A 144,179-nucleotide genomic window follows, 5' to 3' on the forward strand; every position below is an offset into this window, starting at 1 on the left:
CGCGCTCCTGCGGAGCCTGGGCTCTGGAAGTGGGCTGGGGCGGCGAGAACGTGATTTTGCTCGTCTTGGGTCACCGGTATGGTGGCTCCATCTGTCTGCCTGAAGAGAGGTGCCATTTGATAAACACGCAAGCACAAATCTTCCTTCCAACCCCCAGGACTGGGGCCCCTGCCATGTATTCATGCTGAAGAAACCTTTCTGGGGGTTCAGGGGAGTCCAAGGTGTTGGAACTGAAAAAATCAGGACTTGGAAACACTAACAAAGGGACTGAATGCTTGAAACCCAAGTGCCCATTTTTCAGAGCATGGGATGTGATACTGTTGACGGTGAAGTCTGACCAGACCTGGGTTCATCAACCTCGGTGCTTGAGTTCTGGCTAAGAAAGAATTCAGAGCCAAGACTCAAATGGTAAACTTTCTAACTGGAAAGTTTATTTAGAAAGTCACAGAGATAGAAGAAGTGAGCTGTAGAAGAAATGGGCTCAGGAAACAAGTTACAGAGGCAGAAAAAGGGGCCCCTGGAGCTTAGGAGAGAGAAGAGTAAAGGTAACACTCCTGGAGGAAGAGGAAGAGGAAAGCATGCTGGGTGCCCTGTCCTAGGGCTTTTAAGGGCAGGGATTTAGGGGATGTCCCAGGGAAGGATCTCAATATAATACTCATCAGCTCTCCCTGTGTGTCCTTTCAGGATCATGGTCTCTACTGATTGGTCAGCACCAGGGCAGGGGTTTAATAATCAATGCAGCTGGTCCTGACATCCACCATGGCATCGCTTGTCTGGATTTGCTGCTTTTCTGGGCCTGGAGCTGAAACACAACTGAGGCCTAGATGTATTTGATTCAGGTCACACCCTATTGTCCTGAGGGTTTAATGCTTAAAGGTCAGTTTCCAACCCCCTTGACAGTTCCCCCTCTAAAGGGGTCTAACCCGAATGACTAGCCACGTGCCAGGGAGGAAAGGTTGATGGGGTTCCAAACCACATGACCAGTGATATGAAAGGTCTAAAAGTGCATGACCAGCCATATGCTGGAGGAGGAAAGGTTACCGTGGCAACGAGGTCCTTGTTTTTCCGGTGGTTAGGTGCCTGGAGGTTTCCACCCTGGTGACACTCCATACCTCGCCTGTTGTCCTGCTCTGCTCATGACTGTCTACTGCCTACCGTGACACCAATCACAATGGATACTTTTGCATACACACTTCCGTAGGACTAGAGGACAGGGATCCAGACAGTGTCCTCCCAGCTGCACGTGGGACGCATCACACTTGCCACCCATGGTAGTTCACAGCCCTTACCTCACAATGCACCCACTTAGACAGGGGAAGTCCTGTCATAGACATGTTGTACTGAGATAAGCCTGCCACTTAACTGCTTTTTGCTTCATGGTTCTGATTTGTGTGTCCTTTTCTAGGGCACAGAACAAGCTCAAGACCGTTGTGTTGGGCAGAGTCTATCAGCAGATGCACTTTGTCCTGTAGGATTCATCACAACACCTTGGGGATGAGTCAGCCCACCGCCTATGTTCACACAGCCCAAGAGCTAAGTCTGGTTTATACATTTTTATTTTTTAACAGCTTTATTAAGCTTCATATAATTAATATACAGAGAATTGCATGTGGACAGTTTGATGAGTTTGAACATATGCAAATATCCATGATAACATCACCACAGTCAAGGTAACAGACGCATCCAAAACCTCTCAAACTTTCTGTGCTTTCCTTGTTTTGTGTGTTTTGTGGTTGTTGTTATAAGAACACAACATGAGATCTACCTTTTTGATACATTTTGAAGTGCACAACGCCATATTGTTAACTCTAAGTACTATGTGTCTGGTTTTTACATTTTTAAATGGTTGAGGAAAAAAATTAAAAGGAGAATTTTTTGTGATGCAAAATTATATGAAATTCATATTTCAGTTCCATGAATAAAGCCACAACTATGCCTTACATATTGTTTATGACTGCTTTTGTATTCCAAGGGTAAAGTTTAATGGTGTGGCAGACACCATATGGCCTGCAGGGCCTAGAGTATTTATTGTCTGGCATTTACTGAAAATAGTTTGGCAAATCCTGCCTTAGGGCTTTATGAAGGTGTCTACAATCATTAAAATGCAGGAAACAAGTCACAATGACAGAGACCCATTTTGAACTATGCTGGTTTTATGGATAGTAAACTTGGACATACCTGCTTTTTAATTTATCAGTACCATAAGTAATCCAAAGAAAAATCCTTTCTGTGTTAATAAATTTAACTATGTTACAGTTTTTGTTTGTTTCTTTTTGCTTTATATTCCACATATTAGTGAAAGCATATGGTTTTTGTTCTTTTCCTTCTGATTTATTTTACTTAGCATAATACCCAAGGTCTCTCCATGTTGTTTCAAATGGCAGCATTTCATCTTTTTTTTATGGCTGAATAGTATTCCACTGTATATATACACCACATCTTCTTCTCTTTTTCTTTTGGTACATGCCCTTAGCAGGAACTGAACCCAGGACTCTCTGGTCCGCAGGCCAACGCTCCAACCGCTGAGCCAAACCGGCCAAGGCTACACCACATCTTCTCTATCCATTATCTGTTGAAGGAGGCTTAGGTTGTTTCCATATCTTGGTTATGGTGTAAAATGCTGCAATGAACATAGGGGTGAAGATATCTTTTTGAATTAGTGTTTTCATATTCTTTGGATAAATACCCAGAAAAGGAATTTCTGGGGCAATTCTGTTTTTTGAGGACCCTCCATACTATTTTCCATAGTGACTGCACCAGTTTACAGTCCCATAAATGGTGTATGAGGGTTCCCTTTTCTTTACATCCTTTGCAAACTCAAACTAAAAAGCTTCTGCACAGCAAAGGAAACCATCAACAAAAGAAAAAGGCAACCAACCAAAAGGGAGAAGACATTTGCAAATGATATATCCAATAAAGAGGTTAATATCCAAAATTTATAAAGAGCTCATGCAACTGAACAACAACAACAAAAAAAACCAAGCAACCTGGTTTTAAAAATGGGCAGAGGATCCGAATCGACATTTTTCCAAGGAAGACATAGAGATGACTAATAGGCACATGAAGAGATGAGATGTTCAACATCACTAATTATTAGGGAAATGCAAATCAAAACCACAATAAGATATCACCTCACACCTATCAGAATGGCTATCATCAGAAAGACAGGAAGTAACAAGTGTTGGCCAGGATGTAAGAGGGATGTTCTTATCAGAATGCCTTTCCTTTGAGATAGCTGAGAGAGAATGGCCCCATATCAATAATCAATATCCACACAAGAAACAAAAGGGAAGCCCTAAGAAGCCTGAAACACCAATCAGAAAGAATATACGTACCCCATGTTTGTAGCAGCCCTGGCCGGTTTGGTTCAGCGGTTAGAGCATCCGCCTGCGGTCTGGAGTGACCCGGGTTCGGTTCCCGCTAAGGGCATGTACCTCGGTTGCAGTTTGTCCCCGGCCCTGGTTGGTCGTGCGGGTGGCAGCCACTCGATGTGTCCCTTCACATCGATGTTTCCCTCTCTCTCTCTTCCTCTCTCTCCCTCCCACTCTATCTGTACAAAAAAGTGGAAAAATGTCCTCGGGTGAGGATAAAAAAAAAAAAAAAAAAAAAAAAAAAAAAAAAGAAAGAATATACGTACCCCATGTTTGTAGCAGCACTATTTACAATAGCTAAGATCTGGAAATAACCCGAATGTCCATCAGTAGATGAATGGATAAAAAAGGTGTGGTACATGTACACATTGGAGTACTATGCAGCTGTAAGAAAGAAAGGTCTCTTATCCTTCGAGACAACATGGAGGGACCTGGAAAGTAATATCCTAAGCAAAACAAGCCAAACAGAGAAAGACAAGTATCACATGATCTCACTTATTTGTGGAATAGAATGAACATAACAGTCTGAGGAATGGGGTAGTCCCAGAGACGTGGAAGTGGGGTACAGACTGACAATTCCCAGAAGAGGGGGCGGGGGGGAGAGATAAACCACAGAACTTATATGCATGTATGCATGATCAATGGACATGGACAACAAAGCTGGGGACAGGGCAGGGAAGGAGGGGGAGGGGGGAATCAGTGGGGGAAAAAGGAGAAACATCTGTAACAAAAATAAATAAATTAATTAATTAATAAAAAAGAAACAAGAGGGAAGGAAGTCTGGAACTGTAACTCTCCAACATGAACAAGCACGCGGATCACCTGGAGATGCTGTTATATCGTGCAGGGTCTGAGTTAGTGGATCTGGAGAGTGAGAGCGGAGCTGAGAGTTTCATTCCTAACGAGCTCCCATATGCTGCTGCTGGTCATCAGGTCACATTTTGAGTGTCATGGAACTGAAACATACAGTGTTACACAGCTTGGGTGGAGGTACCACTCTGAGCAAGCCCCTTGAGCCCCAGGTGGAAAAGAAAGGGGCAGAAAAAAGAGAGAAAGAACTCTGGGCAATTAAGGGATGAGAAAGACCAACTTGACTCAATTTTGCTTAAGGCTGTTCTTTCCAGTACATAGAAGAATAGATAGGTGATGATAGATAGATCGATAGATAGATCGATGATAGATAGATAGATAGATAGATAGATAATAGATAGATAGATAGATAGATAGATAGATAGATAGATAGATAATAGATAGATAGATAGATGATAGATAGATGTTTAAGATGTATTTTATTTTTATACTTTATTTTATATTATATTTTTATTTTACATCTTTTTTTCTTTATTGATTTAGAGAAAGAGGAAGGGTGAGGGAGAGAGAGATAGAAACATTGATGAGAGAGAACATCGATTGGCTGCCTCCTGCATGCCCCCCACTGGGGACTGGCCCACAACCTGGGCATGTGCCCTGACTGGGAATCCAACTGGTGACCTCTTGGTGCCTGGGTCAAGGCTCAACCACTGAGCCACACAGGCCGGCTGTATCTTTTTTTTAATCAATCACATAATAAATCCAGTGGAATTAAGATCTCGGTCCTTGGTGCAGGTATTGGTTCTTGATTGTTGACAAAGTTGTTTAACATGATACTGTACTTGCCAGACAGGGATACCTTGAACTCCCTGACAATATGCTTGGAACAACATCCATTTGAAGATCTCGGAATTGGAGCGTTGGCCTGTGGACGAGAGAGTCCTGGGTTCGGTTCCCGCTAAGGGCACATACCAAAAATAAATAAATAAATAAACAAACAAACAAGCAAACAAACTCGTATCATGGAGAAGAATACGACGTGTGACTAGGTCTTGACGAATGCAGGGGCTGTGGACTGGCTGCAGCTGCGCTCTCAGGCCTGTCCCAGGCCCTGCCTTCTGCACACAGGAGTGCAGCCAGGTGAGCAGGGTTGCGAAACTGACTGAGATGACACCTGTAAAGCACAGAAGTAGGTGCTCTTTTCTTTTTATGGTTGATTTTCTCATTGCCGTTTCCTCTTTCTTTAGCTCCTTGCCTGGTGAGGTTATTTCTGGCTTCATTGCTGCCCCCTGCTCTTCACTGCCCTTCCCTCTGCACAAATCACTGTGTTCGTCCTCCCCCCCTCTCCCTCCTGCTTCGTCCTGGCCGTCGGAGCCCCTTCCTCCCTCATCCTCCTCATGATTCCATCGTTCGCTGTCAGCGTCTTCAGGGAGTGGAGTTGCTCAAGGCCGACCTTGGGCCAGAGTCCCTGCTTGCCATTCTGAGGACCTGATAGTCATCGAAGGACCAGGGAACAACGCTCACCGAGGGACTCCTACTCCACTGCTGGCTAGTTTACTGAACCCAACTCCGAGCTCTTTGGAAGAGCACGGACACAGCCCTGCACAGAGAGGCTCTGCCTCTTCTTGGCAACCTCCACTGTTACCCAGCCTGCCTCAAGCACAGTGGGACTGCCCTAACCCCCCCAGTGGACACCCAGGAGGGTGCCTCGGATGGTAGCCCCATGGCGCTTTATCCCATAGTTTGCAGGGGCTCCATTATTTGGCTCTCTAGTGCCTGGAATTTTCCAAATGACCACATGACTTTAAACCAGCTTTGATTTCTTCTGCAACATGGCTCTTTTCCAATTACCCTTTGTCCCAGTTTTCCAAGAGGGATGTCTTACAAAATCTGAATAAACAGTTCCTTTCCTTGCTCCAGTGTGGCTGGTAACCCCTAGTTATTTCTTTTTCTTTTTTTCATTAACTTTTGTTTAAACCAAATGGATGTATCATGTCTTTAAGATGTTGCCTTGGGCTCCAAGACTAGAATAAAGGTGAAAGGAGAATAACAACTGGAGGGAACCTCTTGCTGGGGTAGCTGTGTGAGTGTTCATCAACAAAGAACAGAATACTTTTTCTAGAACTGTTGCTGGGGAGAAACAGTTATGGTTGACTAGTACCAGAGTGCAGGGTTTTTCCCCTTAGTAACGAGTCGGCCAGTGCCTCAAGCCACGCTCTGAGCAAACCCCTTTGGGAGTGTTTCACTGTCTTGTGCCTTCCTGGTGTTTTGTTCTTAGCACTCTCCTCCAGATAGATAAATGTTCAGCCAGAGATTGCACAGGTCAGTGCACTGGGGTCCGAGAGAGCTCATCAGATGTCTTTCAGACGGTCACGGCAGCCCTTAGAATTGGGAGAACTGGTTGTTCTATTGGTGGGCTTATTTTTCTAGTCCATTCTAAGTTATCAAAATTTATGCAAGGGGTTTTATAAATATCTACGTGTAGCAATCACCTGACTCTTTAGTGCAAGGGTGATATAGTGGCCTGGCTAAAATAAGGAAATAAACGTAGAGATCAATTTAGAATCAATGAATATTATAGGGACAACTGGTAATACTGTTTGGTATAATTACTCCTTATTCCACTCCAAAGGCCAAACTTATGTTTCTAGAACTCTGTTCAGGGGAACTTAAGTGAGGCGGGAGATAAGGTGTCAGAAGTGAGTCTGATGAGTGGGGAGGAGGGAGAGGTAGTAGAGAGAGGTTCGAGGGAGGTTGGGCGGTGGAGGGGGGCAGGAGAGGGAACAGAGGTGGTTGGGGACTGCCTAACCTCGAACCATTATAACTGATACACAGAAATATTTGGAAGTTATGAATCAAGCTAAACGATGGTCAGTAAAATAATTGGACCCTGTCGTCTTCACGAGGATACCCTCAGAATGACCTGGAAGGCCCAGCTTGAATGCAGATCGGAAGTACTTGCCAGAATGCTGTGGCCTGCTGCGTCTTCGGTCTCCCTGTTCTCCGCGTCCCGGTTCCTTCCTCCACCAGACCATGCGGGTCTCACACACGGAGAGGCCCCAGCCTTACGCTCAGGCTTCTGTCACGTCCACAGCCTCCTGGCAGACACGTGCCTCTGTCCGCCCTTGGGCCTCGGTACATATACTGGCCAGATAGTTCTTTCTTAGGGGCTCGAACCCAGGGAAAAGGCCCACAAAAGCCCTGACCGTGGGCGTGGGTATAATCTGTGAGAAGCAGCAGTGTGGTAAGGGTTCTAAGTCAGCAATTCCCCTTGGTTCTGTGGCCTCCCTACCTTGTGCAGGGAGGCAGGGCTGGAGAAGGGCCAGAACGGGACTCTTGAAGTTGCAGAAGACCCTCTTGCCCAGTTCCAAGACTGATACTACTTGTCCAGCTAGTTGAAGTGGACCATACGGGGTTGGACCACAGGCATCTCTGCAGCCACCAGTGGAGACGAAAATGCAGAGACTTCCCTTCTCTCCATTTTCTAGGCACCAGGAAAGAATCCAGTTGGCCCAGGATCTGAGATAGGACCTTCCAAGCAGGACAGAGAGAATTTCTCAATTTCCCTGTGGAGAGCTCAGGGTCATATTGAATTTGACTTACAAAAATAAAGTCATGTGGCACGTCCTATACTACATTCTACTGTGATACTTACACGGACAGTACACAGAAACCACACTGTTCAGCTTCTGATGCCTCGTAGAACTCTCTCGCACCTGCGTGCTGCTCCGCTGGTGTCTTTCTCTGTGTCTTGTGTGTCATAAATTCCTAAAGGCACGAGGGGCCTTGTTCCTCACTGGGCTCCTACCTGAACCCATCGCGGTGCCATGCTCGCACCAGACATTCAACAACCCCTTTGTTGAGCTTAACAGAATGTTTCAGGATTCAACTGAAGAGTGAGTGGTTAAGAACATATAACTAGCCCTGGCTGGTTTGGCTCAGCGGTTAGAACGTCGGCCTGTGGTCCGGAGAGTCCCGGGTTCGGTTTCCGCTAAGGGCACGTACCTCGGTTGCAGTTTGTCCCCGGCCCTGGTTGGTCGTGCGGGTGGCAGCCACTCGATGTGTCCCTTTCACATCGATGTTTCCCTCTGTCTCTCTTCTTCTCTCTCCCTCCCACTCTGTCTGTACAAAAAATGGAAAAATGTCCTCGGATGAGGATAAAAAAAAACAAAAACATATAACTAGCCTTGGCTAGCCTTGGCCAGTTTGGCTCAGTGGTTGGAGCCTCGCCTGAGGTCCAGAGAGACCCGGGTTCGGTTCCTGCTAGGGGCACATACAAAAAAAAAAAAAAAAGAACATATAACTAGTGGCTTTCCCGCCTATTTCTATGTGAATTTACATGAAAACATTTATTAAGCTTTCTTTTAAAGTAAGTAAAGGCGATCCTTTTATTTTTATTTATTTTTTGTTAATTTTCACCCAATGCTATTTTTACATTGATTTTTAGATAGGGTGCAGGAGAGGGGAGAGAGAAACTTTCCACACGACCTCGACTGGGGATCGAACCTGCAACCCAGGTACGTGCCCTTGACCAAGAATCGAACCTGAGACCCTTCTTTCTGCAGGACAACATTCTAAATGATGAGCCAAACTGGCCAGGGCAGTAAGGGGGGGTCCTTTTAAAAATGTAATGAATGTTTCATTCCCAAAAAGAACTTTTGGTAAATTCCTGTGATGTATAACTTGTCTGTAATAGAGTGGAACTTAACACTAGAATGAAGTTGTGGGCAGCCAGTAGCAATGACAGCTTCTGACTTTCTGCTCTTTGTAGTTTTGAAATAGATTTTTTTCTTCCTTGTTGAAACTTTGTGGAAAGTACCCTTACTATGAGGAGAGAGATCCCAAGTAGAAAAATAACATCTAGTACAAAATATAGTTAGAAAGCACAAGTAACGACTGGGGAACCAATATTTCCTAAGGATGCTTTATGGTCACTTTTAGACGTTGCTTATAAATGGCACAACAAACGTGACCATGACTGGGTGAGATTGGTCAACGAGCGTTTCAATTAGGCAACCAGCTCAGCTGCTGCACTGGGCCCCTGACCCAGCCACCAGGCTGCTGAGGCCACACAGACTGACCGCGCCACGGAGACAGGGTCTTACTTGGTTTGCAATACAGAAATATGGTCTTCATGTCCTTACAGATAAGCCAGACTTCTCTTATGTAAAATATCTTCGGCAATAATATGGAAATAGATTTTCTAATTAAAATGGGTTATTGCATAGGGATTGCACACATGATTACTTCAGAGTTATTGAGAACATGGGGTGATAGGCAGTATTCTTAACAACCAGTAAAGCAAGATCACCAACTAGTCAGAACAGGAAAAGAGGCAGCCACCATTGTTTGGACAAGAAATTGAGCTTCCCTTGCTGTTCCCAAACACACAACTACCTGGCTCATCCACTCCTTCCTTTTTGGAGCCCCACATCGACCCAGAAGCGTGGCCACCATCACAACTTCTCAGGTCTCACATGAAAAGGAAGTAGAGCAGATATTTTAAAATGTTGTCCCAGGCCCTGGCCAGTTTGGCACAGCGGTTAGAGCATTGGCCTGCAGTTGAGAGAGACCGGGGTTGAGAGAGACCGGGGTTCGGTTCCTGCTAAGGGCACGTACCTCGGTTGCAGTTTGTCCCCGGCCCTGGTTGGGTCATGCGGGTGTCAACCACTCAATGTGTCACTTTCACGTCGATGTTTCTCCCTCTCTCTCTCTCCCTCCACTCTATCTGAACAAAATATCAAAAAATGTCCTTGAGGGAGGATAAAAAAAAAAAAGTTGTCCCAGGCCCCGGCTGGTTTGACTCAGTGGTTAGAGTGTTGACCCATGTACCACAAGGGTCTCCAGTTCATTTCCTGGACAAGGGCATGAACCTGGGTTGCAGGTTTGATCCCTGGCCCAGTCAGGTTGTGCAGGAGGGAACCAACTGATGTGTCTCTCTCACATCAATGTTTCTCTCTCTCTCTCCCCCTCCCTCCCACACTATCTAAAAATCAATGGAAAAATATCCTGGGGTGAGGATTAACAAAAATATTTAAAAAATAAATAGCCCACTGGTGTGGCTCAGTGGTTGAGCATTGACCCATGCACCAAGAGGTCACCGGTTTGATTCCCAGTCAGGACACATGCCCAGGTTGTGGGCCAAATCCCCAGTGGGGGGCATGCAGGAGGCAGCCAGTCGATATTCTCTCTCATTGATGTTTCCATCTCCATCTCCTCTCCCTTCCTCTCTCTCTAAAATCAATAAAGAAAAAAATTAAAATAAATAGATAAATAAAATGTTGTTGCAGGATGCTGTGGGCTCATCACAATGTTTTAGCTCCTAGAACAAAAAGCCAGAGGAACAAAACGGGGGAAGGTGAGGTGTGGCATGGTGTGGTACCTTACATGCCACTCCACTCTCTTAACTGAAACTTTCTCTACGCCACGAAGAGGGAAGGAGGCTGCTGGAAAGAATGTGGGTTTACAGGGATGTTTCTCAGCTTCTAGATTTTGAAGGTTTCGATTTGAATGGACGCCATCAGCAAACCCTAGGTCTGTAGCTGCTCTGCAGCCTGCACCAGCTCTCTGTCACTGTGACTGACTGTTTTGGCAAGAGCTCTGGGGGGTTTGGCCGGAAAGCCAAGCCAGAGAGACACCCTGGAGGTCAGGGCTGACTTTGGTAGCATGCTGGCTCCGGGCCTTTGTCCTCAGTTCTGCCTGAGCACACAGCCCCAAACACAAAAACAAATACTGTGTCATTTCGTCATAAACACTTCAGATTTATTGTAGCATTTATTGAATACATTTCCCCTTCTGTTGAGAAAACTCGTTTGACTTCAAGAAATCTAGTGAATTCAAGTGGGAAAAAGGCACGATTCACTGGTGTTACGTGGGGGTGTGTGAAATACACAAGTCTGCTTTGCTTAGCAAATCTCTTAGACCAAGAGAAAGATGGGTTTTCAAGATTCTATCATGGTGCACTGTACTGTTTTTAACTCTGGAAAAAAGAAGCATTTACAGCCTATTAAACTAAAGTAACTGCTTCTGCTCATTGTATAGCTTGCTTTTTTGTAAAGTACAGCGACAAAGCACAGACAAGAATGATCAAAACGCTGCCTTTAAATGGGGTTTTGTTTGCAATTTTTAATTAAGCAATCCGTGCACTTTTTTTTTTTTTTCTTCAGCACTGGAAGGAAAAATAAGGCCACACTTGGGGGCCTGGTGTGCAAACAAGACGCTTTCTCACTGCAGTCGGGTTGCAAAGCAGTGGGCCGCCGAGGCAGCCGCCCTCAGTGCTCCTCGGGATTGCTCGAGTGCAAATCTCGCATGTAGGATTCGATTATGTTAGGAGGCACGCCCTGCAGCAGGAGCCGGCAGAAGGAGAGTCCGCCTGCAGAGGACAGAAAGGCAAAGGCAAAGTCAAAACCGTCTATGTGAGCAGTGACTGAAACGATACTCCTGGACAAGCTGCCGGGAAATGCGACTAATTATATTCCAGTTAGTGACAAAGGTTCATTCAGTCCCTACTTGGAAATCTTCTCCTGGGTTTTAGTACATTTAGAATTTAAAGCCCTTGACATCTAGATGGGAAAGCAAGTTCCGGCCAGACCCATAGAAGCCCTTTGTTCCCTACTGTTATTCCATCTTAGTGAAGTCCTGACTGGTTAGAAAGTATTTATGCTCTTTGAGAGGTTTGGGGGATTCCCTATGGATGATTTAAGTGCTCTGATGGAAAGGCAGAATAAATGCATACTACGTTATGAATCAGCGGAAGAAACTGTTTCCAGTTTGTCGATGTTCTTTCAAATTAAGCACAAAGGGTTCTAACTCACGCACATTGGAGAAGAAAAAGGGGACTATTCCTTTAACTTTGGTTACTTCTACATTGTCAAATGTGAAAAAAGATTGGAAATATTTTGTTACAAATAGTAAAACCTATCCGATACCTTCTGAAGGTCAGAGAAATACCTACTAATATTTCATACTTACCTCTCATATTTCTGAATTCTATTTAAAAAATAAAAGTACCATTCACAAGAGAACTCATGAAACCATAACAATTCATGGTCCTTTAGAGAAGTACTTCACTACTTGCTAATAAATTCACGTCCAGACAAAAACAGCATGCCATTTTGAACATTCTTAAAACTTCTTTAATGCAAATTTGGAAAAGTCATTCTCCTTTCAAAACAAGATTTCAAGTCACATATTGGTAGAAATGATGCCACTTATGTACATGTCCATTCCTTGATGCATAGTTCAGAATGCTTGGGTATCACTCATTTCCATCTCTATGAAATGCTTTAATCCATGCTCTACTGCATTCACATCAACAGGTGACTGTGGTGCTGAGTAAGTACTAGTTGTTAATTTCAAGAAACTAACATACAACTATAAACTACAAAGTTAGATATTTTAAATGGTCTATTTTCATTGGATTACATAATGAAAATCATGCCATACTCCGCAAGCTTTGTATGGCTTATGAGAGTCATAAGCTTCATATGCCAAATCCATATGAAAGCTTACCTTAGATGATAATATACATTCAAAAATCCTTACTGTGCTACAACTAAGGAAGAGAGAGAGAAAGAGAGAGAGAGAAGTTGTAAGCATTAATAAAATGCTAACACCAACGTTGAGTACTTGTTGGATGAAATTATGGTCGCGATTATGATGAGGTGATTTCATTAATCCTTAGTCATGTGAAAGATGTAGGAACATAGAAGCACATGGAATGAAGGGAAGGGATCCAGTCACTTCAAAAGGATCATTAATATGTAAAACATTTATTAATATGCACAACCACTTTGCCTAAACAGGTGGCAAAGCCAATTTGATTGTACAGTGAATATTTATGGTAAGAGCTTCCAAAGCATTAGCTTAAAAAAAAAAAATCCCTACAACATATATATATTGTGTTTTTCAACAAAAGAAAAACATAGATGATAGACAAAGCATTAGTGTACATATATATATGTTGAAATTCTAAAAGGCAAAATTATCAAGTAGATATAAATATTAGACTAGTGTGTTCTATAATATGTATTCTGAAATGATTATATAAGACTAATCTAAATAAACGCAAGGCTTAAGCAAACAGGCTAGAAAGTGACTATATGTATAATCTACAAAACTTTTAAGAAACAGCCCTAATTCTTTCCTCTTTTGGAAAGCTGACATTACCTCTGGGAATTCAAAGAGCAAATATTGTAAACTCGGGCATAGATCTATCTACATCATTAGAGTTTACATCGGGTTGTTTATCCAGCCCCAAAGAACTTCTCAGTCCACTCTTTCAAATGGGGGAGAATCATCGATATACTATAGAACTCATTTAATGCTTAATGCACTTAGTGATGAGACCTTGAATTTTCTCTCCTTTTAACTTCATGACTATATGAAATAATTTTGGTCCCATGAAAATATCCAAAATGCCCAACAGAAGGATGGACTACGGATAATCTACTACAGGGAATTTTTCACTGAAAAGCATTAAATGTGAACGTTTCTAACTACCGGATCTGTTTTTACTTGTGACCTCTCCCTATCAAAAACGCTCAAAACACTTTTTCTACAGCTTAGCCCTTTAAAAAGGTTCCGTTTTCTACTTCTCAACATGAATCTATAAAACTATCTTAAAAAAAGATCTTATCTCTTTACATGTAAAAAATAAAAATATTACAGACATGTCACTGGTTCCAGGTTTTGATAATCTTGTATCTGAAATGCGGTTCTCTTCCCACGTAGCTTTCTGACAAAACTTAGTTCCTACACTGCTTGATATCCTTGAATAATTTGGCCTTCCTTGTTCATGGCATAAACACTGTATGCCATGAGCTGCTAAGAAATATAATGAAAGCAAGTGAGAGTCAAGCTTTACATGCAAAGTGCGGTTTCATGTAAGAGGAATGGAACAGAAAGTAGAAAGATCCAGTGGGATATGAATTTTAAAACCTGTTGCTGCCCCTCCAGAAACAGTGGTTCTCCAGGGGAAATTACTCCTTGATATATCACTGTAGGATTAGAATATTTGTACCAGTATTTATTTGTTCTTAGTGGAAATTCTTACCTTTATTTTTCACAGCTTAACTTGATTCAAATCACTTATTATCAGATAACAATCTGATGATAAACAATCTTCGCTTTACTTTCAGGACCAACAGCTTTTACGAATATATTACCATTGACATCTTACTATGAACTCATGTAGAATACATTATTTACATTATGAAATTTAATTACCATATAATTTACTATGCAATTACCATAGAGAATATATCATCTATAAGCATAACTTTATTATCTTTTAAGGAGGACCCCACATGTTGAACCATTTATGAAATCATCATTTTATATCATTAACAACATTCCATTATTTTCAAAACACGCAGAAGTCGAACTAGGTTTTGTGTTTTTTTGGATGCTGAAACAATTACCCACAGTACTTTGGAATGAATAAAGCTAGTCATTCAGAAACCAGATGTATTTGCAACCATGACCAGAGCTAATACAAACTAAAAAGTGCCCTGGCCGGTTTGGCTCAGCAGTTAGAGTGTCGGCCTGCGGTCCAGAGAGACCCAGGTTCGGTCCCTGCTAAGGGCATGTACCTCGGTTGCAGTCTGTCCCTGGCCCTGGTTGGGTCGGGTGGGTGGCAGCCACTTGATGTGTCCCTTTCACATCGATGTTTCTCTCTCTCTCACTCCCTCCCACTCTATCTGAACAAAATATCAAAAAATGTCCTCGGGTGAGGATTAAAAAAAAAAAAAAGAATATTATGTTTTATATTTGAGAGAAAAAAACCAAAAAGTTGTTTTTCAAAAAAAACCAACTTTTTGGTTTTTTCCTCTCACTCAATTATGAATCTACTATACCATATTACCTCAGGATTGACAGGGATCATAAGAGAAAGAATATTACTTTTTAAAAGTTACAAAAGAAAATTTTTTTCAATAAATTTCTTCACTATTTTATACTAGATTTAGGACTAAAAATATATAATTTTAAAAGCATAAATACCGTAAGCATTTACAATGTTTTCCCTAAAAATAGATATTTACAGGATGATCTTTCTGAATTTTGGATAATAATTTCTTCATTATAGAGAGGTAGAAAAAGATTTCAGTTGTCACAGAAAGACAAGTTGATACAACAAGAATAAAAGAAAAGACACTAGAATCATGTGACCTATTATCTCATAAGGTCCCAAAGTAGGTTTTGATTGTCAAGAAAAAATTTTAGTATAAAAATTATACTCCATTAATATGAAGATTGATTAAGATGACAGGTTAGACTGAAACCTTTCTACCATGTCACACCTTACATGCTTTCTTGATTTACATTGGTTGAAAACTAGAATAAATGAAATGCAGACCTGTACATGGAAGTTCTCTAGTGAGATTTTAAAGGCAACTGGTCACAGTATGTGGATGCTATATTCAACAAATGTAATGGTCTACATTAAATCGACACAATTACCCATATGTATTGAAAGTTGCACAAAATAGTAAACTAGTTTAAAATAGCATAAATTCCTATCATTAGATACGTTTTTACACTAGGCTTCTATTTATAGATGGACTACATCACCAAAATAATACCCTCTTGACTTTATTTATTCTTACCATGCTGTGCACATAGAATTCCACTGTAATTAATATTTCTTTAGTTAACAAGAATTGCAAGAGATGAACATAAGTCTACTTAAAGAATCAAATAACCTTCAAAAATAAATCAAGAGTGAATGCAAGATGTAAAAATATCTTCTCTCCCCAGTCTCTCTAACCCCTTCCTCCTCCACCCCAGAACATTTTGGCAAACAATTTGGATTTTGCAATAAGGACAATAATGAAATGATTTTCTTTCATTTTATTCTATACCCAAGATCTTGGATGTCATACCTTTCACCTCCAGCTTGCATTCGACCTCCACTGTCCCAAGGTCATTGACTGCTTTGCAGCAGTAAGTGCCCCCGTCATAGGGGCTAGGCTTGCGAATCTCCAGCGTACAGACCCCTTGGTTGCTGAACATCCTGTATCTGGGGTCATCCACAATAGCAACTTTGTTTTTCATCCAGGTTATTTTGGGCTGAAGTTAACATCGAAATAAATGAGGTCAAAACATATCTGAACTTAGCCTATCAACAGGCCGTCAAAGCCAGTGACAGAATTTTCAAGCATGGCTTAGAAAGAAAGTGCATCTAACAAAAACCCCCATCTTGAGCATGGTTTCTCTCAAATTAAATTCTACCTAGTGCTTGGCAAGAGAGCAAATGAGCAGTTCTCTTTTTACTCACCGTACTAGGATAGAATGGACCACCTCCCTGGTTTCTGAGGCTAATACATTTCTATCACCACAATTATTTTAGCAAACCTGGTTCCCTTCATTTCTGCAATGTCATGTAGTTAGCAGTCGAGACTGCACTAAATGAGCAGTTCTGAAGAAGCAAGCCTGAGTTGTTCACAGCGCTGGGGCAACCTTCCCCAAAGGGTTCGGTGGTATTTCAATCGGATCTACAGGTCCATGAGGTTAACTCAACCAAGAGGCGATATATTGCTGGGCATTTTTCAGAGAATCCCCGTAGGGTGCCATAACCATTTAATTTTCCCCGCCTTCTTTTCCTGGTACTCTTTTCAAATTATTTATGGGCTGCTCACCATTTAATCTGTCCCCTGACATCTGTTTTCATCATCTGGTGGCAATGGATCTTCTCCAACCATATAATTCAAGATCTGTCATAAACCAATTGCCCAGGGAAGTGACTCCATTCTCCTTGACCCCTGAACTATATCTGACATCACTGACCTTCCACTCCTTCTACTCTTCTATGATTTTGCCTTTCTCAGGCCCCAGAGATAGCCTTTCTCTTTCTTCACACCATTCTCTTCTTCCTTCCGCCTCTCAAGTGGAAGCTTTCACTGAGCCTCACATGTTGGTCCTTGGCTTTTTTCTCATTCCCTCTTTCCTTAAGGGTATTGCTTTCTAGAGCTTTGACTCCAAGGGGTGGAATGTAGCACCCCCATGCCTGGGGACTCCTAAACTGAGAGTCACAGCCCTGCCCTTTGTCCTAAGCGCCAATGAACTCCTCCTCTGCTTCCGGATCATTCCTACTTGGATATACCAACATCACTTCCAATCAAACATGAAGTCAGCATCTTCCTCCCATCCTCAGTTTGACTACTCTCTGAAGTTCCTCTTTCTGTTCATGGTATATGTGGGGAAAATACCACTGTGTGCAATTTTTCAAATTCTAGGGTGCCTTCCCTCAATGCAACCCAGGGGCAGATCAATATTTCTATGGGCGACATTCATGAATTTGTTGTTCTTTTCAAATGCCAACAACATGAAAACTTAAAACCTTTTGTCTTCTGTCAGATGTGATTTCTCCCTTCTTAGTACTCTGCTCCCTTAAAACAGCAGTTTAAATTCTGCCTTGCCTTGTAGTATCATCAGTTGCCTTAATCTATTATAGAAAATTTGATGAATCAATTTTTCCACCTAATTTTTTTCAGGTGAAACAATATTACTTCCATCTCCTTGCCTCTCTGTTCTTTTGAAAATAGGTGATTTGGTTTTTCCTTAGAAGGTATCCCTTATTTAGTAAAGAAATATAAACATTTTTTACCACTTCCCCCCAAACCCAGAATAAGACACAAATAGAAACTGGAGGGTCCATTTGTATTACTTACATTTATAATGTGGCAAATACACGAGAGAGAATTTGGGATGAATTCTTAAATTTAACTAATGTGTTTTTAAAAAAATAAAACACGGTACCTTAGGATTTCCTCTCACACTGCAGTTGAGGGTGGCATTGTACCCAGCCACAGCGTAGGTGTTGACCAAAGGCTGGGTAAACATGGGTGCCTCTGTGAAATCAAAGTCTTCATACACTGGATTTTTGTAGACTTTACCTTAAAGCAAGCATTAGAAATATACAAGTTGGCCTGAGACTGTGTTATTCTTGGCATACTTTACCTGCCGTTAAAACTTCCCTGACCTTAGAAAAACATGAGTGAACACTGAGAGGCATTCATTCCTGAGGGTACAAATGGACAATGATTCCCCCCACAGGGCGCACAGTGGTCATCTGAAACTGATACAAATATTGAGAATTCGGAGCACGTGGAGCAACAGTGTGTTTTCGTGACAGTGACGAGGAAGAGCAGGAAGGAGGGTGGTTCCTGGGGAAATGAAAGGATGGGCGTGGCATCAGCCTCACCCATTTGGTGGGTCTGCTGTGGAGCCCCATGGACGGTGTCTAACAACAGAAGTAACCCAGACTCGAGAAATCACTGTCTACTTTTTCCTATCCCTGTGGTTTTAGCCATTTATACACCGACTGCCCAGAAGCTGGAATGAATTACAGCTTGTATTTTTAAAAATGCAATAATAATATAATTTTCCTCTAAAAATTTTACTTTTAAAATTAATATTGACTTGGCCATTTTTACCATAATTTAACAGCATGTGTTTATCATTTTCTTTTTCCTTTCACCACATCTGTTTTTCTTTCAGTCTCCTCTAGTCACTGAACACCGAGGTTTCCGGATGTCCAGTTGTGATACTCTGATTTATAATAAGAAATATGGTCTTCATCCTCATTTCTGGCCCAGAGCTCCTAAAACCCTTGGAATTTCCTAAGCAAATAGAGCTATCAAGGTGTCTTTTGTTATGTTAATGAGGTTGCTTCTGACCCCACCCAAGAACTAGTTGCCAGGGGAACCAACCTTATAATTAATGGGTTGGAACTTTTAGTCCCGCCCCCAGACCACCAAGGAGGAGAGAGTGGCTGGAGATTCAATCAATCATGGCTGTGTAATGACGCTTCCATAAAAACCAAGAAGGATAGGTTTGTAGAGCTTCTGGATTGGTGAGCACATGCAGGTTCTAGGACAGTGGTGGAGCTCAGAGAGCGTGGAAACTCCATATCCATCCCCCGTACTTTGCTGAGGCCCCTTCCATCTGGGTGTTCCTGAGTTATAATCTTTTGTGTTAAGCCAGTGATACAGTAGATGGAATGTCTCTCTGAGTTCTGTGAGCTACTCCAGGAAGTTAATCAAACCTGAGGAGGGGTCATTGGAACCTCTGATATATAGCCTGTTGGAAGCACAGGTGACAACCTGGACTTGCAATTGGCATCTGAAGTGGGAGCCGGGCACCCTCCTGTGGGACTGAGCCCAGACCTGTGGGATCTGATGCTATCTCTGGGTAGACAGGGTCAGAACTGAATTGAGTTGTGGGACACCCAGGTGGTGTCTAAGAATTGTTTGGTGGTGTGTGGGAAGCTCCCCCAAACCTCCACTCACAGGAAGTGGGTGGAGAACCCCCTTTTCTCAGCCCACTACTAACTCACCATCCTTGGCGATCACAGCACTCTCTTTAGTCATTGTCGCATTCTCACTGAGGCCACACATGTTTTCAGCAAAGACCCGGAAGTAATATTCATTTCCTATGACCAGTTCAGTAATGGTGGCGTGGGTTCGGTGATAATGCTCAATGACAGTGAACCATTCCTGAAAGAAAAACATTTTAAGGAAAATTACCTAAAAATACACAACTTCTCCAACTGCTCATTAGAATAAATAATAGGGATGTTTCATTTACTAAAAGAAAAATAGCTGCCCTGGCCAGTTTGGCTCAGCAGTTGGAGCGTCAGCCTGTGGACCAGAGAGTCCTGAGTTCAGTTCCCGCTAGGGACACATACCAAAAAAAAAAGAAAGAAAGAAAGAAAGAAAGAAAGAAAGAAAGAAAGAAAGAAAGAAAGAAAGAAAGAAAGAAAGAAAGAAAGAATTAATTTTTATATTGAGAGCAATAATAACATCCATTTAATTAGTTTAATACTTTATAATTAATTTATAACTAAAAATTAATTTAATCTTCATTTATACACCAGAATCATAACTACTACCTTTATATTTTCCTCAAAATTGTATAGTCTGTCATCTATCAATCTACTTGTCTATCTTTTGTATAACAAAATATAATTATATTTTATATATGACATAATTATATATGTCTATGCTGAGAAAAAGATGATGCTAAATCACCAGAGAAAAATTTAAATCATTCAACAAACTTGCCTAATATTCTCAACACAGGTGCTTTGAGATGTTTGCTCAGATATCACCTCTCCCCTACCCTAACCTGGCAAAGTTTTCTCCACAGCACTTGCTATCTTCGGTTATATTATATATTTACTAGTTTACTTGTTTTTCCTCTACCCCCACCCATCCCTGGGATGAACACACCAGGATGTTAAAGACACTCTCCTTCTCACCCCTGTGTCTCCAGTGCCTGTCATAGTACCTGGCACATAGCAGGTACTAAGGACAAAATAAATGTTTCTTGAACACTGGAATGGATGAATGAATAAATGAGAAGCTAAAACAATTTTTTTCCTGTTTTCCCTCACTATACCAAGAAATATCATGGTTTCAAAATGTATCTGGCAACCAGTAGAAATTCCATTTGTACCACATAAATTTTCGACCACTAGTTGAGAAAATACACTTGCTGACAAAAAAGTTCATAAAGGAAAGAATTTTCCTTGCAACTTTTATGGGCCATCATTTTATATGTATTTTGCATATTTTAAGACAGCAAGCAAATGTACTTATACCCTCATTTATTCCCAAGGTATTTAATGCAGACCTTGATTCCAACATGTATGATATTGTTTTGTCATTTGGTTTTTAAGCCTTTCTTCCTGCCTAGACTGTGAGTACCCTAAGAGCAGGAGCTATTCTGTTCTTTGTCCTTCCCCCTTCTCTCCTCCTTCCCTCCCTCTTCTTCCTTCCTTCTCTCTCTGTCTCTCTGTCTCTCTCTCTCTTTCACCCAGCAGCTACAACAGTGCTCAACACAGTGAATGACTGAATAATTAAATATGTTGGCACACAGTGAGAACAATGTCTATGGAAGGGATGAATGACTATAGGAATGTAAGTGAAGAACAGCATCTGTAGCCACAACAAGACAATGATGCAGTGATCTCCTGGGAAGTGCGCTGGGCAGAGTGAGCATCTTCTGGGCCATAGGTCTGCCCCTGCTGAAATGCAACAGAAACACAGGGGTGCAGGGTTAGGGATCATCCCCCATCACCAGGCAGACCTCAGACACATGAAACAGCAGGAAAGTCCTGGCCGATCTAAACTGGACTAGATGTCTAAGAAAACAAACATTGGGCAAGCATGATGGGGGTGGAAGAATGGAGGTACCACCTGAAGGAAACATGCTTCCTCTGGATTCACTGACAGTATCTGAGCCAAAGTCCAAAGGAGAGCCGTCATTGTTAGGGAAATTCAAGACATGCAGTACTTCCCTTGCAAAGTCATCCATTGATCCCGTCCTCAAGCTGTCCAGGTTTAGCTGAAAGACGTTACTTTGAATGACAAATCTCATGCTGTCATGTAACACCCACCCAGGAAGAAAAGACATGCTAGAAATAGTTTCTGGTACGGCGAGGCTTGAAGTCCATTCCTGTTGCTTACACTGCCTTTCCCAACCCTCCTCCCTTGTTCTATCTACTTGATGTAATTGCATAACCTGTGTTCTTACTGCTATCTGCTGGTGCAAATATTTAAAGACCTCTTATCAGGGGGATGGGGGGAGGTAGACGAAGGTGAGCAGGGGATAAATGGTAATGGAAGGAGACTTGACTTTGGGTAGTGAACACACAATACAATATACAGTTGATGTCTTATAGAGTCGTATACCTGAAACTTACATAGTTTTATTAACCAATGTTACCCCAAACCAATAACATTTTTTTTTTTTCAGAAAGACTTTTTATCAATATCATTCAGTACAAAGTTTTGCTTTTCCTATGAGAGTGAAAAATGGCTCTGTGGCATTGAGTGTCCACGTATTCCTTCATTCACATACAAGTAGGGCAGTAGTCAAGTGTAGTGGATGGATTCTCATTTACGAGGACCAACACGTTAACATTTAAAATCTGGGGATTTTGGGCAAGTCATTTATGCTCAGTTTCCTTATCTATACAATATGGGTAATAATAATTCATACTCCAACTGGGTTTCTTCTTGAACACTCTAATCCCCTTTGTTCCTCAGGACCTTTGCACATGCTGCTCCCTTTAGGGTCGTTTTTTTCTAACTACTGTCTTTCTGTCTATGCTAGTCAACATTTGTTTTACAAGGACAAAGAGTTGCGTGGGTGTAAATCTGAGTCAGCATCTAGAGTAAATATTTGTTGAACAATGAATTTATTAAATTCATTGAGCCTTGTGTCAGGTGCTTTATATTGTTACAGCTTCGGGATAAGCAGGAAAGTGAGCATTGGTGAACCGACATTACAGATGGGGAAGATGGACATGAAAGTGGTTAAGTGGTCCTAAATGGCAATGCTGGGACTCAAGTCTGACTCTCTGTGGCCCTTTCCACTAGGTCACCTCCTTTCTCCATGGTCTCCATGGGTTCCTCAGGAGAGAGGACCTCATGCTTCCCCCTTTACTTCTGATGAAATGTGATTCTGCTGCTGCTGAACCGGAGAAAGCCAGGCCTTACCATGCTCTTCTTGTCAGCCTTCTGGATCGTGTACCCCGTGATGGCCGCGTTGCCATCGTCCTTTGGTGGTGTCCATGTTAGGGCAACGTTCTCTCCCCAGACATCCTCAATCTTCACAAGTTGGGGTGGACCCGGACGGTCTGTAGGACAAATTCACCGCATCACTGGAAGGTCACTTTCCCTCCCAACCTGCACGTTGTTACCGGAGGATATTTTAAAGCATCCCTCCTTCTCTGCATCTCTACCCACATTCCTTGCACCATTCTCAAACTTCAGAGGTGAAATGCACTCCAGCCAAGCTTATTTGGAAACTCCTGGCTTTCATCTTCACGGGGGGGGGGGGGGGGGGGATTTTGAAAATGAAATCTCGAACCTTAGTAACCGCCCCTGCAGGGCAGCCTACTGGCATTGAGTCACAGGGCTACCCCACCTTGTTGGAAATGTGAGCTGATGCTGCACTTGACATTTAGAGCCTCCTGGGCTGAGCAGGTCTGACTCGAGGGGACGGGCGCTGAGCCCCCAGCCTAGGAGTGGGTTCCTCTGCTGCACCCAAAAGGCACCTTTAACGGGCATGAGGAAAACATGTTTTATCACTCTCTCAACTCTGCCTCCCAGATTTATTTGTATTTATCAAGCGTTTCTATTTTGTGTGAGTAAAATGCATTAATGAGGAAATAAATGAGTCTTTCCTCACTTTACTTTCTGCACCACATGAGTTTCTGTGACCTCTGACCTTCCAGAACATTTTGGTAACATTCAGGAAGGCCAAAGGATTAAAAAAACTTGCCCTGGCCGGTTCTCTCAGTGGTTTGAGCACCAGCCCATGGACCAGTAAGTCTTGGGTTTGATTCCAGTGAAGGGCACGTACCTTAGTTTCTCGGTTGGTCCCCGGCCCTGATTGGGGTTGTGTGGGAGGCAACCAGTCAATGTGTCCCTCTCACGTAGATGTTTCTTTCTCTCTCTCTTCCTCTCTCTCTCTCTCCCACTCTGTCTGAACAAAAATGGAAAAATACCCTCAGGTGAGGATTAAAAAAAACAAAACCATACAAACCTAAGACTTGATTGGGAAGACCTCCCACCCCAATCAAATCATGCACAGGAGTGCAAGAAAGGACAAGAATTATACAGGGTGGTGTAAAAGTAGGTTTACAGTTTTTTGTGTGGAAATGAATACAATAATTAGTAAATAATAATACAAGAATAAACCGTTTCACTTACTCGCAACTGTAAACCTACTTTTGCCCTGCGCTGTATTATATGTTTGCACAGTATTAATTTTTTCAGAGAATTTCACATCTATTATCCCCCTCAGTACAAGCCTCACCCTTTCCGCCCTGCAGGTATTAAAATGCAACTGTCATTATTTTTATAGGAAATATAAAATGTCAGACTGGAAAGAGCAAACTCCAGCATGCTTTCTGGTAAGGCTTTTTCTCTTTTATTTTAATTTTTTTTAATCCTCACCCGAGGGTATTCTTCCATTTATCATCAGATAGAGTGGGAGAGAGCGAGAGAGGGACACATCGATGTGAGAGAGACACATCGACTGGCTGCTTCCCGCACAACCAGGGCTGGGGACGAACCGCGACCGAGGTACATGCCCTTGACCGGAATCCAACCAGAGACTCATTGTCCGTGGGCCGACGCTCTAACCACTGGGCAAACCGGCCTGGGCGCTGTTCCCTTATACATACCATCTAACAAGCAGCCCTCAAGGCTCGACGGCTGGCGCCACAGCGGCACCCTCCCTGCTTTCCACTCTTACCCACACGCTTCTACACCCACTTTTCCTCTTCCGCTTTCACCATCCCGGCCCCCAGACAGCGCCTTTTCCCAGCTGCACCCCAGGTCAGCACTGTCTTCGAAGTTCACCCTGACCTCCAGACACTTGCTCCCCGACAGTAAACGGCTTTGCAGGATTTTCAGTCACGGCAGACACATACATCTGGAGCTAGTACAATACCTTGGAATCATAATATTACTTTTGCTTTTTTTCAATCCTCACCAAAGGACATTTTTCCATTCTGTGTTTAGATAGAGCAGGAGGGAGAGAGAGAGAGAAACATCGACGTGAAAGGGACACATCGAGTGGCTGCCACCTGCACGACCCAACCAGGGCTGGGGACAAACTGCAACCGAGGTACGCGCCCTTAGTGGGAACCGAACCCGGGTCTCTCTGGACCGCAGGCCGACCCTCTAACCGCTGAGCCAAACCGGCCAGGGCATAATATTACTATTGATGGAGCACTCTGAGTGTGCGAGTGACGCGCCAGACACTTAGAACTACCTGGTAAAATAGTTGCCTGGCAAAGAAGAAAACAGAACGTCCTTCCTTGTTTCAGAGGGCGCTGCTCTTCCCGAAGCTTCCACCGGGCTCCCACTAGCATGAAGCCAGGCCAGATCCAAGGGCACCGCCAACACTCCCCAGCTTAACAACAAGCAAGGACGGTCAGCCAGGAGGAAGACGGTGCCCAGCCTGAAGAGCACGAACTTTCGCCCAAAGGAAGGCTTGCCGCAGGAAGTTGCTCCTTGGGTGAGAAAACCTCTAGTTTCAGCAAGTTTGCTGAAATGTAATAAGAAAGTTGGCTGGAAACAAGGCTTCTCTTAGCTCTGCTCTTAAATTTAGTCTTGACATTGCAAAAATTCCAGAACAGTTCAGGTGAGGGAGGCCATCCGTAAGAGATCGTACCTCACCCCTCTCCAGAAGTAAGAACTCGCCTTATTTACGATTCGGACAGGTAAGGATCTAACTAGCCCTGCAGGGTCAACAGATCCAGTGTCTAACTGCCTCACTTCGTCTAGGCACATCTTCCTTACATTTAATACAAATTCCTTCATTCTCCATTAAAACTCTATTAATAGCAAATTTTAAGTGTCATAGATACATGTTAAATGATATTTAAAATCTACAATGTGTTCTATGCAAGAATTCAACACAGGAAATAGTTTTATTGTTGAGGAGTTGAGAAACAGAGTAAGAAAGGACTGAATTATAAAGCAATACAGATGGTTTTCATTAAAAAATACATGCATTGCTCTGGCCGGTTAGGCTCAGCGTTTAGAGCGTCAGCCAGCAGACTGAAGGGTCTGGGGTTCGATTCCTGGTCAAGGGCATGTACTTGGTTTGCAGGTTCGATCCTGGCCCTGGTCAGGATCATGCAGGAGGTAACCAATTGGTGTGTCTCTCTCACATCAGTGTTTCTCTTTCTCCCTCCCTCCCTCCCTCCTACTCTATCTAAAAATCAATGAAAAAATATCCTTGGATGAGGATTAGCAAAAAAATTTAAAATATATATGTATACATTAATTTTCTTTAACACAGATGCCCCATGTTTCCCATGATTAGTACTTTTTAGTCAGAGAAAAAATGTTCTGAAATGCTAACAAATCTTACTAATTTATCTGTTAAGAAATTCTAAAAAAAAATAAAGAATTATATGTAGAGCCAGCCTAACACCAATTGTTACTTTAGCCTCAATGAGAAGGACAATTAGTCCAAATACAGCTTTGACAGAACATTCCAGTTTCCCCTTCCAAACCTACCAACGATCTGGATGTCAATCGATGCACTTTCCACGAATTTTTCCACTTTGACTTGCAGATCGTATTTCCCCGAGTGGCTCCTCTCTGCCTTTCTGATAAATATGATCGTGTCAGTCTCAGAGTTGCGAATGTTGATTTGATTCTTATCAATTTCTGCACCATCCTTCGTCCAAGTTAATTCTGGTCTTGGTTTTCCCTGAAAAGAGACGGGAAAAGTGGAGGGGGAGGGGAAATCAGATTGTCACAAGATTTTTTTTTTTTTTTTAATCCTCATCCGAGGACATTTTTCCATTTTTTGTACAGATAGAGTAGGAGGAAGAGAGAGGAAGAGAGAGAGAGAGAGAAACATCGATGTGAAAGGGACACATCGAGTGGCTGCCACCCGCACGACCAACCAGGGCCGGGGACAAACTGCAACCGAGGTATATGCCCTTAGCGGGAACCGAACCCGGGTCTCTCCGGACCGCAGGCGGACGCTCTAACCGCTGAGCCAAACCGACCAGGGCTGTCACAAGATTTTTTTCCCCCACTATTACAAAAAAAGTGACAGTGGCTTACCCTGTCCAAGGCAAGGTTGGAAAACAGCCTGGCGGTGGGCAAATACAGCGGCCGCAGTAACACTCGCTGCCTTGACTGCACTCGGTGTACAAGGCACTACATTACGTACCCGACGTTTATTCTTTCCCATAACCTTCACATCGAGATGGAATCATTATCCTCATTGTCTGGATAAGGAGTTAAATGACTTGCACAAGGCCTTGCAGCTAAGGAAGCGTTGGGACCGGGTTCTGCAGCTGGGTCTCTCCAGCTCCCAAGCCTGCACAACTCAGCACAGTGGTTCAGAGCACGGGCTCTGGGGCCCTGGAACCTGTATTTGGATTCTGACTCTACCACTGAATAGCTAGCTGTGTGACCTTGGGCAAGTTACTTAAACTCTCTGTGCCTCAGTTTCCCAATCTGTAAAGCAAGAACAATAATAGTTCCTACCTCACAGGGTGGTGATAAAGATTGGAGTTCTTAGCTTCTGCACACTACATAAGTATTTTCTTAACATCATCTAAATGTTAATGATTATTATTCCACTTTGCTGCTCATTTCAGATTTGTCTATAATTCTTTTCTTTCTTTTTCTCTAGCTGCCGAAGCTATTCTTTTATAGCAGACTTTGAGAAATTATCATCTTACTCGTGGACATGAGTCTCCGTTTGTACTACAAAGGAGCGTCCTAGGATTGCCGAGCACCGAGGCTCAGCCCGAGGACGGGAATCAGGCACCCGTTCAGGCAGGTGGGCACAGCCTTCCTCCGGCTCCGAATGTGCTTGTTGACAGGTTATGACAAGGAATGTGAGACACACATCAAGCCGCTGCCCACAGAGCTTGAAAAAATGGTGGGGGGTGCTCAGACTTGCACATGGAAAGTAGAGAATAGTATTGTTAAATTTCCTTAAATGTATGTATTAACTACTGGGGGGGGGGGGGAATTGAGTTCGCTGATAACATATGAAGTGAAAAAAGCACTGGATTAAGTGTCAGGAGACATAGACTCCGCTCTTGGCACTACCATTTCCTTGCTGTGTGACCTTGGGCAAGTCACTTAACTTCTCTGACCATCAGTTTCTTCCCGTCTCAAGGGAGGATATAGAAATCTACCCTCCCAGCCTCACCAGTTGTTTTTATTTAATTAAATGAGAAAAGGTTTACGAGAACTCTAAAGGTTATACAAACATACAAACTTGGAACAGTCTTGTCACCCTCTGCTTCCTGGCAGCTAAGCAGGCCCTGAGGTGCTCTCTATGAGGTCCCTGTTCTCATGCTCTTTCCTCTCCCAGACCCCTGACAAACGAAACACAGACCTCCAAGTTCTGGGAACTGGGATGAGCCCTAGAATTGATTCAGCAGCTCCAGTTCAGGGCTGGGTGGGGTCCCCAGTGCCCGCCTTGTCCCAACTCCTGGTTTTCTTTGAGGCTGTGGGAGCCTCTGCAAGACATCTCTTTCCCCTGCTGTGTCCGCACTCACATCCTCCCTGGCTTTCATTCTGACTTCACACGTGGCGTAAGAAGAAGAACTGACCGCCTCTTCTAAGGTGTGGCCCTGAGTTCAGTGAGGATGGCCTGAATTGTCTACTTAGCTTGATGTTCATGGGGGTTCTGAGTTCTAATGAACTCTGTGAGCGCGCGCGCGCGTGTGTGTTCAAACGTGTACAGGGACCTAAATTCTAAGGCCATACTGTCCGATATAATAGCAACATGTGGCTATTTAAACTAAAATGAGTTATGATTAAGAAAAGCTGAAAATTCACACCAGTTCCTAGTTTTACATTTCAAATAGTCAGCAGCCACGGTTAGCTGCTGGTAACTATATTGGACAGCGCATGTATAGGACAGTTTCACCGTCGCAGAAAGGTCCATTAAACAGAGTTGTCTAGAGGCAAAAAAAGAGTCAAATGAGTAAAGGTGTGGTGGTGCATTGTGTGTGTGTGACTGTGTGTGTGTATGAGACCAAAACTGATTACTGCAGGCAAAACCTGGTTAATCTCATGAACAACAAATTCTTTCGCTGGAGCAATGATTTTACAATGTTCACATATTTCAGATAGTGGCACTGAAACATCACATTTTAGTTACCGCCCTTATTGGAGTTTGTGTGGATTGGGGTACTTGTGGGAAGTAAGCCCATGTCGTTTACCTGACTGTTACACTGAGAACTTCACTTCAAATGAAGGTCAGTTTCACAGGTATATAGGACCAGAAAGAATCTTCGAGCATTTCTTGTTTCGGTATGCCCTCAATGTTTCCTCCCTGCCCCTCCGGAGTCCCAGAGCTTCAGATCTCATTTGTGTCATGTAGAGGAAAATCAATGACAGTTTTACAGATTTTCCTTTTACAGCAGGAGATGATCACTCCCCAAATCTCTTCCCTTATTTACCTGCCTCCCTTGGGGGAAATCCTGGCTCATGATGAACGTCAATACTAGAGCCTCTCCTTCTTCTCCTTGAACACCCCAGCACCGACAGAGAAAATAAATAAGTGACCCCTGAATCATTACCTGGAAAGGTATAACCAGGTTGACAGCTTCTCCAACTCTGCGGATATAGGTTTGCTTCAGGTGCCTTGGGATGCGAATCTTTGGAGGCTCTGAGCGAGAGGAGCATAGCACAATTTCGTGATCAGTATAGTACACCGGAAGTAGCTGTACCTCATCATATGGACATGATGCTCACTGCTGTGTCTCTGCCTAAAACTCAGATATGCCACTAATAGATTACATATGGTAACTTCGGTTCTAAGTGTTTCCTTCAAAGAGATGTTTTAACAGTTTAATACAACAAAATTCATTCTTGACCTCTTTGGTTTTACTGCAACTTCCTGTTTTTATTGTCATTACAAGCCTAAAGCAACTTTATGGAAAAACACCAAATTTTCTCTTGGGACCTCATACATATTTTTCATAGTATCCACCAGTGAGTATATTCTCCAATGAACAATCCATTAAAGGTGTACAGACACCACCTTAGCTGGTGGCACTGCCCATTCTTTCTTACCAGAGAAAGGAAGTTTGAGCAACAAGTACTTGCTATTCAGATGATTCTGTTGGAATTTTACAGTGACTCTCTCCCTTGTGACTATGGTGAAGTCCATAACAGGCAACTCTAGCCCACCGTGTATTAATGTCCATTCACTCAACACCATGAAGATACTAGAGCATGTTGCTGAAAACCCATCAGGAGCAGGGAGTCAAAGGCTCATGGGGTCACAGAGATGACACAGGCCTCATCACTTGAGCGCTCATATGTGACACCCAAGGCTAAATGCTTCTCATGAAGGTGCCAATTTAAACCTCTTGGCCACCTTAGGGGCTAGGTACTGCTTTTACTTTATGGTAAAGAAACTGGAGCATGGAGTTAAGGGGACACAGCCAGGATTAGAACTCACGCTCTGCTTAGAAGCACAGACTGCAGACTCAGGGATCCTAGATCAGACACGCGGTCCATTGACCTGGTCTCAGACTCCTGTTCTGTAAAATCAGGATGCTAACAGCATCTAATTGGTAAGATGGTTGTGAGGACTGAGTAATGTTATCCTTGGAAAGCATTTAGCAAAATGGTTGAGAATAGTAAGTGCTCAATAAACTTGAGATGATGATGATAATGATGATGACGATGACGATGATGATATTGATGATGATATCAATGATGAGGACTGAATGTTGGGGTTAGAAGAGAACCTGGAGATCCTCTAACTCCCTGACTTTACATATGAGGAAAAAGAAACTGTAAGTTTCTGCAGCAAACTGAACCATCATCATAATAAAGGCTAACACATATTAAGGGCTTGGCACTCTGTGAAGCAAGCAATATGGGTTAATTTATTTAATTCTCACACCTTGATGCGATAAGTACTTTTATTTTAACTGCAAATGCATGGTGGTGAGGAAGGTAAGACATCCAGCAGTTTGGTGGCACTCGGTCCATGCTAAGGCACCAGCAGTTTTACTCATTACCACTTTTGCACCGTCAGAGTGCATGTAAACAGTGTCCATATTATTATGAAATGGTTGTGACCTTGCAGACTCACTTGCGACATGCCACTGTAGGAATTGTTGGCAATGCCGGCTTCTCTCTCTCTCTCTCTCTCTCTCTCTCTCTCTCTCTCTCTCTCTCTCTCAACTCAATGGTGAGGAACCCAGTGAGGCTAACGAACTGGTCCTCATACCAGGTTATAAACCCTGGGCCGACCTCCACACTGCCTGAAAAGAGCTGTTGGTTATTTTTAACTCCCAGGAAGCATTAATACACTATCAGAGGCGAGACGACAAAATGGAAGTTTTGAAAAGGAAAGGGATTTAAGAAATAAAAGCAAACCATGTAAAAGGGGGATGACGGTTTGACAGGCTGCCACCCACCTATGATTTCCTTCACGAGAATGGGCTGGGAGTAGTACTTGGGCTCGCTGGCGCCGGCTGCATTCACAGCCTTCACACGCACAAAGATCTTGGCATCCGTGGGCAGACCCGTGATGGTGAACTTGGTCTTGTCGATCAGATCTGTGTTAGCCACTATCCAGTCCTCAGCTAAAATCCACAAAAGAAAAAGAAGGCAAAGACGGTGTTCAGTGACAGAAATCATCCAGACCGGTACAGTCAATTCTGAATTAATATTTTACTCATAATGAAATCATTTGGCCTGGACTCAGCTACGTGCATGGCTGGGCATTTTTCACATTTAAATTAAAAAAAAAAAAAAAAAGAGCCTATACTGGCTAACATATGTAACAAGAAAAAGGACAATCAGATTCTGCTATTTCTGAAAAACCTCTATTCAGGATACTAGGGTCTCCTGCCTAACAGTAACTCTCCCCCAGAATTTGGCAGCAGTTTTATGAAGAAGGATGTAACGGTGATATTTAGCCAGCCATATACATTCACGTTTAGGAAAACGTTATACTTGTGAGTGAGAGACACCGACCTTATACAGTCATATCATCTCTCTGTTTTATCCCGGCTAGTTTAATACTCTGAGATGCTAACATGAACACGGGGAATCTGGTCCGTGCTCGCACGTATGAAGAAAATAAGCACATATTCACAAAAACTGGAAACACAGCTCAGGAGCCAAAGCCCTCATAAGGGGCTGGCACAATCCTTCCCCCTCAACCCAGTATCCGAGGCTAATAACTATTTCAGCTTCTGAAAGTCCTTTCGCATTATGCCCACAGCACAAAACGAGGCTTGGATCCCGCATTATTAACTCATGCCCCCCCCCACCCCCTCCATCTCTAAGGACTCTTCTTGTGTGTCTGGATGGTGGGTGCACGTCATGCTCGGTCATGGAATATGCCCAGAAACTTTATCATAGAGTAAGAAAGTGTGAAAGCTGTCAAAGAATACTTTACCTGACAGATCATATGCAGCCTCCCCATTTTCATCAGACAGTTTTGCTGATGTACCTTTGAGAATCCGTCATTAAAATTAATTAAAGACACCCACTTTCACACCAGAAGAGTATGTATCAGTAGTCAGCATTCTCTGTTAGTAAAGTATGCAAAGTATGCAAAGATATTTGTCTTCAGAACAGTGACGGAAGAGACCAAACACGTTAGGGAGGGGGTTCCTCGGGGAGGCCTGCTCTGCTCAGACTGCTTTTTGACCTGGGGCGCCTGCCGCAGCGAAGAGGAGGAGAGAGGAGGCTGGGGCACCCCCAGCTGTGGGAGCAAGAGGTAGCGAAGAACCAAGCAAGACCCTGAAGAAAACGGAGGAGCAGGCCCTGGACTCCACAGGGGAGCAGAGTACAGTGGAACAACCCATCCTTGCTCCTGCCCGGCCACCCAGTCACCCCAGCCTGGGAGGGTCCTCTGAGTTCCCAGGCAATGCGGTGCCCCTGCATCAGTCTGGGAGTAAGGGCACTCATAATCATGATGAGGCCTGCCCAGTCTTAGGGCTGTCAGTCTCCAAGGACATGGAAACTGGCCAGGCAGCGGAGGAGGCGGCCCCTGGTTGCCATGACAACGAGGTCTTGGTCAAGAAAACCAATCAAGCCTGCTTCTCTGCATTCTGCAAGAGTGGAGGAGATGTTGCTGAATCAGGGGGTGTCACGGGCATGCTCCCCTGGTTTGGGATGATGCTTTCTGGGTGTCCAGGGAGTGGGGACTGGACTGCACTGCCCCCCCCCCCGAACTTTCTCTTGTTTTATTCCAACCCTTCTGGGAGTTATCAGGGAGAAGGAACAGGAGGCCAGAATTTCCTGGTGGCTGGGAGGGCACATGGATAATAAAAATTACTCAGGACTTTAAAAAAGATACATTTTTAAGCCAATGGTCGGTTTGGGAGCTACTGTGTTGATGATATTTTCATGGTCAAGAGACAATTGATGAGAAAGTCCAATGAGGAGACAGTGCAAAGACCTAGTAAAGAAGAAAATTTCAAGAGAGAACGGGACGCAACCGGATCAGAGGGAACGGAACAACGGAACCCTTGAGATTGGAACTGCTTTAACTGAGGGAAACAAAGAAAAGGAGCCAGAGTGAAGAAAGAAAACAGAGAAGAGTAAAATGCTGCAGGCGTTAAAAAAAAAAAAAAAACCCAAACAAGAGAAAGGCAGAGTCAAAACCAACACACCATTGTATACAAGAAAGAGTTCTCTTACAGACTAAAACCTGACATATGGAAAAGCATTAAACACTACAGAAAATTAGTCTGGAGGACAACAGCCATTAAAAGAGATGAAGAATAGGTCAGCCACATAAAGGAAGTCAGAAAAGACTGCAAGAAGAAAGATATACACGTTCCATAGAAAGCTAATTCCAAAACGTTATGTGGCAAAATATATACATAATAATGACTGTGTACATATATATATGTATATGACATACATATATATCTACACAGACCACACACAAAATCATGTAAAATACACGTCGTTGTATTTTATTTAAGGTGGGTAACATCAAAATGACAGCCATGTATCATTTTGCTGTATCTTCTTACTTTTTAAACCTATCAGAAAGAAAAGAGTAAAGAATTTGCTCTATGTCATACAAACACAAAAGGTTCGCGGTCAGCAGCCACAACACAAATAAGATTGGGAAATTCTGTTGGCTGGGCGATATAAATAACAGAGTGAAGTGCTCATGATTTTCTGAAACGGTGGGGGGGAGGGGAGGGGAATGGGAATCAACCATATTCTGAAGTGCTCAAGAATCTACCTGCTGCATTAGTGACATTGCCCCCCTCCCATGCTGGAATAACTATGGGAACTTTCTTAGAATGCCCCCACTGGCTTAGGTTCGTGGCCTTCTAAGCCCTGGAAAAATATACATAGTGCTCTACGAGCGCAGCACGTGTAGGGGGAACTGAGTGTTACCAGGATGCTTCATCCCCCTCCTCTTCTTCCCTCCTGACCAACCCTGGTAGTTTCCACAGGTGCCCCAATCCAGGGCTGGGGGTTGCTTTCTTAGCAGTTTCTTCTCCATCAAGGTTTTTTTTCCCTGGGGAGGTGCATTTGGGTCACACTACTGATTTCCCGCATGTGCTCTGTGGTCTCTCCTTCACGGAAGATCCGCGTTCGAGTGTGGGGTCCAAAGAGTTGTCTTTGAGGCTACACCTTGGCTCATCATTTGTGGAGACATGATGTGCCTCCCTGTGGGTGGATTACCTACCACGGTCCGAATGGAGCCCGAGTCCAGAGCTGAGGCAGTTGGATTTATACATTTTCAAATCGTGCCAAGTAGGAAATCAAAAGACACCGGAGGCTTTCAGTGAATTGCGCAAAGTTTTTGGTTTTCGGTACGTGCTGGCACTCTGGCCCATATTTTCTTGTGTCATTCTCCCTTTTTCTATTATTTTGAAATTGTTTTCCTGTTTCTTTTCTGCTCCTAAATGTAAGTGACTAAACACCCAAAGCCCTGAGAAAAGTTACTGCCACATATGGAACCTATTTTGTACTCCATGTGGGATTTAATGCTGCTTCCCTTAAACTCTGAAAGGTTGTCCTTAACTCTTCTTCTTCATTTCTTTCTTCTCTTTAAGAAGGCAGGGAATGACCACCAGATAGTCAAATACGGAGTCGCTCTTTATTCCCCAGAAAGAGGCTGCTCTTTTGATCCCTGACTTCTGCTCAGTATGGTGTTTAGAATCTCCAAGTATATTTTACTTTGCTTTGGTACAATTTAGTGTCACCAATTCAAGAACTGGCAGTCAGCATCCCCTACCCCCCTTGTCTTACATCAGTTGTGCGGTCCAGCCGGGCAGCCGAGCCAGGATATTTTTGAGATCTCTACCTGTTAGCTTCAAGTATCAAAGAAGGGCTACATTTTTATCCATCTTAGAAGGATGACCTTTGGCTTGTCATTTTCAGGAGGAAGGAGATGAATTCCCAAGACTGAGAAACACAAGAAAGGGGAAGCATACCTCACCTAGTGATGATGGTATTCATTTTAACCATGAGTTGTACTTACTTCCTTCTAAGCAATACTCTAGCACATAGCCATCTAAGCCCGCGGCTCCGATCTGATCTGGGGGCCGCCACTTCATTGTGACAGTGGTGTCAGTTACAGAGTCAACGGCCAGAAGTGTCGGAGGGCTGGTTACAGCTTCAAAGATAGAAGAGACAGAAAAAGAGAAAATTATTAACTACAGAGTTATGGCACATGGAATGGTGATCAAATGAGCTAGGATACAAATAAAAATATACACAGAAGACCCTCATCTTAAAAAAATTCAACGAAGACTCCATGAGCGTATGCTCTGTGTAAAGCAAAGATCTGCTAAACATGTAACAATGTAAAATGCTGTCACACATTCCCTCCACACATTGTGAGGTTGGTATGGGAGGCTGGGAGGCCCAAGGAAGGTGGGAAAAGTCCGTTTGAGATCTAATGATCTAGAGTAAATTTCCCACAATGCTCTAGTTTTAAACTACAGACTCTTGTATTAAATCTTTCTGTTAAAAACAACAACAACAACAAAAAACACTGCCTGACCACTGTGGTTCAGTGGTTGAGTGTCAACCCATGCACCAAGAGGTCACCAGTTCAATTCCCAGTCAGAACACATGCCCAGGTTGTGAGCCAAATCCCCAGTAGGGGGCATGCAGGAGGCAGCCAATAGATGTTCTCTCTCATCAATGTTTCTGTCTCTCTCTCTCTCTCCCTTCCTTTGTCTCTAAAAATCAATAAAAAAGAAAACAACTACAACAACACTACCATGAAATAGTGAAGACATCTTATTTACTGTTTCTTTGCCTTTGCTGAACTAACATATTTGGTTTGATAGATAACATTAAGATGTGATTGTAAAGCAAAGACTAGTTATGACATGTGTTTTGTTGAATGGGTCTCAATCTATTTTAATTACAGTGTTTACACCAAAGTGTTGGGTTATACCTTCAGAAGGACACATGGAAAGTGGTCATGTGTCAATGAGCCCAGCAACATGTTTCCACTGGGGAGTACAACTGTCATTGGCATTCTGGTCATGAATTCCAGAGCCAACATCATGAAAACATTCAACTCTACCACATTTCTTAGGCAGAAGACTACTCTTAACCACCTCCAACCTCCTGCTCACCCACTACTCTAAGGAGCCTCCAGGTCTGCTTCAGGTGGGGGTCGGAAGGAGGCAGTCATAATCTGGGGTAATGCTTCCCATCACACAGACACATCTGTCCTGACTCACCCAAAGGAACAAATGGCTTGGAGGGCATACTGGGCTTGGAGATGCCGATGGCATTGACGGCAAAGATACGGACCTCGTAGGCCACGCCTTCAATCATTTTTTTGGGTTCAAAAGTTGTCTCTTTGCAGAGCTCAAAATTCAGCCTCATCCACCTGGAGCTTTGTTTCTTTTTCCTCTCAATAAAGTATCCTGCAGGTGACACAAAATAGAAATGCAGGTTTTCCCCCCTTTGTCCCCCAAATTGTACTTTGTCAGATATTAGAAGTTCTTAAATTTTTCAATATTCTCAGCACTCTATGTTGGAGAGTCATGTATGCATATATTTTTAAGTCACCTTATTTCATCTGGTTGAGAGAGATTATAGGGAATATAAGTATTAACATCAGAGGGAAAAGATAAAAACAACAGGACTGGAAAAAATTAAAATTGTACTAAGAAGAAAAGAGGAAAACAGATCACAGATATGTAGGTCATACCAACTTATATATAGTCGTATAGTTGAGCAATAGATTTAGCTCTGAATCCCAGCAATATAAAGGGGAAATGACCAATTTTGTGAGTTTCAAAATTAGTAATTAGAAACGAGTTTTTTGTTTCCACAGGGAAAGCAAATTCTTCTAAGTATTTAAATCTAAAAGAAATTTCTCCATAGACACAATTTTATGGAACTAAACATTTACCGACTAGAATGATTTAAAGTTAGACTCATAGTCTTTCAATATAATTCAATATATACTGGATATAAACATCAACCAAGAAAGAGAACAAGCAATCAGATAATATTCATCAAAGCTAGTAAAACCTCAAGAACTTACACAACATCCCAAAATACAGCATTTCACATTGAATGGATGTGTAAAGACAGTATAATAATTTTTTTAATAAATGCCCTATTTTTAATGTAGTCTGTACTAACGTGCATAGAGGACACCAACTCCAATGGCAGTTCTACGGACTGACCTAGGATTGGGGACCCTCCATCATAGACAGGAGGCTCCCAGTTCATGATGCACCAATCATCTCCCACATCTGTCACATTCGGTGCCACTGGAGGATCAGGGATGTCTGTAGCAAACAAAAAAAAATAATAGAATAAAATAAGAGAGAGCAAGTGTGTGTAAAGAAAAATGTTCATTGGAAAATATGCTTTTTGGTGATGATCATAGACGCGATGTTATTTTTGAGTTACTTCTGCATGTTTACTGAAATGTACTTAGTAACTAATTTGGGCAAAAACTCTTGCTTCATATGAGATAAGAGAAGGTGAGCCAATTTTTAAAAATCTCTTAAAGTAGCATCACAACATTAGATAACAAGCCCCAAATGGAACCCAAGACTCTTGCTCCGTATCTTGAGAATGGTAACTAAGAAATGAAATTTCCAATGTGATTGTGTTTTGTTTTGGTTTTGGTTTTAACTACAAAGTGAATTTCCAGCAGAACTCAATCAAGGACTGATTATCGTAAATTTTACATTAGTTGGAAGATTCAAGATGTTGACTGACAGAAATCCAAGTCAAAAATGGTAAGTTACCATGTCTTGCAAATATAGTTCAGTGCCTGGTTAAAGGGACCTTAGTTTTTGGTCAGTTTGAAATATGTTTAAGGGACAACTAAAGTGAGATGAAGAGTTCATGAAACCTTGGATCACCAGTGATCTGCTAGACTCATTTCACTTGAGTTCAGGCTTAGTAAAAAATACACATAGATGGTCAGCTAAGGACCAAGACAGATCTTACTCCTCTACAATGATTATGAGGTGGGAAATTATTTAGCAATTGTGTTTCAGTAACTTTACAGGGCACCAAAGGGAATATGACTGTGGAGAGCTAATGACCAGCATCCAGAATGCCTTCCTCGGTTACTCATTTCTGCAATATGTCTTCCACGCCACGAAAAAGAGAAAGGAAAGAAAAAGAGAACAAAAACAAACAAACAAAAGGCGTGGCAAAGGTAGAAGAAGAAAGACAGTGATTTGTAAAATACAGCTACACTATGTTTTCCTTGGTTGCCTACCCAGAAGAGCCGAGAGAACCAAGAGCCGGCAGTCTACTCATGACAGGCATGCCAATTTGATTTTACTTTCTTTATTCTTTTTTAAAATTTATTTTGCCACCTTGATTTTAGAAGTTCACTGATCCGGTGGACTTACCCACAACTTTAACCTTGATGCTCGCATGTGCTTCTCCAGCTTCATTCTTCAGGTTTATGTTGTAAACACCAGAATCGTCTCTTTCGGCTACATCAATAACCAGGGTGCTGCTGTCAGGGTAAGATTCGGCTCTTATCCGCCCACTGCCCTCCATAATGGCCTAAGGAGGAAAGAAAGGAAGTGTGGCAAGACCTATACAACAAGGACCATAGGAAAGTGCCTCACTACTTAAGCTGGGCATGGTACTAACTCCTAAAATACACATTCTTAGTTTAATCCTCCATCAACGCTAAGAACAAAGGCATCATCCCATTTTACACATGAGAAAACTGTGGCCCATAGCCACATGGCTAGGAAGTGGTAGAAGTGGGATTTGATTCCAAAGCCCACCATCAATCATTAAGTCACCAAAGAAAAAGTTGGAGGACTACAAATATGAGTAACACAGCGTTATTTTAGGAGAGAAATAGCTAGATTCATTTCAGAAACTCAATAATGATTTTTTATTTTATTTTCTCAGATGTCTTGAAATTTTAAAAATATTGAAAAGGTGTGAAGGCCGCGATGCCAATTTTGAGTTACTGAATATTGATTTTTCCCTTCCAATAGGACACTAAAGAATAAACATCTTCCCAAAGTAAAGACAGTGAGGTTGAGCTTTCTGTTGTATTTTCTTTTTTCCCTTTTTCTCTTCTTTCTTTTCCTTCTTCTTCTGCTTCACTTCTTTCCTTCTGTTTTTTTTTTTTTTAAACCAAATTTAAAGCAGCATTACATTTTTTTGATTTGCAGGTTATATCTTCTATATGACAGTGAACAGCCAGAACACAGAGGCAAAATAGAAGCGATCAAGGTAACTTTAGGTAATCTAAGTAATTTGCCACTAACGGTTGTTAACTCTCTACTCTTTGTCTCTGGATTAGAACTCATAAATCTTCAATAACAAAAGATCGTGACAACAGTAAGAATACCTGAAATAGTTTTCATAATTGTTCTGTTTTATATAATGGAACAAAATGTTATCATATTAGCCAAATTCTAATCTTAAGATTATAAAAGATGTTCTGCTTTTTTTCATGTGAAGAGAAAAATATTTATTTAATGTGGGGTTACATTATCCTCTTCAGTTTTCTGTATTTTATTTTGTTTGTTGTTGGGCTATCATTTACATAGAGTACGATTCACACTTTTTAGATATACAGTTCTATGAGTGTTGACAGTTGTATGTGGTTATGTAACCACCAGCGCAATCAAGATACAGATTACTTCCATCATCTCCCATGGTTCCCCATGTTCCTTGGGAGTCATGCACTCACCCCACACTCTGGTCCCTGGCAATCACTGGTCTGTTATCTGTCCCTGCAGTTTTCCCTTTTTCAGAATTCCATGTGAATGGAATCAGTATGTAGTCTTTTGTATCTGTCTCTTTTCACTTAGCATGATGCTCTTTAGATTCGTCCATGTTTTTGCATGTATTATTAGTACATTCCTTTTTTCTGTTGAGTAGTATTCCATTGTATGTTTCTACAACTGGACTTTGGGGTTGTTTCCATGTTTGGGCAATTATAAATAAAGCTGCTATAAACATTCATGGACAGGTTTGCGTGCGGACGTATGTCTTCATTTCTCTTGGGTAAACACGTAAGGATAGCATTGTAGAGTTGTGTGGTAACTGCATTATTTAACTTCATAAAAAACTACCAAACTATTTTCCACTTTCCAAAGTAACTTGAAACATTAATTTGAAAGAAATATATGCACCCCATGTTCATTGTAGTGTTATTTACAATAGCCAAGATTTGGAAGCAGCCCAAGTGTCCATCAGTAGATGAGTGGATAAAAATCTGTGGTACACTTACACTATAAAATACTACTCAGCTGTAAAAAAACAAGGAGATCTTACCTTTTGCAACAGCAAGGATGGACCTGGAGAGTATTATGCTAAGTGAAACAAGCCAGTCAGGAAAAGACACTTACCATATGATTTTACTTATATCTGAAATCTAATGAACAAAATAAACTAACACAGTGGAGACATTAATGGATACAGAGCACAGAATGACAGCTGTCAGAGGGGAGGGGTTGGGGGCTGGGTAAGAGGGTGAAGGGATTAAGCAAAGAAAAAAAGAAAGACCCATGGACACAGGCAACAGTATGGTGATTGCTGGAAGAGAGGGGGTTAAGAGGAGGTAGAACAAAGCAAAGAGGGGATAAATGGTAATGAAAGGAACTTGACTTGGAGTAGTAAACACACAATACAATATACAGATGATGTATTATAAAATTGTATACCTGAAACCAATATAATTTTATAACCAATGTCACCCTAATAAATTCAATAAATAAAGTGATTATTAATAGGCAAAAAAACCCACAAAACCTATTTTCCAAAGCGGACATACCATTTTGCATTCCTACCAGTGATGATATATGAGTTTAATTGTCCCATATCCTTGCCAGCATTTGGTATTGTCAGTTTTTTATAACAGGTTTTTAAAAATGCTCTTTTTCTGTCCAGCTTCTTTACTTAGCATAATTTTTAAATTCATCAATATTGTTGCATATATCAGTAATTCATCCTTTCTTATTGCTAACTAATATTCCATTGTGTGAATATCCTACAATTTGTTTATTCGTTCACCTGTTGATGGACATTTGCATTGTTTTCAGCTTTTGGATAATACAAATAAGGCTACTGTGACCATTTGTTCTAGTGGATTTTTTGTATGTTACATTGGATTTTATACATCTATGATTATGTCAACTGAAAATAAATACAGTTCTATTTCTTCTTTTCAAGACGGTTACTTGTTCTTTCTTTCTCTTGCCTGACTGCCCTGGCTAGAACCTCCAGTACAGCTTTGAAGAGAAGTGGGCATCTCTCTTTTGTTTCTGGTCTTAGGGGCAAAGCATTCAATCTTTCAACATTAAGTGGGATGACAGTTGTAGGATTTTCATGGATGCCTTTTATCATGTTGAGAAAGTTCCTTTCACTTCCTAGTTTGCTGAGAGGGTGTTTGTTAAAAAGGGTGTTGGATTTTGTCAAATGTTTTTGTGTCTATTGAGATGATCATACTTTTTCCCTTAGTTTATTAATATGGCAAATTACATTAATTGATTTTCAAGTGTGAAACCAACTTTTGCATTCTTGAGATAAACTCTACTTTGTCACAATGTATTATTCTTTTTATATGTCATTGGATCTGATTTGCTAAATTGTGTTTAGAACTTTTGCATCTATCTTCATGAGTGATATTGGTTTGTAGTTTTCTGTTTTTGTAATGTCTTTTTTTCTGATTTTGCTATAAGAGTAACACTGGCCTTAAAGAGTGAGTTGAGAAATGCTCTTATTCTCTCTTCTTCAATTTTCTGAAAGAGTGTGTGTAAATGGGTATTATTTCTTTATTAAATGTTTGGTAGAACTCTCCAATAAAGCCATCTAGATTTGGGATTTTCTTTGTGACAAGTTTTTAACTACAAACTCCTTTTTTTTTTTTTTTCTAGATAGAAGGCTATTCAGTATTGATTGAGCAGCATTTCACAAATTCTGATATGTAGTGTGTTCATAAATATTTTCTAATTTCCTTTGTGATTACTTTTTTAATTCATGAGTTGTTTAGAAAAATGTTACTTTCCAAATATTCAGGAATTTTCCAGGTGTCTTTCTGTTATTGCTTTCTAATTAATTTCATTGTGGTCAGAGAACATACCTTGCATGACTGGAATCCTTTAACATTTATTGAGACTTTTTTTATGGTCTATCTTGGTAAATTTCACATGTGCATATTAAAATAATGCCCATTTTGCTTGTTCAATGGAGTGTTCTATAAATGTCAATTAGATCAAGATGGTTGATAATATTCTTCAAATCTTCTATATCCTTAAAGATTGTCTGTCTTCTTGTTCTATGAACTATTGAGAAAAGAATATTGAAATCTCTAATTTATATATGTCTATTTGCAATCTATATCTTGCTATTTTTTTCTACTTGTTTCGTCTGTTCTTCATGCTTCTTTTTTTACCTTCTTTTGAATTAATTAAATGTTTTTGTGATTGCATTTTATGTTCCTTCTATGGCTTATTAGCTATAAACCTTTTTTTTTAGTTTCGTAGGTCTTTTAGAGTTTATAGTATACATCTTTAACTTTTCATGGTCTACCTTCACATGATACTATAATACTTCATGTATAGCAAACAAAAGAAACTTATAAATAGCATACTTCCCATTTTACACCTCCTGAACTTTACTTTCATTTATCCCCACTTGACTTTATGCTTCTATTGTCATAAATTTTACTTATACCTATGGTATAAAACACACAGTGCATTATTTTTAAGTCGGTTGTTTTTTTAAGAAATTTAAATATTTTAAAAATCTCTTATATGTTTATCTATGTAGTTACCATTTCTGATGCTCTTTGTTCCTTTGTGAAAATGTTTCACCTGGCATCATTTTCCTTCTAACTTAAGAACTTCTTTTAGCATTTCTTGTAGTGCAGGTTTGCTGGTGATTTTTCTTTCTGAGTTTATATATCTGAAAATCATTTTATTTTGCCTTTATTTCTGAAAAGTATTTCAGCTGAGTATAGAATTCTAGGTTGACTATTTTTTTTTCCTTCAAAGATGTTGCTCCACTGTATTCTCACTTGCCTTGTTTCCAGAGAAATCCGAAGTCATCCTTGCCTTCATTCCTGCATATTAAATGTGACTTTTTTCTCAGTCTACTTTTAAGATTTTTTTTTTCTTACAAGTTTCGCACAATTTAATTATTAAGGGTCTTGGTGTCATTTTCTTAATGCTCCTTGTACTCTTTTTTTTTTTTTTTTTTAGCTTCTTGTATCTGCATTTATAGTTCTTATCAAATTTGGAAAAAAATTGGCCATTACGTTCTTTTTTTTTTAAATTAATTTTTGTTACAGATGTTTCTCCTTTCCCCCCACCCCCAATGATTCCCCCTTCCCCTTCCCTCCCTGCCCTGTCCCCAGCTTTGTTGTCCATGTCCATTGTTCATGCATATATGCATATAAGTTCTGTGGTTTATCTCTCCCCCAGGCCATTACGTTCTTAAATATTTTTCTGGCCCTCTCTGTCAAGACTCCAACTGCACTTATATTTGACAGCTTGAAGTTGTCCCATAGCTCAGTGATACTTATTTTTCCTCCAGTAAATAGATAAAGAGGAATCTCTCTTTAACTCTTTGATGATGATGATGATTAATAAATTAGTTTTAGAACAGATTTGTGTTCACTTCAAAATTGAACGAAAAGTACAGAGAGTTCTCTCTCATGTAACCCCTGTCCTCACATAGACACAAACTCCTCCCTTGTTAACATCCCATGTCAGAGCAGCACCTTTGTTATAACTGCTGAGCCTATATTAACACATTATCACCTAAAGTCAGTAGTTTACATTAGGGTTCACTCTTGGTGCTGTACATTCTTTGGGTTCTAACAAATCTTTAATGACATGTATCCATAATTATAGCATCCCATGGAATAGTTTTGCTGCCTGTAAAACATTTTCTATAAGAAGCCATAGGTTGAATACGAGCTGGTACTAGTCTACCACTCCAACTTTATTCTCTTCCTCACTCTACCCCAGCCACACTGGCTTTCTTTTGATTTCTCCAACACATCAAGCTCACTCTCTCCTTTCAGCCTTTGCACTTGCATTGACTACACCTGGAAATCTCTCTCCTTTGATCTTCACATAATTGGTTTCTTGTTGTCATTCAGACAGGCTGTTGTCATTCACCACAGTCACGTGGCTGATCATATTAGCCTGTTTTTGTTTAATTTTCATTGCACTTGTTACTATGCAAAACAATTTGGTCCATCTATTTATTTAATAATTCATTGTCTCTTTCTCTTCCACTCCATTCCCTAACATTCATTAGAATGAAAGACAGAATCTTGTTCAGTGCACATAAAAACATGCCTGGTCACATGGTAGCTAGACAGAAATATAAAAAGTAAATGAATGGTTATTACATTTGCCTGAAAATTAGTGATCTTTCTTTATTAAGGGAATTACATTGTTGCTCTACCCCTGTACATTTATTTGCTTCTTCTTTTATCTAATTAATGGAGGGAGGTCAGGATGTGGGGTGGGCAGTATGTGTGTGTGTAGAACAAACCTTATCTGCTCGGCTCCAAATAACCTTAGGAGGAGGTTCTCCACTGATGGGAATCTCAAGACGAAGCTTGTTCCCTGCAATCACTGTCACTGTATTGTCAGCACCCAGACCATCCAGGTTGATTTTAGGAGGATCTGAAATATTAAACATGGCCTTTGTTATCAGACAGCATTCCCATGTGAATATCTGGGCTAGCGCTTGGCTAGTGCTAAACATTGGTAGTAATCAATATTTTATCTGGCCAAAAAAAAAAAAGTAAGAAGAGTTAATGTAGATGGTACCTGGCACCTTGCAAAGCTGCTTCATTGTAAGATTTCTGAAGAATCAACTATTATGATTAATGATTAATAACAGTTCATGTATTTTTTCTTTGAACATCACATAGTTTTGAACATAATTCCAAGGTAAGCAAAGACAAAAATAAAAGAACAGAACCCTGCAAAGATTTATTTTATCTACTCACCAATGACATGGACTTTGGCAGGCAAAGTAACAGTGTAGGCATCTGGTGCAAATACATAATCACCTTCATCCTCAATGAGAGCATTGTCTATCACTAATTTGTGGATTCTAAGGAAACAAGAAAAACATCTTTCTAAGACTTTGCAAAGATTTAGCTTGTATATGACCCAAACTGAGGAGACACCTGGCTTTTATCTGATTAACTTGTTTAGTGCAGCCTAGAGAGAGACAATAATGTGAAGTCTTAATTGTCCTATTTATTGGTCCATATTAAAGACACAGACAGTGTGGTGAAGGTGGGGGGAGTGCATGGGATGGGGGTTCGAGGGGGGGGAAAGGGGGACATCTGTAATACATTCAACAATAAAGATACATTTTTATAAATATTTGTTTTAGACTATATGGAATTATTTCTACAAACACAACTTACTTACTAGGCAAGAATTTACCACCCCCACCCTTTTTAATCTCATAGCATTAAAAAGGGTAAAAGAGCCCTGGCTGGTTTGGCTCAGCGGTTAGAGCGTTGGCCTGCGGTCCGGAGAGACCCGGGTTCGGTTTCCGCTAAGGGCATGTACCTCGGTTGCAGTTTGTCCCCGGCCCTGGTTGGGTCGTGTGGGTGGCAACCACTCGATGTGGCCCTTTCATGTCGATGTTTCTCTCTCTCTCTCCCTTCGACTCTATCTGAACAAAAATATCAAAAAATGTCCTCGGGTGAGGATAAAAAAAAAAAAAAAAACGCTAAAAGAAAATATTTCAGTAATGCCAAATTTTTTTTGTCTCCCTGCCCCCATTGATTTTTTAGATACAGTGGGAGGAGGGAGAAAGAGAGAGAGAGAGAGAGAGAGAGAGAGAGAGAGAGAGAGAATGATTGGTTGCCTCCCGCATGACCCTGACCAGGCCGAGATAGAACCTGCAACCAAGGTAGGCAGGCGCCCTTGACCAGGAATCAAACCTGAGACTCTTCAGTCTGCAGGCCGACACTCTAACCACTGAGCAAAACCAGCCAGGGCATGTCATACTTTAAGACTCAAGAAATTATTGAGAATAACCTTGACTTTGGCTTTATATACCAAACCTAAGAAAAATACTTCTTAACTTTATTGAGGTCAAGAACTAGTGAAAATCTAATTGACACTATAGATCTTCTTGCTGGAGAAAAGCAAGTATTCTTGTATATACAGAATTTGCTTACAATTTCAGAGGATTTATGAGAGCTCTTAAAGTTTATTATGATCTCTTTAGGATCCATGGATCCAAGCTTGAGAACTCATGCCTTAAATTTATTTGCTAGATTCTAAGATATTATACACCTCACTCCAAAAAAAATTGTGGAAAGTTCACGTGACACTTATTGGTTAGGAATGGTTAACCCAATTCTACCAGTTCGTCAACTAGAATTCAGTGTCATTCTTCTAAACTCATGTTTAAATAGAAAGAATCAGTCAATATGTTTCAAATACACAAAGCATCCTATTGTAAGGTGTAGATGCAGGATCACAGGTAGGACATGATGTACAACAGAGAAATCACACACTACTGCTATTTGGAAGTAATGAATCAGAAATAGATCCTTTCCCTATGGCTCCTCTTCAAACATCCTTGCCAAATGCATAATTTAGGAAGTGGAGAAAGTAAAGATGGGGACCAGTCCTGACAGAGGGATCACCTAGCTTGCTTACCTTCCTTTGTGTACAACCTTTAGACGGTCACTCTCCTGAACAGGTAGTCCATTTTTAGTCCATTTTCCTGTTACGTTTTCAGAGATTTCACATTTCAAGCAGATTTCTTTTCCAAGTTTTACAGTCTGATCAGTTAGAGGTGTCAATATCTTCAGAGGCTTCACTACACAAATAGTGCATAGTTGTAAGTGCTGAACCCAATCCCGACAGACCCAGCGGGTGTCATTTCACAACAGTACAGTTTCACTATTGATGTTTGTTTTGAAAATGAGAATTTGTTCCAGTGCAATTAATAGATTATGGACAACTGGAGCATAACACAAAGTTCATGTTTGATTACATACAAATTCATTCATGGCAAAGATTAGGTGAATCCAAAAAACTGCACCCAACTGAACTGAGCCAGGTAGGACAGCACAGAACACCCTCCCTGTGCGCACGCACACGCACACACACACACACACACACACACACACACACACTACCAGCTACCTCAGTTCACCCATGTGGTATGAGCCATCCCATGCACAGCTGAGATTGCCACTATCCATCCAATTCCGAATAACCTCTGTCCACCACTTCACAATGGCTCACAAGCTGCAACACTTCCATAAGCAAATGTCAGGTCTTTTTTTTTTAAAGTGTCATATACATTGTACTATGTGTTAACCATTTAACATGTGTAAAAGTGCAAATGTTTTTTTGTTAGGTTCTTATTGTTGTTGTTGTTTTTTTAATGTGTTGCTGACAAAATTTTTGAGTGTTGTGCCCATAACCCCATTTTCCCTACTAGTCCTTTGGTTTTTATTTCATTACTTTGGATAGCACAGTGATTTTTAGAAATGCCTATGTTGCATTATCTCAGAACTAACTGTAATTGTTTTAAATGGATACACTTATCAGGTAAGGATCTGCTTATGGTTAAAAAACCTTTTTCGATATTAAAATAAAATGGCCACCATTCCATGAAACATAAGAGCATATTGGAATTAATTCTGAACACTTCAGTGATCATATTAATTGCAACTGCACTAAGAAAGAAGTAAGGAAGCAGTGTTTCTGTTCTGTGTGTATTATCAACCTTCTGGTGAGATTTGCTATTTTCATTTTCACGGCTCACTGGAAAGGACAGACTCTGCCTTTGAGAACTGACTAATTGTGGGCATTTGGGGAAGTACATTTATTCTCTCATGCCTCTGAAGCATACTAGCAAATTAGTTGTTACAATGTTTTCAATTGAGGCCTATTAGTTGAATAACTTTTCACCTCAAATGTAATTGCAGAATGTTGAATGTTTAATCAACAGATAGCAAGTTCACCTGTGGATTAAGCAAACATCATCAAGATTTGATATCTAAGTATCATCTATTAATATGATTTGGAGACTAAACTACTTCTTAACCATGGTAACTTCTCTGACAGGTGGTTTTATACTTCCTTCCCAACATGGGTGCTCTACTATTAAACTGAGTAGTCGGTTCTTTTCTCAGAGACCCTCATTGATATGACATAGACTCTCAGCTAGAATGGAATTTAATTTTACATATTTAAAATGGCCACAAGTAGAAATCAAATAGATGGAAACTTTCCTAAAGCCAAATGAACATGCAACACTGTTAGGAAGCCAACGTGGAAGACAGCCAAGGAAGTCTTACTTACAGCCAACACTGAGTTTAGCGGATGATTGTCCTCCTGTCGTCATTACAGAATATTCTGCACTATCGGCCTTGGTTGCTCCTTCTATGATCAAAATGTGTTTTTTGCCCTCAACTTTAACTTTGTATCTTGATTTTGGGCCAGGGATGATCTCCTCACCATTCTTAAACCTGCATCAAAATAGATTATTTAAGAAATTTTTTATAAATGACCCTTCAGGAGATGGACTTTATTGATTTTGTTTTTCCCATATCCCAGTGTCTTGCAGAGTGTCTGGCAGGATACCAGACACTCAAGAACTATTTAATGAATTAAAGAATGTATAAATCAGCCTTGGCCGGTTTTGCTCAGTGGTTAGAGCATTGGCCCGTGGACCAGAGAGACCCGGGTTCATTTCCCACTAAGGGCATGTACCTCGGATGCAGTTTGTCCCCCGCCCGGCTGGGGTTGTGTGGGTGGCAACCAGTCGATGTCTTTCTCTCACATTGATGTTTCTCTCTCTCTTTATCCCTCTCCCTCCTGCTCTATCTGAAGATAAATGCAAAAAATGTCCTCAGGTGAGGATAAAAAAAAAAAAGGAATGTATAAGTCAATCTATCAATGAATTCATATTGTAACAAATGTTGTCTGAAAAACTATAATAGAAGAACATAAGCCCCTTCTTTCCACTCAAGATCCATCAGATGAATATGCTAAGAGTGGATATTACCCATGTCTGGGCTTTTGATGTACACTGGTGAGAATAACGTTGTTATACATTTTAAAGATAGCTATGATTCTAGACTAGAATGAACTATCTACTCTGTACCAATTACTACACATTCCAGCTGTGTAATTTATTATACTTTTCAACAAAGCATTGTATTGTAGGATTCTGAATCCTTTAGTCTTGAATTTTGAGATGACTCAAAGAGAACTTGAGAAAACACTTCCTATCTGACAAAAAAAAAAAAAAAAAAAAAAAGGTTTTAATTTTTAAAAGGGATTGGTGATTCTCAGTCTAAAATATTTTTCTGAGGCACTATAACAATAAAATGATTAGGGATAAAATGAAAAAACAAACAAACAAAAAAAGAGTCAATTTTCCATGGAAGTTGCCAGTATGGCATGGTATAGAGGTGAAGAGTATCAGTGGGCTTTGGGGTTAAACAGACAGGGACAACCTTGAACCACCAACTTATTACTAGTATTTGCCTGCTTCCCTATGTCCTTACCAATACAGATTTCCAGATTTTTCAGTTTCATAAGTTCCAAACAACAACAACAGTATCTAGTATAGTTTTAGTTACCATTTCTACTAACACGAATGAGATTGAGATTCTTTTCATATCTGTAAAAGCAGGTTCTTGTTTTCCAAACTATGAAGGTAATTGTGTGTGTGTGTGTCTACTAAAAATGAACAGACCTCCGAAAAGCTATTTACCATTTTACATTGGCATCGTCTTCAGACACCTCACATTCCAGTTCCACTCTCTCCCCACAGTAAGCATTTGTATCTTCCAGCTGTTTGGTCACCATAATTGGAGGCTCTAGTGTGAAAAAAAAAAAAAAGAGAACCTGAATCGTTAAATGTCCAAAACCTGCCTCACAACCCCAAATTTATTCACAGATGAAAAACCAAAAGTAAGAAAGTGTCGTACCACAGAGCTGTGGTTAGTTAGATGGTGGTAGATAGTAGGTAGGGTCTTTAGGACTTTTCTTGGCAAAATAAAAAGCTGACGACCCTGGGTAAATTTTCCCAATTTCCTCAGAACTCTTCAAATCAAATACATTATTGTTCTACAGAGTAGACAAAATGTATCAAACGTCATTGGGAGGCGGCAGGGGGGCAAATGAGATACCCAGTGGTAGACATTTCTGATGAAGGAGAACCTTTAGGACTAACGACAATCTTTGATTCTGGTTCTAGATGGATGATAGAGGTTGCAGAGCTGTTTTAAGCAGGGGGGCTCACAAAAAAAAAAAAAAAAAATGCCTGGCAGCCTCTGGCTCTTTTCACAAGGTCTTAGTAAATGATAGTCTTTAGAGCTCTCAGTGCCAACCACTGATGCTCCTGTAGGTATGAAGCTGGTTTCAAGAGAAATCTATTTTCTATCAGCTGAGATGAAGATTCATTCTGTAGACTTCACTGGGTTTCAGAAACTGTAACTAGAATAATTATTTTGTAAAATACTGCTTGCTTGAGTCAAAACCTCCTTGCATTTGTACTCAGCTGTTTTGTTATTGTTGTTTTTTTCTCTCCTTGGCTTTTCTAGTCTTCAACGAACCTGAAGATTAATCGGGATGCACATTAACTGCTGATGTAGAGTAGCTTTGGTGCACAGCCAACTGTGCATCCAAACTAAACCGTCGCTGCAGATGCTACTGAGCTCTGCTCTGGAGTTCAAGAGCTCACCTCACCACTTTCACTTTAATTATTACCCCTGGGAGAAGGATAGCCATCAGCTCTTGATGACTATGGTAAGAGATCACACTTTACCTCTCACAAAGAGCTCGGTGGAACACTTCTCATCACCAGCGGTCACATAATACTCCGAGTCATCCGTTAGCCCACAGTTATTGATAAACATAATTCTTTCACATCCTTTATGTTCAAAGATGTATCTGTTTTAAATAGGAGGAAGAGAAACAGAGTCCATAAACTTGATTTTATTATTTTCTTTATTGCCAGAAAATTTGCCTTATAATTTGGTAATGCTTGAAAGACAGGGATATAATTTTGACCTACCATTTATGAAACATTATCTTACACAGTTTAATGAACGTCAAACATGAAACCAATTTTTATCATAATACATATAATGTAATTCATGTGCATACTTACACATAATATTTAACTTTAGTTATCTTCTCAATAAAAGGTTTTCATTTAAAATATAAATCAGTACTCACATATTTTCTATTTAATATTTTTAAACTATTTTGGAAAATAGGGTTGGCTGAGGTTGTCAGAGAGATTGTCCACTCTGTACACTTTTAAAAAATATTACCAATTTATCTACTTCGTAAAAGGAAAGAGCATTGATCTTATTCACTGATTCATTGATTCCACTCCTTGCCTAATTCAATGACACAGATTTTGGAGGGCAAATAAGTAAAGCCATAACATGAACTTAATTATTAATATAGACAGTAATTCTATAGAATGTGATATTTTCTTAAATGAGCTTAAGAACTAGTGTGATCACATCACAGTTACCACCTATTAAGAAAAAACTTGGGTATTTGGAAACAAAAAAACTAAAAGCCAAGAAGATTACAAAATTTCATTATCTGTGACTTGAATTATGAATGGGTATCATAGGGTATTATAATAGACTACAGAAAAAAGATTTCATTTGGAAAATTCTCGAATTGAAGACTTTAAGAATAAAACACTAAACATTTAATAGATAAAGATAACCAAGTAAAATTATGATTTTGGTAAATTCAGGCCATCATCATGAGATTTTTACCAGGTACGGACATTGTCATCACGAAGTCACTCTGTAGGCATGACCACATTAAGAACTTGGAAGCCACCTAATTGTACTACAGATGTGACAGATTTTCAGGATTAAAATGTTTCATAAACATGCACATGACTCCCATTAATTAAAACAATATATATTGGAGTTGAAAATCTCTCAGGCTGAGAAGGATCTTTTTAAAGCAGTTTCATAATAGACTAATGATAACCATCAGACATCAGGGATTAGTCTGTCTCCTTCATTTGGGATAAGGCCAAGCAATAATAAAACACAGGCTGTAGATGTTACTCCGGAAAAACAAAAGTTATCTAATTATAAAGTGTGACTGCCAGCTAGTATATCAAATATGTATTTCAAAATTTTATTTAAAAAAATTGAGAGAAGTTTGGTAATTCTCTGAAATAATCACACACGTATAACTATAGTGACACAAAGCCATAATTGGGGTGGGGAGGTTACCTGAAATAGTTTGCATAGAATAAAAATAAAAAACAAGGTTTAGCCCTGGCCAGTTTGGCTCAGCGGTTAGAGCATCAGCCTGCGGTCCGGAGAGACCCGGGTTCGGTTCCCGCTAAGGGCACGTACTTCGGTTGCAGTTTGTCCCCGGCCCTGGTTGGTCGTGCGGGTGGCAGCCACTCGATGTGTCCCTTCACGTCGATGTTTCTCACTCTCTCTCTCTCTCCCTCCCCCTCTATCTGTACAAAAAATGGAAAAATATCCTCGGGTGAGGATAAAAAAACAAACAAACAAACAAACAAACAAAAAAAACAAGGTTTAATTTATATAATACTATAATTTTAACGGTTCCAAAATACATGAAAAGTTTCTACTCTCCCGGTATATGATTTTGCGTTGTAAAGCTTAAATAAAAAGTGCTTTTATTCATAGAAAATTAAGTCAAACTATTGTTTGATTTATGTAGTTATCACTGATATTTGCAACATTCACTTACTTTGTACTGGGTCGGATTTCTTGACCATTTTTATACCATTTCACCTCCAACTTTGGATCTGCCAATTCCACAACAAACCGTACTCTGCCCCCTTTATCAACCTGATATGCAGGATCAAGAATTTTGGCAAAAGCTAGAAGAGAAGAAGCAAAACTATGTTAATACATGTATACATATGCTATGAATTTAAATAGTCAATATATATACGAGAACCTAAAACAAAATGGAAAATTAAGACTCAAAGAAGAAAAAAATTAAAAACCTTTAAAATTATCTTTTATATTTTATAATTCTGTGTCCGTTTATATAGAATAAAATGGTTAAAATTTTTAAAGATAATCCACATGTTTTTGGAAGAAACATAAGAAAAGAATTACTGAAGAGGCTTTAAAAATGATTGTCCTGCCCTGGCCGGTTTGGCTCAGCGGTTAGAGTGTTGGCCTGTGGTCCAGAGAGACCTGGGTTTGGTTCCCGCCAAGGGCACGTACCTCAGTTGCAGTTTGTCCCCGGCCCTGGTTGGTCATGTCAGTGTTTCTCTCTCTCTCTTTCTCTCTCTCACTCCCACTCTATCTGAACAAAAAAATGAAAGAATGTCCTCAGGTGAGGATTAAAAAAAAGATTGTCCTATCCTTCAGGGAATGTATAATATAAAGCATCGAAATGAAATTGATTTTGAACATACTTATCCTCCCAGCATAATTACTGTCAGGATTATTGGCATTACCTTTGTATGTCTTCTATGTCATAGATAGTTTTACTATCATAGAATTTACAAATTAAATTCAATGACTCATAAAATTAAATTGAATGCCTCTGACTAATTGAAATAGGTTTATCAAATATTTTTGGACTGTGGATACTTACCCAAATAGTGGCATGTTTAAAACACCCCTTATATATATAGTTAGAAACTCAGGATTTCAAAAAAGTTTAAATAACATAGAACATAGAGGTTTTTAAGAATGTTATCTTCAAAAGGTCCTAAGCAAAAGTAGTTAACTTCTTTTTTATTTTATTTTATTTTTTCTGATTTTAAAGATAATAATTCTTCTTTAAACAGTTTCTGAGATACCTCTAAGTGGGGCATGCCTCACGAAGTTGTCATGTTTACATTTCCATCATTCCAACTTTATTACACGACCGCTCAAACGAGCTCATGCCCTCATATTTTAACAAGATAAAATAAACACTAGTTTATAATAGCTATCTCTCACATACCTCAAAAAATCAATTCAAAGCTAAGTGATAAGAATAAGGAAGGCCCTGTTGGGGGAGAGAGATCATCTGGCTCTACACGTGAGAATTCACGTTTGAAATAAAACTTCGCGAGTCTCAGTGGCATCTGAGAATGGCTCAGTTATGTAAACAAAACAAAAACAAACCACTTCTGTATTTCTCTGGGGCCATTTCTCAACCGGTTTACAGGGAGGTTTAGAAATAAAGGGCAGATTTTTACAACGATGTGGTGAGATTCTTTAAATTCGATTTGAACATTAACAATAAACAATAATAGGATTGATATGTTAACCTGATGTGTCATAAACCATAACTGACAATGACCAGGTCCAGGAAAATTTAAAGAGCTAATGATCAATTAAAAATATATCTCTTTTGCCCTGGCGGGTTTGGCTCAGCGGTAGAGTGTTGGCCCCCGGACCAATGAGTCGTGGGTTCAATTCCGATCAAGGGCAAGTACCTCAGTTGGGGTGGGTCCCAGGCCCTGGTGGGGGTCATGTGGGAGGCAACCAGTGAACAGAACCCTCCCATGTAGATGTTTCTCTCTCTCTCCCTCCTATTCTGTCTGCAGATAAATAGAAAAATATCCTCAGGTGAGGATTAAAATAAAATAAATCTCTTTCTTTTTTTATTTTCAAGTTCAACATCTTAAAATATTCTTTAAAGGTATTTAAAACCACGTTGAGCTGCATTCACTTTAGACCCCCAGGGAGCAGCACAGCTATTTAACCAAACACTTTGCTACCCTTACTGGGTGTGAGAAGAGCACTCCCCACGCCCCACCCAATGGGTGCAAGAATACGGTGGCAAAACAGAGACATCGCGCGTCTGCTCCACCCGAACAAGAGTCAAGAATTCGAGGGTGAGGGAGAGATGGAGGCTGGAGAAAGGGGCCGCCGAGAAATGATCAGATCATGAGAATATTTAATATTCCATTATATGCCGTCTGTGCCAGTTCTTGAGTGTAAGTCTTCTTTCACCTGTCTGCTACCTAAGTAGCCAGTGCTGTGCGGGGCAGCGAACTATTCCACCTGAAGCCAAAGGTGACCAGGAGAACCGTGCTTCCTGCAAACCCCGCTTCACCCAGTCCCGCCCCAAACCTCGGCCACGCCCCCACCCCGGGGCGGGCTCACCTGCGCTCTTCTTCTCCACTCTGCGCATGCGCTTGAGCCGCTTGAGCATGCCGCGCAGGTCGGTGATGCCGTACTGGAAGGCGATCTTCTCGTACTCGTTGGGGTTCGCATTTTTCAGCAGCTCCCACACGTCTATCTCGGGCTCTTCCTCCTGCTGCTTCACCTCCCTAACCGGGGAGAAGCACTGCTTAGTTTAGTAGCCGCCCTTAGCGACCGGGAAGGTCGCCGTAGGGTCTGGGTTTTTCGGTTCGGTGTTGAAAGCTGTGTTTGGGGTCTGAGAGCTTGAGCTGCGGGGAGGGGCCGCCGGCTTGGCCCGAAGCCTGGGGAAGCCGCCGGGCGGTTCCAGGTCAGACACGCGCACTCGTGTCAACACCCACTTGCCCAGTGAGAAGCACGTTGGGGAGACTGCAGGCTCTCGGGAAATAGCCTGAAGATAGTCTTACCTATTTTCAACTCGGAAGTCCAGAAGGTGAGAGTTGAGGAACTTAAGACCAGTTTTCATCTAGGACTTGGTTGTTGAAAAACTTGGGAAAAGTAGATTAAGAACTAGAAGTTTTAAATATTGGTCCATGAAAGAAAAAGGCTCTCTACCTTCGATTGGTGTACACACAGCACCCATCTGTCTCTATATGGAGACAGTATACACACCTTTGGATTTTGCAAATAGCATGTTTCCTCCCATATTAGTAAATGTGTACGTTACTCATTTTTTGCTGTGTTTTAATGCAAAAAATATTTGAAACTGCCACAAAAGTTTTTTTATTTATTAATTTTGATTGGTTGGTGTTTTCATATGATTTTTTGTGGATACATATGCTTTTTAAAACAATTATTTTTCTCCCTAAATTGTCAGGAAAAAAAGGAGAATGAGGCCAATTTTTTTTTTTCTTTCATTTTTTCATTTTAAAGTACTGTCTTGAAATTTTTAGGATAGGTTTGGTATGAATCATAAAGCTATAAATGTTAAGCTTTAAAGCAAATGGTCAACAGTTATATAAACAAGGGGATGGTAACTTCTCAGTGCAATTATCAAAACTATGCCCCAAAATTTCAATCACTGAAATTTGTGAATTTGTAAAGAACATATACAATTAAAAATATTATATTTAAAGTCTAAATATTAGATTGTCTGCCCTTATTTTAAAACAAAACAAAAAAAGAAACAAAAACTCAGGAATAAACACTCTTTAGGAAAAGATCCTTAGGGTAAATAAATGCAAATCCTAATTTAAATTGATTTCCTTTACTAGCTAAATAGCCCTGATTTTTGTTTAAATTTAATTGACTGTTTTTATTAAATTAATTTGGAAATGTTACAATGACTACTTACTGTGAATAATGCTGGTTTGGATATGGTTTTCCAGGAAAACTGGTCAACACATCTTTAAACATCAGTGTGAAAACAAGATTCATGCTATCATGTTAGCAAATGATGATTACATATGTTTGCATTGTCCCATGAATTACACCTGCTTCAGTTTCTTGAGGAAACTCTGGATTGTAATCATGGGAAGGGGAGAATATAAATATGAACATGGAGTTTAGGGTGATGTTAGGCAATATCTCTGAATATCTAATTTCCATTCTCGTAGAAGTCTTTTTGCCCAGTGGCAGAGGATGCTGAGGCTAATCTGGAAAGTGGGAAGAAAGTGAGAGGTCACTGGTCCACTTTCCACCCTTGTGGAAAAGACTAGACACCATTAGAAAAATGTGCCTCTTAAAAACTCAAGACACAGTATTATCTTCAACTCACTGAAATAACACCCTCTATTAACATGGAGAAATTGAAATGCCTGGGAAGATGGTCCTAAAGTTGGAATATTGGTAATAATTGGTCAGATCTAATAAATCTACTGCCTGAAAGTAGTCTAGATTTCAAATACATCTTTCCAATATTTTATAGGAAGTCCTGGAGAATTGCAATGAAAATGTGTGTGTATAGCCTTGGCCGGTTTGGCTCAGTGGTTAAAGCATTGGCCTGCGGTCCAGAGAGACCCGGGTTCGGTTCCCGCTAAGGGCACATACCTCTGTTGCAGTTTGTCCCCGGCCCTGGTTGGGTCATGTGGGTGGCAGCCACTCGATGTGTCCCTTTCATGTCGATATTTCTCTCTCTATCTCTTCCTCTCTCTCCCTCCTGCTCTGTCTGAACAAAAAATGAAAAAATATCTTCGGTGAGGATAAAAAAAAAATTTTTTTTAAATGTGTGTCTGTGTGTGTGTATGTGTGTGTGTATTCTCTGTGGGTGTTTCTTCGATCCACTTTATTAATGTTCTATTTTAATCATATTCCAGCCTGAATATAGTTCCTAAACTATAAAATTATGTCATAATACATGGTATTAAATTTGTATTTCAGCCAAAAAGAATTAGACGCATAATCATCTCGAGTATCCTCCTGGCAATGGTACAACGATTTGAAGATAGCAAACTATATTAAAATAGCTAAAAAGAGGCACAAGTCAAACGCCGAGGCATATCCATGAGGCAAATATTTATACGATGGAAGCCAGTAATCAAGATCATTTGCAGTGTGATTTCTTAAGTTTTGTTGGTAGATTCATAAAACTAATCATCCTCACCATCTTTTTCCATTAAAACCCTCAAATATTCCTCATTCTGCCAAATTCTTAATCTTATCAAATTTTGTATGTGAACATTAATGACCTCCTGCCTATTCCTTCCTTTTCTCTCCATCACTTAACTGAATCTCAAATTGCAAGATTGAAGTGCTCCTCATTTTGTACTGGAATGTGAGATCAAGGCTCCTAGCTGTAGCATTTCCTTAACTCATCCAGAACGTGTCTATTCTTAACATATGTGCCTGCAGGTGGCCCTACCTGCATGGCTATGTTAATTCATAGTAGGGAGAAAAGTTCACATTTCTATGAGCACTCCTGATTCCTTTGCAAGCACCGGGATTGACCTATATAACATTCACAGTACTTTCATCTACATCAAAATTTCAAAGCAGTTATAGAAATTTTATGTAGAATAAAACTGTCAAGTATTTATATAGGTCAAATCCCATAACAGGATGCTGCCTAAAAGACGTACTCTGATTTGGTTAATGTCTCTTTGAAATACATTGGCGTTGTTCAGGGCAGGGATATCTTTTGTTGGTTGGAGATTTTGGTCATAATGCTATTTATTCAAGTAGGGATTTTGCCACAGACTCTTAAAGGAGTAGGCATGGTAACCATGTGTCATTACCACAATGAAAACATATGCAATTCTCAAATTAGTAGGAAAACACAATGATTTCTAAAGTTATGTTGGTGGATTAGTATAGTATATTAAATGAATATAGTCTGATGTTAACAACAATCTAGTTATGAGTCAAAATCATAATGAGGGGATGCAAAGAAAATGAGAACTGGAGACATGTTGCCTGCCCATGTTCTCTAGTAATTTTTTTCTTCAGTCATTTTCACCGTTAATTAGATGATTTCTTTTACTCTGCAAACTATTGGTAGAACTAAGTTTGTTCTTTTTTCTTTACCTTTCTCATCAGAGTATGGCATTTAATAATCTACTGTATCACATTTTGATTGATGGATGGATATGTGTATGTATTTTGTTAAGCTCTTCAAGGGAAAATGTCACATTTTTATTGGAAATTTATATTTGACACCTACTATGAGCCATGTCTTTCACATTTAATTCTCACAAAAATTCTATTAAGCAATTTTTATTCTCCACATTTACGTATATGGAAACTAAGTCTCAGAGAGGACATATACTTTGACCAAAGTCATGTAATTAGTAAATGGTAGCATTGAGACTTAAATCCATGTTTTTACTACTATTCTTTTCTTCCTACAAATGTATATTCATCCCTTTCTATATGACAGGCACTGATGACACTGGATTTCTCTTCCTTACATCACCTGTAGCATCATATTCTACACAAGAAAAAAAGCACATTTAGTATTTTCCTGCTTGAGTAAATAACTTCAGGGGAAAAAACCTTTCTTTTTTTTATAAAGTGTCAATTGGTGTTATAAATTGAAGCATCAATATCTGAGGCTGATCTCGAGTGGTATTTCTTATATGAAGTCACAGGAAGTAAGCTGACTCAGAAAAGGGAAACTTGGAATTAGGTCCCTGCTCTACTTCTAACTATGGGACTTGGGGTAAATCATTCAACATTTCTGGTTCCTAGTTTCTCACCTGTAGAATGAGGGAAGAGTAAGGCTCACTTAAGGTCCCTTCATATACTGTTGCTATAAATAAACTTGAGGAATTAATAAATATTATTGAGAATAATGATTATTTGAAGTATCCAGAGGAGGAAAAGCGATTTGATGTTGATAAGGTCTATTAGATTGGCTAATATCCATCAGTGATTAATAAGTTGCACCTATTCATATTTCTGTTCTCAACCTAAATGTTGAGAGCTAGGGTGAACTTATCATCCACTGGAACTTGAATAAAGGCTTCAAACTAAACTGAGATAATCACAAGCCCAGTTATTTATATTTGTAATTTGTTGTCAAGTATATTTATATCTATGTTCCTTTAATAACCGTAGGAAGCACGAAAAGGAATAAAAAGTAAACCTGAAAAGTTGAATGAAAACTGATATCAACATTATATATCATCAATTTAGAGTTGCAGTTTTACTGTTTATTTACAAATTACTAAATACAATCCCAGCAGTCAATTTCTTTTTGTTGTTTCTGCACTAAATATCTGGATATGTTTAACTTTATACATAACAAATTCAATATCATATGTGATATGGTTATATATATATGCAACTATCTAGACAGAAATCCTATAAAATGATTATGTGCTAAACATTTGTAATGAAATTAAATAAATTTTATTGCAAGAGAGAATAATGTTAAAAGGGTTGAGTGATAATACTAAATATTTATTTCCATTTTACTACCATATTTTATCTCTTCTAAAATGTACCTTTTTTTGACATTTTAAATATCTTGGAAAGAAGGATGTATCTTATAATCAATAATTTGTCATAATAAACTAATGGGAGTAATTTTTTAATGCTCAGTGATTTATAAAATATTGGTATATCTTAAAATGAATGGTGTCTTATATTTGATGAAATACAGTAAATCATAAATGCTGTATTAAAGTAGGTCTGCCTTTAAAAAATATATATGTATATATATTTATATAGACCCCTGCAGAGACTTCTCAAATATCAAAGGCAGGAGAATGGAGGCTTTATTCAATCATCACAGGGAATCATGATTAAAATGAGAGAAATCAGAGGTTTTTAGGTATTTAATTCTTCTATCTCAGTTTTCAATCTCTTCATCCCCCACTAAGAAAATATGCAAGGACTCATAAAACATTTAAGAAGAAAATTTAAAAGCATCAGTTAGGATCTTAAACAGATTAGTATGCGATTGTTTCTCTGTCTCTTTCTTAGTTGACTCTGTTATATTCTATAAGCAAAACACGTTTTTAAGAAACAAGAAATTCTTTGAAACACAACTACTTTAAACTTGACTTCTGTGTGGGTATCTAAAATCTCCAGGCCACAGCTCCTCACTCCATCACTTGGTTCTCACCTACGTTTCAGGAGACCACTAAAGTCAAGTTCCCCTGCATCCTCTTGACCTTCTCCACTGTCATTAACAAAAGAAAAGCAAATCTGGGTTTAATGCCGAGACACATACACAATGGTTTCCCCCAAAACACTCTACGTAGAACGTATATGCAATTTTGTACCAGCACACAAGTCCTGGGACTAACACAAACTATTTCTTTTCACACAAGTGACATTGCAAATTTTTGGAGTATGTACTTGTGGAAAAGTAAACACGAGGAGCTTGTGTTACTCTACGATTTCAGAAGACACAGTTTTTTTAGATTGCATATATAAAACGGCATGGATTTGTGTTAAAATGGAGTAACACAAATGCAAGTAAGCCAAACAACACAAAGTACTTTGTTTTTGCCAGTTGTGGGGGTCTGGAAACATACCCATGTAAAAAGCAAAGGACTTTTGCTGATCTCTGTCACTCATGTCAGAGATTGGCTTCACGGACAAAGTTGTACCAGTGTCAAATGTATAAGTGCAAGGCTTATGTTCAAGGGTAACCTCTGTGTCCATCAACGGATGAATCAGATAATGGGAAATCGACATAGCATGAAAATGGAGCTAGTGCAGAACCTTTGAAAAGATGTCTTCCTGTCTGTTTTAAAGGGAAATAATCATAAGCTTTTCATTTTCTTGTTAATAGTTCCACCTTTTAAAATGAATTTTTCAAAAATCTGCCTTTGAAATGTTGATGAGCCTTCTACTGGGAATTTAAGTGCTTTTCTGTAGAGAAAGGCATCTTAAATGAGGCATGAGCCATCTTTGATTTCGTATGCACTCAAAATAGAATCTAAGGAGCTTACCCTTAAATGGCACTCTATATTTACTTACATGTTTACTTTTTTAATGACGATTGTGCTTCCTTCTCTTTACAATCATTACTTATGGTTTCTAAGGGAAGAGTCCGCAGGTTTAAAAACAGTGTGTATAACACACATGCCATACAAATTGAAGTCCAAAAAATGTGTTTTCAAAAGAATTTTGAGTATTTGAAAATAAACACATTTCTATTCCTTTAAAGCACAAAATTTATTAAATTATGTCTCCCTCTCCTAAAATATACTTGTTTGCAACATGAGCATCGCGTCAGACTGCTGCACTCGCTGCCCATGGGAAGGCGGAAGGAATACACAGGAGTGGCAAGTTATGACTTCTTCAAAATATGCCCATCAAGCCCTGGCCAGTTCGGCTCAGCGGTTAGAGCATCCACCTGTGGTCCAGAGAGACCCGGGCTTCGGTTCCCGCTAAGGGCACATACTGGGTTGCAGTTTGTCCCCGGCCCTGGTTGGGTCATGTGGGTGGCAACCACTGGATGTGTCCCTTTCATGTTGTCCCCCCCCCACACACTCTATCTGAACAAAATATCAAAAAGTGTCCTCGAGTGAGGATAAAAAAAAAAATATGCCCGTTGACATATCGTTTAAAGTAATTAAAATTTTCATCTATTTATAATTTAGGAGGAAAAGATGCCTTTTATTAGACTAAATCATTGTTTTATAATCATTTGGGATGGCTTTTCTTATTTAACAAAACTGTGTGTACATTCCGTTGCATGAAGAACAAAACCTTTGCTCTCATTAAGGAATCGACATGATGAAAACGTTAAGTACAGCTCTGGCCAGTTTGGCTCAGCGGTTAGACCGTCGGCCTGAGGTCCGGAGTGAAATGATGGCAGGAAAGAGCGAGTTACCCTTTTCAGAGACTAGAACAATGTTTTCATTCCTCTTCTTTGACTCCCTGATTTTTCAGCCTTGGAGGTTGAAAAACAAATCAAGTAGGTATTTATATTTAACTTTTTACAGTGGTTTTTATTCCAGCAGACTCAGTGTACTTTCCTGTAGGATAATCCAGTATTTAAATAGTGCTGACTTCAGTAAGTAGCTACTTAATTGTGGTTTTCTGGACACGTGGTTTAGTAGCTCCATAAGTGATTTCTAGATGGACAGCAATAGAAGTTTTCTTAATTGGTTCTACATAAGATGTGCATCTTTATATATTTATCTTTTTTGGCCATTTGGTGGGAAACGATGCCATAAAGGATGCCATAAACGATGCCAACACTATGAATAGGTTGAAACTGTGTTTTTATAAGGCATCTGTGAAGTTTGCCAAAATGGGAGCTTCACTCTGACAAGAACATTCTTAGGAATGATCAGTAAGCCCTGGCTGGTGTGGCTCAGTTGGTTGGAGCCTCTTCCCATACATCAAAGAGTCATGGGTTGGATTCCCGGTCAAGGCACATACCTAGGTTATGGGTTCCGTCCCCAGATGCATGTGAGAGGCAACCAATCGATGTTTCTTTCTTTCTCTCTCTGTCTCCCTTCCTCTCTCTAAAATCAATAAATGTGTCCTCGGATGGGGATTAAAAGAAAGAAAAGCATGACTGGTATATACTTGATTTGGCCTTCAGCCCATGGCTTTTCTAGAACACTAACTTTTGAATATAGGGTATGTTTAACTATGGTGAAAAAAGTTGTTCTCGTTGGAGTTATGGGTGATGAAGGAAGAGAACGTGTGTTTTGAAAACCCTCCACGTTCATGTACAAAAACGACCTTGAATCCCCTTTGAAGTTACCTTCTCTTGAAAGCAGATCTGATGTCTATGCTTGGAGTAGACCCAGTAGATTCTTCGAAAAGAAAGAAAACAATAAAATAAATACCATTAAGAGGACAGTTGTGTGTTTAGTTCCTTCCAGGCTGTGAGGATTCCTCAGAAGGAAGGCAGGCCAGGCGAAGGTGGGATGGCCCTCCTTCTGGACGGCTGAGCTGCCGAGATACAGCTTATCCTTCCCCACACAGAATCAAGGAGAGGGCTTTCGGAGTTACCTCGGCCCATTGTCATTCTACCTGCCTGCCATTAGAACCACCTGAAGAACTTTAAAAAATACCAGTTTCTTGCCCGGCCTATGTGGCTCGGTGGTTGAGCTTCGACCCATGCACCGAGAGGTCACTGGTTCAATTTCCGGTCAGGGCTCATGCCCAGGTTGTGGGACAAACCCCCAGTGTGGGACATGCAGGAGGCGGCTAGTCAATGTCCTCTGTCATCGATGTTTCTATCTCTCCCTCCCTCTCCCTTACTCTCTTTCTAAAATTAATAAAGAAAAATAAATAAATAAATGAAATACCAGTTTTTTGATGTCACTGCTGGAGATTTTGATTCACCAGATCAGAGATGGGCACCAAGAAATCAAAATTCTTAAAAAGCCCCTCCAGTGATTCTCAGAGATGCATGGCCAGGTTGAAGACTGCTCAGGACCGGATTCCCATTGACAACAGAAATCTCAGCAGCACCTCCACCCACGATCACCTCCACCCACGATCACGCAGCCTCTGCTTGACCTCTCTCGGAATGGGAATCTCACAACCTGCTGTGTCTACAGAGTTTTAACGAAAGAGTTCAATCGAATGTGACGACAAAATTTACCTTCTCTTAATTTCCACCCTTTGATCCCGTTCTGCCTAAACACTTCTCCAGTACATGGCAAATGGCCTTGTCCTTCTGTGTGACGGCCCTTCCACCATTTACAATGAATCATATATGCCTGACCTCCACCCACACCGAATAGGACCTGGTTTCTGGGTCCTCTGTCCTCCTGGTTGTCCTGCTCCAGGAGGGATCCTCTTGGAGGTATAGTGCGCATGGCCCAAGGCATTACTCCAGATGCAGAACAGCTAGCAAGTCACGGAGAGAAGCATCATCTTCTAAACCTAGGTTCTCTGCCACTTCTAATGGCCCAGTTTGAAATTATGCCAACGTTGTCTGCTGTAGCTACATCACACTTTGGATTCATATCAAGTTTATATGAACTTGCCCTGGCCGGTTTGGCTCAGCGGTTAGAGCGTTGGCCTGCGGTCCCGAGAGACCCGGGTTCAGTTCCCGCTAAGGGAACGTACCTCGGTTGCAGTTTGTCCCCGGCCCTGGTTGGTTATGTGGGTGGCAGCCACTTGATGTGTCTCTTTCACATCGATGTTTCTCTCTCTCTGTTCCTCTCTCTTCCTCCCACTCTACCTGAACAAGAAAATGGAAAAACCTCCTCGGGTGAGGATGATTAAAAAAAAAAAAAAAAAAAAAAGTTTATATGAACTTGACTGCCAAATCAACTTTCCCTTTGTATACTTAGTGATTCCCCTTTTACTTATCTTTACATTTATTCCTATTAAATTCACTCAGGGCAGTACACAGAACACATGAATGGAGAACTTCCACCCAGGTATCCCAGCACCCTTGTACCATATTAACTTATCCCCAAACCTGAGTGGAAATAAGTGGACCCAATGAAACAGGTACATCCAGTAGCAGCAAAAAATGGCATTAGCCCTAATTTGGGGGATTGAATATAGATAGCATGGATGAGATACTGGGCAACAATATCCCAACTTCCACTTATCATTTGCCTCTTAACTATTTAATTCAGCAGGCTGCCTATCACAATCAGAAACACACACTGTTTTAAAGGAAACTTTACTTTCAAAATCTCATAGTATTAAACGGCCTTCTCCACCCCCTCATGCCCCGCTAAAACTATCACATGTATCCAGACAAAAAGGCTCTCTTACCGCGTACTTCAAGATCAAATGAACAGCTGTCAAACTTATCCTTATAGGTGACCTCACATCTGTAGTTTCCTGCATAGTTCTCTTTGGCCTTGATGATCTGCATCTCGAACGTGTACACCTGCAATGGAATGCGTGTGACACATTTCAGTCCACTTGCCGGCAGAAAGACACCATCCCATTGTCAGCGATTTCCCCAAATCTTTAGCACTGGCTTAAAGACACATCTATAGCTGTCAGTAGAGGAGGGGCCACCGTGCCCCGCAGCCCCTGGCACAGCAGGGCAACCGTGCTCAGTGTAGATGCTAAGAATAGTGACTCCAGAGAATCTTCTGGGACTGAAATCTCTCAAAGCTGAATGTACAAATCGCCTTTTACCCACCCAGAAGGAATGAGCTCGCCACGCCCCTGTGCCAGGAGTTCAGGGCCATACCCGACTTTGTCTCTCGAAGGTTTCCTTCAGCTGCAGGTGCTTCCCAGCTTTGCTGGCCAGGTCCATCCATTTCCCTTTGAACCATTTGACAGTGGGTTTTCTAAGGAGGTCTTCAGCCTTGACTTTGGCTATAAAGGTGATGTTTTCACCTAGAAAAGGCACAAGTGATTCAGACCGGTTTAAAAAGTGTCATTTGTTTGGCTTGGAGCTGGAAGGAGTTACCCGGACGGCAGTGCATACACTATGGTGTGACTGGTGCCCTTGGAGCTGTGCAATGAGATGGCCCTGATTTTTTACAGGTGCCCTAGGAGTTCTTTAGATATTCCAACTTGTTCTGCGTTTGAAGTTTATGGAACAAAAAAAGGAGCAATGGGTTAATAAGAAATATTTTTTTTTTGGTTGTATATTCTATGTAAGAAATAAAAACGGTAAAAAACTCAAATTTAGCCCGGCTGGTGTGGTTCAGTGGTTGAGCGTTGACCCATGCACCAAGAGGTTGCAGGTTCGATTCCCAGTCAGAACACAAGCCCAGGTTGTGAGCCTGATCCCCAGTGGGGGGCATGCAGGAGGCGGCCATTTGATGTTCTCTCTCATTGATGTTTCTATCTCTCTCTCCTTCTCCCTTCCTCTCACTCTAAAATCAATAAAGAAAAAAAAATTTTTTTAAACCCTCAGCCTTGGCCATTTTGGCTCAGTGGTTAGAGTGTCAGCCCATGAACCAGAGAGTCCGGGGTTTGGTTCCTGCTAAGGGCACGTACCTTAGTCACCATTTGTCCCTGGCCCCAGTTGGGGTTGTGTGGGTGGCAGCCAGTCAATGTGTCTCTCTTACATCGATGTTTCTCTCTCTCTCTTCCTCCCTCTCTCCCTCCTACTCTACTTGAAGATAAATGCAAAAATGTCCTCAGATGAGGATAAGAAAAAAATCCTCAAATTTATATTTGTATATATACAGAATATACATTTTTTCCAAATCTTTTTTATTAAGCAAGTGATGGGAAGTCTGGAATTCTGGGAATGTGACTAAGTGAAACTGACCTTTATAAAACTTGCCTATCTGTTTGAATTCACAGATTACTGATTAGACCCTAGGTACATGCAAACTCTAACCCCACGGCCAGCCCAGCATTTTGGTGATTCCGGACACACAAGGGGAGCAAACATTTCCATTCATAAGCAGTGTGTTTCTAATTCTCGACCTAAAAGAATATAGTCATTCATGTGCTCATGTGCATAATATTTGGAAGTGCCAAAGACTAGTTCTGATTCTAGTATATTTCTCATAAAAATTTATTTAGTTAAAATTCCTAGACCTGAAGTTGTTCTGTAACTCACCACCCTGTTTATTTCCTTCATGGTCCTTGGCTTTGTGATTATCTGTTTGTTTAATTTCTTGTTGTCTGCTCCTCCCGTGAAAACTGTAAGTTCTGTGTGCTCCCATGTTATACTCGGTGTTCAGAACAGTGTTTTAACAGGTGTGCAATCAATATTTTTGAGGAGTATTTCCAATGTTGAACCATCTATTTGACTAGCTTCTTCTGGAACCCTATACATCAATATGTAGTGTGTGTGCAGTGTTGTAATCATCTTATTGAAAGAGGAGTGTTGTGATGGCAGAAAACACTGGCTCAGAGATTTAAGACACACCAGGCATTGTTCAAAGTACTTCCCACTTGACAAGTGAAGAAACTGATAAGTATCCAACCTGGCTCCAGGCACTGGACTCCTACATGCTAAAGGGTACTGAAATGATAGTTGCACTAACCTTCTCAGGGTTATAAGAGTGGAATTTAATATAGACATACAATGGAATATTACTCAGCAAGTAAAAGGAATGGAGTATTACTCAGCCATTAAAAGGAAAAAATTGTAGCATGAATGGACCTCAAAAATATTATGTTAAGTGAAAGAAGCCAGACACAAAAGGTCACATACGGTATGATTCCATTTATATGAAACATCTAGATTAGGGAAATGTATAGAGACAAAGGAGATTAGTGGTTGCCAGGTGCCGAGGGAAGTAACTGCTTAATGGGGGTACAAGGTTTCTGATTGGGCTGACAAAATTCTTTGGAACTAGATAGAGGTGGAAAAGGTCACACACTGAGTGTACTAATAGCCACTGGCTGTTCACTTTACAATGGTTAATTTTATTATCTGAATTTCACCTGCTTTTTTTTTTTTTTTAATGAAAGCAGAATTTAATGCTTGACACTCACCAACTTTCACTGTTCCTGTTTGAGGCTTTTCAACGAACAGGGTGGACAGCTGAGAATTTGCATTCTGCTTGTCTTGTTCCTCTGTGGCAGGTGACTCGCCAAGAGACCATTCTATTGAGCAGAAAGGAGAAAAAGGATCATTTCAGGGCCAAGTTCTTCGTAGGCCGACTTACCTGGGTTTGTTGCTCTCATCAACGCTGAAGCTTTTCTTTGTCTAATCAACCTGGATAAATGTAACATCATTCTTTCCATCCATCTCCCCTGCAGCCATCAGTAGAGAGGGACAGATTCCCATTCTTACAGGGTTGTGTCTTCCATGATGGAATAAAGGAGCATATTCTAATTCCTAGAAATAGTAAAACTTTTCAGGTAGGTTGTTACTCTGTCTTTGTTGGAAGCCATGGTTCCTTTTTTCCCCATCCTGCCTGACCCCTAACAGATAAATAATGGTGGGAGTATATGAAAGCATCACCCTCAGTATTTTTGCAGGTGACTAACTATAAGGTTATATATATACAACAGAAGAATTGGATGTGTCAGTTTGCAGGTCAACTGGGAAGGGTCATGCAACCCAGCCTGGCCTGGTATTTCTAAATTCCTTGCTATTGTATAACTAGACAGGTCTATTAGTATTGTATAGATGTGGTCATAGTTTGACAATTAAATAACAGATCATGACCTGCAGGTGTAAGTTCCCAGGATACTAGAAGCATCCTGAAAGGAGGAAAAACTCAGAAAAACAGAAGGAAAAAAAAAAAAAAAAAAAAGGCTTTGAGGCTTTCCCATGAAGAGAGAGAACCTGGAAATGAAGTTTATTTTACATGTTCTAGCTTGCACTCCAGGGGCCTAGCTTGGATTAATCATCAGTCAACTCCAGTGAGGAGTGTAGGAGAAAGAACTGTAGATGTTCCCTCTGTCTCGAGAGCTGAATTCAGAGAAGTTCAGTTTCAGCTGCTTAAATAACTGGGGGAAAAATGCATGGTTGCCAACTCTACCTGTTAATGCTTCTTGAAAAGAAGGAAATGTAGATTTAGTTATTTTAGTTGTCATGTATCAATCATGCATAGTATTTCTATCCATAGAGACCATCATTTTCACAATGAAGTTACGCAATGTAGTCACATGATTACACAATTTTTTAATAACAGAGTTGATGTTAAAATTTTATGTTGCGTGTTTATGGTACGAATAATAATAGTGAATAGTGGCCATTCACATTTAGAACATGAGGGCAGGAATTTTTACTGTTTTATTCATTTCTATGCCTGCAAATGGTAGGATTATAGTAGGCACTCAATACAAATTTGTTGAATGAGTGAATGAATGACCTCACAGAATTGTAGCACAGCTGTCAGGATGTATCTGTAGGTGTTTTATCAACTATATGTAAAGTTCTATAAAAATGTGAATTATTGTCTAACTTCAGCACTCTCCAAATGGAGATTTTAAAAGTTTCTAATCTCCGTGTATTTGTCAAATGTTAAAAATGGCAGTTACAATAAAACAAACCAAACTGTGGTGTATGTAGCTAAATTCCTGAATTTGTGTGTATGTATCATGCAAAATTAATTGCTTCTCAATACATTAGTTTTCTTGTAAGAGGCAATGTAATGAAAGACGACTATCAGAGCTACAAACTGAATAAAACAAAGATTAGAATCAATACAGCTTCAACAAATGAGGTCATTAGTGATTGCTCCAGGCGTCTGCTCACCTGAATCTTTTCTTTCCAGGGCCCGACTACCCAAACCTGAAAGGGAAGCGTGATCCGGATGATGCAAGGGGAAGGGGGTGCCAATGAAGTGCTGACTGCAACCTCCTTGGATCCCCCAAACCCTCTTCTGATGATAGGGAGAGAAAACTAGTAGTTGGCTTGGTTAGAAAATCAGTAGAGCTTCAACTAAAAATATATCTTATTTACAAAAACAATAATAATGCCGGCTGGTGTGGCTCAGTGGTTGAGCGTCAACCCATGCACCAAGAGGTCGTTGGTCGATTCCCGGTCAGGACACATGCCCAGGTTGTGGGCCCGATCCCCAGTGAGGGGCATGCAGGAGGCGGCCAATCAATGTTCTCTCTCATCCATGTTTCTCTCTCTCTTTCCCCCTCCCTTCCTCTCTCTCCAAAATCAATCAATAAGTAAATAAAAATAAAAAACAATAACAAGATTAAAAAATCCAAACATCAAATGGGGAAAAGGGTACATAGCTACAAATAGAAGACAAACATTTTTGCCCCTAAAATTTATATCCAAGATGTAAGAGTGGTATTCATTTCACAAAGGAAGGCTCTTTTTTTAAAAAAAAACCTTGCGTAAAACAAAACAAAACAAAACAAAAATACCATTAGAGCCAATGTTTTCCCTCTTGTGTCTGGCACTGGCAAAACCTGGTGCTTGTGCCCTGTGCCTCATCTCATCAACGGGCTCTGCTCTTTCTTTTTCTTTACTGTCAATTAATGATAAATGACAAAGTGAGGGAAGGAGGGGCTTGGGGTCATCCTAACCTGGAGGTAGAGCATTAGACGGGGAGGCTTCCTCTTCATCTGAAACAAGAAATAGGTATACAAAGTCAAGGAGGAAAGGACTTCATCCCAAGCATCCTGAGAAAAGAGAAATCTGAAAAAGAAGAGGAGAAACTACACAGAACATTCTCAACTGATGAGTAAGCCTTAGAAGACTTGGTACCTGAAAAATTAAATTTGAGTATTTCAAGCAAAAGAGAAAGATAAATAAAAGGGTGACAGAGTAAGGTAATCCAAATGATGAGAGTGTAAATTAAAAATTGGAACTCTATGCAAGCATTTTATGTGATTGTAGGTTAAGATGCCAAAATTTTTAACCTTAATGAAATCCACAATGGAGGTGGTTTTTGAGTTCTTTAGTAACTAAAGTCATTGACAGGCATAATTCATATACCACAATCATTTGGACACAGACATAAAAGCATATATTTACTGTTTGAGAACTCATTTCCCCCAGCCCTAAAACCTCATGATTGATTTCCCTTCTATATTCAGAAAACAAAAGTCAACATTAACTAATATAAATCAATTTGTCTTACTTACTAAGTTCACCAATAATTATTTTTGAAACTTTATAAGCATTTTTCCAAGATTATATTGATGTTGGCCAGTGCTGTATAATTTAAAAAAGATTGCCCGGCCGGTGTGGCTTAGTGGTTGAGCATCAACCCATGCACCAAGAGGTCACCAGTTCGATTCCCAGACAGGCAGGACACATGCCCAGGTTGTGGGCCTGATCCCCAGTGGGGGGCATGCAGGAGGCGGCCAATCGATGTTCTCTCTCATCGATGTTTCTATCTCTCTCTCTGTAATATCAATAAAGAAAAAAATTGTTTTAAATAAAAAATATTTACCCATACACATATGTAAACTTCAAAATATGCTTTGGGGTGTTTATGTGCTAAATATTTCCTTTTGCTAAAATGTCTGATTTTTAAAGCATCTTTACAGTTTAGAAGCTTAAATGGGCATTCAGTGTTAGCCGAACCTCTGCTCTCTCCTCCCAAGGAATGCTGATGAACACATGCACATCTGTCTTTGGCTCTTGAAAATACAGCATGCATGAAGACACGGACCCAGATGGCTGAGCTATCTCCTCTAGCTACATAGCAGGAAAATTTACCAAAGCAGAATTTTATTTGTCTTCAAGTCATGGGAAAATTGCATTCGCAAAACCGTAAAAACGATTCTTTAAGCAACTGAAGTTCCCAAGGAAGAATGCCTGGAAAGGAGAGAAAGAACTTGGTCTCACGTTACAAGCCTGGGATTTCAAGGGGGTACACATGAAATCTGAAATTCTAGGGGGAGACTCTCAGAGCTAATAGAATATTTGCATTCTTATGATTCTCCACACTCTCTTAAGCATAAAATAACTTCTACCTTTGGTTGATCTAAATTGCCTTTTTAAATTAATGTTCTATGTTAAACAAACTTGGGATTATTGTTAAGATTTTAGAATAAAGACCCAAAAGCATATGAATCCAAATGCATGTTACTATAAACAAAGCCTCAGTTAAACAAGTGATTTGATTTAAATAGATTCATGAATTCCTCCAGCAGGGTAATCAGTTTTAGTAATTATGAATACACATGACAAAAAATAACAATGGCAACAACAACCACCACCACACATGGAGGACAGTAACATCAACGGCTAACACTAATTCATCGTGTGTTGAGTCATTTGATTCATTTATTGGATTTTCTTAATGAGAAGACACAAGCCTTTACATTTTGATGCTTCTGATATCAGGATTCATCTGACAATATGCGTACTTAATAAGTTTTTTCTCCCTCAAATCTATTACATTGATGTTACATTTTATAATGGTTTTGTCTTAGAATTGAGAAGTATGGAGATATTCATTTTTAACAGAATTCAACACAAAGAAATATGTAATTAGAATACGCAGATAAAGCACAGAGACATTTTAGTAGGTGGTTGTCTGATACCTAAAGGTAAAATTGCACAAAAATATTTTAGCATGCTAGTAAGAAGCATGAAGATCACGTTATGGCGGATGTAAAGAGACCTAAATGAAGAAAAAATTTTAATCAATTTTTTTAAATTAAAAAAGTCATACGATTTAGAAGGAATTTTGTGGACCTTCTGGTGTTGGCTTCCTCTGCCAATCACACTCGTGCCAAGAGAAAGACGCTCCAGCTCAAGTCACGTGAGATCTTTAACACACACAGAGTTCACTTACGATGGTTTATGCGGTAACGTTAATGTTAATGACTGGGAAAAGAAAGATTTTACTTCTCTTGCCATGATTATCAAAAGCAGTTATTTTTTTTCTGGAAGAAAAATAAAAAGAGGCCATAACTATCCCAATTGGGCCTACCAAAAAAGTATACAGACTATACATGAATAAGATGCCAAATTAAAATTTTAAAAATATGTATCAGAATTTAGGCATTAAAATGAGAACCGATCATCTAAGTAATCTCTGCTTCTGATGCTGCGGGCACATTTGTGACCACCCACAGGACCAGTTTTGAAACTTCCTACAGGGCTCATTGTTGAGGCACAGATGAGAAATGGTTTCTGTCTGCGGCCGTACCACCCTGAACGCGCCCGATGTCTTGTCTGATCTCGGAAGCTAGGCAGGGTCAGGCCTGGTTAGTACTTGGATGGGAGAGTTGGTTTCTTTGGTCTGTGTTCACACGTGCAATGTTGGTTGACCATAAGAAAGTATAATGCCATTTGAGCACCTACATTATTCTCTACACATGGCCCTCTGTGACAATTGTCTGCTTTCAAATTGTCTGAAATTCACTGTATGCTATTGATGGTCATTCTCTTCTCTAAAGACCCCAAAAGTCAGTTCCAGGAGTACAGGACCCAGCACCAGACCCTCGCCTGGAACATAGCTGTCTCCAAATCTTTGCTGAATAAATGAATATTAAAGTAAAAGACAGTTCTTTGGCCCCACTGAGAATATAAAAGAAGAATATGTACTTTGCATTTTATTGATTTGCCACTTGTCATTCTGGAAGAATTCTAAGTCATGGTAGCTTTATTTTTATAAGACTTTGTCTCCCAGCACATAAAGGGATTTGCACATATCAATTCTGATACTGCCGTTTGGTTAAACACATTTTTATATAATATGCTTTTACTGATTTTTTTAGAGAGACAGGAAGGAAGAGAGAGAGCAGTAGAAACACCAATGAGAGAGAAGCATGGATCATTTGCCTCCTGCACACCCCCTGCTGGGGATCGAGCCCACTACCCAGGCACATGCCCCAACCTGACTCAACTGACCACCTCGGTGCATGGGATGATGCTCAACCAACTGAGCCACACCAGCCAAAACACATTTTTTAATTGTCATTTCTACTGTTTCAATCCCAGGACAAAGTGGGTAGTATTAAGGAACAGGATAGCCGGGTGGATAAGTCCAAGAGGCAAACAAACTAATCAACAAACAGTGAAACCCTTCCTGGGATATCAGCTGTTTCACAGACAGAGACTCTTAGTAAACATGAAAAGTTGACAAATCTACCCACAAGCACTACTTGTAAGATTGATATCAGAACCAAAAAACGTTCTGTGGCTACACAAACTTTTCAGAACACTTTCAGGTTGTCTCAGAACAATCAGACTATCTGGGAATAATATTAAGGCTGTGTTGCTATGAATAATGTTCTTAACAGTGACAGTCTTGGAGTTATTAAGTGAATATAATTAGGTAGGGGACTAATTCAGTGTGAAAATGTACTAATATCTAGACATGACCATTTCAACAGCTTTAAGTGAGTTGGTTTTACATCATCTATCTCTTCTGAGATGAGCACTCTATGTTACCAGTTTGATTCCCAGTCAGGACACATGCCGAGGTTGTGGGCCAGATCCCCAGGGGGGGCATGCTGGAGGTGGCCAATAGATGTTCTCTCTCATCAATGTTTCTGTCTCTCTCTCCTTCTTCCTTCTTCTCTCTCTAAAAATCAATAAAGGGAGGGAAAAGTATGCATGGGATGTTCATCTTCCTGCCTAGCAAATGGAAATAAAAATCTACCTAGATTATCATCATCTGTGTGATCAACAACCAAGCCAGCACAAAAATTCAATTGTTCATTCATTCTACAGGTATTTATTAGGAGATGCAGCTCCATGACAGACACTAGAAAAAATGAGATGAGGGACTCAAAGAGGTGTTAAGACATGGTGCCAGACTTTGGAAAAGCTTACAGCCTGTTAGGGAGAGAAATGAACCATTAATACATGATGAAGTTGGGAAAAGAATGACTGAATGACAGAGGCAATAGGTCCAAGAGAAATCAGAAGGAGAAAAGGGAGATGGAAGTCAGGGCAAAGCTGCATAAAGGAGTGAAACCTGAGCTGAACAGTTAATAATCAATTCGATGGACTGAGGGTTGAAAAGAATGAAGGGCAGGGAAGGACATTCTGGTCAATGATGGAGAAAAGGTTTGTTGCACCTGTCAATCTTGTTTATGTTCACACAAGTCTTCTTTCTCAACCATGGCCATACAGATGTTTAGGGTATCTGCTTTTTGCTTACGTATTTTCTTTGAAAATGTCCTGTTCTTGATGAAAGTGGGTAATAGTTGAAAGGTTTGTATATTTATAAACAACTTCCATTTACCTACCTTCTTTATTTAGGAATGTCACCTTCTATCCTAAATTGATTTTCTTCCTAGGCATGTAGAGAAAATAGATCCAGGGCAGTTTATCTACTTGGGCATGTGACTGCATGTGGTCATGGCCTTGCTTAACTTCTGCAAATGTCAGGAAAAAAAAATGCTACTCATTTCAGGATCCCCTCCCTAGTCATCTGGTCTGGCTCTTTCATCAAACTGTGTTCTGCATAAAGAACAATTTTTGTTGATTGGTTGACTGGTTGGTTGGTTGACTTTAATATACAGAAAGGCATTTTCTCATTTAAGCACACAATATAATTGTATGACATTTCATATTAAGGGTCAAGCACAGGCTTTGTTTAAACGTTGACAGCTTGCCCTCTGGGATTACATCATCTGCTCTGTTGGTTGAGCCTTACAACCTGGCCCAAACACCTTTCCAAATTTGGAAACAGAGGTGTATGCCATCAGCTTTGTAGAGAATAATGTTACAATAACTTCAGCCAGATGTCCAAACATCCTTAAACCCAGCTCATGGAAGGAGTTCTAGGAGTCTGCATTGTCTGCATTCCATAAGCAAATAACCTTCAGACTGTGTCTCACGTAGCCAGGATTAGTATTCAGGTTACTTATCCACGGGAGCCACTGAAGGTCAAGGACAAAGTGAATGTACTAATAACATTATGTGTTCATTTATGAGAGCATAAGTTCAAGTTAGCTGAAGAAAAGTAGTCCAATGTACTGAAAGAAAGAAAAAAAATATTTTACTAATGCATAGGAGACAATAATATTATAGGAATTAAGGTAATAAAATATGACATGGTAACAACAAAGATACTTAACATACTTTGGAGTGGTGTCCAGAAAAGAAGAAAAAGATCTTATTGTAGTCAGGAAATAATTGGTTATTCCAAAATTTAAACTATGTTATTCATTACACAAATAAAAAAAATAACATGTAAGTGATGATACAAACATATAAAGCAGAATTATCAAATCAGCCTCTGTGAAAACTTTCTTTTGTAGAAAACTAATACTCCTTAATTAAGGATGAATGTTCAGAAATGACAATGACTTCCTCCATGGGGACACAAAGGAATTATTATGCCATGGATCTACGTAATAAAAATTATTCATCGTTTAAAACTAGACTCTATATAAAGTAAAAACAGAACAATATTGCAGGAATAAATGGGTTTCCAAGTCAATGAGGAGCAACGCGATGTTTGCTAGCAGTTGTCTTGTCCATTTACATGAACCATTACACACATCTACATGAATACATAGTGTTTCAAAGTGAGATGCTGGCCTTCAAAATTACTAGTGAAACCTGGAGCAGTTTCCACAGTAACGTGAAAACATCCCATTAAAGAAAAGCTGGACAATCCAGGTAATTTTCTAAATTGGTGTAATCCCAGGAAGACCAGACACCCCTTTTCCTTCATATATGCACGTTGAAAATTGGAAACTACTGATTAATTTGCTGGCATCTCAACACGTGCTTGTGGTGTGTATTTTTCATCAGTGTCGTTTTTCTTTCAGAAATGTGTGTGATGAAAACGGATCAAAGCACCGTTAGCCTTTACGCTGTCTGGTTGTGCAGCAAGATGAAAACAAGGCGCACTTAACCACGCTGATGGAGATGATGCACAGAAACCCCACGGAGCCGCTCTGGCCGTCGTTACTGACCTCCTTGTGCTTCATTGGATTCAGCCTCGTTCTCCCTCCCCTCACTCACCTTTTGGTGGTGCAGGTCCGGCTTCCTTCTCTTTATTTGGTTCTGTGTGGAAAGTACAAGCACATTTTTTAAAGCGTCTTAAGGGGAGTATTTTATTGTGTGATGGGCAATGGGGGTGTGGTGGTGGGAATAAATGAAAACAGACAGCTCATGAGTGATACTACATACTCATTTATTATGCTGTACATGAATGATGAATTTGGGGATTATAATGTTGAGTCACTTTAAAGTTTTCCTAAAAGCAGTTAATCTGATCCCCTTTGAAAAGCATATATAGAAACATACACTATGGATTTTGTTAAACTCCATTCAGCTCCCGGGTTCATGTTAGAACGTGCTGGCATGGTAGTGAGTATAAAACTTGGGTCATGCTCCAGTGGCCAATTGGTTAGCACATGGTACGCGTAAAATGTGGGTCACTTCCTTGTATACCCCAACAATGAACTGACTGACTTTTTAAAGAAGTTTGATCCATGTAGTGGTTCTAATAGTTTTCACTTTTAAATGATATTATAGTATTATGATAATATAATATAATATAGCCAGGGTATAAAATCTGTAATTGTACAATAGCTTCAGAGAAAATGTTTTAGTGCACATATTAATCTTCTGGGTTGAGTTGAGTGGCAATAAGATAATTGAGCAATACAATAGCAGTAAAATTAGATTTTACCAGTTGAGACCATCTACTTTGCATTTCTTTCAGTTCAGGATCATATTAGTTTAGATACCTGCAAATGTTACCTGACTTGTGGTAGGTATATGTAAGAAAAGAATCCTTTAAAGCCTGAATTCTCTCTCTCTCTCTCTCTCTCTCTCTCTTTCTCTCTTTCTCTCTTTCTCTCTCTCTCTCTCTCCAGAATATAGATCTGAATCTTAGTTAACCAATAAAGACACTTACAGCAGAGTATAGTCAGAGACTCGACTGGGCAGCAGGAAGTCCATACTGTGCCGTGAATACGGAATACAGCATAATAGGGGAAACTTTATAGTGGCCCAGTGACAGCTACTGATCTGGAGAACAGAAGGGGGAAGTTATATCTGTACCGGCCTGTAGGTCCTCAAGGTACACAATGTAGGCAAAAGTAAATGTGTATCTGCAAGACGGGAACACCCAAGAAGTTCCTAAGAAGAATGTCATGTATACTGGTTGAAGGAAAACTCAATCTGAGCTTTCCCGTTTAAACTCAAGGGGCACTGAGCCTGTTTCCTTCATCTTGACCCATAGCAGTGGTCTTCTGTACTACTTAGAGTTGTCGGGCGTGTGATCTGGTCTTCTTCACTGGACAAAGGAGCTCCGGTGAGCAGTTAAATTTCTCAAACCGTCCTCCTGAAAATGCTCTCCAGGGTGGAAAAGCTTCCTAATCCCCTTATAAATTTCCATGCAAAAAAGATCACCAGCGCTGATGTGGCTCAGTGGTTGAGCATCGACCCATGCACCAAGAGGTCGCCAGTTCCATTCCTGGCCAGGGCACATGCCCAGGTTGTGGGCCTGATCCCCAGTGGGGGGCATGCAGGAGGCGGCCAATCAATGTTCTCTCTCATCGATGTTTCCATTTCTCTCTCCCTCTCCCTTCCTCTCTCTCTCTCTAACATCAATAAAGAAAAAAAATTTTTTTAAAAGATCGGCAACTGAGGCCTTATTCAATTCCTGATTTCAACTGCGCTGGACTTGTCTACAGTGACCCCCCCCCCCCCCCCCGTCTTCACACCACATCATTAATTCAAGCAGCACGCGTTAAATCACATGCCGCCTTGTGAAGTTCTTAAAGTTTCGCCTCACGCTTCACCAGAGTGGTTGTAACTTATTGAATTGTCTCTGGTCTGTAGTCTGTTTTCCACTTGGTTGTAAGGAAACGGAATAGAGGGAAATGTTTTCCACTTAGAGTTCTCCACTACCTCTGGTACATGTGCTTGTACCCAGTTATCAGTGAGTATCTGGCAGACAGCTCTGTACCCTTCTGAAGGGTTAGGGCAGAGCTGTGCACATGGTAAATACCCTCTGGATAATTCTTTTCTCAAAAATGTTTTCGATTACAGTTTACATTCAATATTGTTTTGTGTTAGTGGCGGGTGTAGAGTACAGTGCTTAGACAATCACATACTTTACAAATTGTTCCCCCTGATATTTCCAGTACCCACCTGGCACCGCACATAGTTATTATAATATCATTGACTATATTTCCTATGCTGTAGTTTCTATCCCATGACTACTTTATAACTACCAATCTGTACCCCTCAATCCCTTCACTTTTTTCACCCGGGCCCCCAAACCCCCTCACCTCTGGCAACCATCAGTCTGTGTCTGTATCTATGAGACTGTGTGAATAGTTCTTTAATGAATGCCAGTTTCTCATCCTGTTCAAAGAGGAAAAGTGATGAGACGAGGCACCTGGGTGACTTCATGGGAAAAGGCACATTGTTTTGGCTGCCTTCGTCTTGAGGACCATGTGGCTAGGCAGAACAATGATTCTGGAGATCCCTGGTAGGAGTCTGGCCTTCCACGTGGGCTGTCATCCGTTCAGTCCTGTCTCTCCCTTAGCTCTCTGCAGGTGTAGAAGCCGGCTGCACCTGTTGTGTGTCCCCGGGTACTGCCTCTACCTGCCGAGTTCACTGAACTCTTTACTCCTTGTTTTTTGTTGCCACCTGGTGGACAACAGGGTACTAAGAACAGGAGAAACTGGTTCTGATGCTGAGACCCAGAGACCACCAGATCTTCCTAGAAACTGCCCGAAGAGTTTCTGGAGGTACTTGGGGGTGACAAAGTTCACATCAAGAAGGGGCTGCTGATTTCCAGGATGGAGGTGGGGTCTGCCCCCCACGCTCACAGGAAAGATGTGCATTTTGTTTTTCCTTAGCGATATGTGAGCAAGCACTGCAAACCTTCAGCCTCCACAACACCGAAACCTGGGCATAACCACAACTTAGGCATAACTGGAAGGGCTTTATAATTCTATGACGTGTCACCCAAATTAGATCAGTGTGAGAGGGTTATATAAATGCAATGTATTATTATTATTATTATTATAAATGATAAACCTATCACAAATGTAGTCATCCACCTTCTCCATAGGAGTTAGATGAAAGGTCACGTCATGCTGGGATAGACATTCTGGATTTGTAGCCTAAATGTGTGAGGTAGAATTTTTACTTACCTTCTGGGGGTGGGGCTGGGGCTGGGGCCGGCACTTCATTTTCTAGAAACGAGAAGAGTAATGGAAGTGTCAGGCTCGTGTCTCACAGAGCTGCTTCTCATAGCCCCTGACTACGCTCAAGTCCAGGCAGTCATGTCTCTTGTACTCACAGGAGGGATGAACAGGTAACGCATCAACCTGTGGCGTCAGAGGCCCAAGACACGCGGGGGTGAGCACCTGAATGGTATGGTACAAATTTCCAGGAGATGGCAGAGGCTAGTGATGGACAGAGCTCAGGTAACATGGGGGTCCAGGTGGCAAGGACACATGCCTGGATTAGGTTTCCCCCTACACTTATCCAAAGTTTTTAGAGCTCTGGTTTTGAGGTTTTACACCTGGCGTTCGAGATCCAGATTCACAGACCCGGCTGGTGATCAAGTCTGTGAAAGAAACTTCCTTTAAAGAACATTCGTTGTCCGAGTAGCTAAAGTCACACCCCATGACCAAAGGGCATAGAATTTCCCCTGCTGAGTCCCCACGGGTGCCCAGACTGAGGGATTAGTGATGTGGTGAGAACCAGCTGCTCCTTCGGGGCAGGAAGAGACAGTTACTGAAGGCGATCTCTTCTACAACTCCTTTCTGTCTGACAATTAAATATCAAAGAAAGATTTTGTATTATCGTCCCTTAGCAGGATCCCAAGAACTTCATCGTTGTCTGGATCTAAGACTTTCCAGGCCAGGAGGACAATGCCTCGCAACAAGCAGTGTGGCCTGAGAGTCACCACGTCGGCCGGCCAGGAGCCCAATTTCAGGCTGGGCAGGCGGGAGTGAGCACAGGACCAGCGTCATGGCAACAGAAATCAATAAAAGAGAGATGCGGTAGCAATGTCTTCCTCCATCACTCTTTTTTTTGTGTGCCGGGTATAAACTCCAATTTATTGTTTAAAATCTATTTTCACTCAGATGACCATAAATAAGTACATTATCATTTACTAATAAGGGAGGAAAATTACTAAGTGATAAAAAAAATACATATGTGTGTGTGTGTGTGTGTGTGTGTGTATACATATATATGTATATATATGTATATATATATAACGTTTCGGATTGGCAGACGATAACGTGGCAGGATGTGATGTGGCTTAAAGATACAGCGAAAGACAAACATTCCTTAGCTGGCGTGGAGGGAACTGAGAAGTGCTTGCGTTCCTCCGCCACGTCATGGAAAGGGTTCTCTGGTGCAGCGTCAAGCAGACGACAAAGCCCCGGTCAAAGCGTTTTATTTTCAGAATCTGCGCGCGGAGGCGGGAATGCAAGGTGGATCTCAGGCTGTCGGAACACCGCGAGCCAGAGGCCCGTCTCTTGGACACGCTATCATCTGGACTGTCGCCCGTTGCCTGCGGACCTCTTCCTGGCTTTCTCTGCAGACGGGTTCTCCGCCCTCCCGTCTCTTTCCCCCGCAGCTGCAGGGATTACTGAGGCCACAACGGGGGTTTATCCTGTTATTCTACACGAGAGGGTCCCTGTTACCTATGTGGTTAGGTCTGCGCTCTTCAGGTTACATTCAGAGCCGCTGTCCACAGCGCCTCCCTGCCTCCCCCTCCAGTGGCCCCTCTGTTCTGGAGCTGGTGTCTCTGTTTACCTTCTGACCTTTCTGCCACGAAGAAGACTGATGATCTTCTTCCCAGCAGACCTTTTTGTTGTTGTTGTTCTCTCCGTGGGATTGTGTCAGATGGACCTACGTTTGAATCTACATTTTACTAGTTGTGTGACCTGGGGCAATTTCTTCATCTCTATCAGCTTGGTGTCCTCGGCTGTGACATAGAATAATAAGCTAAGCGACCTCCTAGGGTGCTAATCCTATATGTAATGCCAAGCACAGTTCCTGGCATGCAGATAGAGCTCCATAATTTACAGCAATAACGATTACACCGTTGTCCTGTGGCCGTCTCGGTCTGTCTTTTCGACATTTCTCTTAAGACTGTCGGAGCTAGTTATTCCATTCTGTTCGGCTCCCTTATTTCCTTGGCATTCTGGACCACATCGTGATGCACACTGTTCACGAATTGTTTTTCAATTATTCTTCAGTTGTCTCTGTATATTTATGTTTCTTTTCCCTCCCAACTACACAAGGACAGGAATCTTTCATCCCTTTCCTCTTCCTCTGGTACCTCATTTTATTGCTGAAAACACATTAAATGCATAGTGAATGGATTAAAAGAGAAGAAGGGTTTCTTTGGGGATTGAGCACAGACTATCAGATTGGCCGTGCTTTCTCCGTATCTGCGTCAACAAGGCCCGTTTTGTAAGGGAAGCTGTGCTTGCCTACAATCTGTTTTGGGATAAGGCCAAGGGTGAATTCTCATCGAATAGATAAAGGAGGATTGTCTCAGACACTGAAACCATAAATGTGCCCTGCACGCAAACCCTCCATTTCCACTGTGTCTGTGGCCGCAGCATTCTGCGCAACAGGCCCCAAATCAAACCAAAGTGAGAATTTAAAGGGCTTCATTCAACTTCCAAAAAAATCCACAGAATGTGGTCATTAACAGCCAACTTCACCAGATAGTTAGAACTACAGAAACATAGGCTATTAAAGGCCGGTGCATTTTTAGGATGGTTGCAGGAAGCAAAAGTAGAAAGATGCGTGCCTGCCTGGTAGGTAGGCGGAGCTAGAACTTTTCCTTCTTAAAATCATAGAAACCCCATTACTTTACAGCCAGTGAAGGGATGAATAAAGCACAACCACTTTTAGCACCCATTGCACGCAGGACCTAGTATATATTAATTGTTACCATCCTTACAACTCTGTGAAGGCAGTACCGTAATTATCCCCATTTTGCAGATAGGAACTGGGGCCCTGGGAGGTCCCAAGCTCAGGAAGGGTGGAGCCAGGCTCTGGCCCAGGTCTGCCCGACTCAGAACCTGGTCTCTGCGGCACGGGGCTATCCTTCCCCTCTCAGATGCTCATACTTGTGGAGACAGAAATAAGCTGATGGACTTTCCAGAGATACTACTGCATTTTTTCCACACTGAATTGACTGGTCTTATTGTCATGGCCACACATATGGATGTCGCCCTGTCGGTGGGACATTTCCTCATCTATGCAATGGAGATAATAGCAGAACTTATCTCAAGGGTTGTTGGAAGAATGAAGGCGTTCCTGCAGGCACAGGGAGCATGGTACACACTGTGTATGTTTTATCCCTTCCTGGTTATTATCATCATTATCAGATTTTACTCTGACACATCTTGTCTTTCCACACATGCCACCTGCCAGGGATTGGCCTTATTTCGAGGTCTGTGGGCTGTGTCACGTTAGAACATGTTTGAAATTGGAGTGGGAGTTGAGGAAGCATCTGGGAACTGAACAGGGGAGGTAGGCCTCTCACCCTCCTACTGTAAAATAATAATAATAATTGATTTTTATGAAATTTATTTGCATTACATAGAGTTTGCACAATGTACAGAACTCAATCAATCAATCAATCCTGGTGGGACAGAAAAGAGTAGAGAATAAACTCTCAAGAGTTTTCAGGGCCTGTGAAACAAAGAATACCAGCTGTCTTAACCCGGGAGAACTTGGGAACCAGGAGTGGAGAAGACCAAGCGGCACATGACTTAGACTGAAAACAAATCACTGCAGTAAGTCCCGGGGCCCCAAAGCTCTCTTACTTTAATTCACACCTTTGTCCCTGACTTTGCCCACTCCTCTAAAAATCACTTGCATGTTCCCCAAATTCAGTGGCTGCCTCTATAAGAATTCACGCACAGCAATTTTTACAGGACCCCAGCGAAGAGGGGTCATAGGAAGAAGCACCCATGCAACCAGAATTCACTGAGCTCCCACTATGAATTTAATAAGAGGTGGCTTATACACGAGGCTAAAATGAAATGCCAACATTTAAGGAACTCAAGGTGAATGAACTGTCCTTTCTATCAATGTACTCAGCAAACCAGGTAGCTTTGCTCTCTCAAAATATTCTCAACTCACCACCTCTAGGGCCCTCTAGTGCTTCCGAAACGGCAGGGTGCAGACAGGTCATCTAGGGATTTGGTCGAGTGCAGATTCTGACTCTGGGTTCAAGATTCTGCATTTCCAACGGGTGCCTAGGTGATTGTGATGCTGCCAGTCCCTGGCACACACTTTGAGTGACAAGGTTCAGACGATGCCCTAAATATCACCAAGTCCTCTCCATGTGAAATGCCATCATGAATGCTGAAGGGTTTACAGTAGAAGGAGAGTTTTCTCCTCTCTTTGATCACAAGCTTCTTGAGGACAAGGCCTGTCTCCTCCTCCTTTTCAAACTCTGCACAGCAGGTGCTCCATAAATATAGTTGACTGGCAGCCTGTTGCTACCCGCACAAAAGCCTCTTCTGCTCACTGCCAAGAAATGAAGAACCGGCCCCTGGCACTCCAAGGACAGCTTTCTTCGTCTGCTTACCCACAGGGAACACTATGTCTCCCATTGGTGACCCTCCCGCTGGCTCTATGCTCACAAGCAGTCACCCAACCCCATCACTTATATTTCTTCTTACTGTCAACACCTCTTCTGTTTCTTAACAAGGGCAGGAGAGCAATTAGGGCTAGACTTCTGGCTGCCAATGACAGTATACCCCTTGCCTTTCTAAGGAATCCCCCTTTCAAAATCTGGGCTGCATTTCTTAGCAAAAAGCCCTCGGGCAAGCACGCCACTCCCTCTGTCAACTAGGGTAGCCTTGCTGTGACTATCGGAAGGTACACGGCCTTGGGAAGCTCTTGGGATCCTCCCTGTAATCTTCCCTCTTAAGACTTAGAACAAACAGGTCTTTATTCCAGTGAGGTCCTCTCTAACTCTGCTTCTTCAAAAGCCAAAGGGCAAATTCCACACACCTTTTCTGCCACATGAATCAAGCTGGTTTTTGCCGCCCTCCCCGCATCCCACTGTCTCCATTAGAAAACATACCAACAGGATGGGCTAAAGAAGCGGTTTAGTCCAACTTTAGTTTCGACTAAGTTGCTGGTTTTAAACTTTTCAAAAACAAAAATAAAAGAAGAAACCAGGATAGTCTGCAAAATTAAGCCCAAGAAAATATTTTAATGGACAGCATACAAATTAATTGGATTCTGAACGAGCAGCTCCAGCGAGCGCCCTCCTCCTCTGGCAAGGGCGGCTTGCTCTTTGATCGTCTAATTCACAGATATAGACTTTCCCTCTGCAACCCTGAAATGCTTTCAAAGGGCTTGAGCTATTTATGGTGGATTTTTCCTATGACCACCTACTGTAAAAAGCACAGGTATGCCACCAATGGCAGGCCTGCACAGTGAGTGCCAGGGCATTCTAATTGACGGGCACTGGTGGCAGCTATTAAACAGACGGCCCATGTGTGGCCCTTGTGCTGAAAGACTGGGAACCTGGTGACTCCATTAATGGGTCTCCAGCGCAGTCCACTTCTACTTTCAGTGATCAAGGGATCCATGGTCAGTGCATTATAGGGGCAACATTTTGAAATCTCAAGAGGCATTAACCTGTCTCTCTCCATGTATATGCATCTTTTTTTTTTTTTTTTTAATCCTCACCCGAGGACAATTTTCCATTTTTTATTCAGATAGAGTGGGAGGGAGAGCGAGAGAGAGAAACATCGACGTGAAAGGGACACATTGAGTGGCTGCCACCCGCACAACCCAACGAGGGCGGGGGACAAACTGCAACCGAGGTACCTGCCCTTAGCGGGAACCGAACCCGGGTCTCTCTGGACCACAGGCCGACGCTCTAACCACTGAGCCAAACCGGCCAGGGCCATGTGTGTGTATCTACACCAAAACATATAAACAACCCAGAACTCTCACCTTCCCACGGGCTCACTGGCTCACCTAATATATTGCATGACCTGCTAAAAATATGTTATGGGTTCTTGTGTATAATTTAATTTAGCTTTTGGTTGGGTGAAGGGCACAATTAATATGCTATAGAAAAGACAGGAAGAACATAGAGTAACAGTTGGTATCCTTGAGTGGTAGGATCATAGGTCTTTGTTCCTGGTTTTCTTTTTGTCACTCTCTTTGGATACAATCAATGTGCTAAAAACCATCCTTTGGAAATTTGGGGTGCAGGAAAATATTGAGCGTGTTCCTAATTATTATTACTTGTTCTTAAAGTCAAATTCTTGGTTTAAAATAAAATATGTGAATGCCTTCTGTATTGTAAACATGATGATGAACACGGCTCTATTTGGCCAGCTCCTGTTCTGTCACTTTTGATAGTACAGCAAATTTTCTTTCTTTTTAGAGTAAATATGTCATAGACACTGTCAGGCGCATCCCCTGCTGATAGTGAGGTGTGTATATGTTGCAGTCTGGATCTCAGACAGCAGAACAGCAGACACCACTTGAATACAAAATATTGTTCATGGGGGTGTTCAACATTCTTAGAGAAGTTTTGATTATATAAATCACAAGTGTCACCAAAACAATCAGCAAAAGCAAATGATAGTACATTTCTAGTGGCCATATTGCTGAGGCATCCAAGATATCGATTTGGGGCATAAATTAATGTTTAATTTACTATTTTTACTCTTTTGTGCTTACTTTGTCCCCTGTTCTGGTCATCATAGGCTATAGATCCTGACATTTTACACCTTGACTTTTAAGGGAATTACACATTTTTTAGAAGCGATTCTATATTAATTTATAATAGTAATTCTGAAAGTATGGTCCGGGATCCCCAAGAAGCCCCCAAGACCCCTTTGGGTATTCCATGAGATCAAAACAATTTTTTTAAATAATGCTAAGACAGTATTTGCCCCTTTTCTCTCACATTCTCTCACAAATATGCAGTAATGTTTTCCATAGGATATATGTGTGATGTCATAATACTCAGCTAATAAAACTTATGCTGTGTATTCTTAGGTTGTAACATTTTTATCAACTTTAATTCCTAATATAGTAAATATTGATAGATATAATGACCAAACAAAGGCTTTTTAATTTTCTCATTAATTATTATGAATAATATAAAAATGGACCTGAGACCAAAAAGTTTAAGAAACGTTTAGAATTGATTGCCAATCTTGTTTAAAAATGTGTGTTGCTTTTTATCTTTTTAAGAATAAACTCATGTCATATGTCTCATTTAGGAAAAATCTGTAGCCTTAATAAAACAAATAAAGCAGTCAAAGTCAAATTCATAAATTGAATTGGGGGTAATAACTTATTTTCCTATTGAAGGGCAGTGTGGTCTGGTACCACTTCTCCTGTTCAGAATTCAGCTATCTAGCAACTTCACGTACTCAGACAACAGCTGCTGACCAGCAAATTAAAAGGGTCTCCCAAGGGCAGAATGGATTTGTCTCAAGATCCTCAAGCCCCTCAAGCTCCGAACACTAGGAGCTCAAGTGCTTTACTCATAAGAGAAGCCCCTGACCCAGGTCCTCAGTTAGCCTGGGAACTGGGAGGGACTAGGGTGAGGCAAGCCAGGTGCCCAGGGAGTAATTTTAAGGAGGCACTCACTCACAGGCACTGACCTCGCACTTGTACAACCCTGAGAATGAGTGCCTCCTTAAATGTGGTACCTTAGGTGCCCTGCAGACACTCAGTAGTGTAGTCCTACTCAACCAGATTAATGACCTGGTCTGGGGTCCAGAGCAAACTACAAAGGGAAGAAAAGGGACAGCATCACATACTGACTGACAAAAGTAATAAAAGTAGACATCAGCCTCTCAGCAAGAGACGAAACAGAAAAGCTATGAAAAATTGGACTTTCCATACAAATAACATGAGCCATTTAATACAAAAGCAAATAATCTGGGCTCTCAGGATATGACATGGTACAATAACTGATACCAATAATTTAAGACAAAGTTAAATTATATCCACTGTACTTTGTTTTTAAAAGCAAGGAGTAATATATGCATTTCAGGCATGTTTCTATCCAAATTGTTTGAAATAATAAGGTTCAAGAACAAAAACTCTTAGCTATCCAGAGAATTCAGCTATTCAGAATGATTCAATCAATTTAATCCGTGTTCATTTACTATGGCTAAATATTGCCAAAGTCTGTATTCTAAGGTTCTTTTCTAAATTTTTTTTTTCTTTATTGATTTTAGAGAGAGAAGAAGGGAGAGGGAGAGAGGGATAGAAAAACATTAATGAGAGAGAGTCACCTCCTGCATGCCCCCCACTGGGGATCGGGCCCACAACCTGGGCATGTGCACTGACCGGGAATCAAACCAGCGACCTCTTGGTGCATGGGTCGACGCTCAACCACTGAGCCACACCAGCCAGGCTGTATTCTAAGGTTCTTCATAGATAGATTTTAATTGCGCATCAAGTATGTAAAATTTCAGTGGCTCATTATTCAATTTGATGGAATGTCCCCGAATCCACAGGGATGTTTATTTTTCATCTCCTAGTCAACTTGTCCTTATGTCTAATTATGAATGTTTCAACTCAAGATGTCATTCTACACAGAAAGAGGATTAAAATGTGGTTTGTACACACCGCAACAAATAGCTTCTCACTGTAAACATGGGCCTGGAAGAAAATAAGACTTTTGCTAAGATCTGACAACTTGTCTCTTTATTGTTATTCTTACATTCTTTAAAGTAAGGATCGAGCCCTGCTGGTTGAGCATCGACCCATGCACCAGGAGGTTGCCAGTTCGATTCCCGGTCAGGGCACATGCCCAGGTTGTGGGCCCAATCCCCAATGGGGGACATGCAGGAGGCGGCCAATCGATGTTCTCTCTCATTGATGGTTCTATTTCTCTCTCCCTCTCACTTCCTCTCTCTCTAAAGTCAATACAGGAAAAAAATTTTTAATAATAATAAATAAATAAAGGGTTGAATGGCATAGTGTTGTGGGAAAACCTTACTCCAATTGAAGAAGTTTTAAAAACTGCACAGATCAAAAGAAAATTACTGCAAAAGTGATTTGAACTGTTAACAGTTTCCTCAGTTAGTCCCTCATTATACCTTCCCCAGGAGTCTGTTCCGGGGCCATCACCGCAAACACATCGCTCTTAGGTGGTTATAGGGTTATCAGATAAATTCCTTAAAGGCCGTGCCACGAGGCAGTGCTGGGCCTCACATTGGGTAACTTTTTAAAAATAGAGGAAGGACAGTGCCAATGCCAGGTGGGGTCATAAAAATAAAATTGCACAGCAGTAACCACAGCAGCACTCAGTCACCCACCACATCCATATGTGATCGCGGAGAGTTATATACGTGGTTACCTAGAAATGCTCAGATGGGAGGAAGACCCACCTGCCAAAAGCACCCCTGGTGGGGAGAGATCCTAATGTCCAAGCCCAAGCCTGTTAGCCTTTGGTGGCAGATATATTTCACAGGTTCAACTGTACCGGGTGAGTCCTTTGTCTGAGAGGGAAAGCAGGCCCTACAACAGGACAGTGAAAAAACAAGTGGTTGTCATCTTCTAACAACTGGAGACCCCCAGTTGGACATGACACATTTCATGGAAACACAACAGAGGCTCTGAAAGTACAGAACTCTTTTTTAAAAATGTTTATATTGATTTTTTTTAGAGAGAGAAACATCAATCAGCTGCCTCTTGCACGCCCCCTACTGGGGATCAAGCCCGCAACCCAGGCATGTGTCCTGACTGGGAATCGAACTGGTGACCTTTTGGTACATGGGACAACACTCAGTTGAGCCACACCAGCCAGGGACAGAACTCTTGTTTGATCCCTGGGTGAAAGCTAAGATACTTCACCCCAGGATTTAAAAAAAAGCTTAGCCTTTGCCAGTTTGGCTCAGCTGTTAGAGCGATGGCCCGCAGACCAGAGAGACCCGGGTTCGGTTTCCGCTAAGGGCATGTACCTCGGTTGAGGTTCGTTCCCAGCCCAGGTTGGGGTCCTGCGGGTGGCAGCCACTCGATGTGTCTCTCTCACATCGATATTTCTCTCTCTCTCTTCCTTCCTCTCTTCCTCCCGCTCTATCTGGAGATAAAAAAAAAAAAAAAAAAAAAACGTCCTCGGTGAGGATAAGGAAAAAGCTTATGATGGTGCCAATGATGTCTAGGATAACAACAGCTTTTTTTGTAACAGTGGCTGTCATATATTAGTAGAAATATCCTGAAATATTGAAAGTGGCATGCAACACCTTTAACAGACAAGATCTCTGAGTTTGCTGCATTAGAAGAAAAATGCAGTTCTTATTATGTCTAAGTCCTGCTCTGAACTTTTTACCTGATTTATCTCATTTAATTCTTACAAAGGCCCAATGACTCAGGTACTATTATTATTCTCATTTACAGATGAGGAAACTGAGGCATATGAAATGTAAGTAACTCAGTACTTGGTGGGACTGGACCTTGAACTATCTAGAATATTCTATAAATAAATAGTATAATTTGTTTATATCACTATGTTTAATAATTAATATTATTTATTTAATATGCATAAGAGCCCTGGTCGGTTTGGCTCAGCTGTTAGAGCTCCGGCCCGCAGACCAGAGAGACCCGGGTTTGGTTCCGCTGAGGGCATGTACCTCAGTTACAGTTTGTCCCTGGCCCGGGTTGGGGTCGTGTGGGTGGCAGCCACTCGATGTATCTCTCTCACACCGATGTTTCTCTCTCTCTCTTCCCCACTCTCTCCTTCCCGCTCTGTCTGAAGATAAATGCAAGAATGTCCTCGGGTGAGGATAAATAAATAAATAAAATGCATAAGAAAAAAAGCCAAAATACATACCATCTAACTTAAAAGATGAGAAATTAAAATGTAGAATTATACGCTAGGCAAATTTTTAGTCATAAGCAGAAAATTCTGTTTCAAGATATATAAAATTTTATAGAAGGCAGAAGCTATTACCTAATGCAAGCAAAAGAATTCCTGAGAAATCTTTAAAAAATGTTTGATGCAGCCCTGGCCGGTTTGGCTCAGCGGTTAGAGCATCAGCCTGCGGTCCGGAGAGACCCGGGTTCGGTTCCCGCTAAGGGCATGTACCTCGGTTGCAGTTTGTCCCCGGCCCTGGTTGGTCGTGCGGGTGGCAGCCACTCGATGTGTCCCTTTCACGTCGATGTTTCTCTCTGTCTCTCTCTCTCTTCCTCTCTCTCCCTCCCACTCTATCTGTGCAAAAAATGGAAAAATGTCCTCGGGTGAGGATAAAAAAAAAAAAAAAAAAAAAATGCAGTTCTTATTATGTCTAAGTCTAAGTTGATGCTATTTCGAGGAAAAATTAGATGATTTTGGAGAGAAAAAATGTTAGCCCCAGTTCTTGTAAATGTCTGATGTACAAGACAAAAAAAAATGAAAGAAACAAAATTATAAACTCTAACACCTGACGTATTATTAGACATGCTTTTAGATGTCATGTTGATGTGTCAGTTAAGCCTGTAAAAAGATTCCTAAGAACATATAAAAGGACAAGAGTCTTGAAAGACATAACAAAAGTCAGATTGGAGGTCGTTTTTTGTGAATTCCTTTCAGAGAGAATAGAATAAATGGAATTTAGAAAAGAATGTGAATAAATGGTCCTGGCCCTGGCTGGTTTGGTTCAGCGGTTAGAGCGTCGGACTATGGACCAAATAAACGGTCCTGGTCTTTCTCTTTGCCAGATCAACCATTTCACACCCCAATCTGATGGAATCCAATACTTCACTCTGGAAATGCCCCGTGAATGGAAGTGCCCTGAAATGTGGTTTGTTGTGTATCTGTGTGGCTGTCCAAAACGGGTGCGCTCTGTTAATTATAACGGGCCCATCCATGCAAAAGAGACTTGGGTGCAACAAGACAATATCGTCACTATCTTTGTAAAAAGCTCGGCACAGAAGCCCTGTTCTCTCTGGTAATGAGACAATATGCATACATGTAGGAAATTAAGGGATAAGGTCTCTTCTTTTTCACAGTTTCATATTCCTTAAACATTATGTTTTCAAATGTTAGGAAACTGCTCTTGCATAAACAATAGCTGCTTCACGATCACCCTAATGCAGAACACTGTACTTCAGTCCCTGCGATTCTGCGTATTTGAGTGTCCCCAGGATGGAATACTCTGAACCAACCACGGACTCCTGCAGAAAAGACATCTGTTCCCATCACAAACGGACACAAAGTAAAAACAAAGAGAGAAGACATGGCCGTATCCCATCAGCCACACACATGGAATCACAAGTTTTCTGCTTAATTTTGATTGCTAGGGCTTTAATCCTGTTCTTTATTACCTAACACACCCGAGCATGTCTAGAGATGAGGTCTAGAGTTACCACAGAAGACGCTGGCTGCCAAGAGTATTTTGTGTCTCTTAATATAGGTTCCACAGACTAATTAGGGAGAGGGCAGATAAAAATAGTCATTATTAACAATAATAAAAATTCTTCTCTGTGTGTCCATAAAAAGCCTACCAGTAAATTTGAAACAAAACAATCAAAAGAAATTTAAGCAAGACAAAAAAAAACAACAACAAGCAAACAAAACAAAAAGGCTTCCCAGGGCTGGAAAAGCAATTAGCATTCATTTCCTGTCCTAGCTGCCTCTTCCCACAACTCTCTGAAATTTAAAAAAAAACATATATTTGTTTACAGAAGTATTGCAAACACGTTGTTTTATATTCACTCAAGTTTTTAAGGGACTATTTTTTCTTTATTTTGGTTCCCAAGCATCGGGGGGTTTTTTTTGTTTTTTTGTTTTTGTTTTTTTTAAGCAACTTCAATCTGGGTAGTTTGTTCCAATATTCATGTTGGATTCAGGGACTTTGAAGTTGGTATAAATAAGTGTGTATCCATACACAAGGAGTCAAAAAAAAAAAAGTTTCATGGACAAAATAAAATGAGCCACTGAGAGAACAAAGGATTGTAAGGGCTACACTTTTCCCTTTCTCGTGGGTCCCTCAGGCCCAGAGCGCTAACCCAGACCTCTGTTCATTTCCAGAACTTTCTTACCCCTGACTTCACTTCTGTTCGAAAGGTCTGGGGGAGACTTCTTCTGATTTACTGGATGAGAAGCAAGGATACAACTTGTTTTTCCCAAGGATTTTTAAAGCGATATATTTAGGGCACTTGAGAGGAAAGAATTGGCCAGCCCTTTATTTATCTTCCTAACAGGTGCAGTCCGGACAGTCATAAAATCAGGCTACTGAAAAAGAATGATTTTGCCAAGTATTAAGTCTCTCTAGTGTGCATTTGCCCTAGAGCAGCGGTTCTCAACCTGTGGGTCGCGACCCCTTTGGGGGTCGAATGACCCTTTCACAGGGGTCGCCTAAGACATAACAGGAGCAAAATTACAGTATGAAGTAGCAACAAAAATAATTTTATGGTTGGGGGTCACCACAACATGAGGAACTGTATTAGGAAGGTTGAGAACCACTACCCTAGAGTATTCCTTTTTCCAATAGCTAGCTCAAATCTATCTCCACCAGATCTCTCCAGGAGAGCACAGCAATATCTTTTCAGGGGAAAAAAATATCGTGGCATTCATTCATACACTTCTTTATTCCTCCTCCAAATCTTTCACTTGGCCTTAATAAAACATTCAAAATAGGAGAATAGTTGCCCTTGATTAAATACCTCCTCCCTCTTCTCCCTTTCTTTCCCTCACTTCCTGCAAATTAACTTTTCCCCAATTTCAAGGAAAGGTAATATTTTGCATATAAGGTGACTTTTCTAAAGACAAATTTATTTTGGCGGTTGAAGTCAGCCATCCAGTCTCATGCAGGTAGAAAGAGAAGGTCAAGGCGTAAACATAAGGGGGAGATTTTCCATCACCAGGCTTCCTTTTCCTGATGATGATTAAGGCTTGAACGATGCAAAGAAATAGGCAAGAGGTAATGAGCGCCGCTCTGCGTGGGGATAGCTTTGGGGCTTCGCAGAATTTCAAAATGTGATGAAATCTTTAGGGAACCAAGAGAGCAGGATAGAGCAAACAATAATGTCCTATGGACTTAAAAAAAAGTTATTCTCCATTACCATGTCCCCACCTGTTTGTACTGAAAAAGGCCAAGATAGATTTTAGATAGATAGAGATTGTGTGTTGATATAGCAAAAGAATCTGTAGCAATAACGCCGTGCTTTTGAATCTTGGAGTTATCAGAATGGCCCTTTAAAATTATGGCCGTGCCCAACTGGTGTGGCTCAGCGTGTCAACCCATGCACCAAGAGGTCGCCGGTTCGATTCCCGGTCAGGGCACATGCCCAGGTTGTGAGCCTGATCCCCAGTGGGGGGCATGCAAGAGGTGGCCAGTCGATGTTCTGTCTCTCTCTCCCTCTTCCTTCCTCTCTCTCTAAAGTCGATAAAGAAAAAAAGATTAAAATTATGGTCATAAGCGGAGTTATGTATTCCCATATGTGTGAGTATTTAAGAAGAGATCTCACTTGAATGATGGAGGGATGACAGTGACCCTCCCAAGGTTTTTTGGATGGTACACGAGCACCAAGGAAGAACTTAGCCTTATTCCTGAAAGTTACGTACATTAAGGGCCTGATGTATCGTGTAACGAAAAGTGAAATTCACATTGAAGCCTCAAGTTGGTGCTTTAAAAGAGAGTTTTTCTAGTATCTTTAGATTCTGACAGTGAACAATTGTCTAAGTATAGTAGGGAATGAGGTTTGATGGTTTTTCTTCTTATATGATTCAAGGATTGAGGCTTAATGGTTTAAATGATCACAAACAACAGAGATACAATTCTGAGGAACCATTTTTTGGCTGTTTAAGAACCATTTATAGTAGTTTTAAACTATTAGAGATTCTACCACCAAAGAAAGGCTATTGGGATTTTCTAATTTCATGTTGATAAACTGCTTTTTGACAAGAAAAGAGAGATTTCCAGTGAAAGGTGATTTTTTTTCCTACACAGTAGAATCGAGGGGCAATTAACTGTGAAAGGCTTGAAAACAGAGACCGTGTTCAGCATTTCTCCAAAATCCCAGCAACTAGCTCATGGCAGGAGCTCGATTAATGGTTGATACATAAATAAATGTATGCAAAGCATTCCCACAAATCTCAAGCTTTCCCCCACATCCTCTCTCACTATGAGAACAGAATAACTTAAAATTACTAGGCTTCAGGTTCTGCATGAATCTAAAGGGTAAAATGAGCCTTTTATCCACAACTGGTAGAACAAAGAATCCAGTTCTCCATAGAAGAAATACACAACTGATAAAGGTGGGAAGAAGGAAATGGAAAGTAGTTGCTCCTTAACAATAATACTTTCTTTCCCCAAAAAGGTTAGTGAGTCATCCAGAATATGTTCAAGGGTCTAAACAAGGACAATTGACTAATCACTAGTTCCACGTGTATTTCTTCCTCCTCCTTAAAAGATCCAGCTCTCCCCAGACCCAGCACGAAGTTCCCAGAATTAGGCCACTGTAGGTTGGGAGGCAGTTGAGAGATACATCATTTGCAGCTTCAGGTGCTGAAAACTAAGCCTCTTTCAAAGGGTTGCCAGGTCCTCCTGGATCTTAGAAGGGCCAAACAGCCCATGTATTCTATCAAGAGTGACAACAAGTGGTCATGTCCTTCCTGGGCATGGTTCTCTCAGTTGGGGAAGAGACATGACAAGACCTTTGGGGCTGGAGGAACCTGTCCCTTGGGAATGTTTCTGCAGGTAGTTGGAAATGACTCCGAAGAATTGGTTTGGAGGCAAATTTTATTCTGGAGGCTATTTTTCAGAGGGATGTTTACATGGAACAAAATCAACATCAGTAAAAATGAAATCAGTTAGAAGAAGGTACAAGGACCAAAACAGTTCCTGAATTGACATAGTCCTTAGTTTTCTAATGAAAACAATATTAAAATGTAACCACTGCACCAGAAAATCCCTTCAAGGTGCAGTTTCTTTAAGAATCAGTCCTACACTGACAGATGTCAGAGGGGAGGGAGGGGGGGGTCTGGATAAAAGAAGGGGAGGAGGTCAGCCAAAGAACATATATGCATGGCCCATGGACACAGAAGCGTGTGGTGGAGGCCAGGGGAGGGGGGCAGGGGTTGGGTGCAGGTGGGCAAAGGGGGGTAAATGGGGAACATCTGTAATAGTGCCAACAATTTTTTTAAATTGTATTAATGCAAAGAAAAAAAAAAACACCAGTCCTGCTGTTAAGAATACAAACTTTAAAATCTTTGTACTTCCTCAAAGGATTTTAAATATACCAGCAACTCTTTTTATCTCCACTCCCCATCACCCAAATTTAAATTAACCAAAGAATCTATGAATATACAATTGCTGTCCTGGGTGGAAGGACTCTTATATAAAAAAATAAAAAATCGACAGTGCTTTTATAGCAAAAGAAGATCATGAGGACTTTGGTATCTGTGTTACTTTATTAAAAATTTCCATGTTTTAGGGGGGAGCTGAAGTTAAAGACATAGTGTCTTCTTTGTAGCTCTAAATTTCATTGTCTCTAGAAGCAGAATGGATCAGATGGAGTTGTCAGACACAAAGGAAAAGTTTATTGCATCTAGCAATCAGAATAATCTAATTAACTTTCAAGACTCTACAGCCTGCCATTTTTTTTTTTTTAGTAGTTTTTTAGTTTTCCTGTCATTTTCAAATGGGCTTTAAAATAACACATGCAAATTTTCCCACTAAATGCAGGCTAATTAAAACAATATTCTGTCCTTAGGAAACATAGAATGCATTTCATCCACATAAGCCTTGAAGAGGCTAGTCAAGTGACAGATCAAATAAAAAGGACACTTAATACACATGTAAATCATTTGCATTACAAATAAGACACTTTAGCAGGGGTTGGACTCCCTGCCTGGTAGTCAGGATTAAGTTCCCATATTAATGCATGCATTTGGTGTGGTTATTTCGGGTGGAAGACTTCATCCATCAATGCTCCACCACCAAGTAAAGCCAACCTGTAAACTGATCACCACGGCCTGTCAACACTGGTTACTTAATTACATAAAGAAAATATATTTCAAAGACTTTCGATAATCTGGTTCAACGTCTAGCATCTTTTCCAAGGTTCTTCAAAATAGCCGTTAAAAGCAGTTTTAAGAATTAAAAACAAAGAAACTAAATACTGTTTTTTGCTCTCTGCTAATCTTTTTGTTTTCACTTTTATTTGCAAAAATAAAAAATAAAAATTTAGTGAGCACTATTGAAGACCAATATGAATGAAATAATATTTTAGCAGATGTTTCCATTAAAAATTAAACTACCTGTACTTATGCTGTTAATTTGTGTTTTTCATTAAATGATTTTAATAATTTCTAATTCCAATTTATTTATGTTACTAATTAACAGTTTCAAAATCTTGATTTTTTTAATAGAAAAGAGAAACATCTCTTCTAATGAAGAAAAAACATTTCTTTTAATGAATAATATTTTCATATTTTTAGTTTAATTTTAAAAGGCAACACATTGTAGAATTATCTACAATAAGACTCATTAAAAAACACAATCCATCAGTGATATTCAAAGATAATCTCTTTTACCCAGGTGTTCAATTTTCTTTCCATGCAAGAATTTATTAATGTGATAATTAATACAACTCCAAAAGCACTGATAAATGAAAAAAAAAAAAAATGCCTGCATCTTTATATTCTAAATGTCTTTCCACTGAAAAAACATAGCCAATCTTGAAATACTGTCACAAATTCCTTTTTGAAATCTTGATCAAATTTATTGACCATTTAAAAAAAGTATATTCCAAGTCCCCACCCGCACCAAATTCCAAATACATGGTAAAAAATTTGTGACTGAACCTATGAAAACACACTTGAAAATGCAACTGTCTCTCCAAGAACAATTAATATCCTCAAGTTACACTTTAACGATCCCTTATCATTGTCTGATAAAATTATCATTTAAAACTTTCAGTCACTATTCCTTCAAAATCTACCACTCTCAGATATTTTCAAATCGGTATACTCTTCCTCTATTTTTCCTCTGGTCTTTTGGCTCTCAAGGATCTTTTCCTGAAATCACAGTGAGTCTGTTCTTTTATAGTCTGTTTAAGGAATTGAATTTGTTTAAAAATAAATACCAAAATAAACACACTGTATGAAAAAGCACAACAAAAGGATTTACGGATGAGTCTTACCCTCCTTCTTCGTGGGTTCTGGCATGGCCACAATAAAATGTTATTCTCCAGTGAGTTTGCTCCCCTCCAGTAGTAGTTCACAGAATCCCCACGAGCAGTCGAGAGATGGTGCAGGTCAGTGTGACAAGCAGTTAGGAAGAAATCCTGTGCTTTTGTACCACTCCTGAACATCAATCATGTGGCCCCGCCTCTTCTTCAGCATAAGGATGCTGGAACTTGACAGCTATGAGGACCTTTCTCACATCTGTTGTCTGCACTCTGCTCTCTCGCCTACTGGAAGGAATCTCCTGTTCATCTCATGTGGCTGATGAGAACACCTCTAACTTTCTAAATTCAGCTGCAGCCTCATGCTCCTCCTTACTCTTTTTTTTTTTTTTTCTGTCGAACGAAAGCCTGTGTGAATTCAGGAGTGCAAAAGTTTGCCAGATAATAAAATGTTAAATAAAAAATTGTAGTATGCGAATTCAACATCTACTAAGCTTATTTAAAAAATCTCTGAATTAAGATAACGTTATGCTCCTATTAAATTTTTAATTTTGTTAGTTCTCAATTATTAGATTTAAATTTTTCTTATGTATTTATTTATTGAGTTATTTATTTTTAGGGGGTGAGAAAGAGAGAAATAGCATTTGTTATTCCACTTATTTATGCATTCATTGGTTGATTCTTGCCTATGCGCTGACTGGTGATCAAACCTGCAACCTTGGTGTATCAGGACAACGTTCTAACCAACTGAGCTACCTGGACAGGGCCATTAATAAAATGTTAATTTGAAGAGCCAAGTTTCTATGTTGAATATCTTCTCTCATTTTATCCTCCAAGAATAGCAAAGGTTTCTGTTAAGGAATACTTAGACTTCACCTTTTCTCAAGAACTGTCTTTTTAAAAAATTACACGGCATATGAAAGAATGAAGGAATGATACATGCTGCCACATGGATGAAGCTTGAGTACATTGCACTGAGTGAAAGAAGCCAGACACAAAAGGCCACATGTTGTACAATCCCATTCATGTGAAATGCCCAGGATACTCAGAAAGTTGATTAGTGCCAGGGGCTGGGGGGAGGCAGAATTAGAAACGATTGCTAATGGATATGGAGTTTCTTTTAGAGATGATGAAAATGTTCTGGAGATAGATCACGGTGATGGTTGTACAACTTAGTGAATATTTAAAAACCACTGAATTTTACACTTAAAAATATATGGGATTCTCGGCTGATGTGGCTCAGTGGTTGAGCATTGACCCATGCACCAAGATGTTGCCAGTTCAATTCCCAATCAGGGCAAGTGCCCATGTTGTGGGCCAATCCCCAGTGGGGCCATGCAGGAGGTGGCCAATCGATGTTCTCTCTCATCGATGTTTCCATCTCTCTCTCACTCTCCCTTCCTCTAAAAATCAATAAAGAAAAAAATATATATATGGGGTGCCCTGGCAGGTGTGGCTCAGTTTGTTGAGCATCCTTCCATGCACCAAAAGATCACAGGTTTGATTCCTGGTCAGGAAACATGCCCAGGGTTGCAGGCTTGATCGCTGGTGAGGAGTGTGTAGGAGGCAGCCAATCAATGTTTCTTTCTCTCACCAATATTTCTCTCTCTCCCTCTCCCTTCCTCTCTAAAAAAAAAAAAAAAAAAAATCAATAAAAAACATATTTTATATATATATATATATATATATATATAGAGAGAGAGAGAGAGAGAGAGAGAGAGAGAGAGAGAATGAGCAAAAAAAAGTCAGACAGACCAGTAGCCATTGTTTTGTTTCAAGAAAGTGAACAGACATAGGAATCTAACTTATGGTATTGGTAGACTGTATCAGATTTGGCCACTTTGTCTCAAAACTCTCCTGGAACTGATGGAGAGCTATGAGCTACCAAGTGGTCAAACTAAAAAAGACACCCTACTTTCTTTTTATCCTCACCCAAGGATATTTTTACATTTATCTTCAGATAGAGGGGGAGGGAGAGAGGGAAGAAGAGAGAGAGAGAAACATCGATGGGAGAGAATCACATCAATTGGTTGCCACGTGCACGACCCCAACCGGGGCCGGGGACGAACCGCAACCAAACTACATGCCCTTGGCTAGAATTGAACCCGAGACTCTTTGGTCTGAGGTCCGACGCTCTAACCACTGTGCAAAACCTGCCAGGGTGACACCCTACTTTCTTTGCCCACATTCATGGCACCTCAGAGACCAGAACTAAAATTAGTTGATATGAAAAGACTCCTGGAGTGCCTTTATTGTCATGTGTTTTCAAGATCATTCTCAAGAGACTTTGATTGATTTGCACCGAACCAGCCACACTGTCTCATTTCATTTCCCTTGTGGCTGAGAGTGCAGCTGGTCAGACTTAGCTCTACCAAACTCTGTGCCAAGCTAACTTTTCATATAAGGATGGAAACTCAACTTAGAACTCAATAGCATCATGCTTTAGCTATGTGGGGGGAGGGGGAGGAGAGCAGTCAGGAAGGTCAATGACCACCTTCTACAAAGAAAACCTTTTCTCAACCACATAACACCACTAATCCCATTGTTTCAAAAATATTTATTTTCTCTCTGATGCTAAACATCAGCCAGAAAATAGCATATTCTGCAACACAAAGCTAGAAGTGCCTTGAAAGAACAAAAATCAAACCTCCCCCAACCCCCCGTGTTTACCATGAGAATATCAGATGAAACAAACTAAAGAACCTAGAATCTGAAGTCAGAGCCTTGGATTCTATTTCTGGACCATAATTAATCAGCTGAGTTACTCTAAGAAAGACAAGTGGCCTTTCTGGGCCTCAGTTTCTTTTTGTGTAAATTGAGGGGCATATAAAAATGACCTCCAAAACCCCTTCTAGGTTTAACATTGTGCTTCTGTCGGGTAGACCCTAAAAAGGAATCGTTTCTTCAGCATTCCCAGCACTCTGAACACCCCATATGAAATGGACATAAGGACTGAGTGTCACATTGCAGAAGAATGTTTATAGTGATGGGCAGATTTCACACATGCCACAAAAGAGGTGCCATGCCATCATCGGCTTCTGCAGAAACTCTGTTGGGGTTTTTAATACACTGATCATTTTACTGAAGTGAACAAGTGCCAGGAAATACTGCAAGCCATGGAGAAAATAGTCTATGACCTGGGGAACTTTTGGGTAAAAAGGACTTGATTGTAAAAAAGACAAAAACTAATTGGAGAAATTGGAAGTATGAACAAATTCTAGGATAAATGGTTGTAGAGTGTATTAGATGGTTAAAGCAAAACTTTAAATTAGGGTAATAAGTTGACAGGTGTAATTTCCCAGGATTGTATTGTTTTAGGAACAATTTGAGATCTTATACATTCATCTAAAAGGTTGCAGACTCTTTAGCTCTAACATCACTCTCAGGGAGTGGGGAAAATGGTCAAAAGGGCTCTTCTTGTTTTCTTCTTTTTAAATGCTTTATTGGTCCCCCCTGCTTTGTGTTATTTAGAATTAGATTTGGCTGAATATAGATTGAACCCACAATATAACAGTTAAATTAAGATTGGAGTCGTTCTTGATCACCTAAAAGAAATTCAAAAGTAACTAGTTTATAGTCATTATAGTGGCTCCATAGTGTCAGAAGAAATCCATGCTCCTCCTTCCTGCTCTACCATCCTTCAGGTAACTTTATGGTCTAAAATGGCTGCTAGTGCTCATGCCATTACACCTACATTCCAGGCAGAAAAAAAGAAAGAAAGAAAGAGAGGACCCCCTTTCTTCATTTTAAGGAACTTTCTTTGAAGTTCCACACAAAACATGTAGAACCTCTCACTGGCTAGAACTTGGTTACATGACCAAGTCTGGCCACAAAGGAAGCTAGGAAATGTAGTCTTTCATTCTCAGTGGTAATAGGCTTCTGTTATCAAAGAGAATAGATGTTGGATAGGCAAATATTAGTCTCTGCCACATCTTTCAAAATAAAAACAATAATGTTCTCTGCACCAACTAGAGTGCAGAGAAGTATAAATATTAAGCCTCACCCTCTCCCTAACCTTATCCTCACTCCAAGATGTGAATTAAGGTCTAAATTGCCTCTGTGTTCATATATACATATACATGCAAACATATATTCATATGTAGGAAGTTCTTCATCTATTTTTATCTACACTACTCTTCAATTTGCTTTTTCCGTTTAACCTGTCCTAGACAGATATCTTCCATGTTAATATGTGTGTGTGTGTCTGTGTTTGTGTGTGTGTGTGTGTATACTTTTTTAATAGCTGAATAATAATCATTCATGGTATGGATGCGCCATAGTGTGCCGTGTATTCTTAACCTGTTAACAGAGCGGAATGTATAAATACGTCAAACGTTGCATACAGTAAAAAGGGAATTCCCCGGTTATTCCCGGTTAACAGGTTAATTATTTCTGTTTTGATGAATATTCAAGTTGTTTTCAGTGTTTTGTCACCACAATTAATACTGCAGTAAATATCATAGACTATAAATTTACATAAAAATACTTTTAAATTTGTCAGATAGATAATTAAAAGTGAACTTGCTGGTGTAGATGCATTGTTTAAATCTTAATAGATTTTTGTTAGGTTGTTTTCCCCAAAAGTGGATTAACAGGTCAATCAGCAATGTAAAAGATTGCCTGTTTTCTCATACCCTGTATGTTATTTTTTTAAAAATTATTAGCCTGGCTAGTGTGACTCAGACTGAGCGTTAAGTGTCAACCCATGCACCAAGAGGCCACTGGTTCGATTCCTGGTCAGGGCACATGCCTGGGTTGTGGGCCCGATCCCCAGTGGAGGGCATGCAGGAGGCAGCCGGTAGATGTTCTCTCTCATCGATGTTTCTCTCTCTCCCTCTTCCTTCCTGTCTCCCTAAAAATTAATAAAAACATTTAAAAAAATAATAATAAAAATAAAAGTTATTAACTTAATAGGTTAGAAATAATTGCTCATTATTAACCATTTTTTCCAAAGGTTAAGCAACATATCATGTTTATTGGTGATTTCTATTTTTTTCTGATTGCTTTTTAAAAAATATTTTATTTTTCTACTAGTGATATTAACTCTGTCCATAATATGTGTTTCAAATAACTTTCTTTCTCTCTTGCCTTCTGATTTTATGATGTGTGCTTTTTTGTGTCATAAAAGTTTAAAATTTATTATTTATTCAAATCTGTCATGTTTCTCAGTGGCGTCCGGACTTTTTGTATTAAAAATGTCTCCCCACCCAGGATTATTCAAACAAACTCATAAATTTTCCCCAAATATTGCTATTTAAATACTTTTATCATGTGAATTAGGGGCAAAAGCTTGTTCATTCCCCACCCCCAGCTTAACAGGGAGTCACGCCAGACCATCTCCCTGTGACTTTACCACTGACTTGAAATGTAACCCAGGGTTTAAGTTCTCATATAAATTTAAATCTATTTATAGATGCAGTGTTCATTTTTCACTCCTCAGTGTGTATATCTTCAGCCACTATGATACTCTTTGGATTAATTCTCTTTAGATCAAATTTTAATATCTAGTAGGGCAAATCCCCCTCTCTGGTCTAAATTTTCAAAATTTTCTTGGCAATTTTCCATTTATGTTCTTCCTTATAAACTTTAAATTCATTTTGTCAGTCTCTGTAACCTTCTTCCAACACAAAGGATATTCTAATTAAAATTATATAAATTGTCGTCCAGCCGGTGTGGCTCAGTGGTTGAGCGTCATTCCATGCACCAATAAGTCGCTGGTTCAATTCCTGATCAGGGCACTTGCCCAGGTTGTGGGCCCAATCCTGGGGTGGGTGGGGGCATGCAGGAGGTGGCCAATTGATGTTCTCTCTCATCAATGTTTCTACCTTTCTTTCCCTCTCCTTCCTCTCTCTCTAAAAAAAAAAAAAATTACATAAATTGCTATATATTAATTCACAGATATGTCATTTGATAATATGAATCCTTCTCATCTAGAAATATGGCTTGTCTCCCAAGTCAGAAATTGTTTTATAGTTATTAATAACACTTTATAATTTTTCCCATTAAAATTCTATATCATTCACGTTAAATTTGTGCCTAAGCATGTTATAGTTTTTGCTACTATTTCAAGTGAAATTCTTTTCTCCATTTTCATTTCTTACTGATATATTAAGAGTACAAAGAAAAGTTGTGAAGTTATTTTTATAATTACTTTGTATCCAGCCACTTAATCAAATTATTTTTTAGTTTGAATAGGATTTCTACGAATGTCACTTAGATTTATTTACTATATAATTATATAATTACATAATATGTAAAAATTATAATTTTTTTTTATTTACAATATTTATTGAATTTCTTTTCTTATTACATTAGTTAGAAGCTCAAATATAATGATATAATAGTGCACTGGGTGGGTCTTTCTCTCCTGTTCTTGATTTTAACAGAACTGGATCCTGAATTTAAACTTTAATGTGATATTTGCTAGTTACTTGCAGTTAATACTTGACCATTTTAGGTGGTTTTCTGTAATTTCCACTGAACTATTTATTAGTACTGACTACTGAATTTTATCAAATGTATTATTTATTTATTTTAATGTTTTTCTTTATTGATTTTTTAGAGAGAGAGAGAGAGAGAGAAGAAGGGAAAGGGAGAGAGATAGAAACATTGATGAGAGAGAACATTGATTGGCTGCCTCCTGCATGCCCCCAATGGGGATTTGGCCAACAACCTGGGCATGTGCCCTGACTGGGAATCAAACCAGCAACCTCTTGGTGAATGGGTCGATGCTCAACCACTGAGCCACACTGGCCAGGCTCAAATGTATTTTTTATATTTATTGTTGTAGCCACATGGTTTTTTTTTTTTTCCTTTGATTTGCTTATAAAGTGAGTTATACAGTACTTTGAAAAATTGCCAAATGTTGGAGAATCCTTGCCTTCCTGGTAATAATCCTATTTTATTATGATGTATTTATTATTTTATTAATGTAATTCTGGATTTATTTGCTAATATTTTAGTTTATATATTTTTACATTTATATATTGATGAAATTATTCTATAAATTTTTTGTGCCATTTTTATCATGTAAGTTATGTTTGCATCATAAAATTGATTATAGATACTTGCATCTTTTTCTAATACTAAAAAAAATTTGTAGAAACAATCACAGGGAAGCAGCCAAAATGAGGAGACAAAGAAACATGTGCCAAATGAAAGAAAAGAACAAAATTCCAGGAAAAGAACTAAACAAAATGGACATGAACAATCAGTCAGATGCAGAGTTCAAAGCACTAGTTATAAGGATGCTCAAGGAACTTAGTGAGACATTCAAGGAACTTAGTGAGACCTTCAAGAAACTTAAGAGACCTCCCAGGAACTTAGTGAGAACATCAACAACATAAAAAAGGACCAGTCAGAATGAAGGATGCACTAACTGAAATAAAGAATAATTTACAGCCCTGGCCGGTTTGGCTCAGTGGTTAGAGCATTGGCCTGCGGTCCAGAGAGACCAGGGTTCAGTTCCTGCTAAGGGCATGTACCTCAGTTGCAGTTTGTCCCTTGCCCTGGTTGGGTTGTTCCTGGCAGCCACTCGATGTGTTCCTTTCACCACGATGTTTCTTTCTCTTTCTCCCTCTCTATCCCTCTCACTCTATCTGAACAAAAAGTGGAAAAGTGTCCTCAGGTGAGGATAAAAAAAAAAAAAAGAATAATTTACAGGGAATCAATAGTAGAGTAGGTAAAGCCAAGAAGCAAACCATCGATTTTGAATATAAGAAAGCAAAAAACATCCAATCAGAACAGCAAAAAGAAAAAAGAATCCAAAAAAATGAGGATAGTGTAAGGAGCCTCTAGGACCAACTTCAAGAGTGCCAACATTCACATTATAGAGGTGCCAGAAGAAGAGAGAGAACAAGAAATTGAAAACCTATTTGAAACAATAATGACAGAAAAGTTCCCTAACTTGGTGAAGGAAACAGACATACAAGTCCAGGAAGCACAGAGAGTCCCAAACAGGATGAACCTAAGAGGCTCACACCAAGACACATCATCATCCAAATGATAAAGGTTAAAGACGAAGAGAGAATCTTAAAAACAGCAAGAGAAAAGCAGTTTATTACCTTCAAAGGAGCTCCCATAAGACTGTCAGCTGATTTCTCAAAAGAAACTTTGCAGGCCAGAAGGGAGTGGCAAGCGATATTCAAGGTGATGAAAAGTAATGACCTACAACCAAGATTACTCTATTCTGCAAAGCTATCATTTACAATTGATGAACATATAAAGAGCTTCCCAGACAAGAAAAAACTAAAAGAGTTCATCACCACCAAACCAGCATTATATGAAATATTGAAGGGTCTTCTTGAAGGAGAAGAACAAAAATATGAACAATAAAATGACAATGAATACATAGCTGTCAACAATTTAATCTACAAACAAAATGAGCAAGCAGAACAGAAGCAGACTCGTAGAGACAGAGAATGTTTTGTTGCTTGCCAGATGAGTAGGAGCTGGAGGGATGGGTGAAAAAGATGAAGGAATTAAGTACAAATTGGTGGTTAGACTGATGAACCTCAAAGGGAAGGGAGGAGGGAGGGCAGGATGAGCTAAATCAAAGAACTTCTGTGCATATATGCATAACCAATGGACACAGACAATAGTCTGGGGAAGGCAGGAGGGGGGCTGGGAGTAGGGAAGAAGGGGTCAATGGGGAGAAAAGGGGGGACATCTGTAATACATTCAACAATAAAGATGAGTTAAAAATAAAATAAAATAATTTGAATAACAAAAAATGTATTCTTTGAAGATAACAAACAATTATAAAACCATTTGGTCTGATCCATTTTTAAGTCATAAATATTTAAGCATATTTCCAATTTCTTCTTTTAACTATGAGATGTTCAGAATTTTCATTTCTTTTAAAATTAACTTAGAAAATTATTTATTTTTCTAGATTTTGTTATGAAATATTATTGTATACAATGTCTTATTTTAATTTGTAAAATGTGATATGTCTGTGATTTTTATGTCCCATTTTTATTTCTAATAAATATTTTTATTTTCTCTTTCTCCTAATATGTTTTTGAAGAATATAATTATTTTTATTGGAATTAGGAAAGAACCAGTTTGTAGGTTTATTATCTTTTTTTTTCCATAACTTCTTTTGATCAAATCTGTTGTTTATTTTCTATGTTGACTATTTAATTTAGAGTTATTTTTAGCCTATGACTATAGCTGCATTTCATAGATTTTGACTTAAACTACAAACCTTTTCATTAATTTCTGAGTAATCTTCAGTTTTGGTTTTAATTTTCTCATTGACCCAGGAGTTATTTAAAAGGGATTTATTGATTTCTAAGAAATTAAGATTTTATTATTACTTGCTTAATTTTTAGTGAGATGAAATTTACATCACACAAAATTAAACAATTCAGTGGCATTTAGTAAGTTCGAGATGTTGTATCACCACCGCCTCTACCTACTTCCAAAACAGTCCCATCAGTCTACACGGAATCCTGGTACCCAGTAAGCAGTTCCCCCGTCCACTCCTCCGCCCAGGCCCTGGGGACCAACAGTATGTTTCCTGTCTCTGTGGATTTACCTCTTCTGGACATTTCCCATAAATGGAATCATACAATATGTTACCTTTGTGGCTAGAATATTCTGGCTGATATTGATACTGTTTCTTTCTGATAATAAATAATAATCAACCATGAATAAAAAACTAATTGGGGAAAAAAAAGCATTTCCCACCTAACATGCATTTTCAATAAAATATTATTTTGTGCTTAATAATTATTCATCAGTTAGTCACAGAAAAGAATGTTTTTTAAAATTTCTATTTATATATCTTTTGAGGCAGAGAAATGTAAGATGAAAACAATTTTTTTAATTTATTTATTTTTTATTAATTAATTTTTGTTACAGATGTTTCTCCTTTTCCCCCCACTGATTCCCCTCTCCCCCACCCTTCCTGCCCTGTCCCCAGTTTGTTGTCCATGTCCACTGTTCATGCATACATGCAGATGAAAACAATTTTTAAAGAGTTAAGGCAAGAAATTATATTAAAGGGGGATAGAACGCTGTGAGGTAAAGAGATTAAAAATATTTACTCAGACAGAAAAGAAATAATGTTACGTTTCCAGAGATAATTTATATACTTTTAATATATTACCGTGGGTATCATATCACTATGATATTTTTATTCCATGGGAGATATTTAAAATAGTGAGGTTACAATTTTATTGTTATGTTTAATGGCAACTTTTACAGAAGGCTGGACATTCTTTGCAATTTAAGTTTATGATAGCAAATGGTAAATATCAGTTTGAAAATATGTAAAGATTGTCCCAAAAAAATTTCTGGAAGATGCATTAGTCAGCTCAGATTACTGTAACAAATGACCGTGGACAGGGGTCTTGAACAGCAGAAGTCTGTTTCTCACAGTCGGGAGGCTGGAGAGCTGGAGTCCAGCGCGGCTGGGTGTGGGGGAGACTCTTTCCTGGCCGCAAAGGGCAGTTTCCTCACTGTGTCCTCACGTGGCAGAGAAAGCTCTCCAGTGCCTCTCAGAAAGGACACCTCGCGCATCCTGAGGGTCCCACCCTCACGACCTCATCTAACCCTAATTCTCTCCTAAAGGCCCCGTCTCCAGATACCTTCACATGGGGGGTTAGGCCTCTGCATATGAATTTAGGGGGACACAATTCAGTTCATAGAAAAAATATGTGAACAAAATAGCTTGAGGCTCTGTTCAGATGGCTGGTTTCCAAAGCGGACGCTGCTCAGGAGGAAGGGGTGCAAGGATCCAGCTGGCAGTCCCCAGACCCTGACTCCCCCTGCTTTCCCTTCTTCCTCTCCTGGGCCCTGGCCAAGATGGGGGGGCTCCCCCCAAGATTCTGCTCCTGGCCTCTAGTCTGCATGCACATTTTCTCCCTTGGTGAGCTAATTCCTTCTCAGATTCTCAGCTATCACTGTGTGAATGACTCCCAGAACCCATCTCTGACCTTGATCTTGAGTTTCACTTCCAAACCTACAATGTACAATGAATATCAAAAATTTAACCAGTTAAGGATGAAACTTGCTAAAACTGTTACAGCTTCTTTCGTCCCCCCACCCCACCCCACTCCCATGCATATATTGTGGAAATTTTTGAGCTTTAGCTAAGCTGTGAAAAGCAGTGGTCCAGGATCCAAAATGAAATTAGTTAAAATACATAAGAATGTATTGAGTCGTTTAAAATTTGAATCCTGCCCCCACACTGTCACTTACTGCCTTAGGTCTACCAGTTCTCCTGGCCATAACTGGCCTCATAGTATATGAAACAAGAAGATACAAGTTATGAAGGTGATGAAGGTTTGGTGAATTTGTAAAACTTTAGACTAAGCAAATTTTGCCTGTATGTGTGTGTATGTATGTGTGTGTGTGTGTGTGTGTGTGTGAGAGAGAGAGAGAGAGAGAGAGAGAGAGAGAGAGAGAGACACGCGATTGAGAGAGAGAGAGGTTTGCTCTATGTTGCACTTGTGGCTACCAGGACAGTGATATTTCCACCCATGACATTATAAATTGGTATTATGAATGATTGATCTTTAAATTTAGCAGTTTGGGGAATGAATAAAATTAAAGGCACTACCCCATATAGTCTATGGAAATCCATTCCATGTTTTCAAAACTGTCTTGCACAAAATGTTCCTGGACTCATCATTCTTGAAACGAAAAAGAAAGGAACCCAGCTTCTTGACATTCCTTAGTGTGACTTTGAGTTTTCTCTCCCACTAAGTACAAGTTCACACTGGAAACCTTGCAGGCTATCAATAGAACTCTGCTCACCCGCCTTATTCTAAAGCCGAAGCATGTTAAGCCCTCTAAGCCGCTCCTCATAAGACATACTCTTCATCTCCCAAATTAGTCCTGGTGCCTTTGCTGGATCCCTTCCAAGACTCAGATGTTCTTTTATGCTTCATGTCCTACCACACACCAGGCAGTGGGCTATAAGCAGCGAGAGTTCCTCTGCCTTGGGGTCTCCTTTCGTTTATGGACCCTAACAATTTTCAGCCTCCAGAACTTTTTCTCTGTGCTTACGATGCTTATTGGAATAACCTAAATGTTTCCAAATTCTGATGACTATAGATGACATGTAAAATGAATTATTTCCAGCAAGACACTAAAAAACAAAACAAGGACAAAGTGTGGTGTGACTCAGAGGTCCCTAACCCATTATTTCCCATCCTCGAGTCTATTGTTTCTACCGTGTCCTGCGGCTGAAGCAGCTTTACTTCCCATCGTGGTGGTTCCGAAGCTGATCCGTTTTGGAAGGATAATCTCAAAGATGACTTCCTCCACAAAGCCCTCTCTAATGTTCCAGCTTGAAATGATCTCGGACTCCTCTGAAACTTTAGATATACTCCCTGTAAACAGTCTGCTGACCTCCTACTGTTCTTATTTATCTCTCTTATTGTTTAAACCAGATCTCAACCTGGTAGCTTGTGAGCTAAATGCAGTTTGCAAATGAATTTTGCTTGGCACGCACATTTGTTTCATATCAAATATATAAAAATCAGCCCTGGCCTGTATGACTCAGTCAGTTAAAGTGTCATCCCATATACCAAAATGCGGCGGGTTCAATTCCCGGTCAGGGCACATACCCAGATTGCAGGTTCGATCCCGGTCAGGGAGTATACGGAAGGCAACCGATGAATGCTTCTCTCTCACATTGATGTTCCTCTCTCTAAAATTGTATATAATAATATAATTGTGTATATAATATAAAATGTGAATTTCTGGCCTATCTTGGGAATTCTGGGTCCAAGTAGACACCGAAAGCTGGAGCTCAGTAGAGCCCACCCCAGTTAGCTTCTTTGGCCGCTTTAGTCATTTACGCTAACTGCCTCGCCCAGGTGGGCGTTTGAATTTGCAATACTTAGTCTAGACTACAGCATTCGAAAGGCAGGATCTTGTGTTAATCATCTTTACAGCCTACAGCAAGCACTTAGTAATTTGTGGCTGAAAAAATAAATGTATGTAGATCGAGAGGCAAGCATTTCCTTTTTCTAAGTGACTCTGAGGTTATGTCACTGGGATCTGACTAATTCCTCCCATTCACTTATTCCATCATAACATTGCTAACATCTATCCCCAAGTATCACTCATCTTCCACTATGTGTTGAAAGCTTGGAGATACAAAACAAACAAGTGTGGCACCCCGCCCCTCCCTATAGGGGACTATTTGAGGTAACAGGAAATAAGCATATGAAATAATTTATGAGCACTATATCATTATAATTTCAAGGCAACACGGCAAAGTGTTTAACAGATGAGATGCTCGAGTCAGACAGAGTTGGGTTCATACCTTGGCTCTGTACTTAGACTCTTGTAATGTTGGGCACATTGTTTAACTTCCTGAGCCTTAGTTTTTTCATCTTTTACTGGCTCTTTTCAAGATCTAGTTTGAGACAATAATTATGTCTGCTCCATAGACATGGGAAGGTTAAATAAGCTGACACATGTGAAGTCCTTGGCATAGCATCTGGATATAGTAAGTGTTCTATAGATGGAAGGGGGCTTTTACTGGCAACTAAGTGACCCAGAATCATCTATAGTCCATCCAAGAACATCTAATCAGTATGCAAAATCCACCAAGCCCTGTTTCCCATACAGTCCATTATTAGTCTGCTCTACACTACTAAAAATGGCTGCTTCCAAGTTCTGATGACTACAGATGACATGGACAATAAATTTGTTTTCAGTAAGACACTAAAAAGCACATTCAGAGTTGACTGCTCTGTGTGACTGCCGACTCTGTGTGGGTGTGATAGACAAGATTTGGTTGTCATTGTGAGTCTTTTCACACTGTGGACATGTAAAGGCCAGTCCTCCGCCTGCAGCTGTAGCTGCTATTTGCAGCGCCGGGGCCTCTGAGCTGGGATTCTGAGGCTCAGATTTATTTTCTGCCCTGTGCTTTTGTCGACAAGACCCTGGTGCTGCCCAGCTGCCCTGCCGCTCGCTGCTGTCCCGCAGTGCCCTCGTTCTGCCTCGCTGAAGGCATGCTTCACGCTCAGCTGTCTCCCAGAAAAGTCAGGGAAGTCACCATCATCGTGTAGTAAACACTTACGGTGCCCCGTTAATCCTGCTAAGCATTTTGCATGTATTATTTCATTCTCATAAAACACATGAGAGGGGTACCATTGTTTCCCCTGTTTTAAGATGAGGAAACTGATACAAATAACTTTCCAAAGCTCACAGTTAGGAAGAAGTGCAGCCCGTATTTGAAAGCAGTTATGTTTTCCAGAATCTATAATCTTAACCATTAAACTATTCTTCCTCAAATAAATGTAGGTGAATATCTTTCCTTCGCCAACACTTTTCCTTCTATTGTGAGTTGTTGGTCGCTCCCTTAGCATAAAAGGGGTGACAACAAGGCTTCCTCTGTGGGCTCAGTCCACAGATCTCCGAGATGCTGCCTAGCTCTCCTTAAAGGGCTGACTCACATTTTACTAAGTGAGGAAAATGCAGCGGTCCATTAGTCAAGTCTGCATGGACTTTCGGGATGTGTATCTATTGATTATGAAGGGAACAAAGTCCACAAATAAGAGTCTTAGTGTTTCAGTTCTGAGAGGTGTATCAATAAAAGGATTTCACGAGTTAGGACTACAGGTCAGACAAAGTCAAAGCATTACTTTAAATATTCCTGAAAGGTATATTGTCCGTAGTCTCCGGTAAGCAAAATAGAGAAATGTACTCATATCTTTGGACTTCATCGAGTTCAAAGTCTTTTAAGTTAAGTGGGAAAAAGCATTTCTATATCTTTAAATCCTGTTAAGTCCAAAAGTCTCTAGATATAAATGAGAAACCTATGAGCACATCTTAAGAGAGAAAGAAACATGCAAGAAAAGCGAGTGATGGGTCTGGTTCTGAGTCGATCCAGAGTTGCGGACAGTTGGCAATGGGCAGAGAATTGGGTCCTGCAAGTTACATGATACCATCCTTTCAATTTTCAAAGCCCAAAATACAGTGACTATAAAAAGGAGCTCAGGTCGACAGTAGAGTGGGGAGAAGAATTGCTAAATGTCTCTGGAGCACTGGGTCTCAAGTCTGGACAGGACCTCTGGTCTGAACCTCCATTAACTGGAATAGTTTCTGTCTTTACTGTGAAAGAACAAACTCACTAGCATAGTAATCATCTTCACTGAGTATGCATTTTTTGAAATTCCGGGAAGATGTAGAATTAAATGTGGCAAAGTTTCAGAGAATCCAAACCATGGTATTACTATTTTCATATTAATATTTGGCATTTGTACTGAGCTATATTTATATATTTAGGAGAAAGTCTCATCATTCCCATTGAAAAGGTGGAATTGAGTAATTGATTTAGATTTGTGGTTTTAAGTAAATCTCATTGAGTTTATAGGCAACATTCGAGTATCTCAGAGAATGTTAATTTACACATGCATGCACATGAATTATTTAAGTGTTTAAAATTTAATTCATATACACATGTTTTTATCCTCACTCAAGGACATTTTTTTGTTGATTTTGAGGGGGGGAAGGAGAGAGAGAGAGAGAGAGAGAGATTGATTGATTGGTTGCCTCCTACACACACCTGGAATCAGGGTGAAAAATCGAACCCAAAACCCAGGCTTGTCCCCCAACCAGAAATGAACCCACAACATTTTGGTGCGCAGGACAACACTCCTGCCAACTAGATTTTTACCATTTTCCAAATCTTTACAGTTTGTTTTACCACAACTACTTTGATGTTTTTTTTGCAATTTCAATTTGTTTATGCATTCGACCCAGTGTTTATAGAAATATCTCTCCACATTCATGTTTCATCTATTTACCTAATATTTAATTAAATTTCAGTTACAAGTCTTATTGGTATAAACAGGTTTGAGAACAAACAATATTCTTAATAAGGCTATAATTCAACTGGTGGGAGAAGTAAGCCTGTTTGCTGGAGAGTATTCCAGGGTGCAGGAGTCAGTGTGTTTGTTTAGAGGGAGTAAAGAGAGGTGGTTTGTTTTGCCAGTCAGTTAAGTGGAGGTGGATAAAGAGAGTTAAGGTGATAATAGCTGTTATTTCTTGAGTACTAAGCCTGAGTCAAGCACTAAGCTGAACATTTTGCATACATTATTCCAGTTAATCCCTACATCCTGTATATAGTGTTCCATTTAATTCTTATAATAACCCTGAAAATTATCATCACCACTTCACAGATGAGAAAAACAAGTTTCAGAAACATTGAGCACTTTTTACAAATGTATAAATATTTAGGCAATAGAGGAGTCAGAATCAGAATCTGTATGATCTGTCTCCGATGCCCACCCTGAACTCCTATGGTGTGCTGTTTCTCACACTCACTCAGCCATGAAAAGCTGGGAAGAGCCCGGCTGGTGTGGCTCACTGGATTGAGCGTCGTCCCATGGACTGAGAGGTCCTGGTTTGATTTCTGGTCAGGGCACATGCCCGGGTTGCAGGTTTGATCCCCAGTAGGGGGCTTGCAGGAGGCAGCCGATCATGTTTCTCTCTCATCAATGTTTCTATTTTTCTCTCTCCTTTCCTTTCTCTCTAAAAAAAAATCAATAAGAACATATTTTTTTTAAAAAATTAAAAAGCTGGGGCGAAATGTCTTTCCCATTACCTAAACTAGAAGGGCTCCATTTGACCAGAAATGTCTTCCATGTGAACGTTCCACAGGCTCAAATTATCATTAGGACTCACGAAATGGGGGTTAGGGCAAGACACTGGAGGAAGCCAACTGTCCAGCTTTATAGTTTCTTAGGAAACTGGCTCTGAAAAAAGAAAAAGACCTTGGCAAGCGCGAGATCATAAACAGTTGCTATGAAACACGCTAGCAAGGAAAATCCGCTTTCTTCAAATCGTCTCCGTGGGCACCCTCGGACCTCTCACATCAGTCAGATTCTCTTCTGTCCCCAACCGTCTTGGTTATATCATTAGCACAGGCCAGTTACAGGCCTCAGGGAGGACCAACTTCAAAATCTAACCAGATACTTTTAAGAGGCTCTGGGAATATGAAATGGAGATTTTCTTTTAGATTTGGTGGTTCTCAACCTTTCTGATGCTGCGACCCTTGAATACAGTTCCTCATGTTGTGGTGGCCCCCAACTATAAAATTATTTTTGTTGCTACTTCGTAACTGTAATTTTGCTACTGTTATGTCTTAGGTCACCCCTGTGAAAGGGTCGTTCGACCCCCAAAGGGGTCGCGACCCACATTTGAGAACCGCTGATAGATGGATGGTTTGCTGCACATCAGAATCTCCTGGGGACTTTGAAAAAATACCCACACAGGGGCTTTAACTGCTTTGCCCAAGCCCACATCAGATCCAACCAGGGTGGTGGAACCGGGCTCCAGCATTAGCATTTTTTACATTAATATTCCCCCAGGTGGTTGAAATGTGCATCCCCAGTTGTGACCACAGACCTCAACAGTCAGACTTTTAAGGACTTAGTAGAGGTCACTGATTGCTTCAGAGGGAAAATTCTTACAGGCGTAGCTCACACTATACAATGGAAATACTATTCTTTCTTTTTTCAGTTGAAATATATTTGACATATAACATTGTGTAAATTTAAGGTGTACAGTATGTTGATTTGATATATTTATATATTGTAATATACCATTGTAGCAATAATTAGCACCTCTATCATGTCACAAAATTATCATTTATGTTTTGTGGGTAGAATAATTAAGATCTAGTCTCTTAGCAAGTTTGATGATTATCATAGTTGTTTTCTATATCCACTATTCTGTGCATTCGATCGCTAGGGCTTGTTTACTACCCATTGCAAGTTTGTGCTGTTAATATCTTTCCTTTCTTCCCACCTCCCTATCCCAGGTAACCACCTTCTTATTCTATGTTTTTACACATTTGTTTCTTTAGATTTCACATATGAATGATATCATACAGTAATTGTCTTTCTCTGTCTGGCATATTTCATGAGAAAGAAGGACATCTGTCATTGGTGACAACATGGATGGACCTTGAGGATATTATACTACATGGAGGCATTTCCAAAAGGCCACTATAACTCACTCACTACCTTTATACATTTTAAACGCCCTATTCTTTCTTTTTTACAATTTTAATTTATTTTTCCATCACCATTTATCCCTTATGCCCTCTCCCACCCCCACCCCCCCAATCACCACACTTGTTGCCCATGAGTTCTCCCTCTTTTTTTCTTTTACTAAATCTACCCCCACCCTCCTCAACCCCCCCCCCCCCCCCCGGCTGATCTGTCTGCCTGCTTTCTATCTGAGTCTGTCTCTATTTGGAAAAGCCCTATTCTTTCATTTGTAGCTGCTCATGGACACTTTAGCTTCTTTGTCAAGTAGCTAATGCTCTACTAACTGCTGCTAAATACACCAAGATATAAAAGGAATCCTGTAGTAAACAGTTTTGTGATTATTATTATTATTATTTTTTGCTTTCTTTTTTCTTTTTCCTTTCCTTTTTTGTTGATTTTTTTTTTTTATCCTTACCTGAGGACATTTTTCCACTTTTTATTCAGATAGAGCAGGAGGGAGAGAGAGGAAGAGAGAGAGAGAAACATCAACATGAAAGGGACACCTCGAGTGGCCGCCACCCGCACGACCCAACCAGGGCCGGGGACAAACTGCAGCCAAGGTGCGTGCCCTTAGCGGGAACCAAACCCGGGTCTCTCCAGACCGCAGGCTGACGCTCCAACCGCTGAGCCAAACCGGCCAGGGCTTTGTTGATTATTTTTTAAAAGCTTATTATCGATCTGGGTACAAAAGATTATATTCTGTTCATAAGTCCCATAAAAAATCAGTTTTCTCCCCTATTTCTAAAGTTATCCTTTACCTGACCTTTAAAATCTCAGGTTAGGCTAAGCTGCAGCTTTGGTGCTGGATCAGACTTAGGTGGGACAAGAAGATTTAAAAACACAACGTTGTCGCTAAAAAATAAGAAAATGTGCATGTATAAATATAAGAACAAATAAGTCTGCACTGCATAATTTTTTTACTTGAAATGCACCTCTGGAATAGATTTATCAAAGCATTTATATGCATATATGCATAAATCACGGATACAGACAATAGTGAGGTGAAGGTCTGGTGGGGTGGGGGGGAAAGGGGGTACATAAAAGAAAATTCCCTTCTTATACCCCCCCCTCCATATCAACATCATATTCTGTGGAGAGGGTGACCTAATTATGTGTTCAGCGAACTTAGAACAAAACAAAGATATTTTTGTGTTTTACTGGTCCATATAATCAAATTGTCTATAAAATATTCTGTTAGAAAAGACCCTAACTTGATGTTCTCTCTTTGCATTTGAAAGGGAAAGGGGAGGACGAAAATCTGGTTATCTTTTAGGAACTATACTTTTAGAGGCCATGGTGATGATAAGCAAACCCCGTGTCATAGTACAAAATGGTCCCCAGAGGGCCCAAAGTGGAATTTCCACAATGCTACGTGGCACATTTGGCCAAATGTGTCATAAATTGTTATTTTTTTCCTTTCTTACCAAACCCAAAAGCTTATCTTTCTTATCTCATCTGAGAAAATCCCATGTGCTTGAATTGCTCTTTAAGAGAGACATATGGAAATGTCCATACATTTCCCTATTTATAGAAAAGACAAATCACGAATTTTCAGCTCCCTCCCATATTTCTCCTGAAGGTTTATTCAAGGTCATACTAATATTTTTAGAGAAAAAATATACACTTACTCACTTTGATCAAAAATTTTAAAGCAAAGTAACATATTAAACTCTTACACTGAGCTTTTCTGATATACTTGTTTTAGAGAAAATTGACACCTTACACAAAACAAAATGATATGTCATCACATTTTTTTAAAATCATAGTTTACTGCTCTTTCCTTCCTCCTTAGCCCCTTTAAACACATATATTTATAGGGTTGATGAAACGGATACTTTGTATATATTTATCCCATCAACTCTACATACTTAAAGAGATTTATAGGGTCAGCTCCCTCAGCATAATCCCTCAGCCCCTCAGCGTCCCTGCACTGCGATTCCCTTTAGAAACTGAGTGAATCCAACAAACGAGTCTAATAATTTTTGAGAAAAAAGAGTCAATTCTGCAGATTTAGGAAAAGTTTTCCCCTCTAGAATTTCCCGGTTTCTAAAGACAGAGAAATAGAGACACTAGTTGAGAGGCCCTCCTAGGGGGGAAGATGCTTCATCCCAAAATAAACTCTTCCTGCTCAAGTTAGAGCCTTGGGCTTAAAGTCTCAGCGTCCTGGAACCAGAACAATACAAACATGGGATGAGCGCAGTGAGACGGCAGCATTTGTACGTGATGTGATCATCGCTTTGTTAGTGCGGGCTCAGCGGCACGCTGGGAATGCACTGAAGTTAGGGGGCAATTTAGTCAATACAAAGGAAGACGAGGTGCCATCTACTGGTGAAAACACTAACAACAGGTCGTAACTTGCCATTTTCCCAACAAAACCTCGCGTCTTTTCAGACCATGCAGTCCGTACCAGCTGGTTGGAGCACACACGCATCACCGTCCTGTGGTCACGATCAGTTAGAAATGCCGTCTAACCCATTTCCCAGACCGACTGAGAAAGTTAAATTTTCATTTCTAAACATCGACTTTATAAAAATCTATGCACAAGATGGTAAAGATGATATAAATATGTGTTTACCGTGGCAATATTTGCAATTGCTAAGAAACAGAGCCAACTGTCCAGTAAGGGGGGTCTGGTTATATATGTAAATTACAGTCTATGTTTCTGCCACACGGTGAAAGGGCACAAATGGAGAAGCTCATTGCCATCAAAAGGAAAGAAGTAGACTTCTCCTTATTGACATGGAGCAATATGGTCGAGCTGCATCAGGGGTTAAAAGCAAGTTGCAGAACAGCATTGTAATATGATCCTGTTTCGTAAATAATAATATGGAGGCTTATTCATTAAAGCAGTAACAGTTTTCTTTTTTTTTTATACCATGTACCATTTGTAACTAGGATAAGAGGAAACCAACACAAATGATTTTAAAGGAAAATAAATAGTTTTCAAAGTTTTAGCTATGTAATATATTTTATTATCTAAATTTAATACATTTCTAAAACAAACCAAAAAATGGTTTATACCCTTAAAATTTTTTTTTGGTTTGCATATACACTTCCTTTTCTAGGAATTTATTCTACAAAAAATCACTTGCACGAAATAGTGAAGATTGTATAAAATCATGTAGATATAGAGAAGATATAGAAAGCTATAAAAATAGAGGGAAAAAGTCCCACACTATATATGAAAGAAAAAAATAAATCAGCTGAAATTTCATTACACAAGTATTCAAGGTTATTGGTATATTTCCTTCTTTTTGGTGTCAATTTCACATTGTTTGGTACACATCTATTTCATGTGCTACTTTTTCATGTGACATTACTGTAACTCTAGAAACTTCCCAGTTTTCATAAAACTCTTTTCCATTTCCTATGCTGCACCTTGAGATAGTTTAAAACAAAACATTTGCAGTATTACCCTCCCATCTCTTGGGTAACCTCGTTTAAACATTGTTTTCATGCTGTCACCAAGGACAAAACTCCAGTCTCTTCCAAAACAGAGACCAAGGAAACGATCAGATTTCTTTAATGCTCAACTCAGCACAATAACTTGGCTGACGGAATAAATACATGATGAACAGTGGCACACATGGCCTCATGAATAAACAGCTAGTTGAAATGATCACAATTTTTGCAAGATCTCACAAATGAAGAAAATAAGATCCCTTGGTGAAATAAAACCAACGGGGATGATGGACTCAATCTGATTCAGACCTGAGTGAAGAACAGTGTAAACCACTGGGAAAACCTACCTGGAAAAGAAGTCCTTGATAAGTCCAGCTTATGTACTTTTCTCTTTAACTGACAGGGAGACTCTTAGTGGATTCGGAAAAGCAGAGGTTTATGCAACTCTGAGTGTTGATGGAAATTTTTATTCAAGTGCTTGGCTTGCCTAAGAAAGGAGGAAGGAACGATTGGGGTGACAGTGATGACCGGTCAAAGGCTTGAGGGTTTGGCTACGTGAGGCTCTACTGTATTACACTCAGAGTTATTTTGGGATGGTTACAAGAACCTTGAACAAAGAACCTCTCCTTGACTTAACCACTGCAGATCGGAGTACAGTGTTTTAAGTGCCCAGAATTTGAAGCAACTATAAAACCCCAACTGAAAGGCTAGTGAGTAGGGGTCTCTTCCACTTTTTTGCTCTGCCTTTCTCCTGTAAAACCCGTGGCATTCCCAAATCCACGTGTAGCCCTGTTTTCCCATAGGATTTGTGATAGCCTGCTGAAGGGATCATTTGATAGGACTGATGAAACATGGTGGGTACCTGATACACTTGATTTAGCCAACCCCATGGCACTGCTCTGAGTACTGGTGAGAGCTGCATTTGGAAAAGGGAAAATAGCAATACCAAGCTTATATGCCCAAAGTCAGGTTCCCTTGCAGATAAGCAATTCAGGAATAGTCAAGCCTTCATGCCTTTCATATGAAATAAATAGGAGAGTAAGTTTTAAAAAATAATACAGAGCCCAGCCGGTGTGACTCAGTGGATTGAGTGTCCTCCTATGGACTGAGAGGTCCCAGTTCCATTCCCAGTCAGGGCACATGCCTGGGTTGTGGGCTCAATCTCCAATGGGGGCAGGGCGTGCAGGAGGCAGCCTATCGATGTCTCTCTCTCACATTGATGTTTCTATCTCTCTCTCCTTTCCTCTCTCTCTAAAAAAAAAAAAAATCAATAAAAACATATTTTTTTTTAAATAAATAAATAATACAGAGGGAAAACACTTAAAAAAAAAAAAAAAAGAATAAACAAGCCACACTATGGTTAGTTGGAAAACATTAACTTTCTTCCAAGTTCAACATTACTCCTTGTGTCCTCTGGAAAACTCTCCATGACAAGTGAAGACATCTGTCCCAAGCCCTTTCTTAGAGTATTGACCTGAACTTGACTAAGGCTCAAATCAAGATCTTTCATCTCAGTGATAGACTTCCAGGGCTGTTATAAATATAGGCTCAAACGGATTTACTGATATATGAAGTGCTAATGGTTTCAGTGAATACTGAAATTCAGTATTTTTGAAATTCAGGTCAAAAATCTGCAGTGCTCTCTCTACTTGTAATGTATGATGATTATATTGTCCAAGCCAATAAATTAGTCAAAAGAAATTTTCTCCCAGCCCCTTTGCTTTCTTTTCTCATCCCATTCCAATTTAATTATAATCCTCAAGTTCTATTCCATCAAAAGATTTAATATAAAAAGAAACCATTCTCAACTCTTCATCACAAGATGGCTGAATATTATTGGTTATGATTTATCAAGTACAACATTCCTATATGGTAGGTAGCTTTGTTATCTTCATTTTATAGGTGAAGAAACCCAGGAGCACAAGTTTTGGTATTTTGCCCAAGGTTGCATGGCTAGCAAGTGGTGGAGACAAGATCTAATTCTAGATTGTCAGACTCCAGGCCCATATTCGGAAACCAACACCACCCTCAACACCCCCGTCTCTCATTTTTGTCTCTTCCACTCAACAATAACCTTGTTCATATGTTTTGAGAACAATCCAATGATGTCTTTGCTCCTGATTTGCTTTCTTCAATAATTTACTTTCACACATGGCACTTAAAATTTTAAGCAAAACATCTTCTCCAAAGATGTCGGATTATTTTATACCCATGGATAGAATCCATTCATCAACTGTACAAATTCTACCACACCAGTAAACTCCAATAGCCACATCAATAGAGTAGAGAAGATATTTTAAGTTACAACAAGGTGGTTGGGTCACCCTCTCCATCCTGGCAAACCCAGCTGCAGCGACTCTTTTCGTGTGCCTTTCCACTCCTCCTAACTCGCTTCTCCTCTTACATTTGACTGTGACACATTTTTTCCTGCAGGTTGCCAAACATCCTTGTGATGGGACCAAAAAAAGTCACGTAAGAGTATCCACAACTTTCTTCCCTGTCCTCCTGTCCCGCTAAAGAGAAGCCTCTCACTTCTCAAAGCCCTAAAGTGAAATTATTATTCTTGCTTAATGGAAGAAAAGCGAGGTCAATTCAAAGATGAGGAAACTGTGGTCAGAGAGGTTGTTTTCCTCAAGCTTCATGTTACTACTGAGTGATAATGCCAAGATTCTAAATCTTAATACTGCAAGAATTACACTTTATTGATGCTTGTATCCCCATAGCATGGTGCTAAGCAAACACTAAGTGCTTGGTCAAAATTTGTTGTATGAATGAAATGGATGGGAAGGAAAAGAGGGAAGGAAATAAAGGCAATCAATATCAAGTGATGTATATACTATGTTTGAACATGGCCTAGGTTTATATTTAGCTCTGGGTTAGAGTTGATTGTGTAATAGCGAAGTGCTGAATTCAATTGTTCTTGGATGTCACTGAATAAGAAGATCTCTTTCTGTGTTTTCTTTCATCGTGTATTTTGCCAACCAACAGGCTGCCTATTATTTACTAATGACTGCAGGGTGACAGAGATACAAAAAAGGGTAGGGATGATAATGTAGGTGGGGGTGTCACCATTTAGCACCCTGTAGTTCCACAAGATGGTAGGTGCTCCGGTGGAGACATGTAGCCAATGCTGTGCACGGCAGACAGTGATTCCATCTTCATGAAAAGAAGAGAAGAGAATGACCAGGGAGATTTTCCAGAGGTACCTTGGAGGGTGCGTTGGACATCCTTGACAGAGAATGCAGCCCGGGCAAGGGCATGAAGGCATGAACATTATGCTTCATTCAGAGACTGGGAAGGGGTGGAGGGAGGACTCTAGGGTGCACGGTAGGGCTCTGCCTAATGCCAGGAATGGAGACTGACAAAGAGGCTGAGCCAGGTTCTGAGGGGCCTTGTGTACTCTGCTAAGGAACTTGGACTTCCTCTTATTACTAGCTGGGCTTATATAGTTTTCCTGGACAAGTGCACAGTATCTGTGTCTCCTTGCCCTTCAATCTAAGTGAAACTGCTCCAAATCCCTCTACCAGCCTGGACCTTGGTCCTTCTGGCAAGACATACTGGATACTCTGTGTGTTGGTAAGACTGCAGCGTCCAGCCACAGGCCTCATGAGCAGCCTGAAGATGCTGGGGCTATTCTGGGAGGGGTGTGTGTGTGTGTGTGTGTGTGTGTGTGTGTGAGAGAGAGAGAGAGAGAGAGAGAGAGAGAGAGAGAGAGAGAATAAACATTTGCCCCAAGCATACCACAAAACATTATTTTTATTGTGAAAGAATAGACCCTTAAGTGATTTTGTTGTTTTGGATTTGTTTTCAATATTATGTATGTAAGTTGGTAGATAATTAACCAACTTTAAAGTAAAAGATCAACAAAATTAAGGAGACAAATAGCCCAGCCAGTGTGGCTCAGTGGTGTGGATTGAGCATAATACCATGGACTGAGAGGTTCTGGTTCGATTCCCAGTCAGGGCACATGCCCAGGTTGCTGGCTTGATCCCCAGTGGGGGGCGTGCAAGAGGCAGCCTATCAATGTTTCTCTCTCACGTTGATGTTTCTATCTCTCTCTCCCTTCCTCTCTCTCTAAAAAAATCAATAAAAATATTTTTTTAATTAAAGACACAAATAATCCCATGTTAAAATATCAACTACTGGCATTTACAAAATGTTTTGACCCCCTGTGTAAATAAGATTTTTTAAAAACTTATCTTTATTGTTGAATGTTTTACAGATGTTCCCCCCCCTTTTCTCCCCATGAATCCCCTCCTTCCCAATCTAGACCTTCTCCTGCCTTCCCCACACTATAGTCTGTCCATTGGTTATGCATATATGCATAGAAGTTCTTTGGTTTATCTCTTTCTGCCCTCCCTCCCCCTTTCCCTTTGAGGTTCATCAGTCTAACAACCAATTTATACTTCTTAATTCCTTCATCTTTTTCACCCAACCCCCAACTCCCTCCCATCTGGAAAGCAACAAAAAGTTCTCTGTGTCTATGAGTCTGTTTCTGTTCTGCCTGCTCATTTTGTTTGTAGATTAAATTGTTGATAGATATGTATTAATTGCCATTTTATTGTTCATATTTTGGTTCTTCTCCTTCAAGAAGACCCTTCAACATTTCACATAATACTTATTTGGGGCTGATGAAATCCTTTAGCTTTCTCTTGTCTGGGAAACTCTTGATATGTCCATCAATTGTAAATGATAGCTTTGCAGGATAGAGTGATCTTGGTTGTAGGTCGTTGCTTTTCATCACCTTGAATATCGCTTGCCACTCCTTTCTGGCCTGCAAAGTTTCTTTTGAGAAATCAGCTGACAGTCTTATGGGAGTTCCTTTGTAGGTAACAGACTGCTTTTCTCTTGCTGCTCTAAGATTCTCTCTTTGTCTTTAACCTTTGGCATTTTGATGATGATGTGTCTTGATGTGGACCTCTTGGGGTTCATCTTGTGTGGGACTCTCTGTGCTTCCTGGACTTGTATGTCTGTTTCCTTCACCAAGTTAGGGAACTTTTCTGTCATTATTGTTTCAAATAGGTTTTTGATTTGTTGCTCTTTCTCTTCTCCTTCTGGCACCCCCTTGATGTGAATGTTGGCATCCTTGAAGAGGCTCCTTACACTATCCTCATTTTCTGGATTCTTTTTTTTATTGCTGTTCTGATTGGTTTTTTTTTTTGCTTTCTTATATTCAAAATCGATGGTTTGCTTCCTGGCTTTACCTACTCTACTGTTGATTCTCTGTAAATTATTCTTTATCTCAAGTTAGTGCCTCTTTCATTTCTGAATGGTCCTTTTTTATGTTGTTGATATTCTCCCTAAGTTTCTTAGAGGTCTCCTTAAGTTCCTTGAATGTCTCACCAAGTTCCTTGAGCATCCTTATAAGTAGTGTTTTGAACTCTGCATCTGATTGATTGCTTATCTCCATTTTATTTAGTTCTTTTCCTGGAGTTTTGTTCTTTTCTTTTGTTTGGGACATATTTCTTTGTCTCCTCACTTTGGCTGCTTCCCTGTGATTGTTTCTGTTTTAGGTAGAATTGCTATGTCTCCTAGGCTTCCTAGGGTGGCCTATTATAGTAGGTGTCCTGTAAGACCCAGTGGCACAGCCTCCCTGATCACCCCAGCTGGACCCTCGAGGTGTACCCCTAGAGTGAACTGTACCCCCTTCAGTTGTAATTGAGTTTTGATTGTTATTGGCACATCAATGGGAGGGATTTTCTCAGGCTGATCAGCTGCAAGGACTGGTTGTGCCCACTGAGCACTGGCCTCTGACTTCCTTGGAGGATCAGCTGTGTAGGGGCTGACTTAATTCAGTAGGGTTCTGGTATCCACTGAGTCCATTCATTGAGTACGTCACTTGTGGAGGTGGTTGGGTGGTGGTGCTTCAATGTGGTCTGAAGCTGTCCACTGGGTGTGCTGGCTCTGGGGCAAGGTCAGCCACTGCCTGTGTTCTATCTGGGGCCACCCAGCATAAGCTACAAAGTGATTAAATGATGGCTGCTTCTTGTGCTGGGCTTGGGGTGCTCGGGGAAAAAACAAACTGTGAACCAAGGCTGGCTGCTTCTAGTGCCAGGCCTGTGGCCACTTGATGAGAGGTATGGGGCTCGCTGAGACCAGCTGCTGCTTGTTTCAGAGATTTTAGAAAAATCTGAAGCAGGATCCAAGACAGGCCAATCCTATGGTAAAGCCTTTGGAAACAGCTTGGGTGGGTCTGAAAGTTGGGTGGGACGGGGCCTCAGGGAGTCACCAGGGTGGGGCCAACAGTGTGAGCCAGGTTGCTGGAGCCCCAGATATGGCAGCATCTGCCTGCCCCAGGGAAGGGCTCACCAAAGTAATAACGGCCTCCACGAGCACTTCTGTCCAGAGAAGGCTGCCTCTCCAGCCCTAGTCCCAATGCCAAACAGCTCAGTTCTTCCCTATATGTCTCTGGTGCCTTTCAAGCTGCCTCCCCTCGGAGCTCAGAGGGAGCGGGCCGAGGAAGTCCGTGCTCGGGCCCTTTAAGAGCTGCCTGGGGCTCCAGCAGCCTCAGCCTCCCTCAGCTATCCGTGCCTTCTCCCCTCCTACCAGTCTGGATGTGGCTGCTTCTTTAATTTCGTAGTTGTAAGATTTCCCTTCAGCTCGGTGTCAGGTGGTTGTGAATGATGGTTGTTCTGTAGTTTAGTTGTAATTTTGATGTGGCTGGGAGGAGCTGAGTACAGTGTTTACCTACGCTGCCATCTTCTAAATAAGATTTTTTTTACATATGTTTTTATTGATTTCTTAGAGAGAGAGGAAGGTAGAGAGAGACAGAAACATCGATGAGAGAGAAATATTAATGGGCTCCCTCCTGCACGTGCCCTACTGGGGATGGAGCCTGCAACCTTGAGCATGTGCCCTGACTTGAAATTGAACAGGTAACCTCCTGGTGCATGGGACAGTGCTCAACCACCTGAGACTCACTGGCTGGGCAACTTCACATTTTATTTTATTTTAGTTTTATATTTCAAAAGAAAACAATGCCCCCAACCTCAAGATAACTAGTGGTAAGAGTTGAAGAATTTTCTTCTATACCCACTCTATCGCATACAAATATAATGTTTTTCCTTTTTTAAAAAAACTTGAATGGATTGAACGATACATATCACAGTGCAATTTGTTAATTTCTCTCACCTTGTCACAAATATTACTCAAAGTCAACACACAGCTCTAATTCATTATTTTTACTAGTATGGATATACCACAAATTTTTTTAATATTAATGGAATTATTATTTTTTTTATGTATTGCACTTATTGGGGTGAATTAATATTTTTACCCAAATAATTCTGCAACATCCTTGTTTAAATATTATATTCTGGTGCTTTTATTTATTCAGGAAAGACTCCAGAAAGAACAAAAGAGTATGTGTTTTTACTATTAATAAATGCTGCTACAGCCTGGCTGGTGTGGCTCAGTGGTTGAGCGTTGACCCATGCACCAAGGCTGATTCTTGGTCAGAGCACTTGTCCAGGTTGTGGGCCAAATCCCTAGTGGGGGGCATGTAGGAGGCGGCTGATTGATGTTCTCTCTCATCAATGTTTCTGTCTCTCTCTCCCTCTCCCTTCCTCTCTTTCTAAAATCAATAAAGAAAAAAAATTAACAAAAATAAATATATACTGCTACAGTTCTTTCCCCAGAAGTCATAGTAACTCAAATTCCTAACAGCAATGGGTGGCAATGTCTATTCCTTCATATCCTTGTCAACACTGAATGTTATTAATATTTTTAATATTTCCTCAAATATTTTCCCCCAAAATTGTATCTTATTGTGTTGTTTGTTTGTTTGTCTATTTGTTGTTGTTGTTGTTACAAACCTTGAGATTATCCTGGATTATCCATGTGAGTTTAATGTAACCACATGAGTCTTTAAAAAGCAGAGAACTTCTACCAACTATGGTTAGATGAAGATATGATGATGGAAGAAGGGTCAGAGATGCAATGTCGCTGGCTTTGAAGGGGGAGAAAGGGAGTCATGAACCATGGGTGGTCTCTTCACCTGAAAGAGACAAGAAACTGGATTGTCCCCTAGTCTCCAGAAGGGAACACAGACCTGTTGACCATTTGTTACAGCAGCAATAGGAGCCAATAGATTCCCCAATAACAGTAGGTGATGTTTCTTGAGTATTGGCTCTAAACCCTCTCCATGAATTAACTCAATCCCTACACATCCTTTCAGGTGGAAATTAATATTAACAGTGCTTAGCAGAAGAGCAAATGGAAACAAGTTGCCCAAGGTCATTCAAACCCAGGCAGTGTGGCCAGGGAGTACTTCAGAGAAGATGGTGATGACTCAGGCTAGAAAGCTAATGGACCTGGGAAAAGCAGATAGGTTGGAGTTTTTTAAATTTGCCTCTGGAGGGGGTGTGTGTGAGCGTGTATGAATGGGTTTGGGTGTCTGTGTTTACCCATGTAGCTAGTATCTCACTGTTCTAATATGCATTCCCCTGATTACCAGTGAGGTGAAATAATTTTTCATATGTTCATTAGCCCTTCAGGGAATTTTTTCTTCTATAAATCCATTTTTATTCATAAGCACTTTTCAATGTGTTGTTCTATTTTGAAATCCATGCATGAGAATCAATTTATACTTTGATAAATGTAGAAGTACTTACTTCAGATGGAGAGGGGTTGTATAGAGGAGTTGATTGTAGAGGAGTTTCTATTTATTCTTTTTAAAATTTGTTAATAGATCTCATTATTCTACATCAACGATTTTCAACCAGTGTGCTGCATGAATTTTAATTTTAATTAATTAATTAATTTATTTATTTATTTTAATTTTTATTTATTTTGAGAGAAAGAGAGAGAAACATCGATTTTTGTTGTTCCGTTTATTTATGTATTCAGACTTTCAGGAAGACAGCGGCGGGCAGGACCGGAGGGAGGGTGAGTGTGTGAGAGTGTGAGCGAGTGTGTGAAAGAGTGTGAGTGGACATGAAGGTGGATGACCAAACCTGAGCAGTGCAAAGCCCAGAGAAGGAGGTTCCTGTGCTGTGGACGGGAGCAGCCAGCTCCTGCGGTAAGCGGCCCTTCAGGGCGCTTCTCCCTGTGCCACAGGAGGTCCCACCATTTTGGAAGATCCCAGGTCTTCCCTGGGAGGAGGCAGTGGGAGCAGCTAGGGCCCAGCAACCTCAGCCCACCAGCACACCTCGCACCATCTGACCAGTGGACACTCTGTGTCAACACAGACCGGTGCACAGTAGTGGAGCTCCCAAAGTGCCGATTGCGGAAGCCGCAGACAGCCGGGAGCCCAGCACCATCCCCCATAGTAGCAGCCCCATCACAGTCTAGATATACCCCCAGCAACAGAGGCTGGGGAGCAGACATCCACCCCCAGGCAACAGAAGCACAGACCAACAGCTGAAACCCATCCCCAAAAACTACAGCAAAAGCTGAGCAGGAGTTGAGCCCCACAGGGCAGCAGCACTCCCAGCCACCAGCGATGGGACCTGGGGCTCCACAGAGGCCTGTGTGGTCCAGGAGCCCACAAGAGCAGTGGGAAGCCGGAGCCCGAGAGAGACTTGTGCGATCCAGCTGCCCGCCCACGGGACCTGCAGGGTGTGGAGGCACCAGAGAGGCCTGTGCCACCCAGCTGCGCACAAGATAGTCATAGAGGATGTGAAAATGGAGGCGGAGTGAATAGAAGCTACACAGATGATCTCCCAGGACCAAACGGGAATTACAATGAAAATAAAGACAAATCCTCGTAAAAAGCAACAGAAAAGCAGCAGGACAGGACCATATAACCAGGGACATTGGTAGGATCTGCGGAGGTGCAAGAGGATGGAGGGCTAGGAACCCACGGACAGCAGCAGTCTTAGCTGTGAGCAGCACCCTTGGGGAATAAAGACCAAGCCTGCTCCACAGGGCAGAGAGCCAGGACAGAGCACTAAAATAGCCACAGCCACTCACCTGGGGACTATGGCAGAGGGAGGGCAGACTGGGGTGGATCTCTGTAGGGACACCTGGGATTTGGAGGGCACTCAGAGTTTTTGCTGAGTTGTGGCCACAAAGGACAGTGGTCAGTGTGCTCCTTCCCCGAGCTGTGGGGAAAAGCAGCAGCCTCCCCCCCTTGGAGAGTCAGCCTTTCCCAGGTGAGGCAAAAAAAGGTAAATTGAGGCTCATTAACAACCAGCATCTATCCCACCCTCTGGAAATCCTCTTATGCAGAACACCAGGGCTACATTCCAAGGCACTGAGTAACTGAGACTACTAGCCACCAGGAAAAAGCTAGAGGATAACTGAACCTTTCCTGGGCTTGCAAATCTACCCAGGAAAGTAAGACTTGACAGGTGTTTAACGTGGGCCTGCCCAGGCTCATCCAAACCCAGTGGAGGGAGCCACAACAACAGAACACCAACACCCACAGGGAAAATTTGCCAGGCTCCCAAACCCACAGATATAGCCAAAATGGTGAAACAAAGAAACAAATCTCAAATGAAAGAACAAGAGAACTCTATTGAATATGAGATTAATGAAATGCAGCTAAGCAAATTATCAGAGGTAGAGTTCAGAGCCATGATCTTGAGAAAGCTCAACAGCAAGAGTAAGGACATCTGCCCTGGCCGGTTTGGCTTAGCGGTTAGATCATCGGCCTGCGGTCCAGAGAGACCCGGGTTCGGTTCCCACTAAGGGCATGTACCTCAGTTGCAGTTTGTCCCCGGCCCTGGTTGGGTCGTGTGGGTGGCAACCACTCGATGTGCCCCTTTCACGTCGATGTTTCTCTCTCTCTCTCTCTCCCACTCTATCTGAACAAAATATTGAGAAATGTCCTCGGGTGAGGATTAAAAAAAAAGAGTAAGGACATCAACACCATGAATAAAGATATAGAAACATTAAAAACCAACCAAGTGGAAATGAAGAATGACATAGCAGAAATTAAGAACACATTGGAAGGACTAACCAGCAGAGTAGAGGAAGCTGAGGACCGGATCAGTGAATTAGAAGACAAGGTAGAAAAAAATCAACCAATCGGAAAACCAAAAGGAAAAAACAGTTAAAAAACAGCTTGAGAGAACTGTGGGACAACTGGAAACATAATAACATTCACATCATAGGAGTCCCCAAAGAGGAAGAAAATGGGCAAGGGTTAGAGAATATATTTGAAGAAATAGTGACAGAAAACTTTCCTAACTTGGTGAAGGAAGAAGGCATTCAAGTTCAAGAAGCACAGAGAGCCCCCAAGTAAGAAGAACTCAAACAGGCCCACAGCAAGACACATAGTAATTAAAATGCCAAAAGTTAAAGACAACGAGAGAATTCTAATTTTTTTTTTTTTTTTTTTAATCCTCACCCGAGGACATTTTTCCATTTTTTGTTCAGGTAGAGTGGGAGGGAGAGAGAGGAACAGAGAGAGAGAAACATCGATGTGAAGGGACACATCGAGTGGTCGCCACCCGCACAACCGACCAGGGCCAGGGACAAACTGCAACCGAGGTACGCGCCCTTAGCGGGAACCGAACCCGGGTCTCTCAGGACCGCAGGCCGACGCTCTAACCGCTGAGCCAAACCGGCCAGGGCCAAAGAGAGAATTCTAAAGGCAGCAAGAGATAAACCACAGGTTACCTACAAAGAAAACCCCATAAGGCTCTCAGCTGACTTCTCAAAAGAAACACTACAGGCCAGAAGGGAGTGGCATGAAGTAATCAAGGTCATGAAAAACAAGGATCTGAATCCAAGACTACTCGATCCAGCAAGGCTATCATTCAAAATAGAAGGTCACATAAAGAGCTTTCCAGACCAAAAAAAAAAAAAAAAGGCTAAGGGAATATATTAACACCATACCAGCACTGCAAGATATGCTAAAAGGACTGCTGTAATTAGTAGAAGAAATAGAAAGAAAAATAGAACCATGCTAAACAAAAATGGCAATAAATAAGTACATATCAATTATCACCTTAAATGTGAATGGTTTGAATGCTCCAATAAAAAGACACAGAGTAGCTGACTGGATAAGAAAACATGACTCACATGTATGCTGTTTACAAGAGACCCACCTCACAACAAAAGACTCACATATGTTGAAAGTGAAGGGATGGGAAAAAAATCTTTCAAGCAAATGGAAAGCAAAAACAAAGCTGGGGTAGCAATACTCATATCTGATAAAGTAGATTTCAAAATAAAGACCATAACTAAAGACAAAGAAGGCCACTACATAATATTGAAAGGATGTATCTAACAGGAAGATATAACCTTGGTAAACATATATGCACCCAATATAGGAGCACCAATATATATTAAAAATCTTTTGGAGAACTTCAAAGGAGAAATCAACAGCAATACAATCATAGCAGGGGACTTCAATACCCCACTGACATCATTGGATAGATCTTTTAGACAAAAAATTAACAAGGAAACACAGACTCTAAATGAAGCACTAGATCAAATGGATTTAATAGATATCTACAGAGAATTACACCCCAAAACTACAGAATTCATATTCTTCTCAAGTGCACATGGGACATTCTCAAAGATAGACCACATGTTAGGGCACAAAATATGTCTCTACGAGGTCAAGAAGATTAAAATCATATCAAGCATCTTCTCATATCACAATGGTATACAACTAGAAATCAAATACAACAAAAACATGCAAAGACATTTGAAAACATGAAGGCTAAATAGCATGTTATTGAACAATGAATGGGTTACCATGGAGATCAAGGAAGAAATTAAAAACTTCCAATTAAAACCAATGAAAATGAACACACAACAACACAAAATCTATGGGATGCAGCGAAAGCAATTCTGAGAGGGAAGTTCATAGCACTACAGGTCTACCTCAAGAAACAAAAAAAATTCTAACAGAATATCTAACCTTACAGCTTAAAGAACTAGAAGGCAAACAAAAAGAAAACCCCACAGCAAGTAGAAGGAAGGAAATAGTAAAGATCAGAGCAGAAATAAATGACATGGAGACCAAAAAACCAATTCAAAGGATCAATGAAACAAAGAGCTGGTTCTTTGAAAAGATAAACAAGATTGATGGACCCTTAGCTAGACTCACCAAGAAACAAAGAGAGAGAACCCAAATGCACAAAATCAGAAACGAAAGAGGATAAATAATAACTGACACCACAGAAATACAAAGGATTGTTAATAAACATTATGAACAATTATACGGCAATAAATTCGACAATCTAAGTGAAATGGACAAATTTCTAGAAACACATAGTCCCCCAAAACTGGACCAGGAAGAGATAAAAAACATGAACAAACCAATAACAACAAAAGAAATTCAAGATGTAATCAAGACTCTCCCAGCAAACAAAAGCCCAGGCCCGGATGGCTTCAGGGGGGGAATTTTACCGAACATTAAAAGAAAAACTAATACCCATTCTCCTCAAACTATTTCAAAAAATTCAAGAAGAAGGAAGACTTCCAAACTCATTTTATGAGGCCAGCATAATTCTAATCCCAAAACCAGAAAAAGACACTACAAAGAAAGAAAACTACAGACCAATATCCCTGATGAACATAGATGCCAAAATCCTGAACAAAATACTAGCAAATCGGATCCAGCAATATATCAAAAAAAATTATTCACCGTGACCAAGTGGGATTCATCCCAGGGATGCAAGGCTGGTACAATATTCACAAATCAATAAATGTAATACACATAAACAAAGTGAAAGATAAAAATCATATGATCATACCAAAAATGCTGAAAAAGCATTCTACAAAATCCAGCACCCATTCATGATAAAAACGCTCAGCAATGTGGGAATAGAGAGATCATATCTTGACATAATAAAGGCCATATATGAAAGATCTACAGCCAACATCATACTCAATGGGCAAAAATTAAAAGCATTTCCCTTAAGAACAGAAACAAAACAAGGATGCCCACTTTCGCCATTGTCATTTAACATAGTACTGAAAGTCTTAGCCACAGCAATCAGACAGGAAGAAAAAATAAAAGGGATCCAAATTGGAAAGGAGGAAGTGAAACTGTCATTATTTGCAGATGACATAATACTATACGTAGAAAACCCCAAAGACTCCATCAAAAATTTACTAGACTTAATAAATGAATTTGGCAAAGTAGCAGGATATAAAATTAACGTCAAGAAATTGATAGCATTCTTATACACCAATGATGAACTCACAGAAAGAGAAACTGAAAAAAACAATTATATTTACCATCGTGGCAAAAAATTAAGATACCTAGGAATAAACTTAACCAAAGAAAGAAAGGACCACAGGTCATTGAAAAAAGAAATAGAGGAAGATATAAAAAAGTGAAAGCACATACCTTGTTCATGGATTGGAAGAATTAACATCATTAAAATGTCCAAACTACCCAAAGCAATCTATAGATTCAATGCAATCCCCATCAAAATACCAACAACATACTTCACAGAACTAGAACAAACACTTCAAAAGTTCATATGGAACCAGAAAAAAAACCAAACACCTCGAATAGCCACAGCAATCTTGAAAAAGAAGAACAAAGTTGGAGGGATCACATTACCAGATTTCAGCCACTGTAATCAAAACAGCCTGGTACTGGCACAAGAACAGGCATATAGACCAGTGGAACAGAACAAAGAACCCAGAAATGGACCCAAGGCAATATGCTCAATTAATAGTTGACAAAGGTGGCAAGAGCATACAGTGGTGTAAAGACAGCCTCTTTTATAAATGGTGTTGGGAAAATTGGACAGCCACATGCAAAAAAATGAAACTAGACCATCAACTTACACCATACACAAGAATCAACTGAAAATGGATAAAGGATTTAAATGTGACTCATGAATCCATAAAAATGTAGGCAACAAAATTTCAGATATCATACGCAGCAGAATTTTCACAAATACATCACCTAAGGCAACAGAAACAAAGGAGAAAATGAGCACATGGGACTACATCAAACTCAAAAGCTTCTGTACAGCAAAAGATACAATCATCAAAATGGAAAGGCAACCCACTGTGTGGGAGAGCATAACTGCCAATGATACATCAGATAAAGGGTTAATTTCCAATATATATAAGAGTACTCATACAACTCAACAAAAGGAAGACAAAGAACCCAATAAAAAATGGGCAGAGGAACTAAATAGACACCTCTCCAAACAGGACATACAAATGGCTAAGAAATGCTCAACATCACTAATCATCAGAGAGATGCAAATTAAAACAACAATGAGATGTCACCTCACACCTGTCAGAATGGCCACCATCAACAAATCATCAAACAAGTGTTGGCGAGGGTGTGGAGAAAAGGGGACTCTAGTACACTGCTGGTGGGAATGCAGACTGTTGCAGCCACTATGGAAAACAATATGGTGCTACCTCAAAAAATTAAAAATTGAACTTCCATTTGACCCAGTGATCCCACTTCTAGGAATATACCCTAAGAAGCCTGAAACAGCAATCAGAAAGAATATATGTACCCCTATGTTTGTAACAGCACTGTTTCCAATAGCTAAGATCTGGAAACAATCCAAGTGTCCATCAGTAGATAAATGGATAAAAAAGCAGTGGTACATATACACTTGGAGTACTATGCAGCTGTAAGAAAAAAAGATCTCTTATCCTTTGAGACGACATGGAGGGACCTGGAAAGTATTATCCTAAGCGAAACAAGCCAAACAGAGAAAGACAAGTATCATATGATCTCACTTATTTGTGGAATATAATGAACATAACAGTCTGAGGAACAGGGTAGTCCCAGAGATGTGGAAGTCGGGTACAGACTGACAATCCCCAGAAGAGGGGGTGGTGGGGGAGAGATAAACTACAGAACTTATATGCATGTATGCATGAACAATGAACATGGACAACAAAGCTGGGGACAGGGTGAGGAGGGAGAGAGAGGGGGGAATCAGTGGGGTAAAAAGGAGAAACATCTGTAACAAAAATAAATTAATTAATTTTAAAAAATATTTAAAAAATAATAAATATTTATGTATTCATTGGTTGCTCCTTGTATGTGCCCTGACTGGGTATCAAACCCACAACCTTGGTATATAGGGACAGTGCTGTAACCAACTAAGCTACCCAACCAAGGCTTTTTTTTTCTTGTTTTTAAGAGCAAGAAAGCCACAAGAATTTTTAAAACATGCAATACCTGACTATTTATTCAGGGCACTGACCTCTTTTCCCTGAGATTGTCAAATTAAAAAATTACACCAGCCAACATAACAATAGCTGTCTGATGGGAATGAATCAAAATCATATCTATTTTTTTGGTCAGATCGGCAAAAAATATAATATATTCTTTGGTGTGCCGCAGAACTTTAGTAATTAGCTATGTGTGCCATGGGATAAAAAAGGTTGAAAATCGCTGCTCTATACACACACACACACACACACACACACACGCGCGCGCACTGAGTTGTTTATTTCTTCTCCTCTTTATTTTTGCTCTTGCTTAGCTTTTCTCTTTCTCCATAGCAGACTTTGTTGCTGTCTATCCCTGTCCCCTGAGCATTAACCATTTCAGTACATGCCTGAGGAGTCATCTCCACCTAACGGCCTTTTCTCAGACAGGCCAAGTGAATAGAAATTGGAGAATACTTTAGTTTCCTCCCATCTGGGGAAGGAAAATAATTTTGAGATGCCTTTGATATGGTCTCCCAGAGTTTCCCAATAGGATTGTCTCAGTAACATGACTTTATTGGCCTCCTTTCCTCCCCACCTTTTTATTGGTGCCTCTTCCAGGCATATCTGCTTCTAGCTGGGTACATTGAGGATTGTTGGATATACTCTGCTAAATAAGTTGCCCAATAGATACCTCTCCAAAAAGGACATACAGATGGCCAAGAGACATATGAAAAAATGCTCAGTGTCACTAATCATCAGAGAGATGCAAATTAAAACAACTATGAAACGTCACCTCACACCTGTTGGAATGGCTGCCATCAATAAATCATCACACAACAAGTGCTGACGAGGGTGTGGAGAAAGGAGACTCTAGTACACTGCTGGTGGGAATACAGACTGATGCAGCCACTATGGAAAACAATATGGAGTTTCCTCAAAAAATTTAAAATGGAACTGCTATTTGACCCAGTAATTCCACTTCTAAGAATACATCCTAAGAAGCCTGAAACACCCATCAGAAAAATATATGCACCCCTATGATCATAGCAGCACTATTTACAATAGCTAAGATCTGGAAACAGCCCAAGTGTCAATCAGTAGATGAATAGATAAAAAAGCTGTGATGCCCTGGCCGGTTTGGCTCAGCGGTTAGAGTGTCTGCCTGCGGTCCTGAGAGACCCGGTTCGGTTCCCGCTAAGGGCGCGTACCTTGGTTGCAGTTTGTCCCCGGCCCTGGTCGGTTGTGCGGGTGGCAGCCACTCGATGTGTCCCTTTCACATCGATGTTTCTCTCTCTCTCTCTGTTCCTCTCTCTCCCTCCCACTCTACCTGAACAAAAAATGGAAAAATGTCCTCGGGTGAGGTTAAAAAAAAAAAAAGCTGTGGTACATGTACACAAAGGAATACTATGCAGCTGTAAGAAAGAAAGATCTCTTACCCTTTGAGGGACCTAGAGAGTATTATGTTAAGCAAAATAAGCCAATCAGAGAAAGACAAATGTCACATGATCTCGCTTATTTGTGGAATATAATGAGCAAAATAAGCTGATGAACAAAATAGACCCAGAGACATGGAAGTAGGAAACAGACTGACAAACCTCAGAGGAAGGGGAGGTGGAAGGCTGGAAGAGATAAACCAAAGAACTTATATGCGTATATGCATGACCAGTGGACATAGACAACAATACTGTGAAGGAGGGATGGGAGCCAGGAGAAGGGTGTCAATGGGGGGAGGGGAAGGAGGGACATCTGTAACAAAATGAATAAATAAAAAAAAATATTTTTAAAAGTTTTAAAAAATTGGGGGAAAAAAGTTACCCAAGGTTACTGCTCATGTAAGCTTAGTCTTATGATTTTCTATTTCTTTGCTTCTGGATTTGTAGATCATTAGCAAGTGGAGGTTGCAGAGAGCAGTTCAACATCTTTAGAACCCAAAATCATTCATAAGGTGGTCTAACATTTAGGTGGTGCTGAATGAACTCAGAAAAGCAGAAAACTTGGAATCTGCTTTTTTTCCCTATCTCTAAGCTGACACATGTTTCAATAATGTATCCTAACTGTTTACATTCCCTACACCAACCCTACCCCATCCCCACATTCCAGTTAGGAACCCAACCCATCTGATATGTAAATTCTGAGTCACAAGAGATCTCAGAGCACAGTGCTGACCTTGGGGCCATGTTCTCTTTGATGGATTGTGAAGACTACACACACACACACACACACACACACATACAATGTTAATGAAGAGATGGAAAGCAAGCTTTAAAAAACTCCTCTTTTGATATGTGCGTTGCTATGGTGACGGGTGAGTGCTGGGATTGAAAGGTGCCTATAAACATTATTGTAAATGAGGTTAAACAATCTTCATGAACATTTTCCTCTCTAAGTCAGGCTTGGACAAGAACATCGCTGGGCTCCCCTGGCTTATGGCAGGTGATTGGTATGCAGTGGGAACACAACACTATTCCTGGCTACCAGGAGTCGATAGTGAAATGAGGTCCCTTCTTGAGCACATAAATAAATTAGTAAGACAATTGGTATCAAGAAAAGAACAGGAGCTATAAGAAGAATTCTATTTTATACTTGTTATTTATTTACATATTATAGTTGTAATAATGTGAAAGGGAAAAACAAAGAGTATCTACTTTGCTTTGGGGGAGAGAGACTCTTCAAGAAAATATTAGTTGAACTACAAAGAATAAGCAAGAGTCAAAAAGGCCTCAGTGTGAAAATTGAGGAGTGTTCTAGACAGAGCAACAGCATTACAAATGTCATGATGTGCAAGAGAATGTGCTGTATCCTGGACTGAGAGTACACTGAGGGTGGGGTCTAGTGAATGAGGTAGACAGTGGGGAAACGGGCTGGAGTAGGAGGCATCACCTGGTGGCTTCACACCACATGTATTCACATGTCTGTCCCTGAAAGACCATTATCTCTCTTCTAAGGAGAAGAGTCTCAACTTGGTTTCTCTACCTCAATTTTCCTCTCTGAAATGTGCACAAAGATTGAGAACTAAATTTTCTGTTTGGGAAAAGATGCATCTGCTTTGGAGTAGAGAAAGTTGATTACCAAGAAGAAATAAAATATGGCACATTGCAGGAATCTCACCAAACCTTTGGGGACATATCCCCTTGCCAGAGTCACCAAAGTAGATTTTCTGTGCTTCCTGAAACACTTCCCTCCTCTGGTTCCCATGACAAACACCTCTCCTGGTTTTTCACTTAGGTTGACATTTTCTTCTTTCTTCTTTTCAGGCTGATTTCTGTCCAGTAGATTTTGGAATGATGAAATCCCCCAAAGATCAGCAATATTTTTTCCTACTGAATACCTATTCATCATCCAAATCTCATCCTAAGCATTACTTCTTTGGTGAAGCCTTTCCTGATCTCTTTGACTAACCAGATTAGTCAAGGATTGAATGTTTGTGTTCCCCCAAAATTCATATATTGAAGCCCTAACTGCCAATGTTACGGTATTTGGAGATGGTGTCTTTGGGAGATATTTAGGTTTTGATGAAATTGTGAGGTTGGAGAACCTATGATGGGACTAGTGTCCTTAGAAGAAGAGGAAGAGACCAGAGCTCTCTTTCTGCCATGTAGTGATATTATTATAATAATCTGGTTATTATTTAACAGGAAAGGAATAAAGGAGAGACTAGATAATATAAGCATGCCATTTATACAGCTTTGCCAGAAAGCTGCAGTTTAGCACTCTCCAGATCTATTTATTCCCCACAAATTGATAGGGGTAGGGACTGGACAAAGGTAGTTTAGACACATGCCCAGTAAAGAGTGGGTAATGTCAATCACTCCTGGGAATAGGTAATTGGTCAGAATAGGGTGGCCACTGCAAGGGCACAAAACCTGAGATACATAATCACCTGAGCAAAAGAAAATTCACTCTCTTTCTCTTCTGTTTCCTCTCTTGCTTGCTCGAGCTCCTGGCTCTTCAGTTGCAGGGGGAGCTGTGGGCCATGTGGACTCCATACAATGCTCTTATGGATTAATGCTGTACCGGACCCAGTTGCAACATGGAAAGGAAATTCTGGACACTGGCCCTGCTTCTAGCTCTGCTAAACCCACAGCTGCCCCCTTTTCAGGACTGGCTTAAGGCAATTGAGAGTTTACAACCAAAGGGATGTAACTTCACACAAATAGAGTCTTTTACTATATCTCATTCTCCCATGGGGACTTCTGAATATGCTTATTTCAGTGACGTTCTGAGAACCCCACTCCCATGAGCAATGGTTTCCTAATTTCTCCTGCAACATGAGGACACAAAATAGGAGGCTTTCTGCAAGCCAGAAAGAGAGTTCTCACCAGAACCTGACCAAGCTGGCACCCTGAACTTGGCTTTCCAGCCTCCAAAACTGTGAGGAATTAATTCTGTTGTTTAAGCCACCCAATCAATGGTATTTTATTGAGGTACCCTGAACTGACAGCCCCTCTTATAGACATTCATAGCATCATGCTTCTGTCCTTCAACAGTCCTTATAGAGCCATAATTATAGATTAATTGGTGTAATTAAATATTTTTTCCCCAGAAATTCAGCTTCACGATCACAAAATCTTGTCTATAAGGCTTAATATGAGGACCTGTTTTATGTGGCACAGTTGAAGGGCCCCACGCTTGGTTTAATATGCTGCTGTCACCATCTTAGAATTCTTAATTATATTTTCCTTTATTAATTTTAGAGAGAAAGGAAGGGGGAGAGAGAGAGAGAGATTGATGAGAGAGAACATCAATTGGCCACCTCCTGCATGCCTCCCACTGGGGATTGGGCCCACAACCTGAGCATGTGCCCTGATCGGGAATCAAACCAGCGATCTCTTGGTGCATGGATCAATGCTCAACCACTGAGCCACACCAGCCAGGCAAATTGCTTAATTTTTGAACAAGGGACCCTGCATTTTTCTTTTGCATTGACCCTACAAATTATGTAGCCAGATCTGCTTATCATATATCCCAACACTAACACAGTGGCTGGCACATTATAAATTCTCAATAAAGATAGTTAAGTGAGTGAATAAGTGAATAAATAACTGACTGGCTCAATATAAAGTAACTAGAGCTAAGAATTGAAGCGGGACTTTCTGACCCCAAAGCTCATGCTTTTCCGCCTCTCCATATACCACTATTTGCACTCAGATATGGGACTGGGTTTGACTAAATCTGCCCAGAGATCTTCCTCTCACACTCATTGCTCTAAATTACTTTCTACTGGGGCATCTCTGGGGTAGTGTTGCAGAGGCAGCATTCTCTGGCATAAACATCCCTCTGAGTCATAGACCAATGCCATCACCAGGGGCCCAGACAGCTGCAGCTGTCAGGTATCTGTGAGTTACTTTACTGGCATAAAAAAAAAAAAATCTCCTGATTGGTTATATCTACCTTATGTCCTGCGTCCAGATCTGTAGGATTGGCATTTCAACAGAATACTTTTATATCATATGAGAATATAACACCAGCTGTTGAAAGAAATGAGCTTCTTCAAATTTGGTTGAGATAATCCCTTACTTCAACATTAATTTGCATTTTATCTAAAGCCCTTGACCTTTCTGTGGTCATAGTTCATTTACAGGAGTAACATGAAAGGATTACACTTGGAATCAGGAACCTAGGGCAGTCATGGAGAATTGACTTAGTTTAGGTAAAGGGGATTTGTGAATTGGCTTGTCTTCCTAAAGCCAAGAAGACTATCTCTATGGTTAAGTGCGCAGCAAGATAGATTTGCAAAATCCGACCCTGAAGCAGTCATCAAAACTAAAAGGTTGGGGCTGCCTTTGGTGCATTGCTTACTGGACAAATATTTAGCTCTTTCAGCATTCTAGACATGGACTCTGTGCCCACAAATCATCTTCAAATGGCAAGCCAGGAAGGGATTCAGGCTCAAAGAGAATTAGCTGGTGCGCTTTCAGCCATGCATAAATCACACCCTGGGTGAGGGGTGAGGAGCAGGGGTTGCTATGCAAATGGATTAACCCTAGGAATAACATGGCCTAACATTCTTGAAATAAAAAGCTGAGCAGGGCCTGTCTCAGGAGATTGTCCTTTGCTACACCAACCATGTCAATTACCCTATCATGGTCACTCCCTCTTTGCTTTAGTTTGTCCTCTTGGTATTATGATGCAGTGGTGGATAACAAATCCTAGCTATTTTGGGCTAATTCTAAGGGTGGAGGGTATTATCTTTAAGTTCTATAAGTTTAAATGGCAAGTGGTTAGAATCTCAAGAAATCTATCCCCTTGATGACTCTGTGAACTTGGAAAAGTCACAAGGGCAGAGTTTAAGGTCCACAGGAGTCTCTGGTGGGTACAGAAAGGACACTGTGACATATTCATCTACCCTGGATAGATCAAGAACTCTCAAATGTCAATTCATTCTCTCTTTCTGATATCTTCCCAAGAGAATACTGGGCCAGAAATGTCTCCTACTAGCCACTCAGCTCTCATATAATAATAATTTGATAATAATAAAGTAATTGATTACACTTTCTACATATATAGACACTTTAAATATTTGTTGACTTATTTATTCCCCTCTGAGTAGGTACTATTGTTACTCTCCTTTGCCAGGCAAGGAAATAAAGGCACAGAGTGTCATATAGGATCACTCTACCTGGAGAAGGGACTACATTGGTTATTCTAGTAACATTTTCAGGAGATTGCAAAGGTGGCTTAAAAATTTTTTTTAATGAACTCAAAATGCTGAGAGCTTATGGATGGGGCTTTAAGAAAAGAAGGAAATTGTTATGTGTTTAAAAAGTCAGCTGGAAACCTAGGGCCACTTGGAAAATCATACTCCAGTAAGGAAATTAGACTTTCCACTTGGCATTATTGATGCTCTTGGTAGAAATTCATTGTTATATTAAGGTACAGTGTCAAATGTCAACTCAAGCCTGCCTTTAAAAAAGTGTAGACCAAGGCACCATCCAACACTATCCCTCTTGGCTCCTCACACCAAAGCGAAAGCTTACTTTTAAGCCATGAATAGTCACTTTCTTCAAACTCTTCTGAGTTTGTCAACCTGGGCTGCTTTAAAATCATTAACATTTAAACACAACCAATATCTCTTTTCCCCCTCCAATGGGATATAAATCAAGTTGATATAACAATTAAGAGAAAATTTAATCAAAGATATGCAGTGGTAATTACAGGATCTTCACACTCCCATTTCAACTTATAAAAGGAGATGGACAGTAGAAGTGGCAGAGGCATCTACAGTCAATGCACTGTATAGATTCTGGCAACGTAAAAAATTAGATACAAGCAAATGGTGAGAACTTCTGGTCAAGATGGAGGCATAGGTAAACGTGGCATCACCTTCTCCCACAACCACATCAAAATTACAACTAAACTACAACATAACCACCATTCAGAACTACCTGAAATCAAGCTGAATAGAAGTTCCACAACTACGAAATTAAAGAAGTAGCCATATCTGTTGTGGCACAACAGAGTCAAAGAAAGACCACTAGAGAATTAAAGTCCAAATAAGAGCCATTTATTAGCCGGCGGGCGTCTGATTCCGAACACCCTGTGACAGAGTCTTCAGAATCAGCCCCGATATGCTTTATTACATGCGTTTTATACCATACAGAAAATAGGATCTTCTTGATATAATATCCAGGGCTACAACAATGCTGTATAGAATTAGTTTGCCTTACAGATAACAGGAACACCCTGGCACACCCAGGAACACCCAGGTATTTCAGGTATTTCAAGGTACATTGGGTCACACTTAGCCCCAAGCTGCACAAACACAATGCAAGCCTAATTTCTTGAGATTGTGGGGAAGGGCGAGTCTCTGACTCAAGATCTCCAGGCTCTGTGGACTCTGTCAGACATGTAGTCAGCTACCAAAAATTTCTTGGTTCAGGGAGTATTCCATTTTACTGAGATTATTTTAACTAAACAGGTCCAGCTAGAGGGCATGCAGTAACTTTCCCAATCATCAATTATGGAGCAGCACAATAATGTACCAATCATCAATTATGGGGTTATAAACATGCCAGCACACATAGAGACTGGTAGGAGGGGCGGAGGTGCAGACAGGCTGGTCCCACACCCACGTGTGGCAGATAAAAATCAGGAGGACACCTTGGTTAGGAAGGTCCTCCCTGAGGAATGAGGGGTCCCCGTCCCACACCAGGTGCCCAGCTCAGGGTTCCAGTGCCAGGAAGAGAATCCCCATAACTTCTGGCTGGAAAAACCAGCAGAAACTGAGACTGAGGGAGCTGAGGCTGTTGGAGCCCCAGGCAGTTCCTCCTAAAGGGCCCGAGCATAGACTTACTTGAACTTGCTCTCGTTAAGCTCGGAGGGGAGGCAGCTTGAGGGGTGCCAGAGACATTCAGGGAAGAACTGAGCTGTTTGGCCTCGGGATGAGGGCTGGAGAGGGGGCTTTCTCTGGGACAGACGTGCTGCTGGAGGCTGATGTTGCTTTGGTGAGCCCTTCCCTGGGACGGCAGACAGCCGCCATATCTGAAACTCCAGCAACCTGGTTCACACTGTTTGCCCCACCCTGGTGATGCCCTGAGGTCCCACCTCGCCCAACTTTCCAGCCCACTCAAGCTGTTTCCAAAGGCTTTACCACAGGATTGGCCTGTCTTGGATCCTGCTTCAGAGTTTCCTAAAATCTCTCAAATAAGCAGCATCTGGTCTCAGCGAGCCCCATACCTCTTGTTAAGT

General features: G+C 40.5%; 1 protein-coding gene and 1 non-coding gene across 13 annotated transcripts; both read right to left on the reverse strand.

The window, feature by feature from the left end:
- Positions 1-10,927: 10,927 nt before the first annotated feature.
- MYBPC1 (myosin binding protein C1) lies at positions 10,928-98,236 on the reverse strand. Of its 12 annotated transcripts, none has more exons than XM_036251500.1 (34): positions 98,032-98,236; positions 80,073-80,114; positions 76,918-76,959; positions 70,557-70,595; positions 69,766-69,801; positions 68,052-68,162; positions 65,836-65,984; positions 65,406-65,523; positions 63,424-63,475; positions 60,817-60,873; positions 55,275-55,441; positions 52,906-53,038; positions 50,963-51,087; positions 49,907-50,012; positions 48,487-48,653; positions 46,828-46,990; positions 45,147-45,253; positions 44,684-44,817; positions 38,551-38,710; positions 37,360-37,464; positions 36,400-36,588; positions 35,181-35,315; positions 33,712-33,720; positions 32,121-32,174; positions 31,132-31,299; positions 29,275-29,363; positions 26,231-26,426; positions 22,688-22,827; positions 19,519-19,678; positions 17,940-18,076; positions 16,064-16,250; positions 14,121-14,179; positions 12,726-12,735; positions 11,513-11,553 (listed from the first exon to the last, which is right to left on the reverse strand). In XM_036251500.1, the coding sequence occupies exons 1-33, from the start codon at positions 98,054-98,056 to the stop codon at positions 12,730-12,732; spliced, it is 3,567 nt and encodes a 1,188-aa protein (XP_036107393.1). In that variant the 5' UTR covers positions 98,057-98,236; the 3' UTR covers positions 11,513-11,553; positions 12,726-12,729. The 12 variants fall into 12 exon arrangements, with proteins under 12 accessions (XP_036107389.1, XP_036107391.1, XP_036107390.1 ...); XM_036251499.1 differs by having other exon boundaries at positions 11,530-11,553; positions 12,693-12,735; XM_036251496.1 differs by lacking the exon at positions 12,726-12,735 and having other exon boundaries at positions 10,928-11,553.
- On the reverse strand, positions 16,456-16,586 carry LOC118624848. Its single transcript, XR_004958512.1, has one exon. It is a non-coding gene; the product is annotated as a small nucleolar RNA SNORA66 (small nucleolar RNA).
- Positions 98,237-144,179: the final 45,943 nt, after the last annotated feature.

This window comes from Molossus molossus, unplaced genomic scaffold, assembly GCF_014108415.1.
Source record: "Molossus molossus isolate mMolMol1 unplaced genomic scaffold, mMolMol1.p scaffold_m16_p_10, whole genome shotgun sequence".
Taxonomy (NCBI): domain Eukaryota; kingdom Metazoa; phylum Chordata; class Mammalia; order Chiroptera; family Molossidae; genus Molossus; species Molossus molossus.

What these genes read in the sequence shown, in the direction of transcription:
- MYBPC1 (XM_036251496.1), bottom strand. Translation starts at nt 98,056, where the DNA reads ATGCCAGAACCCACGAAGAAGGAGG. An exon ending in AACAGGAACAGTGAAAGTTG is followed by an intron (nt 65,985 to 68,051) that starts GTGAGTGTCAAG and finishes TGCCTTTTCTAG; the next exon opens with GTGAAAACATCACCTTTATA. An exon ending in TGGAGGGTCCCCAATCCTAG is followed by an intron (nt 36,589 to 37,359) that starts GTCAGTCCGTAG and finishes TGTCACCTGCAG; the next exon opens with GATACTTTATTGAGAGGAAA.